We start from the raw sequence: 144,179 nt of genomic DNA, 5'->3' as shown, positions 1-144,179 counted from the left end.
GGAAAGGGACCCTTGGTCTCCCGCCTCAGCTGGAGAGGCGTCCCAATTGCCTTGCCAAGCCTCGAGGAGAATCCCGAGTTGTGTCTCGCATCTAGGCAAGAGTCCTGATGTGGCTAAACAAACACGTGTGTGGAAGGGCCATCCCCGTCGTAACTCGAGAATATACCCCAGGTTCCCCCCGCAATTCGAGAAAAACCATGAGACTTCCCCCTCGCCGCGAGATGAGGCTCGATTCCACTGCACTGCGCGCAGAGCAATTCTGTGTTGCACATCACACATGAAAGGAGCCTTGATTTCCTTCATGGCACTCCAGAGAATCCCCAAAAACACTGTTTCAAGGCTAGAGGGATCCTGAGGTCACTGTAGCAACACGAAAGAGCTCGGTGGACCAAAAATCAACTCGAGATGAGAGGTTAGTCCCTGGCTTCGACTCCAGAGGAATACCACCTTACCACAAGCACCTCAAGAGGAGGCTTCTCTCAGCTCTAGGTATGTGAGAGGGACCCTGAGTTTGCGGCCTCAAGTGGAATGGACACCGCGATGCCCTGACTCGAAATAAGGCCGGATATCCCTGCAGTGACTGGAATGCAGGCTCGTCTTGCATCTCCCAAGACGAAAGGGTGTCTGAATCCCCTGTGGAGACCACAGAGAAAGACCTAGTTCCCCACCTCATCGCGACAGGAGGCCTCAAATCCTTTGAAAACTCCAGAGGTATGCGGAGATCAGTGCCTCCAAAGGAGACGATGCCTGACTCCTCGTGAAACTTGATAGGAGACCCAGGATTCCTGTGGCACGTGGAAAGGGACCCTTGGTCTCCCGTCTCAGCGGGAGAGGCGTCCCAATTGCCCTGCAAAGCCTCGAGGAGAATCCCGAGTTGTCCCTCGCAACTAGGCAGGAGTCCTGACATGGCTGAACACACACGTGTGTGGAAGGGCCATCCCCGTCTTAACTCGAGAATATACCCCAGGTTCCCGCCGCACCTCGAGAAAAACCATGAGACTTCCCCCTCGATGCGAGATGAGGCCCGATTCCCCTGTACTCTGGGCAGAGCAATTCCTTGTTGCACATCACACATGAAAGGAGCCTTGATTTCCTTGATGGCATTCCAGAGAAACCCCAAGAACACTGTTTCAAGGATAGAGGGATCCTGAGGTCACTGTAGCAACACGAAAGAACTCTGTGGACCACAAATCAACTTGAAAAGAGAGGTTAGTCCCTGGATTCGTCTCCAGAGGAATACCACCTTACCACAAGCACCTCAAGAGGAGGCTTCTCTCAGCTCTAGGTATGTGAGAGGGACCCTGAGTTTGCGGCCTCAAGTGGAATGGACACCGCGATGCCCTGTCGCGAAATAAGGCCGGATATCCCTGCAGTGACTTCAATGCAGGCTCGTCTTGCATCTCCCAAGACGAAAGGATGTCTGAATCCCCTGTGGAAAGCACAGAGAAAGACTTAGTTCCCCACTTCATCGCGACCGATAGCCTCACATCCTTTGAAAACTCCAGAGGTACGCGGAGATCATAGCCTCCAAAGGAGACGATGCCTGACTTCTCGTGAAACTTGATAGGAGTCCCAGGATTCCTGTGGCACTTGGAAAGGGACACTTGGTCTCCCGCCTCAGCTGGAGAGGCGTCCCAATTGCCCTGCCAAGCCTCGAGGAGAATCCCGAGTTGTCCCTCGCAACTAGGCAGGAGTCCTGACGTCGCTGAAGAAACACGTGGGTGGAAGGGCCATCCCAGTCGTAACTCGAGAATATACCCCAGGTTCCCGCCGCAACTCGAGAAAAACCATGAGACTTCCCCCTCGCTGCGAGATGAGGCCCGATTCCCCTGCACTGCGTGCAGAGCAATTCCGTGTTGCACATCACACATGAAAGGAGCCTTGATTTCCTTGATGGCACTCCAGAGAAACCCCAAGAACACTGTTTCAAGGCTAGAGGGATCCTGAGGTCACTGTAGCAACACGAAAGAGCTCCGTGGGCCAAAAATCAACTCGAGATGAGAGGTTAGTCCCTGGCTTCGACTCCAGAGGAATAGCACCTTACCACAAGCACCTCAAGAGGAGGCTTCTCTCAGCTCTAGGTATGTGAGAGGGACCCTGAGTTTGCGGCCTCAAGTGGAATGGACACCGCGATGCCCTGACTCGAAATAAGGCCGGATATCCCTGCAGTGACTGGAATGCAGGCTCGTCTTGCATCTCCCAAGACGAAAGGGTGTCTGAATCCGCTGTGGAGACCACAGAGAAAGACCTAGTTCCCCACCTCATCGCGACAGGAGGCCTCAAATCCTTTGAAAACTCCAGAGGTATGCGGAGATCAGTGCCTTCAAAGGAGACGATGCCTGACTCCTCGTGAAACTTGATAGGAGACCCAGGATTCCTGTGGCACGTGGAAAGGGACCCTTGGTCTCCCGTCTCAGCTGAAGAGGCGTCCCAATTGCCCTGCAAAGCCTCGAGGAGAATCCCGAGTTGTCCCTCGCAACTAGGCAGGAGTCCTGACATGGCTGAACACACACGTGTGTGCAAGGGCCATCCCCGTCGTAACTCGAGAATATACCCCAGGTTCCCGCCGCAACTCGAGAAAAACCATGAGACTTCCCCCTCGCCGCGAGATGAGGCCCGATTCCCCTGCACTGCGTGCAGAGCAATTCCGTGTTGCCCCTCACACATGAAAGAAGCCTTGATTTCCTTGATGGCACTCCAGAGAAACCCCACGAACACTGTTTCAAGGCTAGAGGGATCCTGAGGTCACTGTAGCAACACAAAAGAGCTCCGTGGACCAAGAATCAACACGAGATGAGAGGTTAGTCCCTGGCTTCGACTCCTGAGGAATACCACCTTACCACAAGCACCTCAAGAGGAGGCTTCTCTCAGCTCTAGGTATGTGAGAGGGATCCTGAGTTTGCGGCCTCAAGTGGAATGGACACCGCGATGCCCTGACTCGAAATAAGGCCAGATATCCCTGCAGTGACTTGAATGCAGGCTCGTCTTGCATCTCCCAAGAAGAAAGGATGTCTGAATCCCCTGTGGAGACCACAGAGAAAGACCTAGTTCCCCACCTCATCGAGAGCGCAGGCCTCACATCCTTTGAAAACTCCAGAGGTACGCGGAGATCAGTGCCTCCAAAGGAGACGATGCCTGACTCCTCGTGAAACTTGATAGGAGTCCCAGGATTCTTGTGGCACGTGGAAAGGGACCCTTGGTCTCCCGCCTCAGCTGGAGAGGAGTTCCAATTGCCCTGCCAAGCCTCGAGGAGAATCCCGAGTTGTCCCTCGCAACTAGGCAGGAGTCCTGACATGGCTGAACAAACACGTGGGTGGAAGGGCCATCCCCGTCGTAACTCGAGAATATACCCCAGGTTCCCGGCGCAACTCGAGAAAAACCATGAGACTTCCCCCTCGATGCGAGATGAGGCCCGATTCCCCTGTACTGCGTGCAGAGCAATTCCGTCTTGCACATCACACATGAAAGGAGCCTTGATTTCCTTGATGGCACTCCAGAGAAACCCCAAGAACACTGTTTCAAGGATAGAGGGATCCTGAGGTCACTGTAGCAACATGAAAGAACTCTGTGGACCAAAAATCAACTCGAAAAGAGAGGTTAGTCCCTGGATTCGTCTCCAGAGGAATACCACCTTACCACAAGCACCTCAAGAGGAGGCTTCTCTCAGCTCTAAGTATGTGAGAGGGACCCTGAGTTTGCGGCCTCAAGTGGAATGGACACCGTGATGCCCTGAATCGAAATAAGGCCGGATATCCCTGCAGTGACTTCAATGCAGGCTCGTCTTGCATCTCCCAGGACGAAAGTATGTCTGAATCCCCTGTGGAAAGCACAGAGAAAGACTTAGTTCCCCACCTCATCGCGACCGATAGCCTCACATCCTTTGAAAACTCCAGAGGTACGCGGAGATCAGTGCCTCCAAAGGAGACGATGCCTGACTCCTCGTGAAACTTGATAGGAGACCCAGGATTCTTGTGGCACGTGGAAAGGGACCCTTGGTCTCCCGCCTCAGCTGGAGAGGCGTCCCAATTGCCCTGCCAACACTCGAGGAAAATCCAGAGTTGTCCCTCGCAACTAGGCAGGAGTCCTGACGTCGCTGAAGAAACACGTGGGTGGAAGGGCCATCCCCATCGTAACTCGAGAATATACCCAGGTTCCCGCCGCAACTCGAGAAAAACCATGAGACTTCCCCCTCGCCGCGAGATGAGGCCCGATTCCCCTGCACTGCGTGCAGAGCAATTCCGTGTTGCACATCACACATGAAAGGAGCCTTGATTTCCTTGATGGCACTCCAGAGAAACCCCAAGAACACTGTTTCAAGGCTAGAGGGATCCTGAGGTCACTGTAGCAACAAGAAAGAGCTCCGTGGGCCAAAAATCAACTCGAGATGAGAGGTTAGTCCCTGGCTTCGACTCCAGAGGAATACCACCTTACCACAAGCACCTCAAGAGGAGGCTTCTCTCAGCTCTAGGTATGTGAGAGGGACCCTGAGTTTGCGGCCTCAAGTGGAATGGACACCGCGATGCCCTGACTCGAAATAAGGCCGGATATCCCTGCAGTGACTGGAATGCAGGCTCGTCTTGCATCTCCCAAGACGAAAGGGTGTCTGAATCCCCTGTGGAGACCACAGAGAAAGATCTAGTTCCCCACCTCATCGCGACAGGAGGCCTCAAATCCTTTGAAAACTCCAGAGGTATGCGGAGATCAGTGCCTCCAAAGGAGACGATGCCTGACTCCTCGTGAAACTTGATAGGAGACCCAGGATTCCTGTGGCACATGGAAAGGGACCCTTGGTCTCCCGCCTCAGCTGGAGAGGCGTCCCAATTGCCCTGCAAAGCCTCTAGGAGAATCCCGAGTTGTCCCTCGCAACTAGGCAGGAGTCCTGACATGGCTGAACACACACGTGTGTGGAAGGGCCATCCCCGTCGTAACTCGAGAATATACCCCAGGTTCCCGCCGCAACTCGAGAAAAACCATGAGACTTCCCCCTCGCCGCGAGATGAGGCCCGATTCCCCTGCACTGCGTGCAGAGCAATTCCGTGTTGCACATCACACATGAAAGGAGCCTTGATTTCCTTGATGGCACTCCAGAGAAACCCCAAGAACACTGTTTCAAGGCTAGAGGGATCCTGAGGTCACTGTAGCAACACGAAAGAGCTCCGTGGACCAAGAATCAACACGAGATGAGAGGTTAGTCCCTGGCTTCGACTCCTGAGGAATACCACCTTACCACAAGCACTTCAAGAGGAGGCTTCTCTCAGCTCTAGGTATGTGAGAGGGATCCTGAGTTTGCGGCCTCAAGTGGAATGGACACCGCGATGCCCTGACTCGAAATAAGGCCGGATATCCCTGCAGTGACTTCAATGCAGGCTCGTCTTGCATCTCTCAAGAAGAAAGGATGTCTGAATCCCCTGTGGAGACCACAGAGAAACACCTAGTTCCCCACCTCATCGCGACCGGAGGCCTCACATCCTTTGAAAACTCCAGAGGTACGCGGAGATCAGTGCCTCTAAAGGAGACGATGCCTGACTCCTCGTGAAACTTGAAAGGAGTCCCAGGATTCTTGTGGCACGTGGAAAGGGACCCTTTGTCTCCCGCCTCAGCTGGAGAGGCGTTCCAATTGCCCTGCCAAGCCTCGAGGAGAATCCCGAGTTGTCCCTCGCAACTAGGCAGGAGTCCTGACGTGGCTGAACAAACACGTGTGTGGAAGGGCCATCCCCGTCGTAACTCGAGAATATACCCCAGGTTCCCGCCGCAACTCGAGAAAAACCATGAGACTTCCCCCTCGATGCGAGATGAGGCCCGATTCCCCTGTACTGCGTGCAGAGCAATTCCGTCTTGCACATCACACATGAAAGGAGCCTTGATTTCCTTGATGGCACTCCAGAGAAACCCCAAGAACACTGTTTCAAGGATAGAAAGATCCTGAGGTCACTGTAGCAACACGAAAGAACTCTGTGGACCAAAAATCAACTCGTAAAGAGAGGTTATTCCCTGGATTCGTCTCCAGAGGAATACCACCTTACCACAAGCACCTCAAGAGGAGGCTTCTCTCAGCTCTAGGTATGTGAGAGGGACCCTGAGTTTGCGGCCTCAAGTGGAATGGACACCGTGATGCCCTGAATCGAAATAAGGCCGGATATCCCTGCAGTGACTTCAATGCAGGCTCGTCTTGCATCTCCCAGGACGAAAGGATGTCTGAATCCCCTGTGGAAAGCACAGAGAAAGACTTAGTTCCCCACCTCATCGCGACCGATAGCCTCACATCCTTTGAAAACTCCAGAGATACGCGGAGATCAGTGCCTCCAAAGGAGACGATGCCTGACTCCTCGTGAAACTTGATAGGAGTCCCAGGATTCTTGTGGCACGTGGAAAGGGACCCTTGGTCTCCCGCCTCAGCTGGAGAGGCGTCCCAATTGCCCTGCCAACACTCGAGGAGAATCCAGAGTTGTCCCTCGCAACTAGGCAGGAGTCCTGACGTCGCTGAAGAAACACGTGGGTGGAAGGGTCATCCCCATCGTAACTCGAGAATATACCCAGGTTCCCGCCACAACTCGAGAAAAACCATGAGACTTCCCCCTCGCCGCGAGATGAGGCCCGATTCCCCTGCACTGCGTGCAGAGCAATTCCGTGTTGCACATCACACATGAAAGGAGCCTTGATTTCCTTGATGGCACTCCAGAGAAACCCCAAGAACACTGTTTCAAGGCTAGAGGGATCCTGAGGTCACTGTAGCAACAAGAAAGAGCTCCGTGGGCCAAAAATCAACTCGAGATGAGAGGTTAGTCCCTGGCTTCGACTCCAGAGGAATACCACCTTACCACAAGCACCTCAAGAGGAGGCTTCTCTCAGCTCTAGGTATGTGAGAGGGACCCTGAGTTTGCGGCCTCAAGTGGAATGGACACCGCGATGCCCTGACTCGAAATAAGGCTGGATATCCCTGCAGTGACTTGAATGCAGGCTCGTCTTGCATCTCCCAAGATGAAAGGATGTCTGAATCCCCTGTGGAGACCACAGAGAAAGACCTAGTTCCCCACCTCATCGCGACCGGAGGCCTCACATCCTTTGAAAACTCCAGAGGTACGCGGAGATCAGTGCCTCCAAAGGAGACGATGCCTGACTCCTCATGAAACTTGATAGGAGTCCCAGGATTCCTGTGGCACTTGGAAAGGGACCCTTGGTCTCCCGCCTCAGCTGGAGAGGCGTCCCAATTGCCTTGCCAAGCCTCGAGGAGAATCCCGAGTTGTGTCTCGCAACTAGGCAAGAGTCCTGACGTGGCTGAACAAACACGTGTGTGGAAGGGCCATCCCCGTCGTAACTCGAGAATATACCCCAGGTTCCCGCCGCAACTCGAGAAAAACCATGAGACTTCCCCCTCGCCGCGAGATGAGGCCCGATTCCCCTGCACTGCGTGCAGAGCAATTCCGTGTTGCACATCACACATGAAAGGAGCCTTGATTTCCTTGATGGCACTCCAGAGAAACCCCAAGAACACTGTTTCAAGGCTAGAGGGATCCTGAGGTCACTGTAGCAACACGAAAGAGCTCCGTGGACCAAGAATCAACACGAGATGAGAGGTTAGTCCCAGGCTTCGACTCCTGAGGAATACCACCTTACCACAAGCACCTCAAGAGGAGGCTTCTCTCAGCTCTAGGTATGTGAGAGGGACCCTGAGTTTGCGGCCTCAAGTGGAATGGACACCGCGATGCCCTGACTCGAAATAAGGCCGGATATCCCTGCAGTGACTGGAATGCAGGCTCGTCTTGCATCTCCCAAGAAGAAAGGATGTCTGAATCCCCTGTGGAGACCACAGAGAAACACCTAGTTCCCCACCTCATCGCAACCGCAGGCCTCACATCCTTTGAAAACTCCAGAGGTACGCGGAGATCAGTGCCTCCAAAGGAGACGATGCCTGACTCCTCGTGAAACTTGATAGGAGTCCCAGGATTCTTGTGGCACGTGGAAAGGGACCCTTGGTCTCCCGCCTCAGCTGGAGAGGCGTTCCAATTGCCCTGCCAAGCCTCGAGGAGAATCCCGAGTTGTCCCTCGCAACGAGGCAGGAGTCCTGACGTGGCTGAACAAACACGTGGGTGGAAGGGCCATCCCCGTCGTAACTCGAGAATATACCCCAGGTTCCCGCCGCAACTCGAGAAAAACCATGAGACTTCCCCCTCGATGCGAGATGAGGCCCGATTCCCCTGTACTGCGTGCAGAGCAATTCCGTCTTGCACATCACACATGAAAGGAGCCTTGATTTCCTTGATGGCACTCCAGAGAAACCCCAAGAACACTGTTTCAAGGCTAGAGGGTTCCTGAGGTCACTGTAGCAACACGAAAGAACTCTGTGGACCAAAAATCAACTCGAAAAGAGAGGTTAGTCCCTGGATTCGTCTCCAGAGGAATACCACCTTACCACAAGCACCTCAAGAGGAGGCTTCTCTCAGCTCTAGGTATGTGAGAGGGACCCTGAGTTTGCGGCCTCAAGTGGAATGGACACCGCGATGCCCTGACTCGAAATAAGGCCGGATATCCCTGCAGTGACTTCAATGCAGGCTCGTCTTGCATCTCCCAGGACCAAAGGATGTCTGAATCCCCTGTGGAAAGCACAGAGAAAGACTTAGTTCCCCACCTCATCGCGACCGATAGCCTCACATCCTTTGAAAATTCCAGAGGTACGCGGAGATCAGTGCCTCCAAAGGAGACGATGCCTGACTCCTCGTGAAACTTGATAGGAGTCCCAGGATTCCTGTGGCACTTGGAAGGGGACACTTGGTCTCCCGCCTCAGCTGGAGAGGCGTCCCAATTGCCCTGCCAAGCCTCGAGGAGAATCCAGAGTTGTCCATTGCAACTAGGCAGGAGTCCTGACGTGGCTGAACAAACACGTGGGTGGAAGGGCCATCCCCGTCGTAACTCGAGAATATACCCCAGGTTCCCGCCGCAACTCGAGAAAAACCATGAGACTTCCCCCTCGCCGCGAGATGAGGCCCGATTCCCCTGCACTGCGTGCAGAGCAATTCCGTGTTGCACATCACACATGAAAGGAGCCTTGATTTCCTTGTTGGCACTCCAGAGAAACCCCAAGAACACTGTTTCAAGGCTAGAGGGATCCTGAGGTCACTGTAGCAACACGAAAGACCTCCGTGGGCCAAAATTCAACTCGAGATGAGAAGTTATTCCCTGGCTTCGACTCCAGAGGAATACCACCTTACCACAAGCCCCTCAAGAGGAGGCTTCTCTCAGCTCTAGGTATGTGAGAGGGACCCTGAGTTTGCGGCCTCAAGTGGAATGGACACCGCGATGCCCTGACGCGAAATAAGGCTGGATATCCCTGCAGTGACTTGAATGCAGGCTCGTCTTGCATCTCCCAAGATGAAAGGATGTCTGAATCCCCTGTGGAGACCACAGAGAAAGACCTAGTTCCCCACCTCATCGCGACCGGAGGCCTCACATCCTTTGAAAACTCCAGAGGTACGCGGAGATCAGTGCCTCCAAAGGAGACGATGCCTGACTCCTCCTGAAACTTGATAGGAGTCCCAGGTTTCCTGTGGCACGTGGAAAGGGACCCTTGGTCTCCCGCCTCAGCTGGAGAGGCGTCCCAATTGCCTTGCCAAGCCTCGAGGAGAATCCCGAGTTGTGTCTCGCAACTAGGCAAGAGTCCTGACGTGGCTGAACAAACACGTGTGTGGAAGGGCCATCCCCGTCGTAACTCGAGAATATACCCCAGGTTCCCGCCGCAACTCGAGAAAAACCATGAGACTTCCCTCTCGCCGCGAGATGAGGCCCGATTCCCCTGCACTGCGTGCAGAGCAATTCCGTGTTGCACATCACACATGAAAGGAGCCTTGATTTCCTTCATGGCACTCCAGAGAAACCCCAAGAACACTGTTTCAAGGCTAGAGGGATCCTGAGGTCACTGTAGCAACACGAAAGATCTCCGTGGATCAAAAATCAACTCGAGATGAGAGGTTAGTCCCTGGCTTCGACTCCAGAGGAATACCACCTTACCACAAGCACCTCAAGAGAAGGCTTCTCTCAGCTCTAGGTATGTGAGAGGGACCCTGAGTTTGCGGCCTCAAGTGGAATGGACACCGCGATGCCCTGACTCGAAATAAGGCCGGATATCCCTGCAGTGACTGGAATGCAGGCTCGTCTTGCATCTCCCAAGACGAAAGGGTGTCTGAATCCCCTGTGGAGACCACAGAGAAAGACCTAGTTCCCCACCTCATCGCGACAGGAGGCCTCAAATCCTTTGAAAACTCCAGAGGTACGCGGAGATCAGTGCCTCCAAAGGAAACGATGCCTGACTCCTCGTGAAACTTGATAGGAGACCCAGGATTCCTGTGGCACGTGGAAAGGGACACTTGGTCTCCCGTCTCAGCTGGAGAGGCGTCCCAATTGCCCTGCCAAGCCTCGAGGAGAATCCCGATTTGTCCCTCGCAACTAGGCAGGAGTCCTGACGTCGCTGAAGAAACACGTGGGTGGAAGGGCCATCCCCATCGTAACTCGAGAATATACCCCAGGTTCCCGCCGCAACTCGAGAAAAACCATGAGACTTCCCCCTCGCCGCGAGATGAGGCCCGATTCCCCTGCACTGCGTGCAGAGCAATTCCGTGTTGCACATCACACATGAAAGGAGCCTTGATTTCCTTGATGGCACTCCAGAGAAACCCCAAGAACACTGTTTCAAGGTTGGAGGGATCCTGAGGTCACTGTAGCAACACGAAAGAGCTCCGTGGACCAAGAATCAACACGAGATGAGAGGTTAGTCCCTGGCTTCGACTCCTGAGGAATACCACCTTACCACAAGCACCTCAAGAGGAGGCTTCTCTCAGCTCTAGGTATGTGAGAGGGATCCTGAGTTTGCGGCCTCAAGTGGAATGGACACCGCGATGCCCTGACTCGAAATAAGGCCAGATATCCCTGCAGTGACTTGAATGCAGGCTCGTCTTGCATCTCCCAAGACGAAAGGGTGTCTGAATCCCCTGTGGAGACCACAGAGAAAGACCTAGTTCCCCACCTCATCGCGACTGGAGGCCTCACATCCTTTGAAAACTCCAGAGGTACGCGGAGATCAGTGCCTCCAAAGGAGACGATGCCTGACTCCTCGTGAAACTTGATAGGAATCCCAGGATTCTTGTGGCACGTGGAAAAGGACACTTGGTCTCCCGCCTCAGCTGGAGAGGCGTTCCAATTGCCCTGCCAAGCCTCGAGGAGAATCCCGAGTTGTCCCTCGCAACTAGGCAGGAGTCCTGACGTGGCTGAAGAAACACGTGGGTGGAAGGGCCATCCCCGTCGTAACTCGAGAATATACCCCAGGTTCCCGCCGCAACTCGAGAAAAACCATGAGACTTCCCCCTCAATGCGAGATGAGGCCCGATTCCCCTATACTGCGTGCAGAGCAATTCCGTCTTGCACATCACACATGAAAGGAACCTTGATTTCCTTGATGGCACTCCAGAGAAACCCCAAGAACACTGTTTCAAGGATAGAGGGATCCTGAGGTCACTGTAGCAACACGAAAGAACTCTGTGGACCAAAAATCAACTCGAAAAGAGAGGTTAGTCCCTGGATTCGTCTCCAGAGGAATACCACCTTAGGACAAGCACCTCAAGAGGAGGCTTCTCTCAGCTCTAGGTATGTGAGAGGGACCCTGAGTTTGCGGCCTCAAGTGGAATGGACACCACGATGCCCTGACTCGAAATAAGGCTGGATATCCCTGCAGTGACTTCAATGCAGGCTCGTCTTGCATCTCCCAGGACGAAAGGATGTCTGAATCCCCTATGGAAAGCACAGAGAAAGACTTAGTTCCCCACCTCATCGCGACCGGAGGCCTCACATCCTTTGCAAACTCCAGAGGTATGGGGAGATCAGTGCCTCCAAAGGAGACGATGCCTGACTCCTCGTGAAACTTGATAGGAGTCCCACGATTCCTGTGGCACTTGGAAAGGGACACTTCGTCTCCCGCCTCAGCTGGAGAGGCGTCCCAATTGCCCTGCCAAGCCTCGAGGAGAATCCAGAGTTGTCCATCGCAACTAGGCAGGAGTCCTGACGTGGCTGAACAAACACGTGGGTGGAAGGGCCATCCCCGTCGTAACTCGAGAATATACCCCAGGTTCCCGCCGCAACTCGAGAAAAACCATGAGACTTCCCCCTCGCCGCGAGATGAGGCCCGATTCCCCTGCACTCCGTGCATAGCAATTCCGTGTTGCACATCACACATGAAAGGAGCCTTGATTTCCTTGTTGGCACTCCAGAGAAACCCCAAGAACACTGTTTCAAGGCTAGAGGGATCCTGAGGTCACTGTAGCAACACGAAAGAGCTCCGTGGGCCAAAATTCAACTCGAGATGAGAAGTTAGTCCCTGGCTTCGACTCCAGAGGAATACCACCTTACCACAAGCCCCTCAAGAGGAGGCTTCTCTCAGCTCTAGGTATGTGAGAGGGACCCTGAGTTTGCGGCCTCAAGTGGAATGGACACCGCGATGCCCTGACGCGAAATAAGGCTGGATATCCCTGCAGTGACTTGAATGCAGGCTCGTCTTGCATCTCCCAAGATGAAAGGATGTCTGAATCCCCTGTGGAGACCACAGAGAAAGACCTAGTTCCCCACCTCATCGCGACCGGAGGCCTCACATCCTTTGAAAACTCCAGAGGTACGCGGAGATCAGTGCCTCCAAAGGAGACGATGCCTGACTCCTCGTGAAACTTGATAGGAGTCCCAGGTTTCCTGTGGCACGTGGAAAGGGACCCTTGGTCTCCCGCCTCAGCTGGAGAGGCGTCCCAATTGCCTTGCCAAGCCTCGAGGAGAATCCCGAGTTGTGTGTCGCAACTAGGCAAGAGTCCTGACGTGGCTGAACAAACACGTGTGTGGAAGGGCCATCCCCGTCGTAACTCGAGAATATACCCCAGGTTCCCGCCGCAACTCGAGAAAAACCATGAGACTTCCCCCTCGCCGCGAGATGAGGCCCGATTCCCCTGCACTGCGTGCACAGCAATTCCGTGTTGCACATCACACATGAAAGGAGCCTTGATTTCCTTCATGGCACTCCAGAGAAACCCCAAGAACACTGTTTCAAGGCGAGAGGGATCCTGAGGTCACTGTAGCAACACGAAAGATCTCCGTGGATCAAAAATCAACTCGAGATGAGAGGTTAGTCCCTGGCTTCGACTCCAGAGGAATACCACCTTACCACAAGCACCTCAAGAGAAGGCTTCTCTCAGCTCTAGGTATGTGAGAGGGACCCTGAGTTTGCGGCCTCAAGTGGAATGGACACCGCGATGCCCTGACTCGAAATAAGGCCGGATATCCCTGCAGTGACTGGAATGCAGGCTCGTCTTGCATCTCCCAAGACGAAAGGGTGTCTGAATCCCCTGTGGAGACCACAGAGAAAGACCTAGTTCCCCACCTCATCGCGACAGGAGGCCTCAAATCCTTTGAAAACTCCAGAGGTACGCGGAGATCAGTGCCTCCAAAGGAGACGATGCCTGACTCCTCGTGAAACTTGAAAGGAGACCCAGGATTCCTGTGGCACGTGGAAAGGGACACTTGGTCTCCCGTCTCAGCTGGAGAGGCGTCCCAATTGCCCTGCCAAGCCTCGAGGAGAATCCCGATTTGTCCCTCGCAACTAGGCAGGAGTCCTGACGTCGCTGAAGAAACACGTGGGTGGAAGGGCCATCCCCATCGTAACTCGAGAATATACCCCAGGTTCCCGCCGCAACTCGAGAAAAACCATGAGACTTCCCCCTCGCCGCGAGATGAGGCCCGATTCCCCTGCACTGCGTGCAGAGCAATTCCGTGTTGCACATCACACATGAAAGGAGCCTTGATTTCCTTGATGGCACTCCAGAGAAACCCCAAGAACACTGTTTCAAGGTTGGAGGGATCCTGAGGTCACTGTAGCAACACGAAAGAGCTCCGTGGACCAAGAATCAACACGAGATGAGAGGTTAGTCCCTGGCTTCGACTCCTGAGGAATACCACCTTACCACAAGCACCTCAAGAGGAGGCTTCTCTCAGCTCTAGGTATGTGAGAGGGATCCTGAGTTTGCGGCCTCAAGTGGAATGGACACCGCGATGCCCTGACTCGAAATAAGGCCGGATATCCCTGCAGTGACTTGAATGCAGGCTCGTCTTGCATCTCCCAAGACGAAAGGGTGTCTGAATCCCCTGTGGAGACCACAGAGAAAGACCTAGTTCCCCACCTCATCGCGACTGGAGGCCTCACATCCTTTGAAAACTCCAGAGCTACGCGGAGATCAGTGCCTCCAAAGGAGACGATGCCTGACTCCTCGTGAAACTTGATAGGAATCCCAGGATTCTTGTGGCACGTGGAAAGGGACACTTGGTCTCCCGCCTCAGCTGGAGAGGCGTTCCAATTGCCCTGCCAAGCCTCGAGGAGAATCCCGAGTTGTCCCTCGCAACTAGGCAGGAGTCCTGACGTGGCTGAAGAAACACGTGGGTGGAAGGGCCATCCCCGTCGTAACTCGAGAATATACCCCAGGTTCCCGCCGCAACTCGAGAAAAACCATGAGACTTCCCCCTCAATGCGAGATGAGGCCCGATTCCCCTATACTGCGTGCAGAGCAATTCCGTCTTGCACATCACACATGAAAGGAACCTTGATTTCCTTGATGGCACTCCAGAGAAACCCCAAGAACACTGTTTCAAGGATAGAGGGATCCTGAGGTCACTGTAGCAACACGAAAGAACTCTGTGGACCAAAAATCAACTCGAAAAGAGAGGTTAGTCCCTGGATTCGTCTCCAGAGGAATACCACCTTAGGACAAGCACCTCAAGAGGAGGCTTCTCTCAGCTCTAGGTATGTGAGAGGGATCCTGAGTTTGCGGCCTCAAGTGGAATGGACACCGCGATGCCCTGACTCGAAATAAGGCCGGATATCCCTGCAGTGACTTCAATGCAGGCTCGTCTTTCATCTCCCAGGACGAAAGGTTGTCTGAATCCCCTATGGAAAGCACAGAGAAAGACTTAGTTCCCCACCTCATCGCGACCGGAGGCCTCACATCCTTTGCAAACTCCAGAGGTATGGGGAGATCAGTGCCTCCAAAGGAGACGATGCCTGACTCCTCGTGAAACTTGATAGGAGTCCCACGATTCCTGTGGCACTTGGAAAGGGACACTTCGTCTCCCGCCTCAGCTGGAGAGGCGTCCCAATTGCCCTGCCAAGCCTCGAGCAGAATCCAGAGTTGTCCCTCGCAACTAGGCAGGAGTCCTGACGTCACTGAAGAAACACGTGGGTGGAAGGGCCATCCCCATCGTAACTCGAGAATATACCCCAGGTTCCCGCCGCAACTCGAGAAAAACCATGAGACTTCCCCCTCGCCGCGAGATGAGGCCCGATTCCCCTGCACTGCATGCAGAGCAATTTCGTGTTGCACATCACACATGAAAGGAGCCTTGATTTCCTTCATGGCACTCCAGAGAAACCCCAAGAACACTGTTTCAAGGCTAGAGGGATCCTGAGGTCACTGTAGCAACACGAAAGAGCTCCGTGGGCCAAAAATCAACTCGAGATGAGAGGTTAGTCCCTGGCTTCGACTCCAGAGGAATACCACCTTACCACAAGCACCTCAAGAGGAGGCTTCTCTCAGCTCTAGGTATGTGAGAGGGATCCTGAGTTTGCGGCCTCAAGTGGAATGGACACCGCGATGCCCTGACGCGAAATAAGGCTGGATATCCCTGCAGTGACTTGAATGCAGGCTCGTCTTGCATCTCCCAAGATGAAAGGATGTCTGAATCCCCTGTGGAGACCACAGAGAAAGACCTAGTTCCCCACCGCATCGCGACCGGAGGCCTCACATCCTTTGAAAACTCCAGAGGTACGCGGAGATCAGTGCCTCCAAAGGAGACGATGCCTGACTCCTCGTGAAACTTGTTAGGAGTCCCAGGATTCCTGTGGCACGTGGAAAGGGACCCTTGGTCTCCCGCCTCAGCTGGAGAGGCGTCCCAATTGCCTTGCCAATCCTCGAGGAGAATCCCGAGTTGTGTCTCGCAACTAGGCAAGAGTCCTGACGTGGCTGAACAAACACGTGTGTGGAAGGGCCATCCCCGTCGTAACTCGAGAATATACCCCAGGTTCCCGCCGCAACTCGACAAAAACCATGAGACTTCCCCCTCGCTGCGAGATGAGGCCCGATTCCCCTGCACTGCGTGCAGAGCAATTCTGTATTGCACTTCACACATGAAAGGAGCCTTGATTTCCTTCATGGCACTCCAGAGAAACCCCAAGAACACTGTTTCAAGGCTAGAGGGATCCTGAGGTCACTGTAGCAACACGAAAGAGCTCCGTGGACCCAAAATCAACTCGAGATGAGAGGTTAGTCCCTGGCTTCGACTCCAGAGGAATACCACCTTACCACAAGCACGTCAAGAGGAGGCTTCTCTGAGCTCTAGGTAAGTGAGAGGGACCCTGAATTTGGGGCCTCAAGTGGAATGGACACCGCGATGCCCTGACTCGAAATAAGGCCGGATATCCCTGCAGTGACTGGAATGCAGGCTCGTCTTGCATCTCCCAAGACGAAAGGGTGTCTGAATCCCCTGTGGAGACCACAGAGAAAGACCTAGTTCCCCACCTCATCGCGACAGGAGGCCTCAAATCCTTTGAAAACTCCAGAGGTATGCGGAGATCAGTGCCTCCAAAGGAGACGATGCCTGACTCCTCGTGAAACTTGATAGGAGACCCAGGATTCCTGTGGCACGTGGAAAGGGACCCTTGGTCTCCCGTCTCAGCTGGAGAGGCGTCCCAATTGCCCTGCAAAGCCTCGAGGAGAATCCCGAGTTGTCCCTCGCAACTAGGCAGGAGTCCTGACATGGCTGAACACACACGTGTTTGGAAGGGCCATCCCCGTCGTAACTCGAGAATATACCCCAGGTTCCCGCCGCAACTCGAGAAAAACCATGAGACTTCCCCCTCGCCGCGAGATGAGGCCCGATTCCCCTGCACTGCGTGCAGAGCAATTCCGTGTTCCACATCACACATGAAAGGAGCCTTGATTTCCTTGATGGCATTCACGAGAAACCCCAAGAACACTGTTTCAAGGCTAGAGGGATCCTGAGGTCACTGTAGCAACACGAAAGAGCTCCGTGGACCAAGAATCAACACGAGATGAGAGGTTAGTCCCTGGCTTCGACTCTTGAGGAATACCACCTTACCACAAGCACCTCAAGAGGAGGCTTCTCTCAGCTCTAGGTATGTGAGAGGGACCCTGAGTTTGCGGCCTCAAGTGGAATGGACACCGCGATGCCCTGACTCGAAATAAGGCCGGATATCCCTGCAGTGACTTCAATGCAGGCTCGTCTTGCATCTCCCAGGACGAAAGGATGTCTGAATCCCCTGTGGAAAGCACAGAGAAAGACTTAGTTCCCCACCTCATCGCGACCGATAGCCTCACATCCTTTGAAAATTCCAGAGGTACGCGGAGATCAGTGCCTCCAAAGGAGACGATGCCTGACTCCTCGTGAAACTTGATAGGAGTCCCAGGATTCCTGTGGCACTTGGAAAGGGACACTTGGTCTCCCGCCTCAGCTGGAGAGGCATTCCAATTGCCCTGCAAAGCCTCGAGGAGAATCCCGAGTTGTCCCTCGCAACTAGGCAGGAGTCCTGACGTCGCTGACGAAACACGTGGGTGGAAGGGCCATCCCCGTCGTAACTCGAGAATATACCCCAGGTTTCCGCCGCAACTCGAGAAAAACCATGAGACTTCCCCCTCGCCGAGAGATGAGGCCCGATTCCCCTGCACTGCGTGCAGAGCAATTCCGTGTTGCACATCACACATGAAAGGAGCCTTGATTTCCTTGATGGCACTCCAGAGAAACCCCGAGAACACTGTTTCAAGGCTAGAGGGATCCTGAGGTCACTGTAGCAACACGAAAGACCTCCGTGGGCCAAAAATCAACTCGAGATGAGAGGTTAGTCCCTGGCTTCGACTCCAGAGGAATACCACCTTACCACAAGCACCTCAAGAGGAGGCTTCTCTCAGCTCTAGGTATGTGAGAGGGACCCTGAGTTTGCGGCCTCAAGTGGAATGGACACCGCGATGGCCTGACGTGAAATAAGGCCGGATATCCCTGCAGTGACTTGAATGCAGGCTCGTCTTGCTCTCCCAAGATGAAAGGATGTCTGAATCCCCTGTGGAGACCACAGAGAAAGACCTAGTTCCCCACCTCATCGCGACCGGAGGCCTCACATCCTTTGAAAACTCCAGAGGTACGCGGAGATCAGTGCGTCCAAAGGAGACGATGCCTGACTCCTCGTGACACTTGATAGGAGTCCCAGGATTCCTGTGGCACTTGGAAAGGGACACTTGGTCTCCCGCCTCAGCTGGAGAGGCGTCCCAATTGCCCTGCCAAGCCTCGAGGAGAATCCAGAGTTGTCCCTCGCAACTAGGCAGGAGTCCTGACGTCGCTGAAGAAACACGTGGGTGGAAGGGCCATCCCCGTCGTAACTCGAGAATATACCCCAGGTTCCCGCCGCAACTCGAGAAAAACCATGAGACTTCCCCCTCGCCGCGAGATGCGGCCCGATTCCCCTGCACTGCGTGCAGAGCAATTCCGTGTTGCACATCACACATGAAAGGAGCCTTGATTTCCTTCATGGCACTCCAGAGAAACCCCAAGAACACTGTTTCAAGGCTAGAGGGATCCTGAGGTCACTGTAGCAACACGAAAGAGCTCCGTGGACCAAGAATCAACACGAGATGAGAGGTTAGTCCATGGCTTCGACTCCTGAGGAATACCACCTAACCACAAGCACCTCAAGAGGAGGCTTCTCTCAGCTCTAGGTATGTGAGAGGGATCCTGAGTTTGCGGCCTCAAGTGGAATGGACACCGCGATGCCCTGACTCGAAATAAGGCCGGATATCCCTGCAGTGACTTGAATGCAGGCTCGTCTTGCATCTCCCAAGAAGAAAGGATGTCTGAATCCCCTGTGGAGACCACAGAGAAACACCTAGTTCCCCACCTCATCGCGACCGCAGGCCTCACATCCTTTGAAAACTCCAGAGGTACGCGGAGATCAGTGTCTCCAAAGGAGACGATGCCTGACTCCTCGTGAAACTTGATAGGAGTCCCAGGATTCTTGTGGCACGTGGAAAGGGACCCTTGGTCTCCCGCCTCAGCTGGAGAGGCGTTCCAATTGCCCTGCCAAGCCTCGAGGAGAATCCCGAGTTGTCCCTCGCAACTAGGCAGGAGTCCTGACGTGGCTGAACAAACACGTGTGTGGAAGGGCCATCCCCGTCGTAACTCGAGAATATACCCCAGGTTCCCGCCGCAACTCGAGAAAAACCATGAGACTTCCCCCTCGATGCGAGATGAGGCCCGATTCCCCTGTACTGCGTGCAGAGCAATTCCGTCTTGCACATCACACATGAAAGGAGCCTTGATTTCCTTGATGGCACTCCAGAGAAACCCCAAGAACACTGTTTCAAGGATAGAGGGATCCTGAGGTCACTGTAGCAACACGAAAGAACTCTGTGGACCAAAAATCAACTCGAAAAGAGAGGTTAGTCCCTGGATTCGTCTCCAGAGGAATACCACCTTACCACAAGCACCTCAAGAGGAGGCTTCTCTCAGCTCTAGGTATGTGAGAGGGACCCTGAGTTTGCGGCCTCAAGTGGAATGGACACCGCGATGCCCTGACTCGAAATAAGGCTGGATATACCTGCAGTGACTTCAATGCAGGCTCGTCTTGTATCTCACAGGACCAAAGGATGTCTGAATCCCCTGTGGAAAGCACAGAGAAAGACTTAGTTCCCCACCTCATCGCGACCGATAGCCTCACATCCTTTGAAAACTCCACAGGTACGCGGATATCAGTGCCTCCAAAGGAGACGATGCCTGACTCCTCGTGAAACTTGATAGGAGTCCCAGGATTCCTGTGGCACGTGAAAAGGGACCCTCGGTCTCCCGCCTCACCTGGAGAGGCGTCCCAATTGCCCTGCCAAGCCTCGAGGAGAATCCAGAGTTGTCCCTCATAACTAGGCAGGAGTCCTGACGTCGCTGAAGAAACACGTGGGTGGAAGGGCCATCCCCGTCGTAACTCGAGAATATACCCCAGGTTCCCGCTGCAACTCGAGAAAAACCATGAGACTTCCCCGTCGCGGCGAGATGAGGCACGATTCCCCTGCACTGCGTGCAGAGCCATTCCGTGTTGCACATCACACATGAAAGGAGCCTTGATTTCCTTGATGGCACTCCAGAGAAACCCCAAGAACACTGTTTCAAGGCTAGAGGGATCTTGAGGTCACTGTAGCAACACGAAAGAGCTCCGGGGGCCAAAAATCAACTCGAGATGAGAGGTTAGTCCCTGACTTCAACTCCAGAGGAATACCACCTTACCACAAGCACCTCAAGAGGAGGCTTCTCTCAGCTCTAGGTATGTGAGAGGGACCCTGAGTTTGCGGCCTCAAGTGGAATGGACACCGCGATGCCCTGACGCGAAATAAGGCTGGATATCCCTGCAGTGACTTGAATGCAGGCTCGTCTTGCATCTCCCAAGATGAAAGGATGTCTGAATCCCCTGTGGAGACCACAGAGAAAGACCTAGTTCCCCACCTCATCGCGACCGGAGGCCTCACATCCTTTGAAAACTCCAGAGGTACACGGAGATCAGTGCCTCCAAAGGAGACTATGCCTGACTCCTCGTGAAACTTGATAGGAGTCCCAGGATTCCTGTGGCACGTGGAAAGGGACACTTGGTCTCCCGCGTCAGCTGGAGAGGCGTCCCAATTGCCTTGCCAAGCCTCGAGGAGAATCCCGAGTTGTGTCTCGGAACTAGGCAAGAGTCCTGACGTGGCTGAACAAACACGTGTGTGGAAGGGCCATCCCCGTCGTAACTCGAGAATATACCCCAGGTTCCCGCCGCAACTCGAGAAAAACCATGAGACTTCCACCTCGCCGCGAGATGAGGACCGATTCCCCTGCACTGCGTGCAGAGCAATTCCGTGTTGCACATCACACATGAAAGGAGCCTTGATTTCCTTCATGGCACTCCAGAGAAACCCCAAGAACACTGTTTCAAGGCTAGAGGGATCCTGAGGTCACTGTAGCAACACGAAAGAGCTCCGTGGGCCAAAAATCAACTCGAGATGAGAGGTTAGTCCCTGGCTTCGACTCCAGAGGAATACCACCTTACCACAAGCACCTCAAGAGGAGGCTTCTCTCAGCTCTAGGTATGTGAGAGGGACCCTGAGTTTGCGGCCTCAGGTGGAATGGACACCGCGATGACCTGACTCGAAATAAGGACGGATATCCCTGCAGTGACTGGAATGCAGGCTCGTCTTGCATCTCCCAAGACGAAAGGGTGTCTGAATCCCCTGTGGAGACCACAGAGAAAGACCTAGTTCCCCACCTCATCGCGACAGGAGGCCTCAAATCCTTTGAAAATTCCAGAGGTATGCGGAGACCAGTGCCTCCAAAGGAGACGATGCCTGACTCCTCGTGAAACTTGATAGGAGACCCAGGATTCCTGTGGCACGTGGAAAGGGACCCTTGGTCTCCCGTCTCAGCTGGAGAGGCGTCCCAATTGCCCTGCAAAGCCTCGAGGAGAATCCCGAGTTGTCCCTCGCAAGTAGGCAGGAGTCCTGACGTCGCTGAAGAAATACGTGTGTGGAAGGGCCATCCCTGTCGTAACTCGAGAATATACCCCAGGTTCCCGCCGCAACTCGAGAAAAACCATGAGACTTCCCCCTCGCGGCGAGATGAGGCCCTATTCCCCTGCACTGCGTGCAGAGCAATTCCGTCTTGCACATCACACATGAAAGGAGCCTTGATTTCCTTGATGGCACTCCAGAGAAACCCCAAGAACACTGTTTCAAGGCTAGAGGGATCCTGAGGTCACTGTAGCAACACGAAAGAACTCTGTGGACCAAAAATCAACTCGAAAAGAGAGGTTAGTCCCTGGATTCGTCTCCAGAGGAATACCACCTTACGACAAGCACCTCAAGAGGAGGCTTCTCTCAGCTCTAGGTATGTGAGAGGGACCCTGAGTTTGCGGCCTCAAGTGGAATGGACACCGCGATGCCCTGACTCGAAATAAGGCCGGATATCCCTGCAGTGACTTCAATGCAGGCTCGTCTTGCATCTTCCAGGACGAAAGGATGTCTGAATCCCCTGTGGAAAGCACAGAGAAAGACTTAGTTCCCCACCTCATCGCGACCGATAGCCTCACATCCTTTGAAAACTCCAGAGGTACGCGGAGATCAGTGCCTCCAAAGGAGACGATGCCTGACTCCTCGTGAAACTTGATAGGAGACCCAGGATTCCTGTGGCACTTGGAAAGGGACACTTGGTCTCCCGCCTCAGCTGGAGAGGCGTCCCAATTGCCCTGCCAAGCCTCGAGGAGAATCCAGAGTTGTCCCTCGCAACTAGGCAGGAGTCCTGACGTCGCTGAAGAAACACGTGGGTGGAAGGGCCATCCCCATTGTAACTCGAGAATATACCCCAGGTTCCCGCCGCAACTCGAGAAAAACCATGAGACTTCCCCCTCACCGTGAGATGAGGCCCGATTCCCCTGCACTGCGTGCAGAGCAATTCCGAGTTGCACATCACACATGAAAGGAGCCTTGATTTCCTTGATGGCACTCCAGAGAAACCCCAAGAACACTGTTTCAAGGCTAGAGGGATCCTGAGGTCACTGTAGCAACACGAAAGAGCTCCGTGGGCCAAAAATCAACTCGAGATGAGAGGTTAGTCACTGGCTTCGTCTCCAGAGGAATACCACCTTACCACAAGCACCTCAAGAGGAGGCTTCTCTCAGCTCTAGGTATGTGAGAGGGACCCTGAGTTTGCGGCCTCAAGTGGAATGGACACCGCGATGCCCTGACGCGAAATAAGGCCGGATATCCCTGCAGTGACTGGAATGCAGGCTCGTCTTGCATCTCCCAAGACGAAAGGGTGTCTGAATCCCCTGTGGAGACCACAGAGAAAGACCTAGTTCCCCACCTCATCGCGAAAGGAGGCCTCAAATCCTTTGAAAACTCCAGAGGTATGCGGAGATCAGTGCCTCCAAAGGAGACGATGCCTGACTCCTCGAGAAACTTGATAGGAGACCCAGGATTCCTGTGGCACGTGGAAAGGGACCCTTGGTCTCCCGTCTCAGCTGGAGAGGCGTCCCAATTGCCCTGCAAACCCTCGAGGAGAATCCCGAGTTGTCCCTCGCAAGTAGGCAGGAGTCCTGACGTCGCTGAAGAAACACGTGTGTGGAAGGGCCATCCCCATCGTAACTCGAGAATATACCCCAGGTTGCCTCCGCAACTCGAGAAAAACCATGAGACTTCCCCCTCGCCGCGAGATGAGGCCCGATTCCCCTGCACTGCGTGCAGAACAATTCCGTGTTGCACATCAGACATGAAAGGAGCCTTGATTTCCTTGATGGCACTCCAGAAAAACCCCAAGAACACTGTTTCAAGGCTAGAGGGATCCTGAGGTCACTGTAGCAACACGAAAGAGCTCCGTGGACCAAGAATCAACACGAGATGAGAGGTTAGTCCCTGGCTTCGCCTCCTGAGGAATACAACCTTACCACAAGCACCTCAAGAGGAGGCTTCTTTCAGCTCTAGGTATGTGAGAGGGATCCTGAGTTTGTGGCCTCAAGTGGAATGGACACCGCGATGCCCTGACTCGAAATAAGGCCGGATATCCCTGCAGTGACTTGAATGCAGGCTCGTCTTGCATCTCCCAAGAAGAAAGGATGTCTGAATCCCCTGTGGAGACCACAGAGAAAGACCTAGTTCCCCACCTCATCGGGACCGGAGGCCTCACATCCTTTGAAAACTCCAGAGGTACGCGGAGATCAGTGCCTCCAAAGGAGACGATGCCTGACTCCTCGTGAAACTTGATAGGAGTCCCAGGATTCTTGTGGCACGTGGAAAGGAACCCTTGGTCTCCCGCCTCAGCTGGAGAGGCGTTCCAATTGCTCTGCCAAGCCTCGAGGAGAATCCAGAGTTGTCCCTCGCAACTAGGCAGGAGTCCTGACGTGGCTGAACAAACATGTGGGTGGAAGGGCCATCCCCGTCGTAACTCGAGAATATACCCCAGGTTCCCGCCGCAACTCGAGAAAAACCATGAGACTTCCCCCTCGCCGCGAGATGAGGCCCGATTCCCCTGCACTGCGTGCAGAGCAATTCCGTGTTGCACATCACACATGAAAGGAGCCTTGATTTCCTTGATGGCACTCCAGAGAAACCCCAAGAACACTGTTTCAAGGCTAGAGGGATCCTGAGGTCACTGTAGCAACACGAAAGAGCTCCGTGGACCAAGAATCAACACGAGATGAGAGGTTAGTCCCTGGCTTCGACTCCTGAGGAATACCACCTTACCACAAGCAGCTCAAGAGGAGGCTTCTCTCAGCTCTAGGTATGTGAGAGGGATCCTGAGTTTGCGGCCTCAAGTGGAATGGACACCGCGATGCCCTGACTCGAAATAAGGCCGGATATCCCTGCAGTGACTTGAATGCAGGCTCGTCTTGCATCTCCCAAGAAGAAAGGATGTCTGAATCCCCTGTGGAGACCACAGAGAAAGACCTAGTTCCCCACCTCATCGCGACCGGAGGCCTCACATCCTTTGAAAACTCCAGAGGTATGCGGAGATCAGTGCCTCCAAAGGAGACGATGCCTGACTCCTCGTGAAACTTGATAGGAGTCCAAGGATTCTTGTGGCACGTGGAAACGGACCCTTGGTCTCCCGCCTCAGCTGGAGAGGCGTTCCAATTGCCCTGCCAAGCCTCGAGGAGAATCCCGAGTTGTCCCTCGCAACTAGGCAGGAGTCCTGACGTGGCTGAACAAGCACGTGTGTGGAAGGGCCATCCCCGTCGTAACTCGAGAATATACCCCAGGTTCCCGCCGCAACTCGAGAAAAACCATGAGACTTCCCCCTCGCCGCGAGATGAGGCCCGATTCCCCTGCACTGCGTGCAGAACAATTCCGTGTTGCACATCAGACATGAAAGGAGCCTTGATTTCCTTGATGGCACTCCAGAAAAACCCCAAGAACACTGTTTCAAGGCTAGAGGAATCCTGAGGTCACTGTAGCAACACGAAAGAGCTCCGTGCACCAAGAATCAACACGAGATGAGAGGTTAGTCCCTGGCTTCGCCTCCTGAGGAATACAACCTTACCACAAGCACCTCAAGAGGAGGCTTCTTTCAGCTCTAGGTATGTGAGAGGGATCCTGAGTTTGTGGCCTCAAGTGGAATGGACACCGCGATGCCCTGACTCGAAATAAGGCCGGATATCCCTGCAGTGACTGGAATGCAGGCTCGTCTTGCATCTCCCAAGAAGAAAGGATGTCTGAATCCCCTGTGGAGACCACAGAGAAAGACCTAGTTCCCCACCTCATCGGGACCGGAGGCCTCACATCCTTTGAAAACTCCAGAGGTACGCGGAGATCTGTGCCTCCAAAGGAGACGATGCCTGACTCCTCGTGAAACTTGATAGGAGTCCCAGGATTCTTGTGGCACGTGGAAAGGAACCCTTGGTCTCCCGCCTCAGCTGGAGAGGCGTTCCAATTGCTCTGCCAAGCCTCGAGGAGAATCCAGAGTTGTCCCTCGCAACTAGGCAGGAGTCCTGACGTGGCTGAACAAACACGTGGGTGGAAGGGCCATCCCCGTCGTAACTCGAGAATATACCCCAGGTTCCCGCCGCAACTCGAGAAAAACCATGAGACTTCCCCCTCGCCGCGAGATGAGGCCCGATTCCCCTGCACTGCGTGCAGAGCAATTCCGTGTTGCACATCACACATGAAAGGAGCCTTGATTTCCTTGATGGCACTCCAGAGAAACCCCAAGAACACTGTTTCAAGGCTAGAGGGATCCTGAGGTCACTGTAGCAACACGAAAGAGCTCCGTGGACCAAGAATCAACACGAGATGAGAGGTTAGTCCCTGGCTTCGACTCCTGAGGAATACCACCTTACCACAAGCAGCTCAAGAGGAGGCTTCTCTCAGCTCTAGGTATGTGAGAGGGATCCTGAGTTTGCGGCCTCAAGTGGAATGGACACCGCGATGACGTGACGCGAAATAAGGCCGGATATCCCTGCAGTGACTTGAATGCAGGCTCGTCTTGCATCTCCCAAGAAGAAAGGATGTCTGAATCCCCTGTGGAGACCACAGAGAAAGACCTAGTTCCCCACCTCATCGCGACCGGAGGCCTCACATCCTTTGAAAACTCCAGAGGTATGCGGAGATCAGTGCCTCCAAAGGAGACGATGCCTGACTCCTCGTGAAACTTGATAGGAGTCCAAGGATTCTTGTGGCACGTGGAAACGGACCCTTGGTCTCCCGCCTCAGCTGGAGAGGCGTTCCAATTGCCCTGCCAAGCCTCGAGGAGAATCCCGAGTTGTCCCTCGCAACTAGGCAGGAGTCCTGACGTGGCTGAACAAGCACGTGTGTGGAAGGGCCATCCCCGTCGTAACTCGAGAATATACCCCAGGTTCCCGCCGCAACTCGAGAAAAACCATGAGACTTCCCCCTCGCCGCGAGATGAGGCCCGATTCCCCTGCACTGCGTGCAGAGCAATTCCATGTTGCACATCACACATGAAAGGAGGCTTGATTTCCTTGATGGCACTCCAGAGAAACCCCAAGAACACTGTTTCAAGGATAGAGGGATCCTGAGGTCACTGTAGCAACACGAAAGAGCCCCGTGGGCCAAAAATCAACTCGAGATGAGAGGTTAGTCCCTGGCTTCGACTCCAGAGGAATACCACCTTACCACAAGCACCTCAAGAGGAGGCTTCTCTCAGCTCTAGGTATGTGAGAGGGACCCTGAGTTTGCGGCCTCAAGTGGAATGGACACCGCAATGCCCTGACGCGAAATAAGGCTGGATATCCCTGCAGTGACTTGAATGCAGGCTCGTCTTGCATCTTCCAAGACGAAAGGATGTCTGAATCCCCTGTGGAAAGCACAGAGAAAGACTTAGTTCCCCACCTCATCGCGACCGAGAGCGTCACATCCTTTGAAAACTCCAGAGGTACGCGGAGATCAGTGCCTCCAAAGGGGACGATGCCTGACTCCTCGTGAAACTTGATAGGAGTCCCAGGATTCCTGTGGCACGTGGAAAGGGACCCTTGGTCTCCCGCCTCAGCTGGAGAGGTGTCCCAATTGCCTTGCCAAGCCTCGAGGAGAATCCCGAGTTGTGTCTCGCAACTAGGCAAGAGTCCTGACGTGGCTGAACAAACACGTGTGTGGAAGGGCCATCCCCGTCGTAACTCGAGAATATACCCCAGGTTCCCGTCGCAACTCGAGAAAAACCATGAGACTTCCCCCTCGCCGCGAGATGAGGCCCGATTCCCCTGCACTGCGTGCAGAGCAATTCTGTGTTGCACATCACACATGAAAGGAGACTTGATTTCCTTCATGGCACTCCAGAGAAACCCCAAGAACACTGTTTCAAGGCTAGAGGGATCCTGAGGTCACTGTAGCAACACGAAAGAGCTCCGTGGGCCAAAAATCAACTCGAGATGAGAGGTTAGTCCCTGGCTTCGACTCCAGAGGAATACCACCTTACCACAAGCACCTCAAGAGGAGGCTTCTCTCAGCTCTAGGTATGTGTGAGGGACCCTGAGTTTGTGGCCTCAAGTGGAATGGACACCGCGATGCCCTGACTCGAAAAAAGGCCGGATATCCCTGCAGTGACTGGAATGCAGGCTCGTCTTGCATCTCCCAAGACGAAAGGGTGTCTGAATCCCCTGTGGAGACCACAGAGAAAGACCTAGTTCCCCACCTCATCGCGACAGGAGGCCTCAAATCCTTTGAAAACTCCAGAGGTACGCGGAGATCAGTGCCTCCAAAGGAGACGATGCCTGACTCCTCGTGAAACTTGATAGGAGACCCAGGATTCCTGTGGCACGTGGAAAGGGACTCTTGGTCTCCCGTCTCAGCTGGAGAGGCGTCCCAATTGCCCTGCAAAGCCTCGAGGAGAATCCCGAGTTGTCCCTCGCAACTAGGCAGGAGTCCTGACATGGCTGAACACACACGTGTGTGGAAGGGCCATCCCCGTCGTAACTCGAGAATATACCCCAGGTTCCCGCCGCAACTCGAGAAAAACCAGGAGACTTCCCCCTCGCCGCGAGATGAGGCCCGATTCCCCTGCACTGCGTGCAGAGCAATTCTGTGTTGCACATCACACATGAAAGGAGCCTTGATTTCCTTGATGGCACTCCAGAGAAACCCCAAGAACACTGTTTCAAGGCTAGAGGGATCCTGAGGTCACTGTAGCAACACGAAAGAGCTCCGTGGACCAAGAATCAACACGAGATGCGAGGTTAGTCCCTGGCTTCGACTCCTGAGGAATACCACCTTACCACAAGCACCTCAAGAGGAGGCTTCTCTCAGCTCTAGGTATGTGAGAGGGACCCTGAGTTTGCGGCCTCAAGTGGAATGGACACCGCGATGCCCTGACTCGAAATAAGGCCGGATATCCCTGCAGTGACTTCAATGCAGGCTCGTCTTGCATCTCCCAAAAAGAAAGGATGTCTGAATCCCCTGTGGAGACCACAGAGAAACACCTAGTTCCCCACCTCATCGCGACCGGAGGCCTCACATCCTTTGAAAACTCCAGAGGTACGCGGAGATCAGTGCCTCCAAAGGAGACGATGCCTGACTCCTCGTGAAACTTGATAGGACTCCCAGGATTCTTGTGGCACGTGGAAACGGACACTTGGTCTCCCGCGTCAGCTGGAGAGGCGTTCCAATTGCCCTGCCAAGCCTCGAGGAGAATCCCGAGTTGTCCCTCGCAACTAGGCAGGAGTCCTGACGTGGCTGAACAAACACGTGGGTGGAAGGGCCATCCCCGTCGTAACTCGAGAATATACCCCAGGTTCCCGCCGCAACTCGAGAAAAACCATGAGACTTCCCCCTCGCCGCGAGATGAGGCCCGATTCCGCAGCACTGCGTGCAGAGCAATTCCGTGTTGCACATCACACATGAAAGGAGCCTTGATTTCCTTGATGACACTCCAGAGAAACCCCAAGAACACTGTTTCAAGGATAGAGGGATCCTGAGGTCACTGTAGCAACACAAAAGAGCTCCGTGGGCCAAAAATCAACTCGAGATGAGAGGTTAGTCCCTGGCTTCGACTGCAGAGGAATACCACCTTACCACAAGCACCTCAAGAGGAGGCTTCTCTCAGCTCTAGGTATGTGAGAGGGACCCTGAGTTTGCGGCCTCAAGTGGAATGGACACCGCGATGCCCTGACGCGAAATAAGGCTGGATATCCATGCAGTGACTTGAATGCAGGCTCGTCTTGCATCTCCCAAGATGAAAGGATGTCTGAATCCCCTGTGGAGACCACAGAGAAAGACCTAGTTCCCCACCTCATCGCGACCGGAGGCCTCACATCCTTTGAAAACTCCAGAGGTACGCGGAGATCAGTGCCTCCAAAGGAGACGATGCCTGACTCCTCGTGAAACTTGATAGGAGTCCCAGGATTCCTGTGGCACTTGGAAAGGGACCCTTGGTCTCCCGCCTCAGCTGGAGAGGCGTCCCAAATGCCTTGCCAAGCCTCGAGGAGAATCCCGAGTTGTGTCTCGCAACTAGGCAAGAGTCCTGACGTGGCTGAACAAACACGTGTGTGGAAGGGCCATCCCCGTCGTAACTCGAGAATATACCCCAGGTTCCCGCCGCAACTCGAGAAAAACCATGAGACTTCCCCCTCGCCGCGAGATGAGGCCCGATTCCCCTGCACTGCGTGCAGAGCAATTCTGTGTTGCACATCACACATGAAAGGAGCCTTGATTTCCTTCATGTCACTCCAGAGAAACCCCAAGAACACTGTTTCAAGGCTAGAGGGATCCTGAGGTCACTGTAGCAACACGAAAGAGCTCCGTGGACCAAAAATCAACTCGAGATGAGAGGTTAGTCCCTCGCTTCGACTCCAGAGGAATACCACCTTACCACAAGCACCTCAAGAGGAGGCTTCTCTCAGCTCTAGGTATGTGAGAGGGACCCTGAATTTGCGGCCTCAAGTGGAATGGACACCGCGATGCCCTGACTCGAAATAAGGCCGGATATCCCTGCAGTGACTGGAATGCAGGCTCGTCTTGCATCTCCCAAGACGAAAGGGTGTCTGAATCCCCTGTGGAGACCACAGAGAAAGACTTAGTTCCCCACCTCATCGCGACAGGAGGCTTCAAATCCTTTGAAAACTCCAGAGGTATGGGGAGATCAGTGCCTCCAAAGGAGACGATGCCTGACTCCTCGTGAAACTTGATAGGAGTCCCAGGATTCCTGTGGCACTTGGAAAGGGACACTTGGTCTCCCGCCTCAGCTGGAGAGGCGTCCCAATTGCCCTGCCAAGCCTCGAGGAGAATCCAGAGTTGTCCCTCGCAACTAGGCAGGAGTCCTGACGTCGCTGAAGAAACACGTGGGTGGAAGGGCCATCCCCGTCGTAACTCGAGAATATACCCCAGGTTCCCGCCGCAACTCGAGAAAAACCATGAGACTTCCCCCTCGATGCGAGATGAGGCCCGATTCCCCTGTACTGCGTGCAGAGCAATTCCGTCTTGCACATCACACATGAAAGGAGCCTTGATTTCCTTGATGGCACTCCAGAGAAACCCCAAGAACACTGTTTCCAGGCTAGAGGGATCCTGAGGTCACTGTAGCAACACCAAAGAGCTCCGTGGACCAAGAATCAACACGAGATGAGAGGTTAGTCCCTGGCTTCGAATCCTGAGGAATACCACCTTACCACAAGCAGCTCAAGAGGAGGCTTCTCTCAGCTCTAGGTATGTGAAAGGGACCCTGAGTTTGCGGCCTCAAGTGGAATGGACACCGCGATGCCCTGACTCGAAATAAGGCCGGATATCCCTGCAGTGACTTCAATGCAGGCTCGTCTTGCATCTCCCAGGACAAAAGGATGTCTGAATCCCCTGTGGAAAGCACAGAGAAAGACTTAGTTCCCCACCTCATCGCGACCGATAGCCTCACATCCTTTGAAAACTCCAGAGGTACGCGGAGATCAGTGCCTCCAAAGGAGACGATGCCTGACTCCTCGTGAAACTTGATAGGAGTCCCAGGATTCCTGTGGCACGTGGAAAGGGACCCTTGGTCTCCCGCCTCAGCTGGAGAGGTGTCCCAATTGCCTTGCCAAGCCTCGAGGAGAATCCCGAGTTGTGTCTCACAACTAGGCAAGAGTCCTGACGTGGCTGAACAAACACGTGTGTGGAAGGGCCATCCCCGTCGTAACTCGAGAATATACCCCAGGTTCCCGCCGCAACTCGAGAAAAACCATGAGACTTCCCCCTCGCCGCGAGATGAGGCCCGATTCCCCTGCACTGCGTGCAGAGCAATTCTGTGTTGCACATCACACATGAAAGGAGCCTTGATTTCCTTCATGGCACTCCAGAGAAACCCCAAGAACACTGTTTCAAGGCTAGAGGGATCCTGAGGTCACTGTAGCTACACGAAAGAGCTCCGTGGGCCAAAAATCAACTCGAGATGAGAGGTTAGTCCCTGGCTTCGACTCCAGAGGAATACCACCTTACCACAAGCACCTCAAGAGGAGGCTTCTCTCAGCTCTAGGTATGTGAGAGGGACCCTGAGTTTGCGGCCTCAAGTGGAATGGACACCGCGATGCCCTGACGCGAAATAAGGCCGGATATCCCTGCAGTGACTTCAATGCAGGCTCGTCTTGCATCTCCCAAGAAGAAAGGATGTCTGAATCCCCTGTGGAGACCACAGAGAAAAACCTAGTTCCCCACCTCATCCAGACCGGAGGCCTCACATCCTTTGAAAACTCCAGAGGTACGCGGAGATCAGTGCCTCCAAAGGAGACGATGCCTGACTCCTCGTGAAACTTGATAGGAGTCCCAGGATTCTTGTGGCACGTGGAAACGGACACTTGGTCTCCCGCGTCAGCTGGAGAGGCGTTCCAATTGCCCTGCCAAGCCTCGAGGAGAATCCCGAGTTGTCCCTCGCAACTAGGCAGGAGTCCTGACGTGGCTGAAGAAACACGTGGGTGGAAGGGCCATCCCCGTCGTAACTCGAGAATATACCCCAGGTTCCCGCCGCAACTCGAGAAAAACCATGAGACTTCCCCCTCGATGCGAGATGAGGCCCGATTCCCCTGTACTGCGTGCAGAGCAATTCCGTCTTGCACATCACACATGAAAGGAGCCTTGATTTCCTTGATGGCACTCCAGAGAAAACCCAAGAACTCTGTTTCAAGGATAGAGGGATCCTGAGGTCTCTGTAGCAACACGAAAGAACTCTGTGGACCAAAAATCAACTCGAAAAGAGAGGTTAGTCCCTGGATTTGACTCCAGAGGAATACCACCTTACCACAAGCACCTCAAGAGGAGGCTTCTCTCAGCTCTAGGTATGTGAGAGGGACCCTGAGTTTGCGGCCTCAAGTGGAATGGACACCGCGATGCCCTGACTCGAAATAAGGCCGGATATCCCTGCAGTGACTTCAATGCAGGCTCGTCTTGCATCTCCCAGGACGAAAGGATGTCTGAATCCCCTGTGGAAAGCACAGAGAAAGACTTAGTTCCCCACCTCATCGCGACCGATAGCCTCACATCCTTTGAAAACTCCAGAGGTACGCGGAGATCAGTGCCTCCAAAGGAGACGATGCCTGACTCCTCGTGAAACTTGATAGGAGTCCCAGGATTCCTGTGGCACTTGGAAAGGGACACTTGGTCTCCCGCCTCAGCTGGAGAGGCGTCCCAATTGCCCTGCCAAGCCTCGAGGAGAATCCAGAGTTGTCCCTCACAACTAGGCAGGAGTCCTGACGTCGCTGAAGAAACACGTGTGTGGACAGGCCATCCCCGTCGTAACTCGAGAATATACCCCAGGTTCCCGCCGCAACTCGAGAAAAACCATGAGACTTCCCCCTCGCCGCGAGATGAGGCCCGATTCCCCAGCACTGCGTGCAGAGCAATTCCGTGTTGCACATCACACATGAAAGGAGCCTTGATTTCCTTGATGACACTCCAGAGAAACCCCAAGAACACTGTTTCAAGGATAGAGGGATCCTGAGGTCACTGTAGCAACACAAAAGAGCTCCGTGGGCCAAAAATCAACTCGAGATGAGAGGTTAGTCCCTGGCTTCGACTCCAGAGGAATACCACCTTACCACAAGCACCTCAAGAGGAGGCTTCTCTCAGCTCTAGGTATGTGAGAGGGACCCTGAGTTTGCGGCCTCAAGTGGAATGGACACCGCGATGCCCTGACGCGAAATAAGGCTGGATATCCCTGCAGTGACTTGAATGCAGGCTCGTCTTGCATCTCCCAAGATGAAAGGATGTCTGAATCCCCTGTGGAGACCACAGAGAAAGACCTAGTTCCCCACCTCATCGCGACCGGAGGCCTCACATCCTTTGAAAACTCCAGAGGTACGCGGAGATCAGTGCCTCCAAAGGAGACGATGCCTGACTCCTCGTGAAACTTGATAGGAGTCCCAGGATTCCTGCGGCACGTGGAAAGGGACCCTTGGTCTCCCGCCTCAGCTGGAGAGGCGTCCCAAATGCCTTGCCAAGCCTCGAGGAGAATCCCGAGTTGTGTCTCGCAACTAGGCAAGAGTCCTGACGTGGCTGAACAAACACGTGTGTGGAAGGGCCATCCCCGTCGTAACTCGAGAATATACCCCAGGTTCCCGCCGCAACTCGAGAAAAACCATGAGACTTCCCCCTCGCCGCGAGATGAGGCCCGATTCCCCTGCACTGCGTGCAGAGCAATTCTGTGTTGCACATCACACATGAAAGGAGCCTTGATTTCCTTCATGTCACTCCAGAGAAACCCCAAGAACACTGTTTCAAGGCTAGAGGGATCCTGAGGTCACTGTAGCAACACGAAAGAGCTCCGTGGACCAAAAATCAACACGAGATGAGAGGTTAGTCCCTGGCTTCGACTCCAGAGGAATACCACCTTACCAAAAGCACCTCAAGAGGAGGCTTCTCTCAGCTCTAGGTATGTGAGAGGGACCCTGAATTTGCAGCCTCAATTGGAATGGACACCGCGATGCCCTGACTCGAAATAAGGCCGGATATCCCTGCAGTGACTGGAATGCAGGCTCGTCTTGCATCTCCCAAGACGAAAGGATGTCTGAATACCCTGTGGAGACCACAGAGAAAGACTTAGTTCCCCACCTCATCGCGACAGGAGGCTTCAAATTCTTTGAAAACTCCAGAGGTATGGGGAGATCAGTGCCTCCAAAGGAGACGATGCCTGACTCCTCGTGAAACTTGATAGGAGTCCCAGGATTCCTGTGGCACTTGGAAAGGGACACTTGGTCTCCCGCCTCAGCTGGAGAGGGGTCCCAATTGCCCTGCCAAGCCTCGAGGAGAATCCAGAGTTGTCCCTCGCAACTAGGCAGGAGTCCTGACGTCGCTGAAGAAACACGTGGGTGGAAGGGCCATCCCCGTCGTAACTCGAGAATATACCCCAGGTTCCCGCCGCAACTCGAGAAATACCATGAGACTTCCCCCTCGATGCGAGATGAGGCCCGATTCCCCTGTACTGCGTGCAGAGCAATTCCGTCTTGCACATCACACATGAAAGGAGCCTTGATTTCCTTCATGGCACTCCAGAGAAACCCCAAGAACACTGTTTCAAGGCTAGAGGGATCCTGAGGTCACTGTAGCAACACGAAAGAGCTCCGTGGACCAAGAATCAACACGAGATGAGAGGTTAGTCCCTGGCTTCGAATCCTGAGTAATACCACCTTACCACAAGCAGCTCAAGAGGAGGCTTCTCTCAGCTCTAGGTATGTGAAAGGGACCCTGAGTTTGCGGCCTCAAGTGGAATGGACACCGCGATGCCCTGACTCGAAATAAGGCCGGATATCCCTGCAGTGACTTCAATGCAGGCTCGTCTTGCATCTCCCAGGACGAAAGGATGTCTGAATCCCCTGTGGAAAGCACAGAGAAAGACTTAGTTCCCCACCTCATCGCGACCGATAGCCTCACATCCTTTGAAAACTCCAGAGGTACGCGGAGATCAGTGCCTCCAAAGGAGACGATGCCTGACTCCTCGTGAAACTTGATAGGAGTCCCAGGATTCCTGTGGCACGTGGAAAGGGACCCTTGGTCTCCCGCCTCAGCTGGAGAGGTGTCCCAATTGCCTTGCCAAGCCTCGAGGAGAATCCCGAGTTGTGTCTCGCAACTAGGCAAGAGTCCTGACGTGGCTGAACAAACACGTGTGTGGAAGGGCCATCCCCGTCGTAACTCGAGAATATACCCCAGGTTCCCGCCGCAACTCGAGAAAAACCATGAGACTTCCCCCTCGCCGCGAGATGAGGCCCGATTCCCCTGCACTGCGTGCAGAGCAATTCTGTGTTGCACATCACCCATGAAAGGAGCCTTGATTTCCTTGATGGCACTCCAGAGAAACCCCAAGAACACTGTTTCAAGGCTAGAGGGATCCTGAGGTCACTGTAGCAACACGAAAGAGCTCCGTGGGCCAAAAATCAGCTCGAGATGAGAGGTTAGTCCCTGGCTTCGACTCCAGAGGAATACCACCTTACCACAAGCACCTCAAGAGGAGGCTTCTCTCAGCTCTAGGTATGTGAGAGGGACCCTGAGTTTGTGGCCTCAAGTGGAATGGACACCGCGATGCCCTGACTCGAAAAAAGGCCGGATATCCCTGCAGTGACTGGAATGCAGGCTCGTCTTGCATCTCCCAAGACGAAAGGGTGTCTGAATCCCCTGTGGAGATAACAGAGAAAGACCTAGTTCCCCACCTCATCGCGACAGGAGGCCTCAAATCCTTTGAAAACTCCAGAGGTATGCGGAGATCAGTGCCTCCAAAGGAGACGATGCCTGACTCCTCGTGAAACTTGATAGGAGACCCAGGATTCCTGTGGCACGTGGAAAGGGACCCTTGGTCTCCCGTCTCAGCTGGAGAGGCGTCCCAATTGCCCTGCAAAGCCTCGAGGAGAATCCCGAGTTGTCCCTCGCAACTAGGCAGGAGTCCTGACATGGCTGAACACACACGTGTGTGGAAGGGCCATCCCCGTCGTAACTCGAGAATATACCCCAGGTTCCCGCCGCAACTCGAGAAAAACCATGAGACTTCCCCCTCGATGCGAGATGAGGCCCGATTCCCCTGCACTGCGTGCAGAGCAATTCTGTGTTGCACATCACACATGAAAGGAGCCTTGATTTCCTTGATGGCACTCCAGAGAAACCCCAAGAACACTGTTTCAAGGCTAGAGGGATCCTGAGGTCACTCTAGCAACACGAAAGAGCTCCGTGGGCCAAAAATCAACTCGAGATGAGAGGTTAGTCCCTGGCTTCGACTCCAGAGGAATACCACCTTACCACAAGCACCTCAAGAGGAGGCTTCTCTCAGCTCTAGGTATGTGAGAGGGACCCTGAGTTTGCGGCCTCAAGTGGAATGGACATCGCGATGCCCTGACTCGAAATAAGGCCGGATATCCCTGCAGTGACTTCAATGCAGGCTCGTCTTGCATCTCCCAAGAAGAAAGGATGTCTGAATCCCCTGTGGAGACCGCAGAGAAACACCTAGTTCCCCACCTCATCGCGACCGGAGGCCTCACATCCTTTGAAAACTCCAGAGGTACGCGGAGATCAGTGCCTCCAAAGGAGACGATGCCTGACTCCTCGTGAAACTTGATAGGAGTCCCAGGATTCTTGTGGCACGTGGAAAGGGACCCTTGGTCTCCCGCCTCAGCTGGAGAGGCGTTCCAATTGCCCTGTCAAGCCTCGAGGAGAATCCCGAGTTGTCCCTCGCAACTAGGCAGGAGTCCTGACGTGGCTGAACAAACACGTGGGTGGAAGGGCCATCCCCGTCGTAACTCGAGAATATACCCCAGGTTCCCGCCGCAACTCGAGAAAAACCATGAGACTTCCCCCTCGATGCGAGATGAGGCCCGATTCCCCTGTACTGCATGCAGAGCAATTCCGTGTTGCACATCACACATGAAAGGAGCCTTGATTTCCTTGATGGCACTCCAGAGAAACCCCAAGAACACTGTTTCAAGGCTAGAGGGATCCTGAGGTCACTGTAGCAACACGAAAGAGCTCCGTGGACCAAGAATCAACACGAGATGAGAGGTTAGTCCCAGGCTTCGACTCCTTAGGAATACCACCTTACCACAAGCACCTCAAGAGGAGGCTTCTCTCAGCTCTAGGTATGTGAGAGGGATCCTGAGATTGCGGCCTCAAGTGGAATGGACACCGCGATGCCCTGACTCGAAATAAGGCCGGATATCCCTGCAGTGACTTGAATGCAGGCTCGTCTTGCATCTCCCAAGAAGAAAGGATGTCTGAATCCCCAGTGGAGACCACAGAGAAACACCTAGTTCCCCACGGCATCGCTACCGGAAGCCTCACATCCTTTGAAACCTCCAGAGGTACGCGGAGATCAGTGCCTCCAAAGGAGACGATGCCTGACTCCTCGTGAAACTTGATAGGAGTCCCAGGATTCCTGTGGCACGTGGAAAGGGACCCTTGGTCTCCCGCCTCAGCTGGAGAGGCGTTCCAATTGCCCTGCCAAGCCTCGAGGAGAATCCCGAGTTGTCCCTCGCAACAAGGCAGGAGTCCTGACGTGGCTGAACAAACACGTGGGTGGAAGGGCCATCCCCGTCGTAACTCGAGAATATACCCCAGGTTCCCGCCGCAACTCGAGAAAAACCATGAGACTTCCCCCTCGATGCGAGATGAGGCCCGATTCCCCTGTACTGCGTGCAGAGCAATTCCGTCTTGCACATCACACATGAAAGGAGCCTTGATTTCCTTGATGGCACTCCAGAGAAACCCCAAGAACACTGTTTCAAGGATAGAGGGATCCTGAGGTCACTGTAGCAACACGAAAGAACTCTGTGGACCAAAAATCAACTCGAAAAGAGAGGTTAGTCCCTGGATTCGTCTCCAGAGGAATACCACCTTACCACAAGCACCTCAAGAGGAGGCTTCTCTCAGCTGTAGGTATGTGAGAGGGACCTTGAGTTTGCGGCCTCAAGTGGAATGGACACCGCGATGCCCTGACTCGAAATAAGGCCGGATATCCCTGCAGTGACTTCAATGCAGGCTCGTCTTGCATCTCCCAGGACGAAAGGATGTCTGAATCCCCTGTGGAAAGCACAGAGAAAGACTTAGTTCCCCACCTCATCGCGACCAATAGCCTCACATCCTTTGAAAACTCCAGAGGTACGCGGAGATCAGTGCCTCCAAAGGAGACGATGCCTGACTCCTCGTGAAACTTGATAGGAGTCCCAGGATTCCTGTGGCACGTGGAAAGGGACCCTTGGTCTCCCGCCTCAGCTGGAGAGGTGTCCCAATTGCCTTGCCAAGCCTCGAGGAGAATCCCGAGTTGTGTCTCGCAACTAGGCAAGAGTCCTGACGTGGCTGAACAAACACGTGTGTGGAAGGGCCATCCCCGTCGTAACTCGAGAATATACCCCAGGTTCCCGCCGCAACTCGAGAAAAACCATGAGACTTCCCCCTCGATGCGAGATGAGGCCCGATTCCCCTGTACTGCATGCAGAGCAATTCCGTGTTGCACATCACACATGAAAGGAGCCTTGATTTCCTTGATGGCACTCCAGAGAAACCCCAAGAACACTGTTTCAAGGCTAGAGGGATCCTGAGGTCACTGTAGCAACACGAAAGAGCTCCGTGGACCAAGAATCAACACGAGATGAGAGGTTAGTCCCTGGCTTCGACTCCTGAGGAATACCACCTTACCACAAGCACCTCAAGAGGAGGCTTCTCTCAGCTCTAGGTATGTGAGAGGGACCCTGAGTTTGCGGCCTCAAGTGGAATGGACCCCGCGATGCCCTGACGCGAAATAAGGCCGGATATCCCTGCAGTGACTTGAATGCAGGCTCGTCTTGCATCTCCCAAGAAGAAAGGATGTCTGAATCCCCAGTGGAGACCACAGAGAAACACCTAGTTCCCCACGGCATCGCTACCGGAAGCCTCACATCCTTTGAAAACTCCAGAGGTACGCGGAGATCAGTGCCTCCAAAGGAGACGATGCCTGACTCCTCGTGAAACTTGATAGGAGTCCCAGGATTCTTGTGGCACGTGGAAAGGGACCCTTGGTCTCCCGCCTCAGCTGGAGAGGCGTTCCAATTGCCCTGCCAAGCCTCGAGGAGAATCCCGAGTTGTCCCTCGCAACTAGGCAGGAGTCCTGACCTCGCTGAACAAACACGTGGGTGGAAGGGCCATCCCCGTCGTAACTCGAGAATATACCTCAGGTTCCCGCCGCAACTCGAGAAAAACCATGAGACTTCCCCCTCGATGCGAGATGAGGCCCGATTCGCCTGTACTGCGTGCAGAGCAATTCCGTCTTGCACATCACACATGAAAGGAGCCTTGATTTCCTTGATGGCACTCCAGAGAAACCCCAAGAACACTGTTTCAAGGCTAGAGGGATCCTGAGGTCACTGTAGCAACACGAAAGAACTCTGTGGACCAAAAATCAACTCGAAAAGAGAGGTTAGTCCCTGGATTCGTCTCCAGAGGAATACCACCTTACCACAAGCACCTCAAGAGGAGGCTTCTCTCAGCTTTAGGTATGTGAGAGGGACCCTGAGTTTGCGGCCTCAAGTGGAATGGACACCGCGATGCCCTGACTCGAAATAAGGCCGGATATCCCTGCAGTGACTTCAATGCAGGCTCGTCTTGCATCTCCCAGGACGAAAGGATGTCTGAATCCCCTGTGGAAAGCATAGAGAAAGACTTAGTTCCCCACCTCATCGCGACCGGAGGCCTCACATCCTTTGAAAACTCCAGAGGTATGCGGAGATCAGTGCCTCCAAAGGAGACGATGCCTGACTCCTCGTGAAACTTGATAGGAGTCCTAGGATTCCTGTGGCACGTGGAAAGGGACCCTTGGTCTCCCGCCTCAGCTGGAGAGGCGTCCCAATTGCCTTGCCAAGCCTCGAGGAGAATCCCGAGTTGTGTCTCGCAACTAGGCAAGAGTCCTGACGTGGCTGAACAAACACGTGTGTGGAAGGGCCATCCCCTTCGTAACTCGAGAATATACCAGAGGTTCCCACCGCAACTCGAGAAAAACCATGAGACTTCCCCCTCGCCGAGAGATGAGGCCCGATTCCCCTGCACTGCGTGCAGAGCAATTCCGTCTTGCACATCACACATGAAAGGAGCTTTGATTTCCTTGATGGCACTCCAGAGAAACCCCAAGAACACTGTTTCAAGGATAGAGGGATCCTGAGGTCACTGTAGCAACACGAAAGAGCTCCGTGGACCAAAAATCAACTCGAGATGAGAGCTTAGTCCCTGGCTTCGACTCCAGAGGAATACCACCTTACCACAAGCACCTCAAGAGGAGGCTTCTCTCAGCTCTAGGTATGTGAGAGGGACCCTGAGTTTGCGGCCTCAAGTGGAATGGACACCGCGATGCCCTGACTCGAAATAAGGCCGGATATTCCTGCAGTGACTGGAATGCAGGCTTGTCTTGCATCTCCCAAGACGAAAGGGTGTCTGAATCCCCTGTGGAGACCACAGAGAAAGACCTAGTTCCCCACCTCATCGCGACAGGAGGCCTCAAATCCTTTGAAAACTCCAGAGGTATGTGGAGATCAGTGCCTCCAAAGGAGACGATGCCTGACTCCTCGTGAAACTTGATAGGAGACCCAGGATTCCTGTGGCACGTGGAAAGGGACCCTTGGTCTCCCGTCTCAGCTGGAGAGGCGTCCCAATTGCCCTGCAAAGCCTCGAGGAGAATCCCGAGTTGTCCCTCGCAACTAGGCAGGAGTCCTGACATGGCTGAACACACACGTGTGTGGAAGGGCCATCCCCGTCGTAACTCGAGAATATACCCCAGGTTCCCGCCTCAACTCGAGAAAAACCATGAGACTTCCCCCTCGCCGCGAGATGAGGCCCGATTCCCCTGCACTGCGTGCAGAGCAATTCCGTCTTGCACATCACACATGAAAGGAGCCTTGATTTCCTTGATGGCAATCCAGAGAAACCCCAAGAACACTGTTTCAAGGCTAGAGGGATCCTGAGGTCACTGTGGCAACACGAAAGAGCTCCGTGGACCAAGAATCAACACGAGATGAGAGGTTAGTCCCTGGCTTCGACTCCTGAGGAATACCACCTTACCACAAGCACCTCAAGAGGAGGCTTCTCTCAGCTCTAAGTATGTGAAAGGGATCCTGAGTTTGCGGCCTCAAATGGAACGGACACCGCGATGCCCTGACTCGAAATAAGGCCGGATATCCCTGCAGTGACTTCAATGCAGGCTCGTCTTGCATCTCCCAGGACGAAAGGATGTCTGAATCCCCTGTGGAAAGCACAGAGAAAGACTTAGTTCCCCACCTCATCGCGACGGATAGCCTCACATCCTTTGAAAACTCCAGAGGTACGCGGAGATCAGTGCCTCCAAAGGAGACGATGCCTGACTCCTCGAGAAACTTGATAGGAGTCCCAGGATTCCTGTGGCACGTGGAAAGGGACCCTTGGTCTCCCGCCTCAGCTGGAGAGGTGTCCCAATTGCCTTGCCAAGCCTCGAGGAGAATCCCGAGTTGTGTCTCGCAACTAGGCAAGAGTCCTGACGTGGCTGAACACACACGTGTGTGGAAGGGCCATCCCCGTCGTAACTCGAGAATATACCCCAGGTTCCCGCCGCAACTCGAGAAAAACCATGAGACTTCCCCCTCGCCGCGAGATGAGGCCCGATTCCCCTGCACTGCGTGCAGAGCAATTCTGTGTTGCACATCACACATGAAAGGAGCCTTGATTTCCTTGATGGCACTCCAGAGAAACCCCAAGAACACTGTTTCAAGGCTAGAGGGATCCTGAGGTCACTGTAGCAACACGAAAGAGCTCCGTGGACCAAAAATCAACTCGAGATGAGAGGTTAGTCCCTGGCTTCGACTCCAGAGGAATACCACCTTACCACAAGCACCTCAAGAGGAGGCTTCTCTCAGCTCTAGGTATGTGAGAGGGACCCTGAGTTTGCGGCCTCAAGTGGAATGGACTCCGCGATGCCCTGACTCGAAATAAGGCCGGATATCCCTGCAGTGACTTCAATGCAGGCTCGTCTTGCATCTCCCAAGAAGAAAGGATGTCTGAATCCCCTGTGGAGACCGCAGAGAAACACCTAGTTCCCCACCTCATCTCGACCGGAGGCCTCACATCCTTTGAAAACTCCAGAGGTACGCGGAGATCAGTGCCTCCAAAGGAGACGATGCCTGACTCCTCGTGAAACTTGATAGGAGTCCCAGGATTCTTGTGGCACGTGGAAAGGGACACTTGGTCTCCCGCCTCAGCTGGAGAGGCGTTCCAATTGCCCTGTCAAGCCTCGAGGAGAATCCCGAGTTGTCCCTCGCAACTAGGCAGGAGTCCTGACGTGGCTGAACAAACACGTGGGTGGAAGGGCCATCCCCGTCGTAACTCGAGAATATACCCCAGGTTCCCGCCGCAACTCGAGAAAAACCATGAGACTTCCCCCTCGATGCGAGATGAGGCCCGATTCCCCTGTACTGCATGCAGAGCAATTCCGTGTTGCACATCACACATGAAAGGAGCCTTGATTTCCTTGATGGCACTCCAGAGAAACCCCAAGAACACTGTTTCAAGGCTAGAGGGATCCTGAGGTCACTGTAGCAACACGAAAGAGCTCCGTGGACCAAGAATCAACACGAGATGAGAGGTTAGTCCCTGGCTTCGACTCCTGAGGAATACCACCTTACCACAAGCACCTCAAGAGGAGGCTTCTCTCAGCTCTAGGTATGTGAGAGGGATCCTGAGATTGAGGCCTCAAGTGGAATGGACACCGCGATGCCCTGACTCGAAATAAGGCCGGATATCCCTGCAGTGACTTGAATGCAGGCTCGTCTTGCATCTCCCAAGAAGAAAGGATGTCTGAATCCCCTGTGGAGACCACAGAGAAACACCTAGTTCCCCACGGCATCGCTACCGGAAGGCTCACATCCTTTGAAAACTCCAGAGGTACGCGGAGATCAGTGCCTCCAAAGGAGACGATGCCTGACTCCTCGTGAAACTTGATAGGAGTCCCAGGATTCTTGTGGCACGTGGAAAGGGACCCTTGGTCTCCCGCCTCAGCTGGAGAGGCGTTCCAATTGCCCTGCCAAGCCTCGAGGAGAATCCCGAGTTGTCCCTCGCAACTAGGCAGGAGTCCTGACGTCACTGAACAAACACGTGGGTGGAAGGGCCATCCCCGTCGTAACTCGAGAATATACCACAGGTTCCCGCCGCAACTCGAGAAAAACCATGAGACTTTCCCCTTGATGCGAGATGAGGCCCGATTCGCCTGTACTGCGTGCAGAGCAATTCCGTCTTGCACATCACACATGAAAGGAGCCTTGATTTCCTTGATGGCACTCCAGAGAAACCCCAAGAACACTGTTTCAAGGCTAGAGGGATCCTGAGGTCACTGTAGCAACACGAAAGAACTCTGTGGACCAAAAATCAACTCAAAAAGAGAGGTTAGTCCCTGGATTCGTCTCCAGAGGAATACCACCTTACCACAAGCACCTCAAGAGGAGGCTTCTCTCAGCTCTAGGTATGTGAGAGGGACCCTGAGTTTGCGGCCTCAAGTGGAATGGACACCGCGATGCCCTGACTCGAAATAAGGCCGGATATCCCTGCAGTGACTTCAATGCAGGCTCGTCTTGCATCTCCCAGGACGAAAGGATGTCTGAATCCCCTGTGGAAAGCACAGAGAAAGACTTAGTTCCCCACCTCATCGCGACCAGAGGCCTCACATCCTTTGAAAACTCCAGAGGTACGCGGAGATCAGTGCCTCCAAAGGAGACGATGCCTGACTCCTCGTGAAACTTGATAGGAGTCCCAGGATTCCTGTGGCACGTGGAAAGGGACCCTTGGTCTCCCGCCTCAGCTGGAGAGGCGTCCCAATTGCCTTGCCAAGCCTCGAGGAGAATCCCGAGTTGTGTCTCGCAACTAGGCAAGAGTCCTGACGTGGCTGAACAAACACGTGGGTGGAAGGGCCATCCCCGTCGTAACTCGAGAATATACCCCAGGTTCCCACCGCAACTCGAGAAAAACCATGAGACTTCCCCCTCGCCGCGAGATGAGGCCCGATTCCCCTGCACTGCGTGCAGAGCAATTCCGTCTTGCACATCACACATGAAAGGAGCCTTGATTTCCTTGATGGCACTCCAGAGAATCCCCAAGAACACTGTTTCAAGGCTAGAGGGATCCTGAGGTCACTGTAGCAACACGAAAGAGCTCCGTGGACCAAAAATCAACTCGAGATGAGAGGTTAGTCCCTGGCTTCGACTCCAGAGGAATACCACCTTACCACAAGCACCTCAAGAGGAGGCTTCTCTCAGCTCTAGGTATGTGAGAGGGACCCTGAGTTTGCGGCCTCAAGTGGAATGGACTCCGCGATGCCCTGACTCGAAATAAGGCCGGATATCCCTGCAGTGACTTCAATGCAGGCACGTCTTGCATCTCCCAAGAAGAAAGGATGTCTGAATCCCCTGTGGAGACCGCAGAGAAACACCTAGTTCCCCACCTCATCGCGACCGGAGGCCTCACATCCTTTGAAAACTCCAGAGGTACGCGGAGATCAGTGCCTCCAAAGGAGACGATGCCTGACTCCTCGTGAAACTTGATAGGAGTCCCAGGATTCTTGTGGCACGTGGAAAGGGACACTTGGTCTCCCGCCTCAGCTGGAGAGGCGTTCCAATTGCCCTGTCAAGCCTCGAGGAGAATCCCGAGTTGTCCCTCGCAACTAGGCAGGAGTCCTGACGTGGCTGAACAAACACGTGGGTGGAAGGGCCATCCCCGTCGTAACTCGAGAATATACCCCAGGTTCCCGCCGCAACTCGAGAAAAACCATGAGACTTCCCCCTCGATGCGAGATGAGGCCCGATTCCCCTGTACTGCATGCAGAGCAATTCCGTGTTGCACATCACACATGAAAGGAGCCTTGATTTCCTTGATGGCACTCCAGAGAAACCCCAAGAACACTGTTTCAAGGCTAGAGGGATCCTGAGGTCACTGTAGCAACACGAAAGAGCTCCGTGGACCAAGAATCAACACGAGATGAGAGGTTAGTCCCTGGCTTCGACTCCTGAGGAATACCACCTTACCACAAGCACCTCAAGAGGAGGCTTCTCTCAGCTCTAGGTATGTGAGAGGGATCCTGAGATTGCGGCCTCAAGTGGAATGGACACCGCGATGCCCTGACTCGAAATAAGGCCGGATATCCCTGCAGTGACTTGAATGCAGGCTCGTCTTGCATCTCCCAAGAAGAAAGGATGTCTGAATCCCCTGTGGAGACCACAGAGAAACACCTAGTTCCCCACGGCATCGCTACCGGAAGCCTCACATCCTTTGAAAACTCCAGAGGTACGCGGAGATCAGTGCCTCCAAAGGAGACGATGCCTGACTCCTCGTGAAACTTGATAGGAGTCCCAGGATTCTTGTGGCACGTGGAAAGGGACCCTTGGTCTCCCGCCTCAGCTGGAGAGGCGTTCCAATTGCCCTGCCAAGCCTCGAGGAGAATCCCGAGTTGTCCCTCGCAACTAGGCAGGAGTCCTGACGTCGCTGAACAAACACGTGGGTGGAAGGGCCATCCCCGTCGTAACTCGAGAATATACCTCAGGTTCCCGCCGCAACTCGAGAAAAACCATGAGACTTCCCCCTCGATGCGAGATGAGGCCCGATTCGCCTGTACTGCGTGCAGAGCAATTCCGTCTTGCACATCACACATGAAAGGAGCCTTGATTTCCTTGATGGCACTCCAGAGAAACCCCAAGAACACTGTTTCAAGGCTAGAGGGATCCTGAGGTCACTGTAGCAACACGAAAGAACTCTGTGGACCAAAAATCAACTCGAAAAGAGAGGTTAGTCCCTGGATTCGTCTCCAGAGGAATACCACCTTACCACAAGCACCTCAAGAGGAGGCTTCTCTCAGCTCTAGGTATGTGAGAGGGACCCTGAGTTTGCGGCCTCAAGTGGAATGGACACCGCGATGCCCTGACTCGAAATAAGGCCGGATATCCCTGCAGTGACTTCAATGCAGGCTCGTCTTGCATCTCCCAGGACGAAAGGATGTCTGAATCCCCTGTGGAAAGCACAGAGAAAGACTTAGTTCCCCACCTCATCGCGACCAGAGGCCTCACATCCTTTGAAAACTCCAGAGGTACGCGGAGATCAGTGCCTCCAAAGGAGACGATGCCTGACTCCTCGTGAAACTTGATAGGAGTCCCAGGATTCCTGTGGCACGTGGAAAGGGACCCTTGGTCTCCCGCCTCAGCTGGAGAGGCGTCCCAATTGCCTTGCCAAGCCTCGAGGAGAATCCCGAGTTGTGTCTCGCAACTAGGCAAGAGTCCTGACGTGGCTGAACAAACACGTGTGTGGAAGGGCCATCCCCGTCGTAACTCGAGAATATACCCCAGGTTCCCGCCGCAACTCGAGAAAAACCATGAGACTTCCCCCTCGCCGCGAGATGAGGCCCGATTCCCCTGCACTGCGTGCAGAGCAATTCCGTCTTGCACATCACACATGAAAGGAGCCTTGATTTCCTTCATGGCACTCCAGAGAATCCCCAAGAACACTGTTTCAAGGCTAGAGGGATCCTGAGGTCACTGTAGCAACACGAAAGACCTCTGTGGACCAAAAATCAACTCGAGATGAGAGGTTAGTCCCTGGCTTCGACTCCAGAGGAATACCACCTTACCACAAGCACCTAAAGAGGAGGCTTCTCTCACCTCTAAGTATGTGAGAGGGACCCTGAGTTTGCGGCCTCAAGTGGAATGGACACCGCGATGCCCTGACTCGAAATAAGGCCGGATATCCCTGCAGTGACTGGAATGCAGGCTTGTCTTGCATCTCCCAGGACGAAAGGGTGTCTGAATCCCCTGTGGAGACCACAGAGAAAGACCTAGTTCCCCACCTCATCGCGACAGGAGGCCTCAAATCCTTTGAAAACTCCAGAGGTATGTGGAGATCAGTGCCTCCAAAGGAGACGATGCCTGACTCCTCGTGAAACTTGATAGGAGACCCAGGATTCCTGTGGCACGTGGAAAGGGACCCTTGGTCTCCCGTCTCAGCTGGAGAGGCGTCCCAATTGCCCTGCAAAGCCTCGAGGAGAATCCCGAGTTGTCCCTTGCAAGTAGGCAGGAGTCCTGACATGGCTGAACACACAGGAGTGTGGAAGGGCCATCCCCGTCGTAACTTGAGAATATACCCCAGGTTCCCGCCGCAACTCGAGAAAAACCATGAGACTTCCCCCTCGCCGCGAGATGAGGCCCGATTCCCCTGCACTGCGTGCAGAGCAATTCCGTGTTGCACATCACACATGAAAGGAGCCTTTATTTCCTTGATGGCACTCCAGAGAAACCCCAAGAACACTGTTTCAAGGCTAGAGGGATCCTGAGGTCACTGTGGCAACACGAAAGAGCTCCGTGGACCAAGAATCAACACGAGATGAGAGGTTAGTCCCTGGCTTCGACTCCTGAGGAATACCACCTTACCACAAGCACCTCAAGAGGAGGCTTCTCTCAGCTCTAGGTATGTGAAAGGGATCCTGAGTTTGCGGCCTCAAATGGAATGGACACCGCGATGCCCTGACTCGAAATAAGGCCGGATATCCCTGCAGTGACTTGAATGCAGGCTCGTCTTGCATCTCCCAAGAAGAAAGGATGTCTGAATCCCCTGTGGAGACCACAGAGAAAGACCTAGTTCGCCACCTCATCGCGACCGGAGTCCTCACATCCTTTGAAAACTCCAGAGGTACGCGGAGATCAGTGCCTTCAAAGGAGACGATGCCTGACTCCTCGTGAAACTTGATAGGAGTCCCAAGATTCTTGTGGCACGTGGAAAGGGACCCTTGGTCTCCCGCCTCAGCTGGAGAGGCGTTCCAATTGCACTGCCAAGCCTCGAGGAGAATCCCGAGTTGTCCCTTGCAACTAGGCAGGAGTCCTGACGTCGCTGAAGAAACACGTGGGTGGAAGGGCCATCCCCGTCGTAACTCGAGAATATACCCCAGGTTCCCGCCGCAACTCGAGAAAAACCATGAGACTTCCCCCTCGCCGCGAGATGAGGCCCGATTCCCCTGCACTGCGTGCAGAGCAATTCCGTGTTGCACATCACACATGAAAGGAGCCTTGATTTCCTTGATGGCACTCCAGAGAAACCCCAAGAACACTGTTTCAAGGCTAGAGGGATCCTGAGGTCACTGTAGCAACACGAAAGAGCTCCGTGGACCAAAAATCAACTCGAGATGAGAGGTTAGTCCCTGGCTTCGACTCCTGAGGAATACCACCTTACCACAAGCACCTCAAGAGGAGGCTTCTCTCAGCTCTAGGTATGTGAGAGGGATCCTGAGTTTGCGGCCTCAAGTGGAATGGACACCGTGATGCCCTGACTCGAAATAAGGCCGTATATCCCGGCAGTGACTTGAATGCAGGCTCGTCTTGCATCTCCCAAGAAGAAAGGATGTCTGAATCCCCTGTGGAGACCACAGAGAAAGACCTAGTTCCCCACCTCATCGCGACCGGAAGCCTCACATCCTTTGAAAACTCCAGAGGTACACGGAGATCAGTGCCTCCAAAGGAGACGATGCCTGACTCCTCGAGAAACTTGATAGGAGTCCCAGGATTCCTGTGGCACGTGGAAAGGGACCCTTGGTCTCCCGCCTCAGCTGGAGAGGCCTCCCAATTGCCTTGCCAAGCCTCGAGGAGAATCCCGAGTTGTGTCTCGCAACTAGGCAAGAGTCCTGACGTGGCTGAACAAACACGTGTGTGGAAGGGCCATCCCCGTCGTAACTCGAGAATATACCCCAGGTTCCCGCCGCAACTCGAGAAAAACCATGAGACTTCCCCCTCGCCGCGAGATGAGGCCCGATTCCCCTGCACTGCGTGCAGAGCAATTCTGTGTTGCACATCACACATGAAAGGAGCCTTGATTTCCTTGATGGCACTCCAGAGAAACCCCAAGAACACTGTTTCAAGGCTAGAGGGATCCTGAGGTCACTGTAGCAACACGAAAGAGCTCCGTGGACCAAAAATCAACTCGAGATGAGAGGTTAGTCCCTGGCTTCGACTCCAGAGGAATACCACCTTACCACAAGCACCTCAAGAGGAGGCTTCTCTCAGCTCTAGGTGTGTGAGAGGGACCCTGAGTTTGCGGCCTCAAGTGGAATGGACACCGCGATGCCCTGACTCGAAATAAGGCCGGATATCCCTGCAGTGACTGGAATGCAGTCTCGTCTTGCATCTCCCAAGACGAAAGGGTGTATGAATCCCCTGTGGAGACCACAGAGAAAGACCTAGTTCCCCACCTCATCGCGACAGGAGGCCTCAAATCCTTTGAAAACTCCAGAGGTATGCGGAGATCAGTGCCTCCAAAGGAGACGATGCCTGACTCCTCGTGAAACTTGATAGGAGACCCAGGATTCCTGTGGCACGTGGAAAGGGACCCTTGGTCTCCCGCCTCAGCTGGAGAGGCGTCCCAATTGCCCTGCAAAGCCTCGAGGAGAATCCCGAGTTGTCCCTCGCAACTAGGCAGGAGTCCTGACATGGCTGAAAACACACGTGTGTGGAAGGGCCATCCCCGTCGTAACTCGAGAATATACCTCAGGTTCCCGCCGCAACTCGAGAAAAACCATGAGACTTCCCCCTCGCCGCGAGATGAGGCCCGATTCCCCTGCACTGCGTGCAGAGCAATTCCATGTTGCAGATCACACATGAAAGGAGCCTTGATTTCCTTCATGGCACTCCAGAGAAACCCCAAGAACACTGTTTCAAGGCTAGAGGCATCCTGAGGTCACTGTAGCAACACGAAAGAGCTCCGTGGACCAAGAATCAACACGAGATGAGAGGTTAGTCCCTGGCTTCGACTCCTGAGGAATACCACCTTACCACAAGCACCTCAAGAGGAGGCTTCTCTCAGCTCTAGGTATGTGAGAGGGCTCCTGAGTTTGCGGCCTCAAGTGGAATGGACACCGTGATGCCCTGACTCGAAATAAGGCCGTATATCCCGGCAGTGACTTGAATGCAGGCTCGTCTTGCATCTCCCAAGAAGAAAGGATGTCTGAATCCCCTGTGGAGACCACAGAGAAAGACCTAGTTCCCCACCTCATCGCGACCGCAGGCCTCACATCCTTTGAAAACTCCAGAGGTACGCGGACATCAGTGCCTCCAAAGGAGACGATGCCTGACTCCTCGTGAAACTTGATAGGAGTCCCAGGATTCTTGTGGTACGTAGAAAGGGACCCTTGGTCTCCCGTCTCAGCTGGAGAGGCGTTCCAATTGCCCTGCCAAGCCTCGAGGAGAATCCCGAGTTGTCCCTCGCAACTAGGCAGGAGTCCTGACGTCGCTGAAGAAACACGTGGGTGGAAGGGCCATCCCCGTCGTAACTCGAGAATATACCCCAGGTTCCCGCCGCAACTCGAGAAAAACCATGAGACTTCCCCCTCGATGCGAGATGAGGCCCGATTCCCCTGTACTGCGTGCAGAGCAATTCCGTCTTGCACATCACACATGAAAGGAGCTTTGATTTCCTTGATGGCACTCCAGAGAAACCCCAAGAACACTGTTTCAAGGATAGAGGGATCCTGAGGTCACTGTAGCAACACGAAAGAACTCTGTGGACCAAAAATCAACTCGAAAAGAGAGGTTAGTCCCTGGATTCGTCTCCAGAGGAATACCACCTTACCACAAGCACCTCAAGAGGAGGCTTCTCTCAGCTCTAGGTATGTGAGAGGGACCCTGAGTTTGCGGCCTCAAGTGGAATGGACACCGCGATACCCTGACTCGAAATAAGGCTGGATATCCCTGCAGTGACTTGAATGCAGGCTCGTCTTGCATCTCCCAAGATGAAAGGATGTCTGAATCCCCTGTGGAGACCACAGAGAAAGACCTAGTTCCCCACCTCATCGCGACCGGAGGCCTCACATAATTTGAAAACTCCCGAGGTACGCGGAGATCAGTGCCTCCAAAGGAGACGATGCCTGACTCCTCGTGAAACTTGATAGGAGTCCCAGGATTCCTGTGGCACGTGGAAAGGGACCCTTGGTCTCCCGCCTCAGCTGGAGAGGCGTCCGAATTGCCTTGCCAAGCCTCGAGGAGAATCCCGAGTTGTGTCTCGCAACTAGGCAAGAGTCCTGATGTGGCCGAACAAACACGTGTGTGTAAAGGCCATCCCCGTCGTAACTCGAGAATATACCCCAGGTTCCCGCCGCAACTCGAGAAAAACCATGAGACTTCCCCCTCGCCGCGAGATGAGGCCCGATTCCCCTGCACTGCGTGCAGAGCAATTCTGTGTTGCACATCACACATGAAAGGAGCCTTGATTTCCTTCATGGCACTCCAGAGAAACCCCAAGAACACTGTTTCAAGGCTAGAGGGATCCTGAGGTCACTGTAGCAACACGAAAGAGCTCCGTGGACCAGAAATCAACTCGAGATGAGAGCTTAGTCCCTGGCTTCGACTCCAGAGGAATACCACCTAACCACAAGCACCTCAAGAGGAGGCTTCTCTCAGCTCTAGGTATGTGAGAGGGACCCTGAGCTTGCGGCCTCAAGTGGAATGGACACCGCGATGCCCTGACTCGAAATAAGGCCGGATATCCCTGCAGTGACTTGAATGCAGGCTTGTCTTGCATCTCCCAAGACGAAAGGGTGTCTGAATCCCCTGTGGAGACCACAGAGAAAGACCTAGTTCCCCACCTCATCGCGACAGGAGGCGTCAAATCCTTTGAAAACTCCAGAGGTATGTGGAGATCAGTGCCTCCAAAGGAGACGATGCCTGACTCCTCGTGAAACTTGATAGGAGACCAAGGATTCCTGTGGCACGGGGAAAGGGACCCTTGGTCTCCCGTCTCAGCTGGAGAGGCGTCCCAATTGCCCTGCAAAGCCTCGAGGAGAATCCCGAGTTGTCCCTCACAACTAGGCAGGAGTCCTGACATGGCTGAACACACACGTGTGTGGAAGGGCCATCCCCGTCGTAACTCGAGAATATACCCCAGGTTCCCGCCGCAACTCGAGAAAAACCATGAGACTTCCCCCTCGCCGCGAGATGAGGCCCGATTCCCCTGCACTGCGTGCAGAGCAATTCCGTGTTGCACATCACACATGAAAGGAGCCTTTATTTCCTTGATGGCAATCCAGAGAAACCCCAAGAACACTGTTTCAAGGCTAGAGGGATCCTGAGGTCACTCTAGCAACACGAAAGAGCTCCGTGGACCAAGAATCAACACGAGATGAGAGGTTAGTCCCTGGCTTCGACTCCTGAGGAATACCACCTTACCACAAGCACCTAAAGAGGAGGCTTCTCTCAGCTCTAAGTATGTGAAAGGGATCCTGAGTTTGCGGCCTCAAATGGAACGGACACCGCGATGCCCTTACTCGAAATAAGGCCGGATATCCCTGCAGTGACTTGAATGCAGGCTCGTCTTGCATCTCCCAAGAAGAAAGGATGTCTGAATCCCCTGTGGAGACCACAGAGAAAGACCTAGTTCCCCACCTCATCGCGACCGGAGGCCTCACATCCTTTGAAAACTCCAGAGGTACGCGGAGATCAGTGCCTCCAAAGGAGACGATGCCTGACTCCTCGTGAAACTTGATAGGAGTCCCAGGATTCTTGTGGCACGTGGAAAGGGACCCTTGGTCTCCCGCCTCAGCTGGAGAGGCGTTCCAATTGCCCTGCCAAGCCTCGAGGAGAATCCCGAGTTGTCCCTCGCAACAAGGCAGGAGTCCTGACGTGGCTGAACAAACACGTGGGTGGAAGGGCCATCCCCGTCGTAACTCGAGAATATACACCAGGTTCCCGCCGCAACTCGAGAAAAACCATGAGACTTTCCCCTCGATGCGAGATGAGACCCGATTCCCCTGTACTGCGTGCAGAGCAATTCCGTCTTGCACATCACACATGAAAGGAGCCTTGATTTCCTTGATGGCACTCCAGAGAAACCCCAAGAACACTGTTTCAAGGCTAGAGGGATCCTGAGGTCACTGTAGCAACACGAAAGAACTCTGTGGACCAAAAATCAACTCGAAAAGAGAGGTTAGTCCCTGGATTCGTCTCCAGAGGAATACCACCTTACCACAAGCACCTCAAGAGGAGGCTTCTCTCAGCTCTAGGTATGTGAGAGGGACCCTGAGTTTGCGGCCTCAAGTGGAATGGACACCGCGATGCCCTGACTCAAAATAAGGCCGGATATCCCTGCAGTGACTTCAATGCAGGCTCGTCTTGCATCTCCCAGGACGAAAGGATGTCTGAATCCCCTGTGGAAAGCACAGAGAAAGACTTAGTTCCCCACCTCATCGCGACCGGAGGCCTCACATCCTTTGAAAACTCCAGAGGTACGCGGAGATCAGTGCCTCCAAAGGAGACGATGCCTGACTCCTCGTGAAACTTGATAGGAGTCCCAGGATTCCTGTGGCACGTGGAAAGGGACCCTTGGTCTCCCGCCTCAGCTGGAGAGGCGTCCCAATTGCCTTGCCAAGCCTCGAGGAGAATCCCGAGTTGTGTCTCGCAACTAGGCAAGAGTCCTGACGTGGCTGAACAAACACGTGTGTGGAAGGGCCATCCCCGTCGTAACTCGAGAATATACCCCAGGTTCCCACCGCAACTCGAGAAAAACCATGAGACTTCCCCCTCGCCGCGAGATGAGGCCCGATTCCCCTGCACTGCGTGCAGAGCAATTCCGTCTTGCACATCACACATGAAAGGAGCCTTGATTTCCTTGATGGCACTCCAGAGAATCCCCAAGAACACTGTTTCAAGGCTAGAGGGATCCTGAGGTCACTGTAGCAACACGAAAGAACTCTGTGGACCAAAAATCAACTCGAAAAGAGAGGTTAGTCCCTGGCTTCGACTCCAGAGGAATACCACCTTACCACAAGCACCTCAAGAGGAGGCTTCTCTCAGCTCTAGGTATGTGAGAGGGACCGTGAGTGTGCGGCCTCAAGTGGAATGGACACCGCGATGCCCTGACGCGAAATAAGGCTGGATATCCCTGCAGTGACTTGAATGCAGGCTCGTCTTGCATCTCCCAAGATGAAAGGATGTCTGAATCCCCTGTGGAGACCACAGAGAAAGACCTAGTTCCCCACCTCATCGCGACCGGAGGCCTCACATCCTTTGAAAACTCCAGAGGTACGCGGAGATCAGTGCCTCCAAAGGAGACGATGCCTGACTCCTCGTGAAACTTGATAGGAGTCCCAGGATTCCTGTGGCACGTGGAAAGGGACCCTTGGTCTCCCGCGTCAGCTGGAGAGGCGTCCCAATTGCCTTGCCAAGTCTCGAGGAGAATCCCGAGTTGTGTCTCGCAACTAGGCAAGAGTCCTGACGTGGCTGAACAAACACGTGTGTGGAAGGGCCATCCCCGTCGTAACTCGAGAATATACCCCAGGTTCCCGCCGCAACTCGAGAAAAACCATGAGACTTCCCCCTCGCCGCGAGATGAGGCCCGATTCCCCTGCACTGCGTGCAGAGCAATTCTGTGTTGCACATCACACATGAAAGGAGCCTTGATTTCCTTCATGGCACTCCAGAGAAACCCCAAGAACACTGTTTCAAGGCTAGAGGGATCCTGAGGTCACTGTAGCAACACGAAAGAGCTCCGTGGACCAAAAATCAACTCGAGATGAGAGGTTAGTCCCTGGCTTCGACTCCAGAGGAATACCACCTTACCACAAGCACCTCAAGAGGAGGCTTCTCTCACCTCTAAGTATGTGAGAGGGACCCTGAGTTTGCGGCCTCAAGTGGAATGGACACCGCGATGCCCTGACTCGAAATAAGGCCGGATATCCCTGCAGTGACTGGAATGGAGGCTTGTCTTGCATCTCCCAAGACGAAAGGGTGTCTGAATCCCCTGTGGAGACCACAGAGAAAGACCTAGTTCCCCACCTCATCGCGACAGGAGGCCTCAAATCCTTTGAAAACTCCAGAAGTATGTGGAGATCAGTGCCTCCAAAGGAGACGATGCCTGACTCCTCGTGAAACTTGATAGGAGACCCAGGATTCCTGTGGCACGTGGAAAGGGACCCTTGGTCTCCCGTCTCAGCTGGAGAGGCGTCCCAATTGCCCTGCAAAGCCTCGAGGAGAATCCCGAGTTGTCCCTCGCAAGTAGGCAGGAGTCCTGACATGGCTGAACACACAGGAGTGTGGAAGGGCCATCCCCGTCGTAACTTGAGAATATACCCCAGGTTCCCGCCGCAACTCGAGAAAAACCATGAGACTTCCCCCTCGCCGCGAGATGAGGCCCGATTCCCCTGCACTGCGTGCAGAGCAATTCCGTGTTGCACATCACACATGAAAGGAGCCTTTATTTCCTTGATGGCACTCCAGAGAAACCCCAAGAACACTGTTTCAAGGCTAGAGGGATCCTGAGGTCACTGTGGCAACACGAAAGAGCTCCGTGGACCAAGAATCAACACGAGATGAGAGGTTAGTCCCTGGCTTCGACTCCTGAGGAATACCACCTTACCACAAGCACCTCAAGAGGAGGCTTCTCTCAGCTCTAGGTATGTGAAAGGGATCCTGAGTTTGCGGCCTCAAATGCAATGGACACCGCGATGCCCTGACTCGAAATAAGGCCGGATATCCCTGCAGTGACTTGAATGCAGGCTCGTCTTGCATCTCCCAAGAAGAAAGGATGTCTGAATCCCCTGTGGAGACCACAGAGAAAGACCTAGTTCGCCACCTCATCGCGACCGGAGTCCTCACATCCTTTGAAAACTCCAGAGGTACGCGGAGATCAGTGCCTCCAAAGGAGACGATGCCTGACTTCTCGTGAAACTTGATAGGAGTCCCAGGATTCTTGTGGTACGTGGAAAGGGACCCTTGGTCTCCCGCCTCAGCTGGAGAGGCGTTCCAATTGCCCTGCCAAGCCTCGAGGAGAATCCCGAGTTGTCCCTCGCAACTAGGCAGGAGTCCTGACGTGGCTGAACAAACACGTGGGTGGAAGGGCCATCCCCGTCGTAACTCGAGAATATACCCCAGGTTCCCGCCGCAACTCGAGAAAAACCATGAGACTTCCCCCTCGATGCGAGATGAGGCCCGATTCCCCTGTACTGCGTGCAGAGCAATTCCGTCTTGCACATCACACATGAAAGGTGCCTTGATTTCCTTGATGGCACTCCAGAGAAACCCCAAGAACACTGTTTCAAGGCTAGAGGGATCCTGAGGTCACTGTAGCAACACGAAAGAACTCTGTGGACCAAAAATCAACTCGAAAAGAGAGGTTAGTCCCTGGATTCGTCTCCAGAGGAATACCAACTTACCACAAGCACCTCAAGAGGAGGCTTCTCTCAGCTCTAGGTATGTGAGAGGGACCCTGAATTTGCGGCCTCAAGTGGAATGGACACCGCGAAGCCCTGACGCGAAATAAGGCTGGATATCCCTGCAGTGACTTGAATGCAGGCTCGTCTTGCATCTCCCAAGATGAAAGGATGTCTGAATCCCCTGTGGAGACCACAGAGAAAGACCTAGTTCCCCACCTCATCGCGACCGGAGGCCTCACATCCTTTGAAAACTCCAGAGGTACACGGAGATCAGTGCCTCCAAAGGAGACGATGCCTGACTCCTCGAGAAACTTGATAGGAGTCCCAGAATTCCTGTGGCACGTGGAAAGGGACCCTTGGTCTCCCGCCTCAGCTGGAGAGGCCTCCCAATTGCCTTGCCAAGCCTCGAGGAGAATCCCGAGTTGTGTCTCGCAACTAGGCAAGAGTCCTGACGTGGCTGAACAAACACGTGTGTGGAAGGGCCATCCCCGTCGTAACTCGAGAATATACCCCAGGTTCCCGCCGCAACTCGAGAAAAACCATGAGACTTCCCCCTCGCCGCGAGATGAGGCCCGATTCCCCTGCACTGCGTGCAGAGCAATTCTGTGTTGCACATCACACATGAAAGGAGCCTTGATTTCCTTGATGGCACTCCAGAGAAACCCCAAGAACACTGTTTCAAGGCTAGAGGGATCCTGAGGTCACTGTAGCAACACGAAAGAGCTCCGTGGACCAAAAATCAACTCGAGATGAGAGGTTAGTCCCTGGCTTCGACTCCAGAGGAATACCACCTTACCACAAGCACCTCAAGAGGAGGCTTCTCTCAGCTCTAGGTGTGTGAGAGGGACCCTGAGTTTGCGGCCTCAAGTGGAATGGACACCGCGATGCCCTGACTCGAAATAAGGCCGGATATCCCTGCAGTGACTGGAATGCAGTCTCGTCTTGCATCTCCCAAGACGAAAGGGTGTCTGAATCCCCTGTGGAGACCACAGAGAAAGACCTAGTTCCCCACCTCATCGCGACAGGAGGCCTCGAATCCTTTGAAAACTCCAGAGGTATGCGGAGATCAGTGCCTCCAAAGGAGACGATGCCTGACTCCTCGTGAAACTTGATAGGAGACCCAGGATTCCTGTGGCACGTGGAAAGGGACCCTTGGTCTCCCGCCTCAGCTGGAGAGGCGTCCCAATTGCCCTGCAAAGCCTCGAGGAGAATCCCGAGTTGTCCCTCGCAACTAGGCAGGAGTCCTGACATGGCTGAAAACACACGTGTGTGGAAGGGCCATCCCCGTCGTAACTCGAGAATATACCTCAGGTTCCCGCCGCAACTCGAGAAAAACCATGAGACTTCCCCCTCGCCGCGAGATGAGGCCCGATTCCCCTGCACTGCGTGCAGAGCAATTCCGTGTTGCAGATCACACATGAAAGGAGCCTTGATTTCCTTCATGGCACTCCAGAGAAACCCCAAGAACACTGTTTCAAGGCTAGAGGCATCCTGAGGTCACTGTAGCAACACGAAAGAGCTCCGTGGACCAAGAATCAACACGAGATGAGAGGTCAGTCCCTGGCTTCGACTCCTGAGGAATACCACCTTACCACAAGCACCTCAAGAGGAGGCTTCTCTCAGCTCTAGGTATGTGAAAGGGATCCTGAGTTTGCGGCCTCAAGTGGAATGGACACCGTGATGCCCTGACTCGAAATAAGGCCGGATATCCCTGCAGTGACTTGAATGCAGGCTTGTCTTGCATCTCCAAAGACGAAAGGGTGTCTGAATCCCCTGTGGAGACGACAGAGAAAGACCTAGTTCCCCACCTCATCGCGACAGGAGGCCTCAAATCCTTTGAAAACTCCAGAGTTATGTGGAGATCAGTGCCTCCAAAGGAGACGATGCCTGACTCCTCGTGAAACTTGATAGGAGTCCCAGGATTCTTGTGGCACGTGGAAAGGGACCCTTGGTCTCCCGCCTCAGCTGGAGAGGCGTTCCAATTGCCGTGCCAAGCCTCGAGGAGAATCCCGAGTTGTCCCTCGCAACTAGGCAGGAGTCCTGACGTGGCTGAACAAACACGTGTGTGGAAGGGCCATCCCCGTCGTAACTCGAGAATATACCCCAGGTTCCCGCCGCAACTCGAGAAAAACCATGAGACTTCCCCCTCGATGCGAGATGAGGCCCGATTCCCCTGTACTGCGTGCAGAGCAATTCCGTCTTGCACATCACACATGAAAGGAGCCTTGATTTCCTTGATGGCACTCCAGAGAAACCCCAAGAACACTGTTTCAAGGCTAGAGGGATCCTGAGGTCACTGTAGCAACACGAAAGAACTCTGTGGACCAAAAATCAACTTGAAAAGAGAGGTTAGTCCCTGGATTCGTCTCCAGAGGAATATCACCTTACCACAAGCACCTCAAGAGGAGGCTTCTCTCAGCTCTAGGTATGTGAGAGGGACCCTGAGTTTGCGGCCTCAAGTGGAATGGACACCAAGATGCCCTGACTCGAAATAAGGCCGGATATCCCTGCAGTGACTTCAATGCAGGCTCGTCTTGCATGTCCCAGGACGAAAGGATGTCTGAATCCCCTGTGGAAAGCACAGAGAAAGACTTAGTTCCCCACCTCATCGCGACCGATAGCCTCACATCCTTTGAAAACTCCAGAGGTACGCGGAGATCAGTGCCTCCAAAGGAGAGGATGCCTGACTCCTCGTGAAACTTGATAGGAGTCCTAGGATTCCTGTGGCACTTGGAAAGGGACACTTGGTCTCCCGCTTCAGCTGGAGAGGCGTCCCAATTGCCCTGCCAAGCCTCGAGGAGAATCCAGAGTTGTCCCTCGCAACTAGGCAGGAGTCCTGAGGTCGCTGAAGAAACACGTGGGTGGAAGGGCCATCCCCGTCGTAACTCGAGAATATAACCCAGGTTCCCGCCGCAACTCGAGAAAAACCATGAGACTTCCCCCTCGCCGCGAGATGAGGCCCGATTCCCCTGCACTGCGTGCAGAGCAATTCCGTCTTGCACATCACACATGAAAGGAGCCTTGATTTCCTTGATGGCACTCCAGAGAATCCCCAAGAACACTGTTTCAAGGCTAGAGGGATCCTGAGGTCACTGTAGCAACACGAAAGAACTCTGTGGACCAAAAATCAACTCGAAAAGAGAGGTTAGTCCCTGGCTACGACTCCAGAGGAATACCACCTTACCACAAGCACCTCAAGAGGAGGCTTCTCTCAGCTCTAGGTATGTGAGAGGGACCCTGAGTGTGCGGCCTCAAGTGGAATGGACACCGCGATGCCCTGACGCGAAATAAGGCTGGATATCCCTGCAGTGACTTGAATGCAGGCTCGTCTTGCATCTCCCAAGATGAAAGGATGTCTGAATCCCCTGTGGAGACCACAGAGAAAGACCTAGTTCCCCACCTCATCGCGACCGGAGGCCTCACATCCTTTGAAAACTCCAGAGGTACGCGGAGATCAGTGCCTCCAAAGGAGACGATGCCTGACTCCTCGTGAAACTTGATAGGAGTCCCAGGATTCCTGTGGCACGTGGAAAGGGACCCTTGGTCTCCCGCCTCAGCTGGAGAGGCGTCCCAATTGCCTTGCCAAGCCTCGAGGAGAATCCCGAGTTGTGTCTCGCAACTAGGCAAGAGTCCTGACGTGGCTGAACAAACACGTGTGTGGAAGGGCCATCCCCGTCGTAACTCGAGAATATACCCCAGGTTCCCGCTGCAACTCGAGAAAAACCATGAGACTTCCCCCTCGCCGCGAGATGAGGCCCGATTCCCCTGCACTGCGTGCAGAGAAATTCCGTGTTGCACATCACACATGAAAGGAGCCTTGATTTCCTTGACGGCACTCCAGAGAAACCCCAAGAACACTGTTTCAAGGCTAGAGGGATCCTGAGGTCACTGTGGCAACACGAAAGAGCTCCGTGGACCAAGAATCAACACGAGATGAGAGGTTAGTCCCTGGCTTCGACTCCTGAGGAATACCACCTTACCACAAGCACCTCAAGAGGAGGCTTCTCTCAGCTCTAAGTATGTGAAAGGGATCCTGAGTTTGCGGCCTCAAATGGAATGGACACCGCGATGCCCTGACTCGAAATAAGGCCGGATATCCCTGCAGTGACTTGAATGCAGGCTCGTCTTGCATCTCCCAAGAAGAAAGGATGTCTGAATCCCCTGTGGAGACCACAGAGAAAGACCTAGTTCGCCACCTCATCGCGACCGGAGTCCTCACATCCTTTGAAAACTCCAGAGGTACGCGGAGATCAGTGCCTCCAAAGGAGACGATGCCTGACTTCTCGTGAAACTTGATAGGAGTCCCAGGATTCTTGTGGTACGTGGAAAGGGACCCTTGGTCTCCCGCCTCAGCTGGAGAGGCGTTCCAATTGCCCTGCCAAGCCTCGAGGAGAATCCCGAGTTGTCCCTCGTAACTAGGCAGGAGTCCTGACTTGGCTGAACAAACACGTGGGTGGAAGGGCCATCCCCGTCGTAACTCGAGAATATACCCCAGGTTCCCGCCGCAACTCGAGAAAAACCATGAGACTTCCCCCTCGATGCGAGATGAGGCCCGATTCCCCTGTACTGCGTGCAGAGCAATTCCGTCTTGCACATCACACATGAAAGGTGCCTTGATTTCCTTGATGGCACTCCAGAGAAACCCCAAGAACACTGTTTCAAGGCTAGAGGGATCCTGAGGTCACTGTAGCAACACGAAAGAACTCTGTGGACCAAAAATCAACTCGAAAAGAGAGGTTAGTCCCTGGATTCGTCTCCAGAGGAATACCACCTTACCACAAGCACCTCAAGAGGAGGCTTCTCTCAGCTCTAGGTATGTGAGAGGGACCCTGAATATGCGGCCTCAAGTGGAATGGACACCGCGAAGCCCTGACGCGAAATAAGGCTGGATATCCCTGCAGTGACTTGAATGCAGGCTCGTCTTGCATCTCCCAAGATGAAAGGATGTCTGAATCCCCTGTGGAGACCACAGAGAAAGACCTAGTTCCCCACCTCATCGCGACCGATAGCCTCACATCCTTTGAAAACTCCAGAGGTACGCGGAGATCAGTGCCTCCAAAGGAGACGATGCCTGACTCCTCGTGAAACTTGATAGGAGTCCCAGGATTCCTGTGGCACTTGGAAAGGGACACTTGGTCTCCCGTCTCAGCTGGAGAGGCGTCCCAATTGCCCTGCCAAGCCTCAAGGAGAATCCAGAGTTATCCCTCGCAACTAGGCAGGAGTCCTGACGTCGCTGAAGAAACACGTGGGTGGAAGGGCCATCCCCGTCGTAACTCGAGAATATACCCCAGGTTCCCGCCGCAACTCGAGAAAAACCATGAGACTTCCCCCTCGCCGCGAGATGAGGCCCGATTCCCCTGCACTGCGTGCAGAGCAATTCCGTGTTGCACATCACACATGAAAGGAGCCTTGATTTCCTTGATGGCACTCCAGAGAAACCCCAAGAACACTGTTTCAAGGCTAGAGGGATCCTGAGGTCACTGTATCAACACGAAAGAGCTCCGTGGGCCAAAAATCAACTCGAGATGAGAGGTTAGTCCCTGGCTTCGACTCCAGAGGAATACCACCTTACCACAAGCACCTCAAGAGGAGGCTTCTCTCAGCTCTAGGTATGTGAGAGGGACCCTGAGTTTGCGGCCTCAAGTGGAATGGACACCGCGATGCCCTGACGCAAAATAAGGCTGGATATCCCTGCAGTGACTTGAATGCAGGCTCATCTTGCATCTCCCAAGATGAAAGGATGTCTGAATCCCCTGTGGAGACCACAGAGAAAGACCTAGTTCCCCACCTCATCGCGATCGGAGGCCTCACATCCTTTGAAAACTCCAGAGGTACGCGGAGATCAGTGCCTCCAAAGGAGACGATGCCTGACTCCTCGTGAAACTTGATAGGAGTCCCAGGATTCCTGTGGCACGTGGAAAGGGACCCTTGGTCTACCGCCTCAGCTGGAGAGGTGTCCCAATTGCCTTGCCAAGCCTCGAGGAGAATCCCGAGTTGTGTCTCGCAACTAGGCAAGAGTCCTGACATGGCTGAACAAACACGTGTGTGGAAGGGCCATCCCCGTCGTAACTCGAGAATATACCCCAGGTTCCCGCCGCAACTCGAGAAAAACCATGAGAATTCCCCCTCGCCGCGAGATGAGGCCCGATTCCCCTGCACTGCGCGCAGAGCAATTCCGTGTTGCACATCACACATGAAAGGAGCCTTGATTTCCTTCATGGCACTCCAGAGAAACCCCAAGAACACTGTTTCAAGGCTAGAGGGATCCTGAGGTCACTGTAGCAACACGAAAGAGCTCCGTGCACCAAGAATCAACACGAGATGAGAGGTTAGTCCCTGGCTTCGACTCCTGAGGAATACCACCTTACCACAAGCACCTCAAGAGGAGGCTTCTCTCAGCTCTAGGTATGTGAGAGGGACCCTGAGTTTGCGGCCTCAAGTGGAATGGACACCGCGATGCCCTGACTCGAAATAAGGCCGGATATCCCTGCAGTGACTGGAATGCAGGCTCGTCTTGCATCTCCCAAGACGACAGGGTGTCTGAATCCCCTGTGGAGACCACAGAGAAAGACCTAGTTCCCCACCTCATCGCGACAGGAGGCCTCAAATCCTTTGAAAACTCCAGAGGAATGCGGAGATCAGTGCCTCCAAAGGAGACGATGCCTGACTCCTCGTGAAACTTGATAGGAGACCCAGGATTCCTGTGGCACGTGGAAAGGGACCCTTGGTCTCCCGTCTCAGCTGGAGAGGCGTCCCAATTGCCCTGCAAAGCCTCGAGGAGAATCCCGAGTTGTCCCTCGCAACTAGGCAGGAGTCCTGACATGGCTGAACACACACGTGTGTGGAAAGGCCATACCCGTCGTAACTCGAGAATATACCCCAGGTTCCCGCCGCAACTCGAGAAAAACCATGAGACTTCCCCCTCGCCGCGAGATGAGGCCCGATTCCCCAGCACTGCGTGTAGAGCAATTCCGTCTTGCACATCACACATGACAGGAGCCTTGATTTCCTTCATGGCACTCCAGAGAAACCCCAAGAACACTGTTTCAAGGCTAGAGGGATCCTGAGGTCACTGTAGCAACACGAAAGAGCTCCGTGGACCAAGAATCAACACGAGATGAGAGGTTAGTCCCTGGCTTCGACTCCAGAGGAATACCACCTTACCACAAGCACCTCAAGAGGAGGCTTCTCTCAGCTCTAGGTATGTGAGAGGGACCCTGAGTTTGCGGCCTCAAGTGGAATGGACACCGCGATGCCCTGACTCGAAATAAGGCCGGATATCCCTGCAGTGACTTCAATGCAGGCTCGTCTTGCATCTCCCAGGACGAAAGGATGTCTGAATCCCCTGTGGAAAGCACAGAGAAAGACTTAGTTCCCCACCTCATCGCGACCGAAAGCCTCACATCCTTTGAAAACTCCAGAGGTACGCGGAGATCAGTGCCTCCAAAGGAGACGATGCCTGACTCCTCGGGAAACTTGATAGGAGTCCCAGGATTCCTGTGGCACTTGGAAAGGGACACTTGGTCTCCCGCCTCAGCTGGAGAGGCGTCCCAATTGCCCTGCCAAGCCTCGAGGAGAATCCAGAGTTGTCCCTCGCAACTAGGCAGGAGTCCTGAAGTCGCTGAACAAACACGTGGGTGGAAGGGCCATCCCCGTCGTAACTCGAGAATATACCCCAGGTTCCCGCCGCAACTCGAGAAAAACCATGAGACTTCCCCCTCGCCGCGAGATGAGGCCCGATTCCCCTGCACTGCGTGCAGAGCAATTCCGTGTTGCACATCACACATGAAAGGAGCCTTGATTTCCTTGATGGCACTCCAGAGAAACCCCAAGAACACTGTTTCAAGGCTAGAGGGATCCTGAGGTCACTGTAGCAACACGAAAGAGCTCCGTGGGCCAAAAATCAACTCGAGATGAGAGGTTAGTCCCTGGCTTCGACTCCAGAGGAACACCACCTTACCACAAGCACCTCAATAGGGGGCTTCTCTCAGCTCTAGGTATGTGAGAGGGACCCTGAGTTTGCGGCCTCAAGTGGAATGGATACCGCGATGCCCTGACGCGAAATAAGGCTGGATATCCCTGCAGTGACTTGAATGCAGGCTCGTCTTGCATCTCCCAAGATGAAAGGATGTCTGAATCCCCTGTGGAGACCACAGAGAAAGACCTAGTTCCCCACCTCATCGCGACCGGTGACCTCACATCCTTTAAAATCTCCAGAGGTACGCGGAGATCAGTGCCTCCAAAGGAGACGATGCCTGACTCCTCGTGAAACTTGATAGGAGTCCCAGGATTCCTGTGGCACTTGGAAAGGGACACTTGGTCTCCCGCCTCAGCTGGAGAGGCGTCCCAATTGCCTTGCCAAGCCTCGAGGAGAATCCCGAGTTGTGTCTCGCAACTAGGCAAGAGTCCTGACGTGGCTGAACAAACACGTGTGTGGAAGGGCCATCCCCGTGGTAACTCGAGAATATACCCCAGGTTCCCGCCGCAACTCGAGAAAAAAAATGAGACTTCCCCCTCGCCGCGAGATGAGGCCCGATTCCCCTGCACTGCGTGCAGAGCAATTCTGTGTTGCACATCACACATGAAAGGAGCCTTGATTTCCTTGATGGCACTCCAGAGAAACCCCAAGAACACTGTTTCAAGGCTAGAGGGATCCTGAGGTCACTGTAGCAACACGAAAGAGCTCCGTGGACCAAAAATCAACTCGAGATGAGAGGTTAGTCCCTGGCTTCGACTCCAGAGGAATAGCACCTTACCACAAGCACCTCAAGAGGAGGCTTCTCTCAGCTCTAGGTATGTGAGAGGGACCCTGAGTTTGCGGCCTCAAGTGTAATGCACACCGCGATGCCCTGACTCGAAATAAGGCCGGATATCCCTGCAGTGACTGGAATGCAGGCTCGTCTTGCATCTCCCAAGACGAAAGGGTGTCTGAATCCCCTGTGGAGACCACAGAGAAAGACCTAGTTCCCCACCTCATCGCGACAGGAGGCCTCAAATCCTTTGAAAACTCCAGAGGTACGCGGAGATCAGTGCCTCAAAAGGAGACGATGCCTGACTCCTCGTGAAACTTGATAGGAGTCCCAGGATTCCTGTGGCACGTGGAAAGGGACACTTGGTCTCCCGCCTCAGCTGGAGAGGCGTCCCAATTGCCCTGCCAAGCCTCGAGGAGAATCCAGAGTTGTCCCTCGCAACTAGGCAGGAGTCCTGACATCGCTGAAGAAACACGTGGGTGGAAGGGCCATCCCCGTCGTAACTCGAGAATATACCCCAGGTTCCCGCCGCAACTCGAGAAAAACCATGAGACTTCCCCCTCGCCGCGAGATGAGGTCCGATTCCCCTGCACTGCGTGCAGAGCAATTCCGTGTTGCACATCACACATGAAAGGAGCCTTGATTTCCTTGATGGCACTCCAGAGAAACCCCAAGAACACTGTTTCAAGGCTAGAGGGATCCTGAGGTCACTGTAGCAACACGAAAGAGCTCCGTGGGCCAAAAATCAACTCGAGATGAGAGGTTAGTCCCTGGCTTCGACTCCAGAGGAATACCACCTTACCACAAGCACCTCAAGAGGAGGCTTCTCTCAGCTCTAGGTATGTGAGAGGGACCCTGAGTTTGCGGTCTCAAGTGGAATGGACACCGCGAGGCCCTGACTCGAAATAAGGCCGGATATCCCTGCAGTGACTGGAATGCAGGCTCGTCTTGCATCCCCCAAGACGAAAGGGTGTCTGAATCCCCTGTGGAGACCACAGAGAAAGACCTAGTTCCCCACCTCATCGCGACAGGAGGCCTCAAATCCTTTGAAAACTCCAGAGGTATGCGAAGATCAGTGCCTCCAAAGGAGACGATGCCTGACTCCTCGTGAAACTTGATAGGAGACCCAGGATTCCTGTGGCACGTGGAAAGGGACCCTTGGTCTCCCGTCTCAGCTGGAGAGGCGTCCCAATTGCCCTGCAAAGCCTCGAGGAGAATCCCGAGTTGTCCCTCGCAACTAGGCAGGAGTCCTGACATGGCTGAACACACACGTGTGTGGAAGGGCCATCCCCGTCGTAACTCGAGAATATACCCCAGGTTCCCGCCGCAACTCGAGAAAAACCATGAGACTTCCCCCTCGCCGCGAGATGAGGCCCGATTCCCCTGCACTGCGTGCAGAGCAATTCCGTGTTGCACATCACACATGAAAGGAGCCTTGATTTCCTTGATGGCACTCCAGAGAGACCCCAAGAGCACTGTTTCAAGGCTAGAGGGATCCTGAGGTCACTGTAGCAACACGAAAGAGCTCCGTGGACCAATAATCAACACGAGATGAGAGGTTACTCTCTGGCTTCGACTCCTGAGGAATACCACCTTACCACAAGCACCTCAAGAGGAGGCTTCTCTCAGCTCTAGGTATGTGAGAGGGATCCTGAGTTTGCGGCCTCAAGTGGAATGGACACCGCGATGCCCTGACTAGAAATAAGGCCGGATATCCCTGCAGTGACTTGAATGCAGGCTCGTCTTGCATCTCCCAAGAAGAAAGGATGTCTGAATCCCCTGTGGAGACCACAGAGAAACACCCAGTTCCCCACCTCATCGCGACCGGAGGCCTCACATCCTTTGAAAACTCCAGAGGTACGCGGAGATCAGTGCCTCCAAAGGAGACGATGCCTGCCTCCTCGTGAAACTTGATAGGAGTCCCAGGATTCTTGTGGCACGTGCAAAGGGACCCTTGGTCTCCCGCCTCAGCTGGAGAGGCGTTCCAATTGCCCTGCCAAGCCTCGAGGAGAATCCCGAGTTGTCCCTCGCAACTAGGCAGGAGTCCTGACGTGGCTGAACAAACACGTGGGTGGAAGGGCCATCCCCGTCGTAACTCGAGAATATACCCCAGGTTCCCGCCGCAACTCGAGAAAAACCATGAGACTTCCCCCTCGATGCGAGATGAGGCCCGATTCCCCTGTACTGCGTGCAGAGCAATTCCGTCTTGCACATCACACATGAAAGGAGCCTTGATTTCCTTGATGGCACTCCAGAGAAACCCCAGAACACTGTTTCAAGGATAGAGGGATCCTGAGGTCACTGTAGCAACACGAAAGAACTCTGTGGACCAGAAATCAACTCGAAAAGAGAGGTTAGTCCCTGGATTCGTCTCCAGAGGAATACCACCTTACCACAAGCACCTCAAGAGGAGGCTTCTCTCAGCTCTAGGTATGTGAGAGGGACCCTGAGTTTGCGGCCTCAAGTGGAATGGACACCGCGATGCCCTGACTCGAAATAAGGCCGGATATCCCTGCAGTGACTTCAATGCAGGCTCGTCTTGCATCTCCCAGGACGAAAGGATGTCTGAATCCCCTGTGGAAAGCACAGAGAAAGACTTAGTTCCCCACCTCATCGCGACCGATAGCCTCACATCCTTTGAAAACTCCAGAGGTACGCGGAGATCAGTGCCTCCAAAGGAGACGATGCCTGACTCCTCGTGAAACTTGATAGGAGTCCCAGGATTCCTGTGGCTCTTGGAAAGGGACCCTTGGTCTCCCGCCTCAGCTGGAGAGGCGTCCCAATTGCCCTGCCAATCCTCGAGGAGAATCCAGAGTTGTCCCTCGCAGCTAGGCAGGAGTCCTGACGTCGCTGAAGAAACACGTGGGTGGAAGGGCCATCCCCGTCGTAACTCGAGAATATACCCCAGGTTCCCGCCGCAACAAGAGAGAAACCATGAGACTTCCCCCTCGCCGCGAGATGAGGCCCGATTCCCCTGCACTGCGTGCAGAGCAATTCCGTGTTGCACATCACACATGAAAGGAGCCTTGATTTCCTTGATGGCACTCCAGAGAAACCCCAAGAACACTGTTTCAAGGCGAGAGGCATCCTGAGGTCACTGTAGCAACACGAAAGAGCTCCGTGGGCCAAAAATCAACTCGAGATGAGCGGTTAGTCCCTGGCTTCGACTCCAGAGGAATACCACCTTACCACAAGCACCTCAAGAGGAGGCATCTCTCAGCTCTAGGTATGTGAGAGGGACCCTGAGTTTGCGGCCTCAAGTGGAATGGACACCGCGATGCCCTGACGCGAAATAAGGCTGGATATCCCTGCAGTGACTTGAATGCAGGCTCGTCTTGCATCTCCCAAGATGAAAGGATGTCTGAATCCCCTGTGGAGACCACAGAGAAAGACCTAGTTCCCCACCTCATCGCGACCGGAGGCCTCACATCCTTTGAAAACTCCAGAGGTACGCGGAGATCAGTGCCTCCAAAGGAGACGATGCCTGACTCCTCGTGAAACTTGATAGGAGTCCCAGGATTCCTGTGGCACGAGGACAGGGACCCTTGGTCTCCCGCCTCAGCTGGAGAGGCGTCCCAATTGCCTTGCCAAGCCTCGAGGAGAATCCCGAGTTCTGTCTCGCAACTAGGCAAGAGTCCTGACGTGGCTGAACAAACACGTGTGTGGAAGGGCCATCCCCGTCGTAACTCGAGAATATACCCCAGGTTCTCACTGCAACTCGAGAAAAACCATGAGACTTCCCCCTCGCCGCGAGATGAGGCCCGATTCCCCTGCACTGCGTGCAGAGCAATTCTGTGTTGCACATCACACATGAAAGGAGCCTTGGTTTCCTTCATGGCACTCCAGAGAAACCCCAAGAACACTGTTTCAAGGCTAGAGGGATCCTGAGGTCACTGTAGCAACACGAAAGAGCTCCGTGGACCAAAAATCAACTCGAGATGAGAGGTTAGTCCCTGGCTTCGACTCCAGAGGAATACCACCTTACCACAAGCACCTCAAGAGGAGGCTTCTCTCAGCTCTAGGTATGTGAGAGGGACCCTGAGTTTGCGGCCTCAAGTGGAATGGACACCGCGATGCCCTGACTCGAAATAAGGCCGGATATCCCTGCAGTGACTGGAATGCAGGCTCGTCTTGCATCTCCCAAGACGAAAGGGTGTCTGAATCCCCTGTGGAGACCACAGAGAAAGACCTAGTTCCCCACCTCATCGCGACCGATAGCCTCACATCCTTTGAAAACTCCAGAGGTACGCGGAGATCAGTGCCTCCAAAGGAGACGATGCCTGACTCCTCGTGAAACTTGATAGGAGTCCCAGGATTCCTGTGGCACTTGGAAAGGGACACTTGGTCTCCCGCCTCAGCTGGAGAGGCGTCCCAATTGCCCTGCCAAGCCTCGAGGAGAATCCAGAGTTGTCCCTCGCAACTAGGCAGGAGTCCTGACGTCGCTGAAGAAACACGTGGGTGGAAGGGCCATCCCCGTCGTAACTCGAGAATATACCCCAGGTTCCCGCCGCAACTCGAGAAAAACCATGAGACTTCCCCCTCGCCGCGAGATGAGGCCCGATTCCCCTGCACTGCGTGCAGAGCAATTCCGTGTTGCACATCACACATGAAAGGAGCCTTGATTTCCTTGATGGCACTCCAGAGAAACCCCAAGAATACTGTTTCAAGGCTAGAGGGATCCTGAGGTCACTGTAGCAACACGAAAGAGCCCCGTGGGCCAAAAATCAACTCGAGATGAGAGGTTAGTCCCTGGCTTCGACTCCAGAGGAATACCACCTTACCACAAGCACCTCAAGAGGAGGCTTCTCTCAGCTCTAGGTATGTGAGAGGGACCCTGAGTTAGCGGCCTCAAGTGGAATGGACACCGCGATGCCCTGACGCGAAATAAGGCTGGATATCCCTGCAGTGACTGGAATGCAGGCTCGTCTTGCATCTTCCAAGATGAAAGGATGTCTGAATCCCCTGTGGAGACCACAGAGAAAGACCTAGTTCCCCACCTCATCGCGACCGGAGGCCTCACATCCTTTGAAAACTCCAGAGGTACGCGGAGGTCAGTGCCTCCAAAGGAGACGATGCCTGACTCCTCGTGAAACTTGATAGGAGTCCCAGGATTCCTGTGGCACGTGGAAAGGGACCCTTGGTCTCCCGCCTCAGCTGGAGAGGCGTCCCAATTGCCTTGCCAAGCCTAGAGGAGAATCCCGAGTTGTGGCTCGCAACTAGGCAAGAGTCCTGACGTGGCTGAACAAACACGTGTGTGGAAGGGCCATCCCCGTCGTAACTCGAGAATATACCCCAGGTTCCCGCTGCAACTCGAGAAAAACCATGAGACTTCCCCCTCGCCGCGAGATGAGGCCCGATTCCCCTGCACTGCGTGCAGAGCAATTCTGTGTTGCACATCACACATGAAAGGAGCCTTGATTTCCTTCATGGCACTCCAGAGAAACCCCAAGAACACTGTTTCAAGGCTAGAGGGATCCTGAGGTCACTGTAGCAACAGGAAAGAGCTCCGTGGACCAAAAATCAACTCGAGATGAGAGGTTAGTCCCTGGCTTCGACTCCAGAGGAATACCACCTTACCACAAGCACCTCAAGAGGAGGCTTCTCTCAGCTCTAGGTATGTGAGAGGGACCCTGAGTTTGCGGCCTCAAGTGGAATGGACACCGCGAGGCCCTGACTCGAAATAAGGCCGGATATCCCTGCAGTGACTGGAATGCAGGCTCGTCTTGCATCTCCCAAGACGAAAGGGTGTCTGAATCCCCTGTGGAGACCACAGAGAAAGACCTAGTTCCCCACCTCATCGCGACAGGAGGCCTCAAATCCTTTGAAAACTCCAGAGGTATGCGGAGATCAGTGCCTCCAAAGGAGACGATGCCTGACTCCTCGTGAAACTTGATAGGAGACCCAGGATTCCTGTGGCACGTGGAAAGGGACCCTTGGTCTCCCGCCTCAGCTGGAGAGGTGTCCCAATTGCCCTGCAAAGCCTCGAGGAGAATCCCGAGTTGTCCCTCGCAACTAGGCAGGAGTCCTGACATGGCTGAACACACACGTGTGTGGAAGGGCCATCCCCTCGTAACTCGAGAATATACCCCAGGTTCCCGCCGCAACTCGAGAAAAACCATGAGACTTCCCCCTCGCCGCGAGATGAGGCCCGATTCCCCTGCACTGCGTGCAGAGCAATTCCGTCTTGCACATCACACATGAAAGGAGCCTTGATTTCCTTGATGGCACTCCAGAGAAACCCCAAGAACACTGTTTCAAGGCTAGAGGGATCCTGAGGTCACTGTAGCAACAAGAAAGAGCTCCGTGGACCAAGAATCAACACGAGATGAGAGGTTAGTCCCTGGCTTCGAGTCGTGAGGAATACCACCTTACCACAAGCACCTCAAGAGGAGGCTTCTCTCAGCTCTAGGTATGTGAGAGGGACCCTGAGTTTGCGGCCTCAAGTGGAATGGACACCGCGATGCCCTGACTCAAAATAAGGCCGGATATCCCTGCAGTGACTTCAATGCAGGCTCGTCTTGCATCTCCCAGGACAAAAGGATGTCTGAATCCCCTGTGGAAAGCACAGAGAAAGACTTAGTTCCCCACCTCATCGCGACCGATAGCCTCACATCCTTTGAAAACTCCAGAGGTACGTGGAGATCAGTGCCTCCAAAGGAGACGATGCCTGACTCCTCGTGAAACTTGATAGGAGTCCCAGGATTCCTGTGGCACGTGGAAAGGGACCCTTGGTCTCCCGCCTCAGCTGGAGAGGCGTTCCAATTGCCCTGCCAAGCCTCGAGGAGAATCCCGAGTTGTCCCTCGCAACTAGGCAGGAGTCCTGACGTGGCTGAACAAACACGTGGGTGGAAGGGCCATCCCCGTCGTAACTCGAGAATATACCCCAGGTTCCCGCCGCAACTCGACAAAAACCATGAGACTACCCCCTCGATGCGAGATGAGGCCCGATTCCCCTGTACTGCGTGCAGAGCAATTCCGTCTTGCACATCACACATGAAAGGAGCCTTGATTTCCTTGATGGCACTCCAGAGAAACCCCAAGAACACTGTTTCAAGGCTAGAGGGATCCTGAGGTCACTGTAGCAACACGAAAGAGCTCCATGGGCCAAAAATCAACTCGAGATGAGAGGTTAGTCCCTGGCTTCGACTCCAGAGGAATACCACCTTACCACAAGCACCTCAAGAGGAGGCTTCTCTCAGCTCTAGGTATGTGAGAGGGACCCTGAGTTTGCGGCCTCAAGTGGAATGGACACCGCGATGCCCTGACTCGAAATAAGGCCGGTTATCCCGGCAGTGACTTGAATGCAGGCTCGTCTTGCATCTCCCAAGATGAAAGGGTGTCTGAATCCCCTGTGGAGACCACAGAGAAAGACCTAGTTCCCCACCTCATCGCGACAGGAGGCCTCAAATCCTTTGAAAACTCCAGAGGTACGCGGAGATCAGTGCCTCCAAAGGAGACGATGCCTGACTCCTCGTGAAACTTGATAGGAGACCCAGGATTCCTGTGGCACGTGGAAAGGGACCCTTGGTCTCCCGTCTCAGCTGCAGATGCGTCCCAATTGCCCTGCAAAGCCTCGAGGAGAATCCCGAGTTGTCCCTCGCAACTAGGCAGGAGTCCTGACGTCGCTGAAGGAACACGTGGGTGGAAGGGCCATTCCCGTCGTAACTCGAGAATATACCCCAGGTTCCCGCCGCAACTCGAGAAAAACCATGAGACTTCCCCCTCGCCGTGAGATGCGGCCCGATTCCCCTGCACTGCGTGCAGAGCAATTCCGTGTTGCACATCACACATGAAAGGAGCCTTGATTTCCTTGATGGCACTCCAGAGAAACCCCAAGAACACTGTTTCAAGGCTAGAGGGATACTGAGGTCACTGTAGCAACACGAAAGAGCTCCGTGGACCAAGAATCAACACGAGATGAAAGGTTAGTCCCTGGCTGCGACTCCTGAGGAATACCACCTTACCACAAGCACCTCAAGAGGAGGCTTCTCTCAGCTCTAGGTATGTGAGAGGGACCCTGAGTTTGCGGCCTCAAGTGGAATGGACACCGCGATGCCCTGACTCGAAATAATGCCGGATATCCCTGCAGTGACTTCAATGCAGGCTCGTCTTGCATCTCCCAGGACGAAAGGATGTCTGAATCCCCTGTGGAAAGCACAGAGAAAGACTTAGTTCCCCACCTCATCGCGACCGATAGCCTCACATCCTTTGAAAACTCCAGAGGTACGCGGAGATCAGTGCCTCCAAAGGAGACGATGCCTGACTCCTCGTGAAACTTGATAGGAGTCCCAGGATTCCTGTGGCACTTGGAAATGGACACTTGGTCTCCCGCCTCAGCTGGAGAGGCGTCCCAATTGCCCTGCCAAGCCTCGAGGAAAATCCAGAGTTGTCCCTCGCAATTAGGCAGGAGTCCTGACGTCGCTGAAGAAACACGTGGGTGGAAGGGCCATCCCCGTCGTAACTCGAGAATATACCCCAGGTTCCCGCCGCAACTCGAGAAAAACCATGAGACTTCCCCCTCGCCGCGAGATGAGGCGCGATTCCCCTGCACTGCGTGCAGAGCAATTCCGTGCTGCACATCACACATGAAAGGAGCCTTGATTTCCTTCATGGCACTCCAGAGAAACCCCAAGAACACTGTTTCAAGGCTAGAGGGATCCTGAGGTCACTGTAGCAACACGAAAGAGCTCCATGGGCCAAAAATCAACTCGAGATGAGAGGTTAGTCCCTGGCTTCGACTCCAGAGGAATACCACCTTACCACAAGCACCTCAAGAGGAGGCTTCTCTCAGCTCTAGGTATGTGAGAGGGACCCTGAGTTTGCGGCCTCAAGTGGAATGGACACCGCGATGCCCTGACTCGAAATAAGGCCGGTTATCCCGGCAGTGACTTGAATGCAGGCTCGTCTTGCATCTCCCAAGATGAAAGGATGTCTGAATCCCCTGTGGAGACCACAGAGAAACACCTAGTTCCCCACCTCATCGCGACCGGAGGCCTCACATCCTTTGAAAACTCCAGAGGTACGCGGAGATCAGTGCCTCCAAAGGAGACGATGCCTGACTCCTCGTGAAACTTGATAGGAGTCCCAGGATTCCTGTGGCACGTGGAAAGGGACCCTTGGTCTCCCGCCTCAGCTGGAGAGGCGTCCCAATTGCCTTGCCAAGCCTCGAGGAGAATCCCGAGTTGTGTCTCGCAACTAGGCAAGAGTCCTGACGTGGCTGAACAAACACGTGTGTGGAAGGGCCATCCCCGTCGTAACTCGAGAATATACCCCAGGTTCCCGCCGCAACTCGAGAAAAACCATGAGACTTCCCCCTCGCCGCGAGATGAGGCCCGATTCCCCTGCACTGCGTGCAGAGCAATTCTTTGTTGCACATCACACATGAAAGGAGCCTTGATTTCCTTCATGGCACTCCAGAGAAACCCCAAGAACACTGTTTCAAGGATAGAGGGATCCTGAGGTCACTGTAGCAACACGAAAGAGCTCCGTGGACCAAAAATCAACTCGAGATGAGAGGTTAGTCCCTGGCTTCGACTCCAGAGGAATACCACCTTACCACAAGCACCTCAAGAGGAGGCTTCTCTCAGCTCTAGGTATGTGAGAGGGACCCTGAGTTTGCGGCCTCAAGTGGAATGGACACCGCGATGCCCTGACTCGAAATAAGGCCGGATATCCCTGCAGTGACTGGAATGCAGGCTCGTCTTGCATCTCCCAAGACGAAAGGGTGTCTGAATCCCCTGTGGAGACCACAGAGAAAGACCTAGTTCCCCACCTCATCGCGACAGGAGGCCTCAAATCCTTTGAAAACTCCAGAGGTATGCGGAGATCAGTGCCTCCAAAGGAGACGATGCCTGACTCCTCGTGAAACTTGATAGGAGACCCAGGATTCCTGTGGCACGTGGAAAGGGACCCTTGGTCTCCCGTCTCAGCTGGAGAGGCGTCCCAATTGCCCTGCAAAGCCTCGAGGAGAATCCCGAGTTGTCCCTCGCAACTAGGCAGGAGTCCTGACATGGCTGAACACACACGTGTGTGGAAGGGCCATCCCCGTCGTAACTCGAGAATATACCCCAGGTTCCTGCCGCAACTCGAGAAAAACCATGAGACTTCCCCCTCGCGGCGAGATGAGGCCCGATCCCCCTGCACTGCGTGCAGAGCAATTCCGTGTTGCACATCACACATGAAAGGAGCCTTGATTTCCTTCATGGCACTCCAGAGAAACCCCAAGAACACTGTTTCAAGGCTAGAGGGATCCTGAGGTCACTGTAGCAACACGAAAGAGCTCCGTGGACCAAGAATCAACACGAGATGAGAGGTTAGTCCCTGGCTTCGACTCCTGAGGAATACCACCTTACCACAAGCACCTCAAGAGGAGGCTTGTCTCAGCTCTAGGTATGTGAGAGGGATCCTGAGTTTGCGGCCTCAAGTGGAATGGACACCGCGATGCCCTGACTCGAAATAAGGCCGGATATCCCTGCAGTGACTTGAATGCAGGCTCGTCTTGCATCTCCCAAGAAGAAATGATGTCTGAAACCCCTGTGGAGACCACAGAGAAAGACCTAGTTCCCCACCTCATTGCGACCCGAGGCCTCACATCCTTTGAAAACTCCAGAGGTACGCGGAGATCAGTGCCTCCAAAGGAGACGATGCCTGACTCCTCGTGAAACTTGATAGGAGTCCCAGGATTCCTGTGGCACGTGGAAAGGGACCCTTGGTCTCCCGCCTCAGCTGGAGAGGCGTCCCAATTGCCTAGCCAAGCCTCGAGGAGAATCCCGAGTTGTGTCTCGCAACTAGGCAAGAGTCCTGACGTGGCTGAAGAAACACGTGTGTGGAAGGTCCATCCCCGTCGTAACTCGAGAATATACCCCAGGTTCCCGCCGCAACTTGAGAAAAACCATGAGACTTCCCCCTCGCCGTGAGATGAGGCCCGATTCCCCGGCACTGCATGCAGAGCAATTCTGTGTTGCACATCACACATGAAAGGAGCCTTGATTTCCTTCATGGCACTCCAGAGAAACCCCAAGAACACTGTTTCAAGGCTAGAGGGATCCTGAGGTCACTGTAGCAACAAGAAAGAGCTCCGTGGACCAAAAATCAACTCGAGATGAGAGGTTAGTCCCTGGCTTCGACTCCAGAGGAATACCACCTTACCACAAGCACCACAAGAGGAGGCTTCTCTCAGCTCTAGGTGTGTGAGAGGGACCCTGAGTTTGCGGCCTCAAGTGGAATGGACACCGCGATGCCCTGACTCGAAATAAGGCCGGATATCCCTACAGTGACTGGAATGCAGGCTCGTCTTCCATCTCCCAAGACGAAAGGGTGTCTGAATCCGCTGTGGAGACCACAGAGAAAGACCTAGTTCCCCACCTCATCGCGACAGGAGGCCTCAAATCCTTTGAAAACTCCAGAGGTATGCGGAGATCAGTGCCTCCAAAGGAGACGATGCCTGACTCCTCGTGAAACTTGATAGGAGACCCAGGATTCCTGTGGCACGTGGAAAGGGACCCTTGGTCTCCCGTCTCAGCTGGAGAGGCGTCCCAATTGCCCTGCAAAGCCTCGAGGAGAATCCCGAGTTGTCCCTCGCAACTAGGCAGGAGTCCTGACGTCGCGGAACACACACGTGTGTGGAAGGGCCATCCCCGTCGTAACTCGAGAATATACCCCAGGTTCCCGCCGCAACTCGAGAAAAACCATGAGACTTCCCCCTCGCCGCGAGATGAGGCCCGATTCCCCTGCACTGCGTGCAGAGCAATTCCGTGTTGCACATCACACATGAAAGGAGCCTTGATTTCCTTGATGGCACTCCAGAGAAACCCCAAGAACACTGTTTCAAGGCTAGAGGGATCCTGAGGTCACTGTAGCAACACGAAAGAGCTCCGTGGACACAGAATCAACTCGAAAAGAGAGGTTAGTCCCTGGCTTCGACTCCTGAGGAATGCCACCTTACCACAAGCACCTCAAGAGGAGGCTTCTCTCAGCTCTAGGTATGTGAGAGGGATCCTGAGTTTGCGGCCTCAAGTGGAATGGACACCGCGATGCCCTGACTCGAAATAAGGCCGGATATCCCTGCAGTGACTGGAATGCAGGCTCGTCTTGCATCTCCCAAGAAGAAAGGATGTCTGAATCCCCTGTGGAGACCACAGAGAAAGACCTAGTTTCCCACCTCATCGCGACCGGAGGCCTCACATCCTTTGAAAACTCCAGAGGTACGCGGAGATCAGTGCCTCCAAAGGAGACGATGCCTGACTCCTCGTGAAACTTGATAGGAGTCCCAGGATTCTTGTGGCACGTGGAAAGGGACCCTTGGTCTCCCGCCTCAGCTGGAGAGGCGTTCCAATTGCCCTGCCAAGCCTCGAGGAGAATCCCGAGTTGTCCCTCGCAACTAGGCAGGAGTCCTGACGTGGCTGAACAAACACGTGGGTGGAAGGGCCATCCCCGTCGTAACTGGAGAATATACCCCAGGTTCCCGCCGCAACTCGAGAAAAACCATGAGACTTCCCCCTCGATGCGAGATGAGGCCCGATTCCCCTGTAGTGCGTGCAGAGCAATTCCGTCTTGCACATCACACATGAAAGGAGCCTTGATTTTCTTGATGGCACTCCAGAGAAACCCCAAGAACACTGTTTCAAGGATAGAGGGATCCTGAGGTCACTGTAGCAACACGAAAGAACTCTGTGGACCAAAAATCAACTCGAAAAGAGAGGTTAGTCCCTGGATTCTTCTCCAGAGGAATACCACCTTACCACAAGCACCTCAAGAGGAGGCTTCTCTCAGCTCTAGGTATGTGAGAGGGACCCTGAGTTTGCGGCATCAAGTGGAATGGACACCGCGATGCCCTGACTCGAAATAAGGCCGGATATCCCTGCAGTGACTTCAATGCAGGCTCGTCTTGCATCTCCCAGGACGAAAGGATGTCTGAATCCCCTGTGGAAAGCACAGAGAAAGACTTAGTTCCCCACCTCATCGCGACCGATAGCCTCACATCCTTTGAAAACTCCAGAGGTACGCGGAGATCAGTGCCTCCAAAGGAGACGATGCCTGACTCCTCGTGAAACTTGATAGGAGTCCCAGGATTCCTGTGGCACGTGGAAAGGGACCCTTAGTCTCCCGCCTCAGCGGGAGAGGAGTCCCAATTGCCTTGCCAAGCCTCGAGGAGAATCCCGAGTTGTGTCTCGCAACTAGGCAAGAGTCCTGTCGTGGCTGAAGAAACACGTGTGTGGAAGGGCCATCCCCGTCGTAACTCGAGAATATACCCCAGGTTCCCGCCGCAACTCGAGAAAAACCATGAGACTTCCCCCTCGCCGCGAGATGAGGCCCGATTCCCCTGAACTGCGTGCAGAGCAATTCTATGTTGCACATCACACATGAAAGGAGCCTTGATTTCCTTCATGGCACTCCAGAGAAACCCCAAGAACACTGTTTCAAGGCTAGAGGGATCATGAGGTCACTGTAGCAACACGAAAGAGCTCCGTGGACCAAAAATCAACTCGAGATGAGAGGTTAGTCCCTGGCTTCGACTCCAGAGGAAAACCACCTTACCACAAGCACCTCAAGAGGAGGTTTCTCTCAGCTCTAGGTATGTGAGAGGGACCCTGATTTTGCGGCCTCAAGTGGAATGGACACCGCGATGCCCTGACTCGAAATAAGGCCGGATATCCCTGCAGTGACTGGAATGCAGGCTCGTCTTGCATCTCCCTAGACGAAAGGGTGTCTGAATCCCCTGTGGAGCCCACAGAGAAAGACCTAGTTCCCCACCTCATCGCGACAGGAGGCCTCAAATCCTTTGAAAACTCCAGAGGTATGCGGAGATCAGTGCCTCCAAAGGAGACGATGCCTGACTCCTCGTGAAACTTGATAGGAGACCCAGGATTCCTGTGGCACTTGGAAAGGGACACTTGGTCTCCCGCCTCAGCTGGAGAGGCGTCCCAATTGCCCTGCAAATCCTCGAGGAGAATCCAGAGTTGTCCCTCGCAACTAGGCAGGAGTCCTGACGTGGCTGAAGAAACACGTGGGTGGAAGGGCCATCCCCGTCGTAACTGGAGAATATACCGCAGGTTCCCGCCGCAACTCGAGAAAAACCATGAGACTTCCCCCTCGCCGCGAGATGAGGCCCGATTCCCCTGCACTGCGTGCAGAGCAATTCCGTGTTGCACATCACACATGAAAGGAGTCTTGATTTCCTTGATGGCACTCCAGAGAAACCCCAAGAACACTGTTTCACGGCTAGAGGGATCCTGAGTTCACTGTAGCAACACGAAAGAGCTCCGTGGACGAAAAAATCAACTCGAGATGAGAGGTTAGTCCCTGGCTTCGACTCCAGAGGAATATCACCTTACCACAAGCACCTCAAGAGGAGGCTTCTCTCAGCTCTAGGTATGTGAGAGGGACCCTGAGTTTGCGGCCTCAAGTGGAATGGACACCGAGATGCCCTGACTCGAAATAAGGCCGGATATCCCTACAGTGACTGGAATGCAGGCTCGTCTTGCATCTCCCTAGACGAAAGGGTGTCTGAATCCCCAGTGGAGACCACAGAGAAAGACCTAGTTCCCCACCTCATCGCGACAGGAGGCCTCAAATCCTTTGAAAACTCCAGAGGTATGCGGAGATCAGTGCCTCCAAAGGAGACGATGCCTGACTCCTCGTGAATCTTGATAGGAGACCCAGGATTCCTGTGGCACTTGGAAAGGGACACTTGGTCTCCCGCCTCAGCTGGAGAGGCGTCCCAATTGCCCTGCAAAGCCTCGAGGAGAATCCAGAGTTGTCCCTCGCAACTAGGCAGGAGTCCTGACGTGGCTGAACAAACACGTGTGTGGAAGGGCCATCCCCGTCGTAACTCGAGAATATACCCCAGGTTCCCGCCGCAACTCGAGAAAAATCATGAGACTTCCCCTCGCCGCGAGATGAGGCCCGATTCCCCTGCACTGCGTGCAGAGAAATTCCGTGTTGCACATCACACATGAAAGGAGCCTTGATTTCCTTGATGGCACTCCAGAGAAACCCCAAGAACACTGTTTCAAGGCTAGAGGGATCCTGAGGTCACTGTAGCAACATGAAAGAGCTCCGTGGACCAAGAATCAACACGAGATGAGAGGTTAGTCCCTGGCTTCGACTCCTGAGGAATACCACCTTACCACAAGCACCTCAAGAGGAGGCTCTCTCAGCTCTAGGTGTGTGAGAGGAACCCTGAGTTTGCGGCCTCAAGTGGAATGGACACCGCGATGCCCTGAGTCGAAATAAGGCCGGATATCCCTGCAGTGACTTCAATGCAGGCTCGTCTTGCATCTCCCAGGACGAAAGGATGTCTGAATCCCCTGTGGAAAGCACAGAGAAAGACTTAGTTCCCCAGCTCATCGCGACCGATAGCCTCACATCCTTTGAAAACTCCAGAGGTACGCGGAGATCAGTGCGTCCAAAGGAGACGATGCCTGACTCCTCGTGAAACTTGATAGGAGTCCCAGGATTCCTGTGGCACTTGGAAAGGGACACTTGGTCTCGCGCCTCAGCTGGAGAGGCGTCCCAATTGCCCTGCCAAGCCTCGAGGAGAATCCAGAGTTGTCCCTCGCAACTAGGCAGGAGTCCTGACGTCGCGGAAGAAACACGTGGGTGGAAGGGCCATCCCCGTCGTAACTCGAGAATATACCCCAGGTTCCCGCCGCAACTCGAGAAAAACCATGAGACTTCCCCCTCGCCGCGAGATGAGGCCCGATTCCCCTGCACTGCGTGCAGAGCAATTCAGTGTTGCACATCACACATGAAAGGAGCCTTGATTTCCTTGATGGCACTCCAGAGAAACCCCAAGAACACTGTTTCAAGGCTAGAGGGATCCTGAGGTCACTGTAGCAACACGAAAGAGCTCCGTGGGCCAAAAATCAACTCGAGATGAGAGGTTAGTCCCTGGCTTCGACTCCAGAGGAATACCACCTTACCACAAGCACCTCAAGAGGAGGCTTCTCTCAGCTCTAGGTATGTGAGAGGGACCATGAGTTTGCGGCCTCAAGTGTAATGCACACCGCGATGCCCTGACTCGAAATAAGGCCGGATATCCCTGCAGTGACTGGAATGCAGGCTCGTCTTGCATCTCCCAAGACGAAAGGGTGTCTGAATCCCCTGTGGAGACCACAGAGAAAGACCTAGTTCCCCACCTCATCGCGACAGGAGGCCTCAAATCCTTTGAAAACTCCACAGGTATGCGGAGATCAGTGCCTCCAAAGGAGACGATGCCTGACTCCTCGTGAAACTTGATAGGAGACCCAGGATTCCTGTGTCACGTGGAAAGGGACCCTTGGTCTCCCGTCTCAGCTGGAGAGGCGTCCCAATTGCCCTGCAAAGCCTCGAGGAGAATCCCGAGTTGTCCCTCGCAACTAGGCAAGAGTCCTGACATGGCTGAACACACACGTGGGTGGAAGGGCCATCCCCTTCGTAACTCGAGAATATACCCCAGGTTCCCGCCGCAACTCGAGAAAAACCATGAGACTTCCCCCTCGACGCGAGATGAGGCCCGATTCCCCTGCACTGCGTGCAGAGCAATTCCGTCTTGCACATCACACATGAAAGGAGCCTTGATTTCCTTGATGGCACTCCAGAGAATCCCCAAGAACACTGTTTCAAGGCTAGAGGGATCCTGCGGTCACTGTAGCAACACGAAAGAGCTCCGTGGACCAAGAATCAACACGAGATGAGAGGTTAGTCCCTGGCTTCGACTCCTGAGGAATACCACCTTACCACAAGCACCTCAAGAGGGGGCTTCTCTCAGCTCTAGGTATGTGAGAGGGATCCTGAGTTTGCGGCCTCAAGTGGAATGGACACCGCGATGCCCTGACTCGAAATAAGGCCGGATATCCCTGCAGTGACTTGAATGCAGGCTCGTCTTGCATCTCCCAAGAAGAAAGGATGTCTGAATCCCCTGTGGAGACCACAGAGAAACACCTAGTTCCCCACCTCATCGCGACCGGAGGCCTCACATCCTTTGAAAACTCCAGAGGTACGCGGAGATCAGTGCCTCCAAAGGAGACGATGCCTGACTCCTCGTGAAATTTGATAGGAGTCCCAGGATTCTTGTGGCACGTGGAAAGGGACACTTTGTCTCCCGCCTCAGCTGGAGAGGCGTCCCAATTGCCCTGCCAAGCCTCGAGGAGAATCCCGAGTTGTCCCTCGCAACTAGGCAGGAGTCCTGACGTGGCTGAACAAACACGTGTGTGGAAGGGCCATCCCCGTCGTAACTCGAGAATATACCCCAGGTTCCCGCCGCAACTCGACAAAAACCATGAGACTTCCCCCTCGATGCGAGATGAGGCCCGATTCCCCTGTACTGCGTGCAGAGCAATTCCGTCTTGCACATCACACATGAAAGGAGCCTTGATTTCCTTGATGGCACTCCAGAGAAACCCCAAGAACACTGTTTCAAGGATAGAGGGATCCTGAGGTCACTGTAGCAACACGAAAGAACTCTATGGACCAAAAATCAACTCGAAAAGAGAGGTTAGTCCCTGGATTCGTCTCCAGAGGAATACCACCTTACCACAAGCACCTCAAGAGGAGGCTTCTCTCAGCTCTAGGTATGTGAGAGGGACCCTGAGTTTGCGGCCTCAAGTGGAATGGACACCGCGATGCCCTGACTCGAAATAAGGCCGGATATCCCTGCAGTGACTTCAATGCAGGCTCGTCTTGCATCTCCCAGGACGAAAGGATGTCTGAATCCCCTGTGGAAAGCACAGAGAAAGACTTAGTTCCCCAGCTCATCGCGACCGATAGCCTCACATCCTTTGAAAACTCCAGAGGTACGCGGAGATCAGTGCCTCCAAAGGAGACGATGCCTGACTCCTCGTGAAACTTGATAGGAGTCCCAGGATTCCTGTGGCACTTGGAAAGGGACACTTGGTCTCCCGCCTCAGCTGGAGAGGCATCCCAATTGCCCTGCCAAGCCTCGAGGAGAATCCAGAGTTGTCCCTCGCAACTAGGCAGGAGTCCTGACGTCGCTGAAGAAACACGTGGGTGGAAGGGCCATCCCCGTCGTAACTCGAGAATATACCCCAGGTTCCCGCCGCAACTCGAGAAAAATCATGAGACTTCCCCTCGCCGCGAGATGAGGCCCGATTCCCCTGCACTGCGTGCAGAGAAATTCCGTGTTGCACATCACACATGAAAGGAGCCTTGATTTCCTTGATGGCACTCCAGAGAAACCCCAAGAACACTGTTTCAAGGCTAGAGGGATCCTGAGGTCACTGTAGCAACATGAAAGAGCTCCGTGGACCAAGAATCAACACGAGATGAGAGGTTATTCCCTGGCTTCGACTCCTGAGGAATACCACCTTACCACAAGCACCTCAAGAGGAGGCTCTCTCAGCTCTAGGTGTGTGAGAGGAACCCTGAGTTTGCGGCCTCAAGTGGAATGGACGCCGCGATGCCCTGACTCGAAATAAGGCCGGATATCCCTGCAGTGACTTGAATGCAGGCTCGTCTTGCATCTCCCAAGAAGAAAGGATGTCTGAATCCCCTGTGGAGACCACAGAGAAAGACCTAGTTCCCCACCTCATCGTGACCGGAGGCCTCACATCCTTTTAAAACTCCAGAGGTACGCGGAGATCAGTGCCTCCAAAGGAGACGATGCCTGACTCCTCGTGAAACTTGATAGCAGTCCCAGGATTCTTGTGGCACGTGGAAAGGGACAATTGGTCTCCCGCCTCAGCTGGAGAGGCGTTCCAATTACCCTGCCACGCCTCGAGGAGAATCCCGAGTTGTCCCTCGCAACTAGGCAGGAGTCCTGACGTGGCTGAACAAACACGTGGGTGGAAGGGCCATCCCCGTCGTAACTCGAGAATATACCCCAGGTTCCCGCCGCAACTCGAGAAAAACCATGAGACTTCCCCCTCGCCGCGAGATGAGGCCCGATTCCCCTGTACTGCGTGCAGAGCAATTCCGTCTTGCACATCACACATGAAAGGAGCCTTGATTTCCTTGATGGCACTCCAGAGAAACCCCAAGAACACTGTTTCAAGGATAGAGGGATCCTGAGGTCACTGTAGCAACACGAAAGAACTCTGTGGACCAAAAATCAACTCGAAAAGAGAGGTTAGTCCCTGGATTCGTCTCCAGAGGAATACCACCTTACCACAAGCACCTCAAGAGGAGGCTTCTCTCAGCTCTAGGTATGTGAGAGGGACCCTGAGTTTGCGGCCTCAAGTGGAATGGACACTGTGATGCCCTGACTCGAAATAAGGCCGGATATCCCTGCAGTGACTTCAATGCAGTCTCGTCTTGCATCTCCCAGGACGAAAGGGTGTCTGAATCCCCTGTGGAGAAAACAAAGAAAGACCTAGTTCCCCACCTCATCGCGACAGGAGGCCTCAAATCCTTTGAAAACTCCAGAGGTATGCGGAGATCAGTGCCTCCAAAGGAGACGATGCCTGACTCCTCGTGAAACTTGATAGGAGACCCAGGATTCCTGTGGCACGTGGAAAGGGACCCTTGGTCTCCCGTCTCAGCTGGAGAGGCGTCCCAATTGCCCTGCAAAGCCTCGAGGAGAATCCCGAGTTGTCCCTCGCAACTAGGCAGGAGTCCTGACGTCGCTGAAGAAACACGTGGGTGGAAGGGCCATCCCCGTCGTAACTGGAGAATATACCCCAGGTTCCCGCCGCAACTCGAGAAAAACCATGAGACTTCCCCCTCGCCGCGAGATGAGGCCCGATTCCCCTGCACTGCGTGCAGAGCAATTCCGTGTTGCACATCACACATGAAAGGAGTCTTGATTTCCTTGATGGCACTCCAGAGAAATCCCAAGAACACTGTTTCAAGGCTAGAGGGATCCTGAGGTCACTGTAGCAACACGAAAGAGCTCCGTGGACCAAAAATCAACTCGAGATGAGAGGTTAGTCCCTGGCTTCGACTCCAGAGGAATACCACCTTACCACAAGCACCTCAAGAGGAGGCTTCTCTCAGCTCTAGGTATGTGAGAGGGACCCTGAGTTTGCGGCCTCAAATGGAAAGGACACCGCGATGCCCTGACTCGAAATAAGGCCGGATATCCCTGCAGTGACTGGAATGCAGCCTCGTCTTGCATCTCCCAAGACGAAAGGGTGTCTGAATCTCCAGTGGAGACCACAGAGAAAGACCTAGTTCCCCACCTCATCGCGACAGGAGGCCTCAAATCCTTTGAAAACTCCAGAGGTATGCGGAGATCAGTGCCTCCAAAGGAGACGATGCCTGACTCCTCGTGAAACTTGATAGGACACCCAGGATTCCTGTGGCACGTGGAAAGGGACCCTTGGTCTCCCGCCTCAGCTGGAGAGGCGTCCCAATTGCCTTGCAAAGCCTCGAGGAGAATCCCGAGTTGTCCCTCGCAACTAGGCAGGAGTCCTGACGTCGCTGAACACACACGTGTGTGGAAGTGCCATCCCCGTCGTAACTCGAGAATATACCCCAGCTTTCCGCCGCAACTCGAGAAAAACCATGAGACTTCCCCCTCGCCGCAAAATGAGGCCCGATTCCCCTGAACTGCATGCAGAGCAATTCCGTGTTGCACATCACACATGAAAGGAGCCTTGATTTCCTTGATGGCACCCCAGAGAAACCCCAAGAACACTGTTTCAAGGATAGAGGGATCCTGAGGTCACTGTAGCAACACGAAAGAGCTCCGTGGACCAAGAATCAACACGAGATGAGAGGTTAGTCCCTGGCTTCGACTCCAGAGGAATACCACCTTACCACACGCACCTCAAGAGGAGGCTTCTCTCAGCTCTAGGTATGTGAGAGGGACCCTGAGTTTGCGGCCTCAAGTGGAATGGACACCGCGATGCCCTGACGCGAAATAAGGCTGGATATCCCTGCAGTGACTTGAATGCAGGCTCGTCTTGCATCTCCCAAGATGAAAGGATGTCTGAATCCCCTGTCGTGACCACAGAGAAAGACCTAGTTACCCACCTCATCGCGACCGGAGGCCTCACATCCTTTGAAAACTCCAGAGGTACGCGGAGATCAGTGCCTCCAAAGGAGACGATGCCTGACTCCTCGTGAAACTTGATAGGAGTCCCAGGATTCCTGTGGCACGTGGAAAGGGACCCTTAGTCTCCCGCCTCAGCGGGAGAGGCGTCCCAATTGCCTTGCCAAGCCTCGAGGAGAATCCCGAGTTGTGTCTCGCAACTAGGCAAGAGTCCTGACGTGGCTGAACAAACACGTGTGTGGAAGGGCCATCCCCTTCGTAACTCGAGAATATACCCCAGGTTCCCGCCGCAACTCGAGAAAAACCATGAGACTTCCCCCTCGCCGCGAGATGAGGCCCGATTCCTCTGCACTGCGTGCAGAGCAATTCCGTGTTGCACATCACACATGAAAGGAGCCTTGATTTCCTTCATGGCACTCCAGAGAAACCCCAAGAACACTGTTTCAAGGCTAGAGGGATCCTGAGGTCACTGTAGCATCACAAAAGAGCTCCGTGGACCAAAAATCAACTCGAGATGAGAGGTTAGTCCCTGGCTTCGACTCCAGAGGAATACCACCTTACCACAAGCACCTCAAGAGGAGGCTTCTCTCAGCTCTAGGTGTGTGAGAGGAACCCTGAGTTTGCGGCCTCAAGTGGAATGGACGCCGCGATGCCCTGACTCGAAATAAGGCCGGATATCCCTGCAGTGACTTGAATGCAGGCTCGTCTTGCATCTCCCAAGAAGAAAGGATGTCTGAATCCCCTGTGGAGACCACAGAGAAAGACCTAGTTCCCCACCTCATCGTGACCGGAGGCCTCACATCCTTTGAAAAGTCGAGAGGTACGCGGAGATCAGTGCCTCCAAAGGAGACGATGCCTGACTCCTCGTGAAACTTGATAGGAGTCCCAGGATTCTTGTGGCACGTGGAAAGGGACCCTTGGTCTCCCGCCTCAGCTGGAGAGGCGTTCCAATTGCCCTGCCAAGCCTCGAGGAGAATCCCGAGTTGTCCCTCGCAACTAGGCAGGAGTCCTGACGTGGCTGAACAAACACGTGGGTGGAAGGGCCATCCCCGTCGTAACTCGAGAATATACCCCAGGTTCCCGCCGCAACTCGAGAAAAACCATGAGACTTCCCCCTCGATGCGAGATGAGGCCCGATTCCCCTGTACTGCGTGCAGAGCAATTCCGTCTTGCACATCACACATGAAAGGAGCCTTGATTTCCTTGATGGCACTCCAGAGAAACCCCAAGAACACTGTTTCAAGGATAGAGGGATCCTGAGGTCACTGTAGCAACACGAAAGAACTCTGTGGACCAAAAATCAACTCGAAAAGAGAGGTTAGTCCCTGGATTCGTCTCCAGAGGAATACCACCTTACCACAAGCACCTCAAGAGGAGGCTTCTCTCAGCTCTAGGTATGTGAGAGGGACCCTGAGTTTGCGGCCTCAAGTGGAATGGACACCGCGATGCCCTGACTCGATATAAGGCCGGATATCCCTGCAGTGACTTCAATGCAGGCTCGTCTTGCATCTCCCAGGACGAAAGGATGTCTGAATCCCCTGTGGAAAGCACAGAGAAAGACTTAGTTCCCCAGCTCATCGCGACCGATAGCCTCACATCCTTTGAAAACTCCAGAGGTACGCGGAGATCAGTGCCTCCAAAGGAGACGATGCCTGACTCCTCGTGAAACTTGATAGGAGTCCCAGGATTCCTGTGGCACTTGGAAAGGGACACTTGGTCTCCCGCCTCAGCTGGAGAGGCATCCCAATTGCCCTGCCAAGCCTCGAGGAGAATCCAGAGTTGTCCCTCGCAACTAGGCAGGAGTCCTGACGTCGCTGAAGAAACACGTGGGTGGAAGGGCCATCCCCGTCGTAACTCGAGAATATACCCCAGGTTCCCGCCGCAACTCGAGAAAAATCATGAGACTTCCCCTCGCCGCGAGATAAGGCCCGATTCCTCTGCACTGCGTGCAGAGAAATTCCGTGTTGCACATCACACATGAAAGGAGCCTTGATTTCCTTGATGGCACTCCAGAGAAACCCCAAGAACACTGTTTCAAGGCTAGAGGGATCCTGAGGTCACTGTAGCAACATGAAAGAGCTCCGTGGACCAAGAATCAACACGAGATGAGAGGTTAGTCCCTGGCTTCGACTCCTGAGGAATACCACCTTACCACAAGCACCTCAAGAGGAGGCTTCTCTCAGCTCTAGGTGTGTGAGAGGAACCCTGAGTTTGCGGCCTCAAGTGGAATGGACGCCGCGATGCCCTGACTCGAAATAAGGCCGGATATCCCTGCAGTGACTTGAATGCAGGCTCGTCTTGCATCTCCCAAGAAGAAAGGATGTCTGAATGCCCTGTGGAGACCACAGAGAAAGACCTAGTTCCCCACCTCATCGTGACCGGAGGCCTCACATCCTTTTAAAACTCCAGAGGTACGCGGAGATCAGTGCCTCCAAAGGAGACGATGCCTGACTCCTCGTGAAACTTGATAGCAGTACCAGGATTCTTGTGGCACGTGGAAAGGGACACTTGGTCTCCCGCCTCAGCTGGAGAGGCGTTCCAATTACCCTGCCAAGCCTCGAGGAGAATCCCGAGTTGTCCCTCGCAACTAGGCAGGAGTCCTGACGTGGCTGAACAAACACGTGGGTGGAAGGGCCATCCCCGTCGTAACTCGAGAATATACCCCAGGTTCCCGCCGCAACTCGAGAAAAACCATGAGACTTCCCCCTCGCCGCGAGATGAGGCCCGATTCCCCTGTACTGCGTGCAGAGCAATTCCGTCTTGCACATCACACATGAAAGGAGCCTTGATTTCCTTGATGGCACTCCAGAGAAACCCCAAGAACACTGTTTCAAGGATAGAGGGATCCTGAGGTCACTGTAGCAACACGAAAGAACTCTGTGGAACAAAAATCAACTCGAAAAGAGAGGTTAGTCCCTGGATTCGTCTCCAGAGGAATACCACCTTACCACAAGCACCTCAAGAGGAGGCTTCTCTCAGCTCTAGGTATGTGAGAGGGACCCTGAGTTTGCAGCCTCAAGTGGAATGGACACTGCGATGCCCTGACTCGAAATAAGGCCGGATATCCCTGCAGTGACTTCAATGCAGGCTCGTCTTGCATCTCCCAGGACGAAAGGATGTCTGAATCCCCTGTGGAAAGCACAGAGAAAGACTTAGTTCCCCACCTCATCGCGACCGATAGCCTCACATCCTTTGAAAACTCCAGAGGTACGCGGAGATCAGTGCCTCCAAAGGAGACGATGCCTGACTCCTCGTGAAACTTGATAGGAGTCCCAGGATTCCTGTGGCACTTGGAAAGGGACACTTGGTCTCGCGCCTCAGCTGGAGAGGCGTCCCAATTGCCCTGCCAAGCCTCGAGGAGAATCCAGAGTTGTCCCTCGCAACTAGGCAGGAGTCCTGACGTCGCTGAAGAAACACGTGGGTGGAAGGGCCATCCCCGTCGTAACTCGAGAATATACCACAGGTTCCCGCCGCAACTCGAGAAAAACCATGAGACTTCCCCCTCGCCGCGAGATGAGGCCCGATTCCCCTGCACTGCGTGCAGAGCAATTCCGTGTTGCACATCGCACATGAAAGGAGCCTTGATTTCCTTGATGGCACTCCAGAGAAACCCCAAGAACACTGTTTCAAGGCTAGAGGGATCCTGAGGTCACTGTAGCAACACGAAAGAGCTCCGTTGGCCAAAAATCAACTCGAGATGAGAGGTTAGTCCCTGGCTTCGACTCCAGAGGAATACCACCTTACCACAAGCACCTCAAGAGGAGGCTTCTCTCAGCTCTAGGTATGTGAGAGGGACCATGAGTTTGCGGCCTCAAGTGTAATGCACACCGCGATGCCCTGACTCGAAATAAGGTCGGATATCCCTGCAGTGACTGGAATGCAGGCTCGTCTTGCATCTCCCAAGACGAAAGGGTGTCTGAATCCCCTGTGGAGACCACAGAGAAAGACCTAGTTCCCCACCTCATCGCGACAGGAGGCCTCAAATCCTTTGAAAACTCCACAGGTATGCGGAGATCAGTGCCTCCAAAGGAGACGATGCCTGACTCCTCGTGAAACTTGATAGGAGACCCAGGATTCCTGTGTCACGTGGAAAGGGACCCTTGGTCTCCCGTCTCAGTTGGAGAGGCGTCCCAATTGCCCTGCAAAGCCTCGAGGAGATTCCCGAGTTGTCCCTCGCAACTAGGCAAGAGTCCTGACATGGCTGAACACACACGTGGGTGGAAGGGCCATCCCCGTCGTAACTCGAGAATATACCCCAGGTTCCCGCCGCAACTCGAGAAAAACCATGAGACTTCCCCCTTGACGCGAGATGAGGCCCGATTCCCCTGCACTGCGTGCAGAGCAATTCCGTCTTGCACATCACACATGAAAGGAGCCTTGATTTCCTTGATGACACTCCAGAGAATCCCCAAGAACACTGTTTCAAGGCTAGAGGGATCCTGCGGTCACTGTAGCAACACGAAAGAGCTCCGTGGACCAAGAATCAACACGAGATGAGAGGTTAGTCCCTGGCTTCGACTCCTGAGGAATACCACCTTACCACAAGCACCTCAAGAGGAGGCTTCTCTTAGCTCTAGGTATGTGAGAGGGATCCTGAGTTTGCGGCCTCAAGTGGAATGGACACCGCGATGCCCTGACTCGAAATAAGGCCGGATATCCCTGCAGTGACTTGAATGCAGGCTCGTCTTGCATCTCCCAAGAAGAAAGGATGTCTGAATCCCCTGTGGAGACCACAGAGAAACACCTAGTTCCCCACCTCATCGCGACCGGAGGCCTCACATCCTTTGAAAACTCCAGAGGTACGCGGAGATCAGTGCCTCCAAAGGAGACGATGCCTGACTCCTCGTGAAATTTGATAGGAGTCCCAGGATTCTTGTGGCACGTGGAAAGGGACCCTTTGTCTCCCGCCTCAGCTGGAGAGGCGTCCCAATTGCCCTGCCAAGCCTCGAGGAGAATCCCGAGTTGTCCCTCGCAACTAGGCAGGAGTCCTGACGTGGCTGAACAAACACGTGGGTGGAAGGGCCATCTCCGTCGTAACTCGAGAATATACCCCAGGTTCCCGCCGCAACTCGACAAAAACCATGAGACTACCCCCTCGATGCGAGATGAGGCCCGATTCCCCTATACTGCGTGCAGAGCAATTCCGTCTTGCACATCACACATGAAAGGAGCCTTGATTTCCTTGATGGCACTCCAGAGAAACCCCAAGAACACTGTTTCAAGGCTAGAGGGATCCTGAGGTCACTGTAGTAACACGAAAGAACTCTGTGGACCAAAAATCAACTCGAAAAGAGAGGTTAGTCCCTGGATTCGTCTCCAGAGGAATACCACCTTACCACAAGCACCTCAAGAGGAGGCTTCTCTCAGCTCTAGGTATGTGAGAGGGACCCTGAGTTTGTGGCCTCAAGTGGAATGGACACCGCGATGCCCTGACTCGAAATAAGGCCGGATATCCCTGCAGTGACTGGAATGCAGGCTCGTCTTGCATCTCCCAAGATGAAAGGGTGTCTGAATCCCCTGTGGAGACCACATAGAAAGACCTAGTTCCCCACCTCATCGCGACAGGAGGCCTCAAATCCTTTGAAAACTCCAGAGGTATGCGGAGATCAGTGCCTCCAAAGGAGACGATGCCTGACTCCTCGTGAAACTTGATAGGAGACCCAGGATTCCTGTGGCACGTGGAAAGGGACCCTTGGTCTCCCGTCTCAGCTGGAGAGGCGTCCCAATTGCCCTGCAAAGCCTCGAGGAGAATCCCGAGTTGTCCCTCGCAACTAGGCAGGAGTCCTGACGTCGCTGAAAAAACACGTGTGTGGAAGGGCCATCCCCGTCGTAACTCGAGAATATACCCCAGGTTCCCGCCGCAACTCGAGAAAAACCATGAGACCTCCCCCTCGCCGCGAGATGAGGCCCGATTCCCCTGCACTGCGTGCAGAGCAATTCTGTGTTGCACATCACACATGAAAGGAGCCTTGATTTCCTTCATGGCACTCCAGAGAAACCCCAAGAACACTGTTTCAAGGCTAGAGGGATCCTGAGGTCACTGTAGCAACATGAAAGAGCTCTGTGGACCAAAAATCAACTCGAGATGAGAGGTTAGTCCCTGGCTTCGACTCCAGAGGAATACCACTTTACCACAAGCACCTCAAGAGGAGGCTTCTCTCAGCTCTAGGTATGTGAGAGGGACCCTGAGTTTGTGGACTCAAGTGGAATGGACACCGCGATGCCCTGACTCGAAATAAGGCCGGATATCCCTGCATTGACTGGAATGCAGGCTCGTCTTGCATCTCCCAAGACGAAAGGGTGTCTGAATCCCCTGTGGAGACCACAGAGAAAGACCTAGTTCCCCACCTCATCGCGACAGGAGGCCTCAAATCCTTTGAAAACTCCAGAGGTATGCGGAGATCAGTGCCTCCAAAGGAGACGATGCCTGACTCCTCGTGAAACTTGATAGGAGACCCAGGATTCCTGTGGCACGTGGAAAGGGACCCTTGGTCTCCCGCCTCAGCTGGAGAGGCGTCCCAATTGCCTTGCAAAGCCTCGAGGAGAATCCCGAGTTGTCCCTCGCAACTAGGCAGGAGTCCTGACGTCGCTGAACACACACGTGTGTGGAAGTGCCATCCCCGTCGTAACTCGAGAATATACCCCAGGTTCCCGCCGCAACTCGAGAAAAACCATGAGACTTCCCCCTCGCCGCAAAATGAGGCCCGATTCCCCTGAACTGCATGCAGAGCAATTCCGTGTTGCACATCACACATGAAAGGAGCCTTGATTTCCTTGATGGCACTCCAGAGAAACCCCAAGAACACTGTTTCAAGGATAGAGGGATCCTGAGGTCACTGTAGCAACACGAAAGAGCTCCGTGGACCAAGAATCAACACGAGATGAGAGGTTAGTCCCTGGCTTCGACTCCAGAGGAATACCACCTTACCACACGCACCTCAAGAGGAGGCTTCTCTCAGCTCTAGGTATGTGAGAGGGACCCTGAGTTTGCGGCCTCAAGTGGAATGGACACCGCGATGCCCTGACGCGAAATAAGGCTGGATATCCCTGCAGTGACTTGAATGCAGGCTCGTCTTGCATCTCCCAAGATGAAAGGATGTCTGAATCCCCTGTCGTGACCACAGAGAAAGACCTAGTTACCCACCTCATCGCGACCGGAGGCCTCATATCCTTTGAAAACTCCAGAGGTACGCGGAGATCAGTGCCTCCAAAGGAGACGATGCCTGACTCCTCGTGAAACTTGATAGGAGTCCCAGGATTCCTGTGGCACGTGGAAAGGGACCCTTAGTCTCCCGCCTCAGCGGGAGAGGCGTCCCAATTGCCTTGCCAAGCCTCGAGGAGAATCCCGAGTTGTGTCTCGCAACTAGGCAAGAGTCCTGACGTGGCTGAACAAACACGTGTGTGGAAGGGCCATCCCCTTCGTAACTCGAGAATATACCCCAGGTTCCCGCCGCAACTCGAGAAAAACCATGAGACTTCCCCCTCGCCGCGAGATGAGGCCCGATTCCTCTGCACTGCGTGCAGAGCAATTCCGTGTTGCACATCACACATGAAAGGAGCCTTGATTTCCTTCATGGCACTCCAGAGAAACCCCAAGAACACTGTTTCAAGGCTAGAGGGATCCTGAGGTCACTGTAGCATCACAAAAGAGCTCCGTGGACCAAAAATCAACTCGAGATGAGAGGTTAGTCCCTGGCTTCGACTCCAGAGGAATACCACCTTACCACAAGCACCTCAAGAGGAGGCTTCTCTCAGCTCTAGGTGTGTGAGAGGGACCCTGAGTTTGCGGCCTCAAGTGGAATGGACGCCGCGATGCCCTGACTCGAAATAAGGCCGGATATCCCTGCAGTGACTTGAATGCAGGCTCGTCTTGCATCTCCCAAGAAGAAAGGATGTCTGAATCCCCTGTGGAGACCACAGAGAAAGACCTAGTTCCCCACCTCATCGTGACCGGAGGCCTCACATCCTTTGAAAAGTCGAGAGGTACGCGGAGATCAGTGCCTCCAAAGGAGACGATGCCTGACTCCTCGTGAAACTTGATAGGAGTCCCAGGATTCTTGTGGCACGTGGAAAGGGACCCTTGGTCTCCCGCCTCAGCTGGAGAGGCGTTCCAATTGCCCTGCCAAGCCTCGAGGAGAATCCCGAGTTGTCCCTCGTAACTAGGCAGGAGTCCTGACTTGGCTGAACAAACACGTGGGTGGAAGGGCCATCCCCGTCGTAACTCGAGAATATACCCCAGGTTCCCGCCGCAACTCGAGAAAAACCATGAGACTTCCCCCTCGATGCGAGATGAGGCCCGATTCCCCTGTACTGCGTGCAGAGCAATTCCGTCTTGCACATCACACATGAAAGGAGCCTTGATTTCCTTGATGGCACTCCAGAGAAACCCCAAGAACACTGTTTCAAGGATAGAGGGATCCTGAGGTCACTGTAGCAACACGAAAGAACTCTGTGGACCAAAAATCAACTCGAAAAGAGAGGTTAGTCCCTGGATTCGTCTCCAGAGGAATACCACCTTACCACAAGCACCTCAAGAGGAGGCTTCTCTCAGCTCTAGGTATGTGAGAGGGACCCTGAGTTTGCGGCCTCAAGTGGAATGGACACCGCGATGCCCTGACTCGATATAAGGCCGGATATCCCTGCAGTGACTTCAATGCAGGCTCGTCTTGCATCTCCCAGGACGAAAGGATGTCTGAATCCCCTGTGGAAAGCACAGAGAAAGACTTAGTTCCCCAGCTCATCGCGACCGATAGCCTCACATCCTTTGAAAACTCCAGAGGTACGCGGAGATCAGTGCCTCCAAAGGAGACGATGCCTGACTCCTCGTGAAACTTGATAGGAGTCCCAGGATTCCTGTGGCACTTGGAAAGGGACACTTGGTCTCCCGCCTCAGCTGGAGAGGCATCCCAATTGCCCTGCCAAGCCTCGAGGAGAATCCAGAGTTGTCCCTCGCAACTAGGCAGGAGTCCTGACGTCGCTGAAGAAACACGTGGGTGGAAGGGCCATCCCCGTCGTAACTCGAGAATATACCCCAGGTTCCCGCCGCTACTCGAGAAAAATCATGAGACTTCCCCTCGCCGCGAGATAAGGCCCGATTCCCCTGCACTGCGTGCAGAGAAATTCCGTGTTGCACATCACACATGAAAGGAGCCTTGATTTCCTTGATGGCACTCCAGAGAAACCCCAAGAACACTGTTTCAAGGCTAGAGGGATCCTGAGGTCACTGTAGCAACATGAAAGAGCTCCGTGGACCAAGAATCAACACGAGATGAGAGGTTAGTCCCTGGCTTCGACTCCTGAGGAATACCACCTTACCACAAGCACCTCAAGAGGAGGCTCTCTCAGCTCTAGGTGTGTGAGAGGAACCCTGAGTTTGCGGCCTCAAGTGGAATGGACGCCGCGATGCCCTGACTCGAAATAAGGCCGGATATCCCTGCAGTGACTTGAATGCAGGCTCGTCTTGCATCTCCCAAGAAGAAAGGATGTCTGAATGCCCTGTGGAGACCACAGAGAAAGACCTAGTTCCCCACCTCATCGTGACCGGAGGCCTCACATCCTTTTAAAACTCCAGAGGTACGCGGAGATCAGTGCCTCCAAAGGAGACGATGCCTGACTCCTCGTGAAACTTGATAGCAGTACCAGGATTCTTGTGGCACGTGGAAAGGGACACTTGGTCTCCCGCCTCAGCTGGAGAGGCGTTCCAATTACCCTGCCAAGCCTCGAGGAGAATCCCGAGTTGTCCCTCGCAACTAGGCAGGAGTCCTGACGTGGCTGAACAAACACGTGGGTGGAAGGGCCATCCCCGTCGTAACTCGAGAATATACCCCAGGTTCCCGCCGCAACTCGAGAAAAACCATGAGACTTCCCCCTCGCCGCGAGATGAGGCCCGATTCCCCTGTACTGCGTGCAGAGCAATTCCGTCTTGCACATCACACATGAAAGGAGCCTTGATTTCCTTGATGGCACTCCAGAGAAACCCCAAGAACACTGTTTCAAGGATAGAGGGATCCTGAGGTCACTGTAGCAACACGAAAGAACTCTGTGGAACAAAAATCAACTCGAAAAGAGAGGTTAGTCCCTGGATTCGTCTCCAGAGGAATACCACCTTACCACAAGCACCTCAAGAGGAGGCTTCTCTCAGCTCTAGGTATGTGAGAGGGACCCTGAGTTTGCAGCCTCAAGTGGAATGGACACTGCGATGCCCTGACTCGAAATAAGGCCGGATATCCCTGCAGTGACTTCAATGCAGGCTCGTCTTGCATCTCCCAGGACGAAAGGATGTCTGAATCCCCTGTGGAAAGCACAGAGAAAGACTTAGTTCCCCACCTCATCGCGACCGATAGCCTCACATCCTTTGAAAACTCCAGAGGTACGCGGAGATCAGTGCCTCCAAAGGAGACGATGCCTGACTCCTCGTGAAACTTGATAGGAGTCCCAGGATTCCTGTGGCACTTGGAAAGGGACACTTGGTCTCGCGCCTCAGCTGGAGAGGCGTCCCAATTGCCCTGCCAAGCCTCGAGGAGAATCCAGAGTTGTCCCTCGCAACTAGGCAGGAGTCCTGACGTCGCTGAAGAAACACGTGGGTGGAAGGGCCATCCCCGTCGTAACTCGAGAATATACCACAGGTTCCCGCCGCAACTCGAGAAAAACCATGAGACTTCCCCCTCGCCGCGAGATGAGGCCCGATTCCCCTGCACTGCGTGCAGAGCAATTCCGTGTTGCACATCGCACATGAAAGGAGCCTTGATTTCCTTGATGGCACTCCAGAGAAACCCCAAGAACACTGTTTCAAGGCTAGAGGGATCCTGAGGTCACTGTAGCAACACGAAAGAGCCTCGTTGGCCAAAAATCAACTCGAGATGAGAGGTTAGTCCCTGGCTTCGACTCCAGAGGAATACCACCTTACCACAAGCACCTCAAGAGGAGGCTTCTCTCAGCTCTAGGTATGTGAGAGGGATCCTGAGTTTGCGGCCTCAAGTGTAATGCACACCGCGATGCCCTGACTCGAAATAAGGCCGGATATCCCTGCAGTGACTGGAATGCAGGCTCGTCTTGCATCTCCCAAGACGAAAGGGTGTCTGAATCCCCTGTGGAGACCACAGAGAAAGACCTAGTTCCCCACCTCATCGCGACAGGAGGCCTCAAATCCTTTGAAAACTCCACAGGTATGCGGAGATCAGTGCCTCCAAAGGAGACGATGCCTGACTCCTCGTGAAACTTGATAGGAGACCCAGGATTCCTGTGTCACGTGGAAAGGGACCCTTGGTCTCCCGTCTCAGCTGGAGAGGCGTCCCAATTGCCCTGCAAAGCCTCGAGGAGATTCCCGAGTTGTCCCTCGCAACTAGGCAAGAGTCCTGACATGGCTGAACACACACGTGGGTGGAAGGGCCATCCCCGTCGTAACTCGAGAATATACCCCAGGTTCCCGCCGCAACTCGAGAAAAACCATGAGACTTCCCCCTTGACGCGAGATGAGGCCCGATTCCCCTGCACTGCGTGCAGAGCAATTCCGTCTTGCACATCACACATGAAAGGAGCCTTGATTTCCTTGATGACACTCCAGAGAATCCCCAAGAACACTGTTTCAAGGCTAGAGGGATCCTGCGGTCACTGTAGCAACACGAAAGAGCTCCGTGGACCAAGAATCAACACGAGATGAGAGGTTAGTCCCTGGCTTCGACTCCTGAGGAATACCACCTTACCACAAGCACCTCAAGAGGAGGCTTCTCTTAGCTCTAGGTATGTGAGAGGGATCCTGAGTTTGTGGCCTCAAGTGGAATGGACACCGCGATGCCCTGACTCGAAATAAGGCCGGATATCCCTGCAGTGACTTGAATGCAGGCTCGTCTTGCATCTCCCAAGAAGAAAGGATGTCTGAATCCCCTGTGGAGACCACAGAGAAACACCTAGTTCCCCACCTCATCGCGACCGGAGGCCTCACATCCTTTGAAAACTCCAGAGGTACGCGGAGATCAGTGCCTCCAAAGGAGACGATGCCTGACTCCTCGTGAAATTTGATAGGAGTCCCAGGATTCTTGTGGCACGTGGAAAGGGACCCTTTGTCTCCCGCCTCAGCTGGAGAGGCGTCCCAATTGCCCTGCCAAGCCTCGAGGAGAATCCCGAGTTGTCCCTCGCAACTAGGCAGGAGTCCTGACGTGGCTGAACAAACACGTGGGTGGAAGGGCCATCTCCGTCGTAACTCGAGAATATACCCCAGGTTCCCGCCGCAACTCGACAAAAACCATGAGACTACCCCCTCGATGCGAGATGAGGCCCGATTCCCCTGTACTGCGTGCAGAGCAATTCCGTCTTGCACATCACACATGAAAGGAGCCTTGATTTCCTTGATGGCACTCCAGAGAAACCCCAAGAACACTGTTTCAAGGCTAGAGGGATCCTGAGGTCACTGTAGCAACACGAAAGAACTCTGTGGACCAAAAATCAACTCGAAAAGAGAGGTTAGTCCCTGGATTCGTCTCCAGAGGAATACCACCTTACCACAAGCACCTCAAGAGGAGGCTTCTCTCAGCTCTAGGTATGTGAGAGGGACCCTGAGTTTGTGGCCTCAAGTGGAATGGACACCGCGATGCCCTGACTCGAAATAAGGCCGGATATCCCTGCAGTGACTGGAATGCAGACTCGTCTTGCATCTCCCAAGATGAAAGGGTGTCTGAATCCCCTGTGGAGACCACAGAGAAAGACCTAGTTCCCCACCTCATCGCGACAGGAGGCCTCAAATCCTTTGAAAACTCCAGAGGTATGCGGAGATCAGTGCCTCCAAAGGAGACGATGCCTGACTCCTCGTGAAACTTGATAGGAGACCCAGGATTCCTGTGGCACGTGGAAAGGGACCCTTGGTCTCCCGTCTCAGCTGGAGAGGCGTCCCAATTGCCCTGCAAAGCCTCGAGGAGAATCCCGAGTTGTCCCTCGCAACTAGGCAGGAGTCCTGACGTCGCTGAAAAAACACGTGTGTGGAAGGGCCATCCCCGTCGTAACTCGAGAATATACCCCAGGTTCCCGCCGCAACTCGAGAAAAACCATGAGACTTCCCCCTCGCCGCGAGATGAGGCCCGATTCCCCTGCACTGCGTGCAGAGAAATTCCGTGTTGCACATCACACATGAAAGGAGCCTTGATTTCATTGATGGCACTCCAGAGAAACCCCAAGAACACTGTTTCAAGGCGAGAGGGATCCTGAGGTCACTGTAGCAGCACGAAAGAGCTCCGTGGACCAAAAATCAACTCGAGATCAGAGGTTAGTCCCTGGCTTCGACTCCAGAGGAATACCACCTTACCACAAGCACCTCAAGAGGAGGCTTCTCTCAGCTCTAGGTATGTGAGAGGGACCCTGACTTTGCGGCCTCAAGTGGAATGGACACCGCGATGCCCTGATGCGAAATAAGGCTGGATATCCCTGCAGTGACTTGAATGCAGGCTCGTCTTGCATCTCCCAAGACGAAAGGATGTCTGAATCCCCTGTGGAGACCACAGAGAAAGACCTAGTTCCCCACCTCATCGCGACCGGAGGCCTGACATCCTTTGAAAACTCCAGAGGTACGCGGAGATCAGTGCCTCCAAAGGAGACGATGCCTGACTCCTCGTGAAACTTGATAGGAGTCCCAGGATTCCTGTGGCACGTGGAAAGGGACCCTTGGTCTCCCGCCTCAGCTGGAGAGGCGTCCCAATTGCCTTGCCAAGCCTCGAGGAGAATCCCGAGTTGTGTCTCGCAACTAGGCAAGAGTCCTGACGTGGCTGAACAAACACGTGTGTGGAAGGGCCATCCCCGTCGTAACTCGAGAATATACCCCAGGTTCCCGCCGCAACTCGAGAAAAACCATGAGACTTCCCCCTCGCCGCGAGATGAGGCCTGATTCCCCTGCACTGCGTGCAGAGCAATTCTGTGTTGCACATCACACATGAAAGGAGCCTTGATTTCCTTCATGGCACTCCAGAGAAACCCCAAGAACACTGTTTCAAGGCTAGAGGGATCCTGAGGTCACTGTAGCAACATGAAAGAGCTCTGTGGACCAAAAATCAACTCGAGATGAGAGGTTAGTCCCTGGCTTCGACTCCAGAGGAATACCACTTTACCACAAGCACCTCAAGAGGAGGCTTCTCTCAGCTCTAGGTATGTGAGAGGGACCCTGAGTTTGTGGACTCAAGTGGAATGGACACCGCGATGCCCTGACTCGAAATAAGGCCGGATATCCCTGCATTGACTGGAATGCAGGCTCGTCTTGCATCTCCCAAGACGAAAGGGTGTCTGAATCCCCTGTGGAGACCACAGAGAAAGACCTAGTTCCCCACCTCATCGCGACAGGAGGCCTCAAATCCTTTGAAAACTCCAGAGGTATGCGGAGATCAGTGCCTCCAAAGGAGACGATGCCTGACTCCTCGTGAAACTTGATAGGAGACCCAGGATTCCTGTGGCACGTGGAAAGGGACCCTTGGTCTCCCGTCTCAGCTGGAGAGGCGTCCCAATTGCCCTGCAAAGCCTCGAGGAGAATCCCGAGTTGTCCCTCGCAGCTAGGCAGGAGTCCTGGCGTCGCTGAAGAAACACGTGGGTGGAAGGGCCATCCCCATCGTAACTCGAGAATATACCCCAGGTTCCCGCCGCAACTCGAGAAAAACCATGAGACTTCCCCCTCGCCGCGAGATGAGGCCAGATTCCCCTGCACTTCGTGCAGAGCAATTCCGTGTTGCACATCACACATGAAAGGAGCCTTGATTTCCTTGATGGCACTCCAGAGAAACCCCAAGAACTCTGTTTCAAGGCTAGAGGGATCCTGAGGTCACTGTAGCAACACGAAAGAGCTCTGTGGACCAAGAATCAACACGAGATGAGAGGTTAGTCCCTGGCTTCGACTCCTGAGGAATACCACCTTACCAAAAGCACCTCAAGAGGAGGCTTCTCTCAGCTCTAGGTATGTGAGAGGGACCCTGAGTTTGCGGCCTCAAGTGGAATGGGCACCGTGATGCCCTGACTCGAAATAAGGCCGGATATCCCTGCAGTGACTTGAATGCAGGCTCGTCTTGCATCTCCCAAGTAGAAAGGATGTCTGAATCCCTTGTGGAGACCACAGAGAAACACCTAGTTCCCCACCTCATCGTGACCGGAGGCCTCACATCCTTTGAAAACTCCAGAGGTACGCGGAGATCAGTGCCTCCAAAGGAGACGATGCCTGACTCCTCGTGAAACTTGATAGGAGTCCCAGGATTCTTGTGGCACGTGGAAAGGGACCCTTGCTCTCCCGCCTCAGCTGGAGAGGCGTTCCAATTGCCCTGCCAAGCCTCGAGGAGAATCCCGAGTTGTCCCTCGCAACTAGGCAGGAGTCCTGACGTGGCTGAACAAACACGTGCGTGGAAGGGCCATCCCCGTCGTAACTCGAGAATATACCCCTGGTTCCCGCCGCAACTCGAGAAAAACCATGAGACTTCCCCCTCGATGCGAGATGAGGCCCGATTCCCCTGTACTGCGTGCAGAGCAATTCCGTCTTGCACATCACACATGAAAGGAGCCTTGATTTCCTTGATGGCACTCCAGAGAAACCCCAAGAACACTGTTTCAAGGATAGAGGGATCCTGAGGTCACTGTAGCAACACGAAAGAACTCTGTTGACCAAAAATCAACTCGAAAAGAGAGGTTAGTCCCTGGATTCGTCTCCAGAGGAATACCACCTTACCACAAGCACCTCAAGAGGAGGCTTCTCTCATCTATAGGTATGTGAGAGGGACCCTGAGTTTGCGGCCTCAAGTGGAATGGACACCGCGATGCCCTGACTCGAAATAAGGCCGGATATCCCTGCAGTGACTTCAATGCAGGCTCGTCTTGCATCTCCCAGGACGAAAGGATGTCTGAATCCCCTGTGGAAAGCACAGAGAAAAACTTAGTTCCCCACCTCATTGCGACCGATAGCCTCACATCCTTTGAAAACTCCAGAGGTACGCGGAGATCAGTGCCTCCAAAGGAGACGATGCCTGACTCCTCGTGAAATTTGATAGGAGTCCCAGGATTCCTGTGGCACTTGGAAAGGGACACTTTGTCTCCCGCCTCAGCTGGAGAGGCGTCCCAATTGCCCTGCCAAGCCTCGAGGAGAATCCAGAGTTGTCCCTCGCAACTAGGCAGGAGTCCTGACGTCGCTGAAGAAACACGTGGGTGGAAGGGCCATCCCCGTCGTAACTCGAGAATATACCCCAGGTTCCCGCCGCAACTCGAGAAAAACCATGAGACTTCCCCCTCGCCGCGAGATGAGGCCCGATTCCCCTGCACTGCGTGCAGAGCAATTCTGTGTTGCACCTCACACATGAAAGGAGCCTTGATTTCCTTCATGGCACTCCAGAGAAAGCCCAAGAACACTGTTTCAAGGCTAGAGGGATCCTGAGGTCACTGTAGCAATACGAAAGAGCTCCGTGGACCAAAAATCAACTCGAGATGAGAGGTTAGTCCCTGGCTTCGACTCCAGAGGAATACCACCTTACCACAAGCACCTCAAGAGGAGGCTTCTCTCAGCTCTAGGTATGTGAGAGGGTCCCTGAGTTGGCGGCCTCAAGTGGAATGGACACCGCGATGCCCTGACTCGAAATAAGGCCGGATATCCCTGCAGTGACTTGAATGCAGGCTCGTCTTGCATCTCCCAAGACGAAAGGGTGTCTGAATCCCCTGTGGAGACCACAGAGAAAGACCTAGTTCCCCACCTCATCGCGACAGGAGGCCTCAAATCCTTTGAAAACTCCACAGGTATGCGGAGATCAGTGCCTCCAAAGGAGACGATGCCTGACTCCTCGTGAAACTTGATAGGAGACCCAGGATTCCTGTGTCACGTGGAAAGGGACCCTTGGTCTCCCGTCTCAGCTGGAGAGGCGTCCCAATTGCCCTGCAAAGCCTCGAGGAGAATCCCGAGTTGTCCCTCGCAACTAGGCAAGAGTCCTGACATGGCTGAACACACACGTGGGTGGAAGGGCCATCCCCGTCGTAACTCGAGAATATACCCCAGTTTCCCGCCGCAACTCAAGAAAAACCATGAGACTTCCCCCTCGACGCGAGATGAGGCCCGATTCCCCTGCACTGCGTGCAGAGCAATTCCGTCTTGCACATCACACATGAAAGGAGCCTTGATTTCCTTGATGACACTCCAGAGAATACCCAAGAACACTGTTTCAAGGCTAGAGGGATCCTGCGGTCACTGTAGCAACACGAAAGAGCTCCGTGGGCCAAGAATCAACACGAGATGAGAGGTTAATCCCTGGCTTCGACTCCTGAGGAATACCACCTTACCACAAGCACCTCAAGAGGAGTCTTCTCTTAGCTCTAGGTATGTGAGAGGGATCCTGAGTTTGCGGCCTCAAGTGGAATGGACACCGCGATGCCCTGACTCGAAATAAGGCCGGATATCCCTGCAGTGACTTGAATGCAGGCTCGTCTTGCATCTCCCAAGAAGAAAGGATGTCTGAATCCCCTGTGGAGACCACAGAGAAACACCTAGTTCCCCACCTCATCGCGACCGGAGGCCTCACATCCTTTGAAAACTCCAGAGGTACGCGGAGATCAGTGCCTCCAAAGGAGACGATGCCTGACTCCTCGTGAAATTTGATAGGAGACCCAGGATTCTTGTGGCACGTGGAAAGGGACCCTTTGTCTCCCGCCTCAGCTGGAGAGGCGTCCCAATTGCCCTGCCAAGCCTCGAGGAGAATCCCGAGTTGTCCCTCGCAACTAGGCAGGAGTCCTGACGTGGCTGAACAAACACGTGGGTGGAAGGGCCATCCCCGTCGTAACTCGAGAATATACCCCAGGTTCCCGCCGCAACTCGACAAAAACCATGAGACTACCCCCTCGATGCGAGATGAGGCCCGATTCCCCTGTACTGCGTGCAGAGCAATTCCGTCTTGCACATCACACATGAAAGGAGCCTTGATTTCCTTGATGGCACTCCAGAGAAACCCCAAGAACACTGTTTCAAGGCTAGAGGGATCCTGAGGTCACTGTAGCAACACGAAAGAACTCTGTGGACCAAAAATCAACTCGAAAAGAGAGGTTAGTCCCTGGATTCGTCTCCAGAGGAATACCACCTTACCACAAGCACCTCAAGAGGAGGCTTCTCTCAGCTCTAGGTATGTGAGAGGGACCCTGAGTTTGCGGCCTCAAGTGGAATGGACACCGCGATGCCCTGACTCGAAATAAGGCCGGATATCCCTGCAGTGACTTCAATGCAGGCTCGTCTTGCATCTCCCAGGACGAAAGGATGTCTGAATCCCCTGTGGAAAGCACAGAGAAAGACTTAGTTCCCCAGCTCATCGCGACCGATAGCCTCACATCCTTTGAAAACTCCAGAGGTACGCGGAGATCAGTGCCTCCAAAGGAGACGATGCCTGACTCCTCGTGAAACTTGATAGCAGTCCCAGGATTCCTGTGGCACTTGGAAAGGGACACTTGGTCTCCTGCCTCAGCTGGAGAGGCGTCCCAATTGCCCTGCCAAGCCTCGAGGAGAATCCAGAGTTGTCCCTCGCAACTAGGCAGGAGTCCTGACGTCGCTGAAGAAACACGTGGGTGGAAGGGCCATCCCCGTCGTAACTCGAGAATATACCCCAGGTTCCCGCCGCAACTCGAGAAAAACCATGAGACTCCCCCTCGCCGCGAGATGAGGCCCGATTCCCCTGCACTGCGTGCAGAGCAATTCCGTGTTGCACATCACACATGAAAGGAGCCTTGATTTCCTTGATGGCACTCCAGAGAAACCCCAAGAACACTGTTTCAAGGCTAGAGGGATCCTGAGGTCACTGTAGCAACACGAAAGAGCTCCGTGGGCCAAAAATCAACTCGAGATGAGAGGTTAGTCCCTGGCTTCGACTCCAGAGGAATACCACCTTACCACAAGCACCTCAAGAGGAGGCTTCTCTCAGCTCTAGGTATGTGAGAGGGACCCTGAATTTGCGGCCTCAAGTGGAATGGACACCGCGATGCCCTGACTCGAAATAAGGCTGGATATCCCTGCAGGGACTGGAATGCAGGCTCGTCTTGCATCTCCCAAGACGAAAGGGTGTCTGAATCCCCTGTGGAGACCACAGAGAAAGACCTAGTTCCCCACCTCATCGCGACAGGAGGCCTCAAATCCTTTGAAAACTCCAGAGGTACGCGGATATCAGTGCCTCCAAAGGAGACGATGCCTGACTCCTCGTGAAACTTGATAGGAGACCCAGGATTCCTGTGGCACGTGGAAAGGGACCCTTGGTCTCCCGTCTCAGCTGGAGAGGCGTCCCAATTGCCCTGCAAAGCCTCGAGGAGAATCCCGAGTTGTCCCTCGCAACTAGGCAGGAGTCCTGACGTCGCTGAAGAAACACGTGGGTGGAAGGGCCATCCCCGTCGTAACTCGAGAATATACCCCAGGTTCCCGCCGCAACTCGAGAAAAACCATGAGACTTCCCCCTCGCCGCGAGATGAGGCCCGATTCCCCTTCACTGCGTGCAGAGCAATTCCGTGTTGCACATCACACATGAAAGGAGCCTTGATTTCCTTGATGGCACTCCAGAGAAACCCCAAGAACACTGTTTCAAGGCTAGAGGGATCCTGAGGTCACTGTAGCAACACGAAAGAGCTCCGTGGACCAAAAATCAACTCGAGATGAGAGGTTAGTCCCTGGCTTCGACTCCAGAGGAATACCACCTTACCACAAGCACCTCAAGAGGAGGCTTCTCTCAGCTCTAGGTATGTGAGAGGGACCCTGAGTTTGCGGCCTCAAGTGGAATGGACACCGCGATGCCCTGATGTGAAATAAGGCTGGATATCCCTGCAGTGACTTGAAGGCAGGCTCGTCTTGCATCTCCCAAGATGAAAGGATGTCTGAATCCCCTGTGGAGACCACAGAGAAAGACCTAGTTCCCCACCTCATCGCGACCGGAGGCCTCACATCCTTTGAAATCTCCAGAGGTACGCGGAGATCAGTGCCTCCAAAGGAGACGATGCCTGACTCCTCGTGAAACTTGATAGGAGTCCCAGGATTCCTGTGGCACGTGGAAAGGGACCCTTGGTCTCCCGCCTCAGCTGGAGAGGCGTCCCAATTGCCTTGCCAAGCCTCGAGGAGAATCCCGAGTTGTGTCTCGCAACTAGGCAAGAGTCCTGACGTGGCTGAACAAACACGTGTGTGGAAGGGCCATCCCCGTCGTAACTCGAGAATATACCCCAGGTTCCCGCCGCAACTCGAGAAAAACCATGAGACTTCCCCCTCGCCGCGAGATGAGGCCCGATTCCCCTGCACTGCGTGTAGAGCAATTCCGTGTTGCACATCACACATGAAAGGAGCCTTTATTTCCTTCATGGCACTCCAGAGAAACCCCAAGAACACTGTTTCAAGACTAGAGGGATCCTGAGGTCACTGTAGCAACACGAAAGAGCTCTGTGGACCAAAAATCAACTCGAGATGAGAGGTTAGTCCCTGGCTTCGACTCCAGAGGAATACCACCTTACCACAAGCACCTCAAGAGGAGGCTTCTTTCAGCTCTAGGTATGTGAGAGGGACCCTGAGTTTGTGGCCTCAAGTGGAATGGACACCGCGATGCCCTGACTCGAAATAAGGCCGGATATCCCTGCAGTGACTTGAATGCAGGCTCGTCTTGCATCTCCCAAGAAGAAAGGATGTCTGAATCCCCTGTGGAGACCACAGAGAAACACCTAGTTCCCCACCTCATCGCGACCGGAGGCCTCACATCCTTTGAAAACTCCAGAGGTACGCGGAGATCAGTGCCTCCAAAGGAGACGATGCCTGACTCCTCGTGAAATTTGATAGGAGACCCAGGATTCTTGTGGCACGTGGAAAGGGACCCTTTGTCTCCCGCCTCAGCTGGAGAGGCGTCCCAATTGCCCTGCCAAGCCTCGAGGAGAATCCCGAGTTGTCCCTCGCAACTAGGCAGGAGTCCTGACGTGGCTGAACAAACACGTGGGTGGAAGGGCCATCCCCGTCGTAACTCGAGAATATACCCCAGGTTCCCGCCGCAACTCGACAAAAACCATGAGACTACCCCCTCGATGCGAGATGAGGCCCGATTCCCCTGTACTGCGTGCAGAGCAATTCCGTCTTGCACATCACACATGAAAGGAGCCTTGATTTCCTTGATGGCACTCCAGAGAAACCCCAAGAACACTGTTTCAAGGCTAGAGGGATCCTGAGGTCACTGTAGCAACACGAAAGAACTCTGTGGACCAAAAATCAACTCGAAAAGAGAGGTTAGTCCCTGGATTCGTCTCCAGAGGAATACCACCTTACCACAAGCACCTCAAGAGGAGGCTTCTCTCAGCTCTAGGTATGTGAGAGGGACCCTGAGTTTGCGGCCTCAAGTGGAATGGACACCGCGATGCCCTGACTCGAAATAAGGCCGGATATCCCTGCAGTGACTTCAATGCAGGCTCGTCTTGCATCTCCCAGGACGAAAGGATGTCTGAATCCCCTGTGGAAAGCACAGAGAAAGACTTTGTTCCCCAGCTCATCGCGACCGATAGCCTCACATCCTTTGAAAACTCCAGAGGTACGCGGAGATCAGTGCCTCCAAAGGAGACGATGCCTGACTCCTCGTGAAACTTGATAGCAGTCCCAGGATTCCTGTGGCACTTGGAAAGGGACACTTGGTCTCCTGCCTCAGCTGGAGAGGCGTCCCAATTGCCCTGCCAAGCATCGAGGAGAATCCAGAGTTGTCCCTCGCAACTAGGCAGGAGTCCTGACGTCGCTGAAGAAATACGTGGGTGGAAGGGCCATCCCCGTCGTAACTCGAGAATATACCCCAGGTTCCCGCCGCAACTCGAGAAAAACCATGAGACTCCCCCTCGCCGCGAGATGAGGCCCGATTCCCCTGCACTGCGTGCAGAGCAATTCCGTGTTGCACATCACACATGAAAGGAGCCTTGATTTCCTTCATGGCACTCCAGAGAAACCCCAAGAACACTGTTTCAAGGCTAGAGGGATCCTGAGGTCACTGTAGCAACACGAAAGAGCTCCGTGGGCCAAAAATCAACTCGAGATGAGAGGTTAGTCCCTGGCTTCGACTCCAGAGGAATACCACCTTACCACAAGCACCTCAAGAGGAGGCTTCTCTCAGCTCTAGGTATGTGAGAGGGACCCTGAATTTGCGGCCTCAAGTGGAATGGACACCGCGATGCCCTGACTCGAAATAAGGCTGGATATCCCTGCAGGGACTGGAATGCAGGCTCGTCTTGCATCTCCCAAGACGAAAGGGTGTCTGAATCCCCTGTGGAGACCACAGAGAAACACCTAGTTCCCCACCTCATCGCGACAGGAGGCCTCAAATCCTTTGAAAACTCCAGAGGTACGCGGATATCAGTGCCTCCAAAGGAGACGATGCCTGACTCCTCGTGAAACTTGATAGGAGACCCAGGATTCCTGTGGCACGTGGAAAGGGACCCTTGGTCTCCCGTCTCAGCTGGAGAGGCGTCCCAATTGCCCTGCAAAGCCTCGAGGAGAATCCCGAGTTGTCCCTCGCAACTAGGCAGGAGTCCTGACGTCGCTGAAGAAACACGTGGGTGGAAGGGCCATCCCCGTCGTAACTCGAGAATATACCCCAGGTTCCCGCCGCAACTCGAGAAAAACCATGAGACTTCCCCCTCGCCACGAGATGAGGCCCGATTCCCCTTCACTGCGTGCAGAGCAATTACGTGTTGCACATCACACATGAAAGGAGCCTTGATTTCCTTGATGGCACTCCAGAGAAACCCCAAGAACACTGTTTCAAGGCTAGAGGGATCCTGAGGTCACTGTAGCAACACGAAAGAGCTCCGTGGACCAAAAATCAACTCGAGATGAGAGGTTAGTCCCTGGCTTCGACTCCAGAGGAATACCACCTTACCACAAGCACCTCAAGAGGAGGCTTCTCTCAGCTCTAGGTATGTGAGAGGGACCCTGAGTTTGCGGCCTCAAGTGGAATGGACACCGCGATGCCCTGATGTGAAATAAGGCTGGATATCCCTGCAGTGACTTGAAGGCAGGCTCGTCTTGCATCTCCCAAGATGAAAGGATGTCTGAATCCCCTGTGGAGACCACAGAGAAAGACCTAGTTCCCCACCTCATCGCGACCGGAGGCCTCACATCTTTTGAAATCTCCAGAGGTACGCGGAGATCAGTGCCTCCAAAGGAGACGATGCCTGACTCCTCGTGAAACTTGATAGGAGTCCCAGGATTCCTGTGGCACGTGGAAAGGGACCCTTGGTCTCCCGCCTCAGCTGGAGAGGCGTCCCAATTGCCTTGCCAAGCCTCGAGGAGAATCCCGAGTTGTGTCTCGCAACTAGGCAAGAGTCCTGACGTGGCTGAACAAACACGTGTGTGGAAGGGCCATCCCCGTCGTAACTCGAGAATATACCCCAGGTTCCCGCCGCAACTCGAGAAAAACCATGAGACTTCCCCCTCGCCGCGAGATGAGGCCCGATTCCCCTGCACTGCGTGCAGAGCAATTCCGTGTTGCACATCACACATGAAAGGAGCCTTTATTTCCTTCATGGCACTCCAGAGAAACCCCAAGAACACTGTTTCAAGACTAGAGGGATCCTGAGGTCACTGTAGCAACACGAAAGAGCTCTGTGGACCAAAAATCAACTCGAGATGAGAGGTTAGTCCCTGGCTTCGACTCCAGAGGAATACCACCTTACCACAAGCACCTCAAGAGGAGGCTTCTTTCAGCTCTAGGTATGTGAGAGGGACCCTGAGTTTGTGGCCTCAAGTGGAATGGACACCGTGATGCCCTGACTCGAAAAAAGGCCGGATATCCCTGCAGTGACTGGAATGCAGGCTCGTCTTGCATCTCCCAAGACGAAAGGGTGTCTGAATCCCCTGTGGAGACCACAGAGAAAGACCTAGTTCCCCACCTCATCGCGACAGGAGGCCTCAAATCCTTTGAAAACTCCAGAGGTATGCGGAGATCAGTGCCTCCAAAGGAGACGATGCCTGACTCCTCGTGAAACTTGATAGGAGACCCAGGATTCCTGTGGCACGTGGAAAGGGACACTTGGTCTCCCGTCTCAGCTGGAGAGCCGTCCCAATTGCCCTGCAAAGCCTCGAGGAGAATCCCGAGTTGTCCCTCGCAGCTAGGCAGGAGTCCTGACGTGGCTGAAGAAACACGTGTGTGGAAGGGCCATCCCCGTCGTAACTCGAGAATATACCCCAGGTTCCCGCCGCAACTCGAGAAAAACCATGAGACTTCCCCCTCGCCACGAGATGAGGCCCGATTCCCCTGCACTGCGTGCAGAGCAATTCCGTGTTGCACATCACACATGAAAGGAGCCTTGATTTCCTTGATGGCACTCCAGAGAAACCCCAAGAACACTGTTTCAAGGCTAGAGGGATCCTGAGGTCACTGTAGCAACACGAAAGAGCTCCGTGGACCAAGAATCAACACGAGATGAGAGGTTAGTCCCTGGCTTCGACTCCTGAGGAATACCACCTTACCACAAGCACCTCAAGAGGAGGCTTCTCTCAGCTCTAGGTATGTGAGAGGGACCCTGAGGTTGCGGCCTCAAGTGGAATGGACACCGCGATGCCCTGACTCGAAATAAGGCCGGATATCCCTGCAGTGACTTGAATGCAGGATCGTCTTGCATCTCCCAAGACGAAAGGATGTCTGAATCCCCTGTGGAGACCACAGAGAAATACCTAGTTCCCCACCTCATCGCGACCGGAGGCCTCACATCCTTTGAAAACTCCAGAGGTATGCGGAGATCAGTGCCTCCAAATGAGATAATGCCTGAGTCCTCGTGAAACTTGATAGGAGACCCAGGATTCCTGTGGCACGTGGAAAGGGACCCTTGGTCTCCCGTCTCAGCTGGAGAGGCGTCCCAATTGCCCTGCAAAGCCTCGAGGAGAATCACGAGATGTCCCTCGCAACTAGGCAGGAGTCCTGACATGGCTGAACACACACGTGTGTGGAAGAGCCATCCCCGTCGTAACTCGAGAATATACTCCAGGTTCCCGCTGCAACTCGAGAAAAACCATGAGACTTCCCCCTCGCCGCGAGATGAGGCCCGATTCCCCTGCACTGCATGCAGAGCAATTCCGTGTTGCACATCACACATGAAAGGAGCCTTGATTTCCTTGATGGCACTCCAGAGAAACCCCAAGAACACTGTTTCAAGGCTAGAGGGATCCTGAGGTCACTGTAGCAACACGAAAGAGCTCCGTGGACCAAGAATCAACACGAGATGAGAGGTTAGTTCCTGGCTTCGACTCCTGAGGAATACCACCTTACCACAAGCACCTCAAGAGGAGGCTTCTCTCAGCTCTAGGTATGTGAGAGGGATCCTGAGTTTGCGGCCTCAAGTGGAATGGACACCGCGATGCCCTGACTCGAAATAAGGCCGGATACCCCTGCAGTGACTTGAATGCAGGCTCGTCTTGCATCTCCCAAGAAGAAAGGATGTCTGAATCCCCTGTGGAGACCACAGAGAAAGACGTAGTTCCCCACCTCATCGCGACCGCAGGCCTCACATCCTTTGAAAACTACAGAGGTACGCGGAAATCAGTGCCTCCAAAGGAGACGATGCCTGACTCCTCGTGAAACTTGATAGGAGTCCCAGGATTCTTGTGGCACGTGGAAAGGGTCCCTTGGTCTCCCGCCTCACCTGGAGAGGCGTTCCAATTACCCTGCCAAGCCTCGAGGAGAATCCCGAGTTGTCCCTCGCAACTAGGCAGGAGTCCTGACGTCGCTGAAGAAACACGTGGGTGGAAGGGCCATCCCCGTCGTAACTCGAGAATATACCCCAGGTTCCCGCCGCAACTCGAGAAAAGCCATGAGACTTCCCCCTCGCCACGAGATGAGGCCCGATTCCCCTGCACTGCGTGCAGAGCAATTCCGTGTTGCACATCACACATGAAAGGAGCCTTGATTTCCTTCATGGCACTCCAGAGAAACCCCAAGAACACTGTTTCAAGGCTAGAGGGATCCTGAGGTCACTGTAGCAACACAAAAGAGCTCCGTGGACCAAGAATCAACTCGAGATGAGAGGTTAGTCCCTGGCTTCGACTCCTGAGGAATACCACCTTACCACAAGCACCTCAAGAGGAGGCTTCTCTCAGCTCTAGGTATGTGAGAGGGACCCTGAGGTTGCGGCCTCAAGTGGAATGGACACCGCGATGCCCTGACTCGAAATAAGGCCGGATATTCCTGCAGTGATTTCAATGCAGGCTCGTCTTGCATCTCCCAGGACGAAAGGATGTCTGAATCCCCTGTGGAAAGCACAGAGAAAGACTTAGTTCCCCACCTCATCGCGACCGATAGCCTCACATCCTTTGAAAACTCCAGAGGTACGCGGAGATCAGTGCCTCCAAAGGAGACGATGCCTGACTCCTCGTGAAACTTGATAGGAGTCCCAGGATTGCTGTGGCACTTGGAAAGGGACACTTGGTCTCCCGCCTCAGCTGGAGAGGCGTCCCAATTGCCCTGCCAAGCCTCGAGGAGAATCCAGAGTTATCCCTCACAACTAGGCAGGAGTCCTGACGTCGCTGAAGAAACACGTGTGTGGAAGGGCCATCCCCGTCGTAACTCGAGAATATACCCCAGGTTCCAGCAGCAACTCGAGAAAAACCATGAGACTTCCCCCTCGCCGCGAGATGAGGCCCGATTCCCCTGCACTGCGTGCAGAGCAATTCCGTGTTGCACATCACACATGAAAGGAGCCTTGATTTCCTTGATGGCACTCCAGAGAAACCCCAAGAACACTGTTTCAAGGCTAGAGGGATCCTGAGGTCACTGTAGCAACACGAAAGAGCTCCGTGGACCAAAAATAAACTCGAGATGAGACGTTAGTCCCTGGCTTCGACTCCAGAGGAATACCACCTTACCACAAGCACCTCAAGAGGAGGCTTCTCTCAGCTCTAGGTATGTGAGAGGGACCCTGACTTTGCGGCCTCAAGTGGAATGGACACCGCGATGCCCTGATGTGAAATAAGGCTGGATATCCCTGCAGTGACTTGAAGGCAGGCTCGTCTTGCATCTCCCAAGATGAAAGGATGTCTGAATCCCCTGTGGAGACCACAGAGAAAGACCTAGTTCCCCACCTCATCGCGACCGGAGGCCTCACATCCTTTGAAAACTCCAGAGGTACGCGGAGATCAGTGCCTCCAAAGGAGACGATGCCTGACTCCTCGTGAAACTTGATAGGAGTCCCAGGATTCCTGTGGCACGTGGAAAGGGACCCTTGGTCTCCCGCCTCAGCTGGAGAGGCGTCCCAATTGCCTTGCCAAGCCTCGAGGAGAATCCCGAGTTGTGTCTCGCAACTAGGCAAGAGTCCTGACGTGGCTGAACAAACACGTGTGTGGAAGGGCCATCCCCGTCGTAACTCGAGAATATACCCCAGGTTCCCGCCGCAACTCGAGAAAAATCATGAGACTTCCCCCTCGCCCCGAGATGAGGCCCGATTCCCCTGCACTGCGTGCAGAGCAATTCTGTGTTGCACATCACACATGAAAGGCGCCTTGATTTCCTTCATGGCACTCCAGAGAAAACCCAAGAACACTGTTTCAAGGCTAGAGGGATCCTGAGGTCACTGTAGCAACACGAAAGAGCTCTGTGGACCAAAAATCAACTCGAGATGAGAGGTTAGTCCCTGGCTTCGACTCCAGAGGAATACCACCTTACCACAAGCACCTCAAGAGGAGGCTTCTCTCAGCTCTAGGTATGTGAGAGGGACCCTGAGTTTGTGGCCTCAAGTGGAATGGACACCGTGATGCCCTGACTCGAAAAAAGGCCGGATATCCCTGCAGTGACTGGAATGCAGGCTCGTCTTGCATCTCCCAAGACGAAAGGGTGTCTGAATCCCCGGTGGAGACCACAGAGAAAGACCTAGTTCCCCACCTCATCGCGACAGGAGGCCTCAAATCCTTTGAAAACTCCACAGGTATGCGGAGATCAGTGCCTCCAAAGGAGACGATGCCTGACTCCTCGTGAAACTTGATAGGAGACCCAGGATTCCTGTGGCACGTGGAAAGGGACACTTGGTCTCCCGTCTCAGCTGGAGAGGCGTCCCTATTGCCCTGAAAAGCCTCGAGGAGAATCCCGAGTTGTCCCTCGCAGCTAGGCAGGAGTCCTGACGTGGCTGAAGAAACACGTGTGTGGAAGGTCCATCCCCGTCGTAACTCGAGAATATACCCCAGGTTCCCGCCGCAACTCGAGAAAAACCATGAGACTTCCCCCTCGCCGCGAGATGAGGCCCGATTCCCCTGCACTGCGTGCAGAGCAATTCCGTGTTGCACATCACACATGAAAGGAGACTTGATTTCCTTGATGGCACTCCAGAGAAACCCCAAGAACACTGTTTCAAGGCTAGAGGGATCCTGAGGTCACTGTAGCAACACGAAAGAGCTCCGTGGACCAAGAATCAACACGAGATGAGAGGTTAGTTCCTGGCTTCGACTCCTGAGGAATACCACCTTACCACAAGCACCTCAAGAGGAGGCTTCTCTCAGTTCTAGGTATGTGAGAGGGACCCTGAGTTTGCGGCCTCAAGTGGAATGGACACCGCGATGCCCTGACTCGAAATAAGGCCGGATATCCCTGCAGTGACTTGAATGCAGGATCGTCTTGCATCTCCCAAGACGAAAGGATGTCTGAATCCCCTGTGGAGACCACAAAGAAATACCTAGTTCCCCACCTCATCGCGACCGGAGGCCTCACATCCTTTGAAAACTCCAGAGGTACGCGGAGATCAGTGCCTCCAAAGGAGACGATGCCTGACTCCTCGTGAAACTTGATAGGAGTCCCAGGATTCTTGTGGCACGTGGAAAGGGACGCTGGTCTCCCGCCTCAGGTGGAGAGGCGCTCCAATTGCCCTGCCAAGCCTCGAGGAGAATCCCGAGTTGTCCCTCGCAACTAGGCAGGAGTCCTGACGTGGCTGAACAAACACGTGGGTGGAAGGGCCATCCCCGTCGTAACTCGAGAATATACCCCAGGTTCCCGCCGCAACTCGAGAAAAACCATGAGACTTCCCCCTCGATGCGAGATGAGGCCCGATTCCCCTGTACTGTGTGCAGAGCAATTCCGTCTTGCACATCACACATGAAAGGAGCCTTGATTTCCTTGATGGCACTCCAGAGAAACACCAAGAACACTGTTTCAAGGATAGAGGGATCCTGAGGTCACTGTAGCAACACGAAAGAACTCTGTGGACCAAAAATCAACTCGAAAAGAGAGGTTAGTCCCTGGATTCGTCTCCAGAGGAATACGACCTTACCACAAGCACCTCGAGAGGAGGCTTCTCTCAGCTCCAGGTATGTGAGAGGGACCCTGAGTTTGCGGCCTCAAGTGGAATGGACACCGCGATGCCCTGACTCGAAATAAGGCCGGATATCCCTGCAGTGACTGGAATGCAGGCTCGTCTTGCATCTCCCAAGAGGAAAGGGTGTCTGAATCCCCTGTGGAGACCACAGAGAAAGACCTAGTTCCCCACCTCATCGCGACAGGAGGCCTCAAATCCTTTAAAAACTCCAGAGGTATGCGGAGATCAGTGCCTCCAAATGAGATAATGCCTGAGTCCTCGTGAAACTTGATAGGAGACCCAGGATTCCTGTGGCACGTGGAAAGGGACCCTTGGTCTCCCGTCTCAGCTGGAGAGGCGTCCCAATTGCCCTGCAAAGCCTCGAGGAGAATCACGAGATGTCCCTCGCAACTAGGCAGGAGTCCTGACATGGCTGAACACACACGTGTGTGGAAGAGCCATCCCCGTCGTAACTCGAGAATATACCCCAGGTTCCCGCCGCAACTCGAGAAAAACCATGAGACTTCCCCCTCGCCGCGAGATGAGGCCCGATTCCCCTGCACTGCATGCAGAGCAATTCCGTGTTGCACATCACACATGAAAGGAGCCTTGATTTCCTTGATGGCACTCCAGAGAAACCCCAAGAACACTGTTTCAAGGCTAGAGGGATCCTGAGGTCACTGTAGCAACACGAAAGAGCTCCGTGGACCAAGAATCAACACGAGATGAGAGGTTAGTCCCTGGCTTCGACTCCTGAGGAATACCACCTTACCACAAGCACCTCAAGAGGAGGCTTCTCTCAGCTCTAGGTATGTGAGAGGGATCCTGAGTTTGCGGCCTCAAGTGGAATGGACACCGCGATGCCCTGACTCGAAATAAGGCCGGATATCCCTGCAGTGACTTGAATGCAGGCTCGTCTTGCATCTCCCAAGAAGAAAGGATGTCTGAATCCCCTGTGGAGACCACAGAGAAAGACCTAGTTCCCCACCTCATCGCGACCGCAGGCCTCACATCCTTTGAAAACTCCAGAGGTACGCGGAAATCAGTGCCTCCAAAGGAGACGATGCCTGACTCCTCGTGAAACTTGATAGGAGTCCCAGGATTCTTGTGGCACGTGGAAAGGGTCCCTTGGTCGCCCGCCTCACCTGGAGAGGCGTTCCAATTGCCCTGCCAAGCCTCGAGGAGAATCCCGAGTTGTCCCTCGCAACTAGGCAGGAGTCCTGACGTCGCTGAAGAAACACGTGGGTGGAAGGGCCATCCCCGTCGTAACTCGAGAATATACCCCAGGTTCCCGCCGCAACTCGAGAAAAGCCATGAGACTTCCCCCTCGCCACGAGATGAGGCCCGATTCCCCTGCACTGCGTGCAGAGCAATTCCGTGTTGCACATCACACATGAAAGGAGCCTTGATTTCCTTCATGGCACTCCAGAGAAACCCCAAGAACACTGTTTCAAGGCTAGAGGGATCCTGAGGTCACTGTAGCAACACGAAAGAGCTCCGTGGACCAAGAATCAACTCGAGATGAGAGGTTAGTCCCTGGCTTCGACTCCTGAGGAATACCACCTTATAACAAGCACCTCAAGAGGAGGCTTCTCTCAGCTCTAGGTATGTGAGAGGGACCCTGAGGTTGCGGCCTCAAGTGGAATGGACACCGCGATGCCCTGACTCGAAATAAGGCCGGATATCCCTGCAGTGATTTCAATGCAGGCTCGTCTTGCATCTCCCAGGACGAAAGGATGTCTGAATCCCCTGTGGAAAGCACAGAGAAAGACTTAGTTCCCCACCTCATCGCGACCGATAGCCTCACATCCTTTGAAAACTCCAGAGGTACGCGGAGATCAGTGCCTCCAAAGGAGACGATGCCTGACTCCTCGTGAAACTTGATAGGAGTCCCAGGATTCCTGTGGCACTTGGAAAGGGACACTTGGTCTCCCGCCTCAGCTGGAGAGGCGTCCCAATTGCCCTGCCAAGCCTCGAGGAGAATACAGAGTTGTCCCTTACAACTAGGCAGGAGTCCTGACGTCGCTGAAGAAACACGTGTGTGGAAGGGCCATCCCCGTCGTAACTCGAGAATATACCCCAGGTTCCAGCCGCAACTTGAGAAAAACCATGAGACTTCCCCCTCGCCGCGAGATGAGGCCCGATTCCCCTGCACTGCGTGCAGAGCAATTCCGTGTTGCACATCACACATGAAAGGAGCCTTGATTTCCTTGATGGCACTCCAGAGAAACCCCAAGAACACTGTTTCAAGGCTAGAGGGATCCTGAGGTCACTGTAGCAACAAGAAAGAGCTCCGTGGACCAAAAATAAACTCGAGATGAGACGTTAGTCCCTGGCTTCGACTCCAGAGGAATACCACCTTACCACAAGCACCTCAAGAGGAGGCTTCTCTCAGCTCTAGGTATGTGAGAGGGACCCTGAGTTTGCGGCCTCAAGTGGAATGGACACCGCGATGCCCTGACTCGAACTAAGGCCGGATATCCCTGCAGTGACTGGAATGCAGGCTCGTCTTGCATCTCCCAAGACGAAAGGGTGTCTGAATCCCCTGTGGAGACCACAGAGAAAGACCTAGTTCCCCACCTCATCGCGACAGGAGGCCTCAAATCCTTTGAAAACTCCAGAGGTATGCAGAGATCAGTGCTTCCAAAGGAGACGATGCCTGACTCCTCGTGAAACTTGATAGGAGTCCCAGGATTCCTGTGGCACGTGGAAAGGGACCCTTGGTCTCCCGTCTCAGCTGGAGAGGCGTCCCAATTGCCCTGCAAAGCCTCGAGGAGAATCCCGAGTTGTCCCCCGCAACTAGGCAGGAGTTCTGACGTGGCTGAACAAACACGTGGGTGGAAGGGCCATCCCCGTCGTAACTCTAGAATATACCCCAGGTTCCCGCCGCAACTCGAGAAAAACCATGAGACTTCCCCCTCGCCGCGAGATGAGGCCCGATTCCCCTGCACTGCGTGCAGAGCAATTCCGTGTTGCACATCACACATGAAAGGAGCCTTGATTTCCTTGATGGCACTCCAGAGAAACCCCAAGAACACTGTTTCAAGGCTAGAGGGATCCTGAGGTCACTGTAGCAACACAAAAGAGCTCCGTGGACCAAGAATCAACACGAGATGAGAGGTTAGTCCCTGGCTTCGACTCCTGAGGAATACCACCTTACCACAAGCACCTCAAGAGGAGGCTTCTCTCAGCTCTAGGTATGTGAGAGGGATCCTGAGTTTGCGGCCTCAAGAGGAATGGACACCGCGATGCCCTGACTCGAAATAAGGCCGGATATCCCTGCAGTGACTTGAATGCAGGCTCGTCTTGCATCTCCCAAGAAGAAACGATGTCTGAATCCCCTGTGGAGACCACAGAGAAAGACCTAGTTCCCCACCTCATCGCGACCGGAAGCCTCACATCCTTTGAAAACTCCAGAGGTACGCGGATATCAGTGCCTCCAAAGGAGACGATACCTGACTCCTCCTGAAACTTGATAGGAGTCCCAGGATTCTTGTGGGACGTGGAAAGGGACCCATGGTCTCCCGCCTCAGCTGGAGAGGCGTTCCAATTGCCCTGCCAAGCCTCGAGGAGAATCCCGAGTTGTCCCTCGCAACTAGGCAGGAGTCCTGACGTGGCTGAACAAACACGTGGGTGGAAGGGCCATCCCCGTCGTAACTCGAGAATATACCCCAGGTTCCCGCCGCAACTCGAGAAAAACCATGAGACTTCCCCCTCGATGCGAGATGAGGCCCGATTCCCCTGTACTGCGTGCAGAGCAATTCCGTCTTGCACATCACACATGAAAGGAGCCTTGATTTCCTTGATGGCACTCCAGAGAAACCCCAAGAACACTGTTTCAAGGATAGAGGGATCCTGAGGTCACTGTAGCAACACGAAAGAACTCTGTGGACCAAAAATCAACTCGAAAAGAGAGGTTAGTCCCTGGATTCGTCTCCAGAGGAATACCACCTTACCACAAGAACCTCAAGAGGAGGCTTCTCTCAGCTCTAGGTATGTGAGAGGGACCCTGAGTTTGCGGCCTCAAGTGGAATGGACACCGCGATGCCCTGACTCGAAATAAGGCCGGATATCCCTGCAGTGACTTCAATGCAGGCTCGTCTTGCATCTCCCAGGACGAAAGAATGTCTGAATCCCCTGTGGAAAGCACAGAGAAAGACTTAGTTCCCCACCTCATCGCGACCGATAGCCTCACATCCTTTGAAAACTCCAGAGGTACGCGGAGATCAGTGCCTCCAAAGGAGACGATGCCTGACTTCTCGTGAAACTTGATAGGAGTCCCAGGATGCCTGTGGCACTTGGAAAGGGACACTTGGTCTCCCGCCTCAGCTGGAGAGGCGTCCCAATTGCCCTGCCAAGCCTCGAGGAGAATCCAGAGTTGTCCCCAAACTAGGCAGGAGTCCTGACGTGGCTGAAGAAACACGTGGGTGGAAGGGCCATCCCCGTCATAACTCGAGAATATACCCCAGGTTCCCGCCGCAACTCGAGAAAAACCATGAGACTTCCCCTCGCCGCGAGATGAGGCCCGATTCCCCTGCACTGCGTGCAGAGCAATTCCGTGTTGCACATCACACATGAAAGGAGCCTTGATTTCCTTGATGGCACTCCAGAGAAACCCCAAGAACACTGTTTCAAGGCTAGAGGGATCCTGAGGTCACTGTAGCAACACGAAAGAGCTCCGTGGACCAAAAATCAACTCGAGATGAGAGGTTAGTCCCTGGCTTCGACTCCAGAGGAATACCACCTTACCACAAGCACCTCAAGAGGAGGCTTCTCTCAGCTCTAGGTATGTGAGAGGGACCCTGAGTTTGCGGCCTCAAGTGGAATGGACACCGCGATGCCCTGACTCGAAATAAGGCCGGATATCCCTGCAGTGACTGGAATGCAGGCTCGTCTTGCATCTCCCAAGACGAAAGGGTGTCTGAATCCCCTGTGGAGACCACAGAGAAAGACCTAGTTCCCCACCTCATCGCGACAGGAGGCCTCAAATCTTTTGAAAACTCCAGAGGTATGCGGAGATCAGTGCCTCCAAAGGAGACGATGCCTGACTCCTCGTGAAACTTGATAGGAGACCCAGGATTCCTGTGGCACGTGGAAAGGGACACTTGGTCTCCCGTTTCAGCTGGAGAGGCGTCCCAATTGCCCTGCAAAGCCTCGAGGAGAATCCCGAGTTGTCCCTTGCAACTAGGCAGGAGTCCTGACGTGGCTGAAGAAACACGTGGGTGGAAGGGCCATCCCCGTCGTAACTCGAGAATATACCCCAGGTTCCCGCCGCAACTCGAGAAAAACCATGAGACTTCCCCCTCGCCGCGAGATGAGGCCCGATTCCCCTGCACTGCGTGCAGAGCAATTCCGTGTTGCACATCACACATGAAAGGAGCCTTGATTTCCTTGATGGCACTCCAGAGAAACCCCAAGAACACTGTTTCCAGGATAGAGGGATCCTGAGGTCACTGTAGCAACACGAAAGAACTCTGTGGACCAAAAATCAACTCGAAAAGAGAGGTTAGTCCCTGGATTCGTCTCCAGAGGAATACCACCTTATCACAAGCACCTCAAGAGGAAACTTCTCTCAGCTCTAGGTATGTGAGAGGGACCCTGAGTTTGCGGCCTCAAGTGGAATGGACACCGCGATGCCCTGACTCGAAATAAGGCCGGATATCCCTGCAGTGACTTCAATGCAGGCTCGTCTTGCATCTCCCAAGACGAAAGGATGTCTGAATCCCCTGTGGAAAGCACAGAGAAAGACTTAGTTCCCCACCTCATCGCGACCGGAGGCCTCACATCCCTTGAAAACTCCAGAGGTACGCGGAGATCAGTGCATCTAAAGGAGACGATGCCTGACTTCTCGTGAATCTTGATAGGAGTCCCAGGATTCCTGTGGCACTTGGAAAGGGACACTTGGTCTCCCACCTCAGGTGGAGAGGCGTCCCAATTGCCCTGCCAAGCCTCGAGGAGAATCCAGAGTTGTCCCTCGCAACTAGGCAGGAGTCCTGACGTCGCTGAAGAAACACGTGGGTGGAAGGGCCATCCCCGTCGTAACTCGAGAATATACACCAGGTTCCCGCCGCAACTCGAGAAAAACCATGAGACTTCCCCCTCGCCTCGAGATGAGGCCCGATTCCCCTGCACTGCATGCAGTGCAATTCCGTGTTGCACATCACACATGAAAGGAGCCTTGATTTCCTTGATGGCACTCCAGAGAAACCCCAAGAACACTGTTTCAAGGCTAGAGGGATCCTGAGGTCACTGTAGCAACACGAAAGAGCTCCGTGGACCCAAAATCAACTCGAGATGAGAGGTTAGTCCCTGGCTTCGACTCCAGAGGAATACCACCTTACCACAAGCACCTCAAGAGGAGGCTTCTCTCAGCTCTAGGTATGTGAGAGGGACCCTGAGTTTGCGGCCTCAAGTGGAGTGGACACCGCGATGCCCTGACGCGAAATAAGGCTGGATATCCCTGCAGTGACTTGAATGCAGGCTCGTCTTGCATCTCCCAAGATGAAAGGATGTCTGAATCCCCTGTGGAGACCACAGAGAAAGACCTAGTTCCCCACCTCACCGCGACCGGAGGCCTCACATCCTTTGAAAACTCCAGATGTACGCGGAGATCAGTGCCTCCAAAGGAGACGATGCCTGACTCCTCGTGAAACTTGATAGGAGTCCCAGGATTCCTGTGGCACGTGGAAAGGGACCCTTGGTCTCCAGCCTCAGCTGGAGAGGCGTCCCAATTGCCTTGCCAAGCCTCGAGGAGAATCCCGAGTTGTGTCTCGCAACTAGGCAAGAGTCCTGACGTGGCTGAACAAACACGTGTGTGGAAGGGCCATCCCCGTCGTAACTCGAGAATATACCCCAGGTTCCCGCCGCAACTCGAGAAAAACCATGAGATTTCCCCTCGCCGCGAGATGAGGCCCGATTCCCCTGCACTGCGTGCAGAGCAATTCCGTGTTGCACATCACACATGAAAGGAGCCTTGATTTCCTTGATGGCACTCCAGAGAAACCCCAAGAACACTGTTTCAAGGCGAGAGGGATCCTGAGGTCACTGTAGCAACACGAAAGAGCTCCGTGGACCAAAAATCAACTCGAGATGACAGGTTAGTCCCTGGCTTCGACTCCAGAGGAATACCACCTTACCACAAGCACCTCAAGAGGAGGCTTCTCTCAGCTCTAGGTATGTGAGAGGGACCCTGACTTTGCGGCCTCAAGTGGAATGGACACCGCGATGCCCTGATGCGAAATAAGGCTGGATATCCCTGCAGTGACTTGAATGCAGGCTCGTCTTGCATCTCCCAAGACGAAAGGATGTCTGAATCCCCTGTGGAGACCACAGAGAAAGACCTAGTTCCCCACCTCATCGCGACCGGAGGCCTGACATCCTTTGAAAACTCCAGAGGTACGCGGAGATCAGTGCCTCCAAAGGAGACGATGCCTGACTCCTCGTGAAACTTGATAGGAGTCCCAGGATTCCTGTGGCACGTGGAAAGGGACCCTTGGTCTCCCGCCTCAGCTGGAGAGGCGTCCCAATTGCCTTGCCAAGCCTCGAGGAGAATCCCGAGTGTGTCTCGCAACTAGGCAAGAGTCCTGACGTGGCTGAACAAACACGTGTGTGGAAGGGCCATCCCCGTCGTAACTCGAGAATATACCCCAGGTTCCCGCCGCAACTCGAGAAAAACCATGAGACTTCCCCCTCGCCGCGAGATGAGGCCCGATTCCCCTGCACTGCGTGCAGAGCAATTCTGTGTTGCACATCACACATGAAAGGAGCCTTGATTTCCTTCATGGCACTCCAGAGAAAGCCCAAGAACACTGTTTCAAGGCTAGAGGGATCCTGAGGTCACTGTAGCAACATGAAAGAGCTCTGTGGACCAAAAATCAACTCGAGATGAGAGGTTAGTCCCTGGCTTCGACTCCAGAGGAATACCACTTTACCACAAGCACCTCAAGAGGAGGCTTCTCTCAGCTCTAGGTATGTGAGAGGGACCCTGAGTTTGTGGACTCAAGTGGAATGGACACCACGATGCCCTGACTCGAAATAAGGCCGGATATCCCTGCATTGACTGGAATGCAGGCTCGTCTTGCATCTCCCAAGACGAAAGGGTGTCTGAATCCCCTGTGGAGACCACAGAGAAAGACCTAGTTCCCCACCTCATCGCGACAGGAGGCCTCAAATCCTTTGAAAACTCCAGAGGTATGCGGAGATCAGTGCCTCCAAAGGAGACGATGCCTGACTCCTCGTGAAACTTGATAGGAGACCCAGGATTCCTGTGGCACGTGGAAAGGGACCCTTGGTCTCCCGTCTCAGCTGGAGAGGCGTCCCAATTGCCCTGCAAAGCCTCGAGGAGAATCCCGAGTTGTCCCTCGCAGCTAGGCAGGAGTCCTGGCGTCGCTGAAGAAACACGTGGGTGGAAGGGCCATCCCCATCGTAACTCGAGAATATACCCCAGGTTCCCGCCGCAACTCGAGAAAAACCATGAGACTTCCCCCTCGCCGCGAGATGAGGCCAGATTCCCCTGCACTGCGTGCAGAGAAATTCCGTGTTGCACATCACACATGAAAGGAGCCTTGATTTCCTTCATGGCACTCCAGAGAAACCCCAAGAACACTGTTTCAAGGCTAGAGGGATCCTGAGGTCACTGTAGCAACACGAAAGAGCTCCGTGGACCAAGAATCAACACGAGATGAGAGGTTAGTCCCTGGCTTCGACTCCTGAAGAATACGACCTTACTACAAGCACCTCAAGAGGAGGCTTCTCTCAGCTCTAGGTATGTGAGAGGGATCCTGAGTTTGCGGCCTCAATGGAATGGACACCGCGATGCCCTGACTCGAAATAAGGCCGGATATCCCTGCAGTGACTTGAATGCAGGCTCGTCTTGCATCTCCGAAGAAGAAAGGATGTCTGAATCCCCTGTGGAGACCACAGAGAAACACCTAGTTCCACACCTCATCGCGACCGGAGGCCTCACATCCTTTGAAAACTCCAGAGGTACGCGGAGATCAGTGACTCCAAAGGAGACAATGCCTGACTCCTCGTGAAACTTGATAGGAGTCCCAGGATTCTTGTGGCACGTGGAAAAGGACCCTTGGTCTCCCGCCTCAGCTGGAGAGGCGTTCCAATTGCCCTGCCAAGCCTCGAGGAGAATCCCGAGTTGTCCCTCGCAACTAGGCAGGAGTCCTGACGTGGCTGAACAAACACGTGGGTGGAAGGGCCATCCCCGTCGTAACTCGAGAATATACCCCAGGTTCCCGCCGCAACTCGAGAAAAACCATTAGACTTCCCCCTCGATGCGAGATGAGGCCCGATTCCCCTGCACTGCGTGCAGAGCAATTCCGTGTTGCACATCACACATGAAAGGAGCCTTGATTTCCTTGATGGCACTCCAGAGAAACCCCAAGAACTCTGTTTCAAGGCTAGAGGGATCCTGAGGTCACTGTAGCAACACGAAAGAGCTCTGTGGACCAAGAATCAACACGAGATGAGAGGTTAGTCCCTGGCTTCGACTCCTGAGGAATACCACCTTACCAAAAGCACCTCAAGAGGAGGCTTCTCTCAGCTCTAGGTATGTGAGAGGGACCCTGAGTTTGCGGCCTCAAGTGGAATGGGCACCGTGATGCCCTGACTCGAAATAAGGCCGGATATCCCTGCAGTGACTTGAATGCAGGCTCGTCTTGCATCTCCCAAGTAGAAAGGATGTCTGAATCCCTTGTGGAGACCACAGAGAAACACCTAGTTCCCCACCTCATCGTGACCGGAGGCCTCACATCCTTTGAAAACTCCAGAGGTACGCGGAGATCAGTGCCTCCAAAGGAGACGATGCCTGACTCCTCGTGAAACTTGATAGGAGTCCCAGGATTCTTGTGGCACGTGGAAAGGGACCCTTGGTCTCCCGCCTCAGCTGGAGAGGCGTTCCAATTGCCCTGCCAAGCCTCGAGGAGAATCCCGAGTTGTCCCTCGCAACTAGGCAGGAGTCCTGACGTGGCTGAACAAACACGTGGGTGGAAGGGCCATCCCCGTCGTAACTCGAGAATATACCCCTGGTTCCCGCCGCAACTCGAGAAAAACCATGAGACTTCCCCCTCGATGCGAGATGAGGCCCGATTCCCCTGTACTGTGTGCAGAGCAATTCCGTCTTGCACATCACACATGAAAGGAGCCTTGATTTCCTTGATGGCACTCCAGAGAAACCCCAAGAACACTGTTTCAAGGATAGAGGGATCCTGAGGTCACTGTAGCAACACGAAAGAACTCTGTTGACCAAAAATCAACTCGAAAAGAGAGGTTAGTCCCTGGATTCGTCTCCAGAGGAATACCACCTTACCACAAGCACCTCAAGAGGAGGCTTCTCTCATCTATAGGTATGTGAGAGGGACCCTGAGTTTGCGGCCTCAAGTGGAATGGACACCGCGATGCCCTGACTCGAAATAAGGCCGGATATCCCTGCAGTGACTTCAATGCAGGCTCGTCTTGCATCTCCCAGGACGAAAGGATGTCTGAATCCCCTGTGGAAAGCACAGAGAAAGACTTAGTTCCCCACCTCATTGCGACCGATAGCCTCACATCCTTTGAAAACTCCAGAGGTACGCGGAGATCAGTGCCTCCAAAGGAGACGATGCCTGACTCCTCGTGAAATTTGATAGGAGTCCCAGGATTCCTGTGGCACTTGGAAAGGGACACTTGGTCTCCCGCCTCAGCTGGAGAGGCGTCCCAATTGCCCTGCCAAGCCTCGAGGAGAATCCAGAGTTGTCCCTCGCAACTAGGCAGGAGTCCTGACGTCGATGAAGAAACACGTGGGTGGAAGGGCCATCCCCGTCGTAACTCGAGAATATACCCCAGGTTCCCGCCGCAACTCGAGAAAAACCATGAGACTTCCCCCTCGCCGCGAGATGAGGCCCGATTCCCCTGCACTGCGTGCAGAGCAATTCTGTGTTGCACATCACACATGAAAGGAGCCTTGATTTCCTTCATGGCACTCCAGAGAAACCCCAAGAACACTGTTTCAAGGCTAGAGGGATCCTGAGTTCACTGTAGCAACACGAAAGTGCTCCGTGGACCAAAAATCAACTCGAGATGAGAGGTTAGTCCCTGGCTTCGACTCCAGAGGAATACCACCTTACCACAAGCACCTCAAGAGGAGGCTTCTCTCAGCTCTAGGTATGTGAGAGGGACCCTGAGTTTGTGGCCTCAAGTGGAATGGACACCGCGATGCCCTGACTCGAAATAAGGCCGGATATCCCTGCAGTGACTGGAATGCAGGCTCGTCTTGCATCTCCCAAGACGAAAGGGTGTCTGAATCCCCTGTGGAGACCACAGAGAAAGACCTAGTTCCCCACCTCATCGCGACAGGAGGCCTCAAATCCTTTGAAAACTCCAGAGGTATGCGGAGATCAGTGCCTCCAAAGGAGACGATGCCTGACTCCTCGTGAAACTTGATAGGAGACCCAGGATTCCTGTGGCACGTGGAAAGGGACCCTTGGTCTCCCGTCTCAGCTGGAGAGGCGTCCCAATTGCCCTGCAAAGCCTCGAGGAGAATCCCGAGTTGTCCCTCGCAACTAGGCAGGAGTCCTGACGTCGCTGAAGAAACACGTGTGTGGAAGGGCCATCCCCGTCGTAACTCGAGAATATACCCCAGGTTCCCGCCGCAACTCGAGAAAAACCATGAGACTTCCCCCTCGCCGCGAGATGAGGCCCGATTCCCCTGCACTGCGTGCAGAGCAATTCCGTGTTGCACATCACACATGAAAGGAGCCTTGATTTCCTTGATGGCACTCCAGAGAAACCCCAAGAACACTGTTTCAAGGCGAGAGGGATCCTGAGGTCACTGTAGCAACACGAAAGAGCTCCGTGGACCAAAAATCAACTCGAGATGACAGGTTAGTCCCTGGCTTCGACTCCAGAGGAATACCACCTTACCACAAGCACCTCAAGAGGAGGCTTCTCTCAGCTCTAGGTATGTGAGAGGGACCCTGACTTTGCGGCCTCAAGTGGAATGGACACCGCGATGCCCTGATGCGAAATAAGGCTGGATATCCCTGCAGTGACTTGAATGCAGGCTCGTCTTGCATCTCCCAAGACGAAAGGATGTCTGAATCCCCTGTGGAGACCACAGAGAAAGACCTAGTTCCCCACCTCATCGCGACCGGAGGCCTCACATCCTTTGAAAACTCCAGAGGTACGCGGAGATCAGTGCCTCCAAAGGAGACGATGCCTGACTCCTCGTGAAACTTGATAGGAGTCCCAGGATTCCTGTGGCACGTGGAAAGGGACCCTTGGTCTCCCGCCTCAGCTGGAGAGGCGTCCCAATTGCCTTGCCAAGCCTCGAGGAGAATCCCGAGTTGTGTCTCGCAACTAGGCAAGAGTCCTGACGTGGCTGAACAAACACGTGTGTGGAAGGGCCATCCCCGTCGTAACTCGAGAATATACCCCAGGTTCCCGCCGCAACTCGAGAAAAACCATGAGACTTCCCCCTCGCCGCGAGATGAGGCCCGATTCCCCTGCACTGCGTGCAGAGCAATTCTGTGTTGCACATCACACATGAAAGGAGCCTTGATTTCCTTCATGGCACTCCAGAGAAACCCCAAGAACACTGTTTCAAGGCTAGAGGGATCCTGAGGTCACTGTAGCAACATGAAAGAGCTCTGTGGACCAAAAATCAACTCGAGATGAGAGGTTAGTCCCTGGCTTCGACTCCAGAGGAATACCACTTTACCACAAGCACCTCAAGAGGAGGCTTCTCTCAGCTCTAGGTATGTGAGAGGGACCCTGAGTTTGTGGACTCAAGTGGAATGGACACCGCGATGCCCTGACTCGAAATAAGGCCGGATATCCCTGCAGTGACTGGAATGCAGGCTCGTCTTGCATCTCCCAAGACGAAAGGGTGTCTGAATCCCCTGTGGAGACCACAGAGAAAGACCTAGTTCCCCACCTCATCGCGACAGGAGGCCTCAAATCCTTTGAAAACTCCAGAGGTATGCGGAGATCAGTGCCTCCAAAGGAGACGATGCCTGACTCCTCGTGAAACTTGATAGGAGACCCAGGATTCCTGTGGCACGTGGAAAGGGACCCTTGGTCTCCCGTCTCAGCTGCAGAGGCGTCCCAATTGCCCTGCAAAGCCTCGAGGAGAATCCCGAGTTGTCCCTCGCAGCTAGGCAGGAGTCCTGACGTCGCTGAAGAAACACGTGGGTGGAAGGGCCATCCCCATCGTAACTCGAGAATATACCCCAGGTTCCCGCCGCAACTCGAGAAAAACCATGAGACTTCCCCCTCGCCGCGAGATGAGGCCAGATTCCCCTGCACTGCGTGCAGAGCAATTCCGTGTTGCACATCACACATGAAAGGAGCCTTGATTTCCTTCATGGCACTCCAGAGAAACCCCAAGAACACTGTTTCAAGGCTAGAGGGATCCTGAGGTCACTGTAGCAACACGAAAGAGCTCCGTGGACCAAGAATCAACACGAGATGAGAGGTTAGTCCCTGGCTTCGACTCCTGAAGAATACGACCTTACTACAAGCACCTCAAGAGGAGGCTTCTCTCAGCTCTAGGTATGTGAGAGGGATCCTGAGTTTGCGGCCTCAATGGAATGGACACCGCGATGCCCTGACTCGAAATAAGGCCGGATATCCCTGCAGTGACTTGAATGCAGGCTCGTCTTGCATCTCCGAAGAAGAAAGGATGTCTGAATCCCCTGTGGAGACCACAGAGAAACACCTAGTTCCACACCTCATCGCGACCGGAGGCCTCACATCCTTTGAAAACTCCAGAGGTACGCGGAGATCAGTGACTCCAAAGGAGACAATGCCTGACTCCTCGTGAAACTTGATAGGAGTCCCAGGATTCTTGTGGCACGTGGAAAAGGACCCTTGGTCTCCCGCCTCAGCTGGAGAGGCGTTCCAATTGCCCTGCCAAGCCTCGAGGAGAATCCCGAGTTGTCCCTCGCAACTAGGCAGGAGTCCTGACGTGGCTGAACAAACACGTGGGTGGAAGGGCCATCCCCGTCGTAACTCGAGAATATACCCCAGGTTCCCGCCGCAACTCGAGAAAAACCATTAGACTTCCCCCTCGATGCGAGATGAGGCCCGATTCCCCTGCACTGCGTGCAGAGCAATTCCGTGTTGCACATCACACATGAAAGGAGCCTTGATTTCCTTGATGGCACTCCAGAGAAACCCCAAGAACTCTGTTTCAAGGCTAGAGGGATCCTGAGGTCACTGTAGCAACACGAAAGAGCTCTGTGGACCAAGAATCAACACGAGATGAGAGGTTAGTCCCTGGCTTCGACTACTGAGGAATACCACCTTACCAAAAGCACCTCAAGAGGAGGCTTCTCTCAGCTCTAAGTATGTGAGAGGGACCCTGAGTTTGCGGCCTCAAGTGGAATGGGCACCGTGATGCCCTGACTCGAAATAAGGCCGGATATCCCTGCAGTGACTTGAATGCAGGCTCGTCTTGCATCTCCCAAGTAGAAAGGATGTCTGAATCCCTTGTGGAGACCACAGAGAAACACCTAGTTCCCCACCTCATCGTGACCGGAGGCCTCACATCCTTTGAAAACTCCAGAGGTACGCGGAGATCAGTGCCTCCAAAGGAGACGATGCCTGACTCCTCGTGAAACTTGATAGGAGTCCCAGGATTCTTGTGGCACGTGGAAAGGGACCCTTGGTCTCCCGCCTCAGCTGGAGAGGCGTTCCAATTGCCCTGCCAAGCCTCGAGGAGAATCCCGAGTTGTCCCTCGCAACTAGGCAGGAGTCCTGACGTGGCTGAACAAACACGTGGGTGGAAGGGCCATCCCCGTCGTAACTCGAGAATATACCCCTGGTTCCCGCCGCAACTCGAGAAAAACCATGAGACTTCCCCCTCGATGCGAGATGAGGCCCGATTCCCCTGTACTGCGTGCAGAGCAATTCCGTCTTGCACATCACACATGAAAGGAGCCTTGATTTCCTTGATGGCACTCCAGAGAACCCCCAAGAACACTGTTTCAAGGATAGAGGGATCCTGAGGTCACTGTAGCAACACGAAAGAACTCTGTTGACCAAAAATCAACTCGAAAAGAGAGGTTAGTCCCTGGATTCGTCTCCAGAGGAATACCACCTTACCACAAGCACCTCAAGAGGAGGCTTCTCTCATCTATAGGTATGTGAGAGGGACCCTGAGTTTGCGGCCTCAAGTGGAATGGACACCGCGATGCCCTGACTCGAAATAAGGCCGGATATCCCTGCAGTGACTTCAATGCAGGCTCGTCTTGCATCTCCCAGGACGAAAGGATGTCTGAATCCCCTGTGGAAAGCACAGAGAAAGACTTAGTTCCCCACCTCATTGCGACCGATAGCCTCACATCCTTTGAAAACTCCAGAGGTACGCGGAGATCAGTGCCTCCAAAGGAGACGATGCCTGACTCCTCGTGAAATTTGATAGGAGTCCCAGGATTCCTGTGGCACTTGGAAAGGGACACTTGGTCTCCCGCCTCAGCTGGAGAGGCGTCCCAATTGCCCTGCCAAGCCTCGAGGAGAATCCAGAGTTGTCCCTCGCAACTAGGCAGGAGTCCTGACGTCGCTGAAGAAACACGTGGGTGGAAGGGCCATCCCCGTCGTAACTCGAGAATATACCCCAGGTTCCCGCCGCAACTCGAGAAAAACCATGAGACTTCCCCCTCGCCGCGAGATGAGGCCCGATTCCCCTGCACTGCGTGCAGAGCAATTCTGTGTTGCACATCACACATGAAAGGAGCCTTGATTTCCTTCATGGCACTCCAGAGAAAGCCCAAGAACACTGTTTCAAGGCTAGAGGGATCCTGAGGTCACTGTAGCAATACGAAAGAGCTCCGTGGACCAAAAATCAACTCGAGATGAGAGGTTAGTCCCTGGCTTCGACTCCAGAGGAATACCACCTTACCACAAGCACCTCAAGAGGAGGCTTCTCTCAGCTCTAGGTATGTGAGAGGGACCCTGAGTTGGCGGCCTCAAGTGGAATGGACACCGCGATGCCCTGACTCGAAATAAGGCCGGATATCCCTGCAGTGACTGGAATGCAGGCTCGTCTTGCATCTCCCAAGACGAAAGGGTGTCTGAATCCCCTGTGGAGACCACAGAGAAAGACCTAGTTCCCCACCTCATCGCGACAGGAGGCCTCAAATCCTTTGAAAACTCCAGAGGTATGCGGAGATCAGTGCCTCCAAAGGAGACGATGCCTGACTCCTCGTGAAACTTGATAGGAGACCCAGGATTCCTGTGGCACGTGGAAAGGGACCCTTGGTCTCCCGTCTCAGCTGCAGAGGCGTCCCAATTGCCCTGCAAAGCCTCGAGGAGAATCCCGAGTTGTCCCTCGCAACTAGACAGGAGTCCTGACGTCGCTGAAGAAACACGTGGGTCCAAGGGCCATCCCCGTCGTAACTCGAGATTATACCCCAGGTTCCCGCCGCAACTCGAGAAAAACCATGAGACTTCCCCCTCGCCGCGAGATGAGGCCCGATTCCCCTGCACTGCGTGCAGAGCAATTCTGTGTTGCACATCACACATGAAAGGAGCCTTGATTTCCTTGATGGCACTCCAGAGAAACCCCAAGAACACTGTTTCAAGGCTAGAGGGATCCTGAGGTCACTGTAGCAACACGAAAGAGCTCCGTGGACCAAGAATCAACACGACATGATAGGTTAGTCCCTGGCTTCGACTCCTGAGGAATACCACCTTACCACAAGCACCTCAAGAGGAGGCTTCTCTCAGCTCTAGGTATGTGAGAGGGACCCTGAGTTTGCGGCCTCAAGTGGAATGGACACCGCGATGCCCTGACTCGAAATAAGGCCGGATATCCCTGCAGTGACTTGAATGCAGGCTCGTCTTGCATCTCCCAAGAAGAAAGGATGTCTGAATCCCGTGTGGAGACCACAGAGAAACACCTAGTTCCCCACCTCATCGCGACCGGAGGCCTCACATCCTTTGAAAACTCCAGAGGTACGCGGAGATCAGTGCCTCCAAAGGAAACGATGCCTGACTCCTCGAGAAACTTGATAGGAGTACCAGGATTCTTGTGGCACGTGGAAAGGGACCCTTGGTCTCCCGCCTCAGCTGGAGAGGCGTTCCAATTGCCCTGCCAAGCCTCGAGGAGAATACCGAGTTGTCCCTCGCAACTAGGCAGGAGTCCTGACGTGGCTGAACAAACACGTGTGTGGAAGGGCCATCCCCGTCGTAACTCGAGAATATACCCCAGGTTCCCGCCGCAACTCGAGAAAAACCATGAGACTTCCCCCTCGATGCGAGATGAGGCCCGATTCCCCTGTACTGCGTGCAGAGTAATTCCGTCTTGCACATCACACATGAAAGGAGCCTTGATTTCCTTCATGGCACTCCAGAGAAACCCCAAGAACACTGTTTCAAGGATAGAGGGATCCTGAGGTCACTGTAGCAACACGAAAGAACACTGTGGACCAAAAATCAACTCGAAAAGAGAGGTTAGTCCCTGGATTCGTCTCCAGAGGAATACGACCTTACCACAAGCACCTCGAGAGGAGGCTTCTCTCAGCTCTAGGTATGTGAGAGGGACCCTGAGTTTGCGGCCTCAAGTGGAATGGACACCGCGATGCCCTGACTCGAAATAAGGCCGGATATCCCTGCAGTGACTTCAATGCAGGCTCGTCTTGCATCTCCCAAGACGAAAGGATGTCTGAATCCCCTGTGGAAAGCACAGAGAAAGACTTAGTTCCCCACCTCATCGCGACCGGAGGCCTCACATCCTTTGAAAACTCCAGAGGTACGCGGAGATCAGTGCCTCCAAAGGAGACGATGCCTGACTCCTCGTGAAACTTGATAGGAGTCCCAGGATTCCTGTGGCACTTGGAAAGGGACACTTGGTCTCCCGCCTCAGCTGGAGAGGCGTCCCAATTGCCCTGCCAAGCCTCGAGGAGAATCCAGAGTTGTCCCTCGCAACTAGGCAGGAGTCCTGACGTCGCTGAAGAAACACGTGGGTGGAAGAGCCATCCCCGTCGTAACTCGAGAATATACCCCAGGTTCCCGCCGCAACTCGAGAAAAACCATGAGACTTCCCCCTCGCCGCGAGATGAGGCCCGATTCCCCTGCACTGCGTGCAGAGCAATTCCGTGTTGCACATCACACATGAAAGGAGCCTTGATTTCCTTGATGGCACTCCAGAGAAACCCCAAGAACACTGTTTCAAGGCTAGAGGGATCCTGAGGTCACTGTAGCAACACGAAAGAACTCCGTGGACCAAAAATCAACTCGAGATGAGAGGTTAGTCCCTGGATTCGACTCCAGAGGAATACCATCTTACCACAAGCACCTCAAGAGGAGGCTTCTCTCAGCTCTAGGTATGTGAGAGAGACCCTGAGTTTGCGGCCTCAAGTGGAATGGACACCGCGATGCCCTGACGCGAAATAAGGCTGGATAACCCTGCAGTGACTTGAATGCAGGCTCGTCTTGCATCTCCCAAGATGAAAGGATGTCTGAATCCCCTGTGGAGACCACAGAGAAAGACCTAGTTCCCCACCTCATCGCGACCGGAGGCCTCACATCCTTTGAAAACTTCAGGGGTACGCGGAGATCAGTGCCTCCAAAGGAGACGATGCCTGACTCCTCGTGAAACTTGATAGGAGTCCCAGGATTCCTGTGGCACGTGGAAAGGGACCCTTGGTCTCCCGCATCAGCTGGAGAGGCGTCCCAATTGCCTTGCCAAGCCTCGAGGAGAATCCCGAGTTGTGTCTCGCAACTAGGCAAGAGTCCTGACGAGGCTGAACAAACACGTGGGTGGAAGGGCCATCCCCGTCGTAACTCGAGAATATACCCCAGGTTCCCGCCGCAACTCGAGAAAAACCATGAGACTTCCCCCTCGCCGCGAGATAACGCCCGATTCCCCTGCACTGCGTGGAGAGCAATTCTGTGTTGCACATCACACATGAGAGGAGCCTTGATTTCCTTGATGGCACTCCAGAGAAACCCCAAGAACACTGTTTCAAGGCTAGAGGGATCCTGAGGTCACTGTAGCAACACGAAAGAGCTCCGTGGGCCAAAAATCAACTCGAGATGAGAGGTTAGTCCCTGGCTTCGACTCCAGAGGAATACCACCTTACCACAAGCACCTCAAGAGGAGGCTTCTCTCAGCTCTAGGTATGTGAGAGGGACCCTGAGTTTGTGGCCTCAAGTGGAATGGACACCGCGATGCCCTGACTCGAAATAAGCCCGGATATCCCTGCAGTGACTGGAATGCAGGCTCGTCTTGCATCTCCCAAGATGAAAGGATGTCTGAATCCCCTGTGGAGACCACAGAGAAAGACCTAGTTCCCCACCTCATCGCGACAGGAGGCCTCAAATCCTTTGAAGACTCCAGAGGTATGCAGAGATCAGTGCCTCCAAAGGAGATGATGCCTGACTCCTCGTGAAACTTGATAGGAGACCCAGAATTCCTTTGGCACGTGGAAAGGGACCCTTGGTCTCCCGTCTCAGCTGGAGAGGCGTCCCAATTGCCCTGCAAAGCCTCGAGGAGAATCCCGAGTTGTCCCTCGCAACTAGGCAGGAGTCCTGACATGGCTGAACACACACGTGTGTGGAAGGGCTATCCCCGTCGTAACTCGAGAATATACCCCAGGTTCCCGCCGCAACTCGAGAAAAACCATGAGACTTCCCCCTCGCCGCGAGATGAGGCCCGATTCCCCTGCACTGCGTGCAGAGCAATTCCGTCTTGCACGTCACACATGAAAGGAGCCTTGATTTCCTTGATGGCACCCCAGAGAAACCCCAAGAACACTGTTTCAAGGCTAGAGGGATCCTGAGGTCACTGTAGCAACACGAAAGAGCTCCGTGGACCAAGAATCAACACGAGATGAGAGGTTAGTCCCTGGCTTCGACTCCTGAGGAATACCACCTTACCACAAGCACCTCAAGAGGAGGCTTCTCTCAGCTCTAGGTATGTGAGAGGGACCCTGAGTTTGCGGTCTCAAGTGGAATGGACACCGCGATGCCCTGACGCGAAATAAGGCCGGATATCCCTGCAGTGACTGGAATGCAGGCTCGTCTTGCATCTCCCAAGACGAAAGGGTGTCTGAATCCCCTGTGGAGACCACAGAGAAAGACCTAGTTCCCCACCTCATCGCGACAGGAGGCCTCACATCCTTTGAAAACTCCAGAGGTACGCGGAGATCAGTGCCTCCAAAGGAGACGATGCCTGACTCCTCGTGAAACTTGATAGGAGTCCCAGGATTCTTGTGGCACGTGGAAAGGGACCCTTGGTCTCCCGTCTCAGCTGGAGAGCCGTCCCAATTGCCCTGCCAAGCCTCGAGGAGAATCCCGAGTTGTCCCTCGCAACTAGGCAGGAGTCCTGACGTGGCTGAACAAACACATGGGTGGAAGGGCCATCCCCATCGTAACTCGAGAATATATCCCAGGTTCCCGCCGCAACTCGAGAAAAACCATGAGACTTCCCCCTCGATGCGAGATGAGGCCCGATTCCCCTGTACTGCGTGCAGAGCAATTCCGTCTTGCACATCACACATGAAAGGAGCCTTGATTTCCTTGATGGCACTCCAGAGAAACCCCAAGAACACTGTTTCAAGGATAGAGGGATCCTGAGGTCACTGTAGCAACGCGAAGGAACTCTGTGGACCAAAAAACAACTCGAAAAGAGAGGTTAGTCCCTGGATTCGTCTCCAGAGGAATACCACCTTACCACAAGCACCTCAAGAGGAGGCTTCTCTCAGCTATAGGTATGTGAGAGGGACCCTGAGTTTGTGGCCTCAAGTGGAATGGACACCGCGATGCCCTGACTCGAAATAAGGCCGGATATCCCTGCAGTGACTTCAATGCAGGCTCGTCTTGCATCTCCCAAGAAGAAAGGATGTCTGAATCCCCTGTGGAAAGCACAGAGAAAGACTCAGTTCCCCACCTCATCGCGACCGATAGCCTCACATCCTTTGAAAACTCCAGAGGTACGCGGAGATCAGTGCCTCCAAAGGAGACGATGCCTGACTCCTCGTGAAATTTGATAGGAGTCCCAGGATTCCTGTGGCACTTGGAAAGGGACCCTTGGTCTCCCGCCTCAGCTGGAGAGGCGTCCCAATTGCCCTGCCAAGCCTCGAGGAGAATCCAGAGTTGTCCCTCGCAACTAGGCAGGAGTCCTGACGTCGCTGAAGAAACAAGTGGGTGGAAGGGCCATCCCCGTCGTAACTCGAGAATATACCCCAGGTTCCCGCCGCAACTCGAGAAAAACCATGAGACTTCCCCCTCGCCGCGAGATGAGGCCCGATTCCCCTGCACTGCGTGCAGAGCAATTCTGTGTTGCACATCACACATGAAAGGAGCCTTGATTTCCTTCATGGCACTCCAGAGAAACCCCAAGAACACTGTTTCAAGGCTAGAGGGATCCTGAGGTCACTGTAGCAACACGAAAGAGCTCCGTGGACCAAAAATCAACTCGAGATGAGAGGTTAGTCCCTGGCTTCGACTCCAGAGGAATACCACCTTACCACAAGCACCTCAAGCGGAGGCTTCTCTCAGCTCTAGGTATGTGAGAGGGACCCTGAGTTTGCGGCCTCAAGTGGAATGGACACCGCGATGCCCTGACTCGAAATAAGGCCGGATATCCCTGCAGTGACTGGAATGCAGGCTCGTCTTGCATCTCCCAAGACGAAAGGGTGTCTGAATCCCCTGTGGAGACCACAGAGAAAGACCTAGTTCCCCACCTCATCGCGACAGGAGGCCTCAAATCCTTTGAAAACTCCAGAGGTATGCGGAGATCAGTGCCTCCAAAGGAGACGATGCCTGACTCCTCGTGAAACTTGATAGGAGACCCAGGATTCCTGTGGCACGTGGAAAGGGAACCTTGGTCTCCCGTCTCAGCTGGAGAGGCGTCCCAATTGCCCTGCAAAGCCTCGAGGAGAATCCCGAGTTGTCCCTCGCAACTAGGCAGGAGTCCTGACATGGCTGAACACACACGTGTGTGGAAGGGCCATCCCCGTTGTAACTCGAGAATATACCCCAAGTTCCCGCCGCAACTCGAGAAAAACCATGAGACTTCCCCTTTGCCGCAAAATGAGGCCCGATTCCCCTGCACTGTGTGCAGAGCAATTCCGTGTTGCACATCACACATGAAAGGAGCCTTGATTTCCTTGATGGCACTCCAGAGAAACCCCAAGAACACTGTTTCAAGGCTAGAGGGATCCTGAGGTCACTGTAGCAACACGAAAGAGCTCCGTGGACCAAGAATCAACACGAGATGAGAGGTTAGTCCCTGGCTTCGACTCCTGAGGAATACCACCTTACCACAAGCACCTCAAGAGGAGGCTTCTCTCAGCTCTAGGTATGTGAGAGGGACCCTGAGTTTGCGGCCTCAAGTGGAATGGACACCGCGATGCCCTGACTCGAAATAAGGCCGGATATCCCTGCAGTGACTTGAATGCAGGTTCGTCTTGCATCTCCCAAGAAGAAAGGATGTCTGAATCCCCTGTGGAGACCACAGAGAAACACCTAGTTCCCCACCTCATCGCGACCGGAGGCCTCACATCCTTTGAAAACTCCAGAGGTACGCGGAGATCAGTGGCTCCAAAGGAGACGATGCCTGACTCCTCGTGAAACTTGATAGGAGTCCCAGGATTCTTGTGGCACGTGGAAAGGGACCCTTGGTCTCCCGCCTCAGCTGGAGAGGCGTTCCAATTGCCCTGCCAAGCCTCGAGGAGAATCCCGAGTTGTCCCTCGCAACTAGGCAGGAGTCCTGACGTGGCTAAACGAACACGTGGGTGGAAGGGCCATCCCCGTCGTAACTCGAGAATATACCCCAGGTTCCCGCCGCAACTCGAGAAAAACCATGAGACTTCCCCCTCGATGCGAGATGAGGCCCGATTCCCTGTACTGCGTGCAGAGCAATTCCGTCTTGCACATCACACATGAAAGGAGCCTTGATTTCCTTGATGGCACTCCAGAGAAACCCCAAGAACACTGTTTCAAGGATAGAGGGATCCTGAGGTCACTGTAGCAACACGAAAGAACTCTGTGGACCAAAAATCAACTCGAAAAGAGAGGTTAGTCCCTGGATTCGTCTCCAGAGGAATACCACCTTACCACAAGCACCTCAAGAGGAGGCTTCTCTCAGCTATAGGTATGTGAGAGGGACCCTGAGTTTGCGGCCTCAAGTGGAATGGACACCGCGATGCCCTGACTCGAAATAAGGCCGGATATCCCTGCAGTGACTTCAATGCAGTCTCGTCTTGCATCTCCCAAGACGAAAGGATGTCTGAATCCCCTGTGGAAAGCACAGAGAAAGACTTAGTTTCCCACCTCATCGCGACCGATAGCCTCACATCCTTTGAAAACTCCAGAGGTACGCGGAGATCAGTGCCTCCAAAGGAGCCGATGCCTGACTTCTCGTGAAACTTGATAGGAGTCCCAGGATTCCTGTGGCACTTGGAAAGGGACACTTGGTCTCCCGCCTCAGCTGGAGAGGCGTCCCAATTGCCCTGCCAAGCCTCGAGGAGAATCCAGAGTTGTCCCTCGCAACTAGGCAGGAGTCCTGACGTCGCTGAAGAAACACGTGGGTGGAAGGGCCATCCCCGTCGTAACTCGAGAATATACCCCAGGTTCCCGCCGCAACTCGAGAAAAACCATGAGACTTCCCCCTCGCCGCGAGATGAGGCCCGATTCCCCTGCACTGCGTGCAGAGCAATTCCGTGTTGCACATCACACATGAAAGGAGCCTTGATTTCCTTGATGGCACTCCAGAGAAACCCCAAGAACACTGTTTCAAGGCTAGACGGATCCTGAGGTCACTGTAGCAACACGAAAGAGCTTCGTGGGCCAAAAATCAACTCGAGATGAGAGGTTAGTCCCTGGCTTCGACTCCAGAGGAATACCACCTTACCACAAGCACCTCAAGAGGAGGCTTCTCTCAGCTCTAGGTATGTGAGAGGGACCCTGAGTTTGCGGCCTCAAGTGGAATGGACACCGCGATGCCCTGACGCGAAATAAGGCTGGATATCCCTGCAGTGACTTGAATGCAGGCTCGTCTTGCATCTCCCAAGATGAAAGGATGTCTGAATCCCCTGTGGAGACCACAGAGAAAGACCTAGTTCCCCACCTCATCCCGACCGGAGGCCTCACATCCTTTGAAAACTCCAGAGGTATGCGGAGATCAGTGCCTCCAAAGGAGACGATGCCTGACTCCTCGTGAAACTTGATAGGAGTCCAAGGATTCCTGTGGCACGTGGAAAGGGACCCTTGGTCTCCCGCCTCAGCTGGAGAGGCGTCCCAATTGCCTTGCCAAGCCTCGAGGAGAATCCCGAGTTGTGTCTCACAACTAGGCAAGAGTCCTGACGTGGCTGAACAAACACGTGTGTGGAAGGGCCATCCCCGTCGTAACTCGAGAATATACCCCAGGTTCCCGCCGCAACTCGAGAAAAACCATGAGACTTCCCCCTCGCCGCGAGATGAGGCCCGATTCCCCTGCACTGCGTGCAGAGCAATTCCGTGTTGCACATCACACATGAAAGGAGCCTTGATTTCCTTGATGGCACTCCAGAGAAACCCCAAGAACACTGTTTCAAGGCTAGAGGGATCCTGAGGTCACTGTAGCAACACGAAAGTGCTCCGTGGACCAAAAATCAACTCGAGATGAGAGGTTAGTCCCTGGCTTCGACTCCAGAGGAATACCACCTTACCACAAGCACCTCAAGAGGAGGCTTCTCTCAGCTCTAGGTATGTGAGAGGGACCCTGAGTTTGCGGCCTCAAGTGGAATGGACACGGCGATGCCCTGACTCGAAATAAGGCCGGATATCCCTGCAGTGACTGGAATGCAGGCTCGTCTTGCATCTCCCAAGACGAAAGGGTGTCTGAATCCCCTGTGGAGACCACAGAGAAAGACCTAGTTCCCACCTCATCGCGACAGGAGGCCTCACATCCTTTGAAAACTCCAGAGGTACGCGGAGATCAGTGCCTCCAAAGGAGACGAAGCCTGACTCCTCGTGAAACTTGATAGGAGTCCCAGGATTCTTGTGGCCCGTGGAAAGGGACCCTTGGTCTCCCGCCTCAGCTGGAGAGGCCTTCCAATTGCCCTGGCAAGCCTCGAGGAGAATCCCGTGTTGTCCCTCGCAACTAGGCAGGAGTCCTGACGTCGCTGAACAAACACGTGGGTGGAAGGGCCATCCCCATCGAAACTCGAGAATATACCCCAGGTTCCCACCGCAACTCGAGAAAAACCATGAGACTTCCCCCTCGCCGCGAGATGATGCCCGATTCCCCTGCACTGCGTGCAGAGCAATTCCGTGTTGCACATCACACATGAAAGGAGCCTTGATTTCCTTGATGGCACTCCAGAAAAACCCCAAGAACACTGTTTCAAGGCTAGAGGGATCCTGAGGTCACTGTAGCAACACGAAAGAGCTCCGTGGGCCAAAAATCAACTCGAGATGAGAGGTTAGTCCCTGGCTTCGACTCCAGAGGAATACCACCTTACCACAAGCACCTCAAGAGGAGGCTTCTCTCAGCTCTAGGTATGTGAGAGGGACCCTGAGTTTGCGGCCTCAAGTGGAATGGACACCGCGATGCCCTGACGCGAAATAAGGCTGGATATCCATGCAGTGACTTGAATGCAGGCTCGTCTTGCATCTCCCAAGATGAAAGGATGTCTGAATCCCCTGTGGAGACCACAGAGAAAGACCTAGTTCCCCACCTCATCGCGACCGGAGGCCTCACATCCTTTGAAAACTCCAGAGGTACGCGGAGATCAGTGCCTCCAAAGGAGACGATGCCTGACTCCTCGTGAAACTTGATAGGAGTCCCAGGATTCCTGTGGCACGTGGAAAGGGACCCTTGGTCTCCCGCCTCAGCTGGAGAGGCGTCCCAATTGCCTTGCCAAGCCTCGAGGAGAATCCCAAGTTGTGTCTCGCAACTAGGCAAGAGTCCTGACGTGGCTGAACAAACACGTGTGTGGAAGGGCCATCCCCGTCGTAACTCGAGAATATACCCCAGGTTCCCGCCGCAACTCGAGAAAAACCATGAGACTTCCCCCTCGCCGCGAGATGAGGCCCGATTCCCCTGCGCTGCGTGCAGAGCAATTCTGTGTTGCACATCACACATGAAAGGAGCCTTGATTTCCTTCATGGCACTCCAGAGAAACCCCAAGAACACTGTTTCAAGGCTAGAGGGATCCTGAGGTCACTGTAGCAACACGAAAGAGCTCCGTGGATCAAAAATTAACTCGAGATGAGAGGTTAGTCCCTGGCTTCGACTCCAGAGGAATACCACCTTACCACAAGCACCTCAAGCGGAGGCTTCTCTCAGCTCTAGGTATGTGAGAGGGACCCTGAGTTTGCGGCCTCAAGTGGAATGGACACCGCGATGCCCTGACTCGAAATAAGGCCGGATATCCCTGCAGTGACTGGAATGCAGGCTCGTCTTGCATCTCCCAAGACGAAAGGGTGTCTGAATCCCCTGTGGAGACCACAGAGAAAGACCTAGTTCCCCACCTCATCGCGACAGGAGGCCTCAAATCCTTTGAAAACTCCAGAGGTATGGGGAGATCAGTGCCTCCAAAGGAGACGATGCCTGACTCCTCGTGAAACTTGATAGAAGACCCAGGATTCCTGTGGCACGTGGAAAGGGACCCTTGGTCTCCCGTCTCAGTTGGAGAGGCGTCCCAATTGCCCTGCAAAGCCTCGAGGAGAATCCAGAGTTGTCCCTCGCAACTAGGCAGGAGTCCTGACATGGCTGAACACACACGTGTGTGGAAGGGCCATCCCCGTTGTAACTCGAGAATATACCCCAAGTTCCCGCCGCAACTCGAGAAAAACCATGAGACTTCCCCTTCGCCGCAAAATGAGGCCCGATTCCCCTGCACTGCGTGCAGAGCAATTCCGTCTTGCACATCACACATGAAAGGAGCCTTGATTTCCTTGATGGCACTCCAGAGAAACCCCAAGAACACTGTATCAAGGCTAGAGGGATCCTGAGGTCACTGTAGCAACACGAAAGAGCTCCGTGGACCAAGAATCAACACGAGATGAGAGGTTAGTCCCTGGCTTCGACTCCTGAGGAATACCACCTTACCACAAGCACCTCAAGAGGAGGCTTCTCTCAGCTCTAGGTATGTGAGAGGGACCCTGAGTTTGCGGCCTCAAGTGGAATGGACACCGGGATGCCCTGACTCGAAATAAGGCCGGATATCCCTGCAGTGACTTGAATGCAGGTTCGTCTTGCATCTCCCAAGAAGAAAGGATGTCTGAATCCCCTGTGGAGACCACAGAGAAATACCTAGTTCCCCACCTCATCGCGACCGGAGGCCTCACATCCTTTGAAAACTCCAGAGGTACACGGAGATCAGTGGCTCCAAAGGAGACGATGCCTGACTCCTCGTGAAACTTGATAGGAGTCCCAGGATTCTTGTGGCACGTGGAAAGGGACCCTTGGTCTCCCGCCTCAGCTGGAGAGGCGTTCCAATTGCCCTGCCAAGCCTCGAGGAGAATCCCGAGTTGTCCCTCGCAACTAGGCAGGAGTCCTGACGTGGCTAAACGAACACGTGGGTGGAAGGGCCATCCCCGTCGTAACTCGAGAATATACCCCAGGTTCCCGCCGCAACTCGAGAAAAACCATGAGACTTCCCCCTCGATGCGAGATGAGGCCCGATTCCCCTGTACTGCGTGCAGAGCAATTCCGTCTTGCACATCACACATGAAAGGAGCCTTGATTTCCTTGATGGCACTCCAGAGAAACCCCAAGAACACTGTTTCAAGGATAGAGGGATCCTGAGGTCACTGTAGCAACACGAAAGAACTCTGTGGACCAAAAATCAACTCGAAAAGAGAGGTTAGTCCCTGGATTCGTCTCCAGAGGAATACCACCTTACCACAAGCACCTCAAGAGGAGGCTTCTCTCAGCTCTAGGTATGTGAGAGGGACCCTGAGTTTGCGGCTTCAAGTGGAATGGACACCGCGATGCCCTGACTCGAAATAAGGCCGGATATCCCTGCAGTGACTTCAATGCAGGCTCGTCTTGCATCTCCCAAGACGAAAGGATGTCTGAATCCCCTGTGGAAAGCACAGAGAAAGACTTAGTTCCCCACCTCATCGCGACCGATAGCCTCACATCCTTTGAAAACTCCAGAGGTACGCGGAGATCAGTGGCTCCAAAGGAGCCGATGCCTGACTTCTCGTGAAACTTGATAGGAGTCCCAGGATTCCTGTGGCACTTGGAAAGGGACACTTGGTCTCCCGCCTCAGCTGGAGAGGCGTCCCAATTGCCCTGCCAAGCCTCGAGGAGAATCCAGAGTTGTCCCTCGCAACTAGGCAGGAGTCCTGACGTCGCTGAAGAAACACGTGGGTGGAAGGGCCATCCCCGTCCTAACTCGAGAATATACCCCAGGTTCCCGCCGCAACTCGAGAAAAACCATGAGACTTCCCCCTCGCCGCGAGATGAGGCCCGATTCCCCTGCACTGCGTGCAGAGCAATTCCGTGTTGCACATCACACATGAAAGGAGCCTTGATTTCCTTGATGGCACTCCAGAGAAACCCCAAGAACACTGTTTCAAGGCTAGAGGGATCCTGAGGTCACTGTAGCAACACGAAAGAGCTCCGTGGGCCAAAAATCAACTCGAGATGAGAGGTTAGTCCCTGGCTTCGACTCCAGAGGAATACCACCTTACCACAAGCACCTCAAGAGGAGGCTTCTCTCAGCTCTAGGTATGTGAGAGGGACCCTGAGTTTGCGGCCTCAAGTGGAATGGACACCGCGATGCCCTGACGCGAAATAAGGCTGGATATCCCTGCAGTGACTTGAATGCAGGCTCGGCTTGCATCTCCCAAGATGAAAGGATGTCTGAATCCCCTGTGGAGACCACAGAGAAAGACCTAGTTCCACACCTCATCACGACCGGAGGCCTCACATCCTTTGAAAACTCCAGAGGTACGCGGAGATCAGTGCCTCCAAAGGAGACGATGCCTGACTCATCGTGAAACTTGATAGGAGACCCAGGATTCCTTTGGCACGTGGAAAGGGACCCTTGGTCTCCCGTCTCAGCTGGAGAGGCGTCCCAATGGCCCTGCCAAGCCTCGAGGAGAATCCCGAGTTGTCCCTCGCAACTAGGCAGGAGTCCTGACGTCGCTGAAGAAACACG

This window comes from Cervus elaphus, chromosome 18 (assembly GCF_910594005.1).
Source record: "Cervus elaphus chromosome 18, mCerEla1.1, whole genome shotgun sequence".
In the NCBI taxonomy this organism is placed as follows: Eukaryota; Metazoa; Chordata; class Mammalia; order Artiodactyla; family Cervidae; genus Cervus; species Cervus elaphus.
This window is presented reverse-complemented; position numbering follows the sequence as displayed.